At 40.1% G+C, this 144,179-nt stretch overlaps 2 protein-coding genes and 2 long non-coding RNA genes across 15 annotated transcripts in view; 2 read left to right on the top strand and 2 right to left on the bottom strand.

Moving 5' to 3' along the window:
• SH3D19 (SH3 domain containing 19) overlaps positions 1-20,806 on the bottom strand; it is a 79,885-nt gene extending 59,079 nt beyond the window's left edge. Inside the window, exons 1-2 of one of the 4 annotated variants that reach the window (XM_035323860.1) lie at positions 20,443-20,806; positions 2,011-2,050 (exon numbers count right to left, since the gene is read on the bottom strand). In XM_035323860.1, coding sequence (XP_035179751.1) covers positions 2,011-2,050; positions 20,443-20,533 — 131 coding nt within the window. In that variant the 5' untranslated portion in view covers positions 20,534-20,806. Of the gene's footprint in view, positions 1-2,010; positions 2,325-20,442 lie in introns of those variants that run through there. The other 3 variants (XM_035323861.1, XM_035323863.1, XM_035323862.1) reach the window with 3 other exon arrangements.
• A 7,556-nt stretch (positions 20,807-28,362) lies between these two features.
• On the bottom strand, positions 28,363-43,671 carry LOC118167057. The gene is made up of 4 exons (XR_004750908.1): positions 43,581-43,671; positions 43,322-43,446; positions 30,896-31,038; positions 28,363-28,587 (listed from the first exon to the last, which is right to left on the bottom strand). It is a non-coding gene; the product is annotated as an uncharacterized LOC118167057 (long non-coding RNA).
• Positions 43,672-48,962: 5,291 nt separating this feature from the next.
• FAM160A1 (family with sequence similarity 160 member A1) lies at positions 48,963-137,410 on the top strand. 9 transcript variants are annotated; one of them, XM_035324569.1, is made up of 14 exons: positions 48,963-48,997; positions 57,290-57,398; positions 66,927-67,022; positions 97,563-97,794; positions 99,158-99,784; positions 104,452-104,610; positions 106,734-106,820; positions 118,488-118,655; positions 122,483-122,562; positions 124,034-124,221; positions 124,686-125,723; positions 129,171-129,349; positions 129,625-129,763; positions 133,948-137,410. In XM_035324569.1, the coding sequence occupies exons 4-14, from the start codon at positions 97,693-97,695 to the stop codon at positions 134,190-134,192; spliced, it is 3,012 nt and encodes a 1,003-aa protein (XP_035180460.1). In that variant the 5' UTR covers positions 48,963-48,997; positions 57,290-57,398; positions 66,927-67,022; positions 97,563-97,692; the 3' UTR covers positions 134,193-137,410. The 9 variants fall into 9 exon arrangements, with proteins under 9 accessions (XP_035180460.1, XP_035180465.1, XP_035180467.1 ...); XM_035324574.1 differs by having other exon boundaries at positions 129,625-129,767; positions 133,952-137,410; XM_035324573.1 differs by lacking the exon at positions 48,963-48,997 and adding an exon at positions 49,124-49,193.
• A 3,072-nt stretch (positions 137,411-140,482) lies between these two features.
• Positions 140,483-142,666, top strand: LOC118166033. Its single transcript, XR_004750322.1, has 2 exons — positions 140,483-142,271; positions 142,310-142,666. It is a non-coding gene; the product is annotated as an uncharacterized LOC118166033 (long non-coding RNA).
• The last annotated feature ends 1,513 nt before the right edge of the window (positions 142,667-144,179 follow it).

Raw genomic sequence — 144,179 nt, 5'->3', positions numbered from 1 at the left:
CTATGTAGTTTTCCCTCAGTTTTCACAGCAAGGAATGCTGGTCTTCCTGTAGCTGCAGCTCTCCTCCCAAAGATGATACGGACAGACTAGGGATAAGAGGAATGTTACCCAGCAATTTGTCACCATAGGATTAGGCTTCCACGATAACATGAGATAAACCATGGAGTGCAGCAGTAGCAATTAGCAAAGTACGTCGTGTAACTAAGGTAGGCTCTGGTCACCTCTGGCCTAGAAAGAGCAGCGAGACATGCACAAAACCACGCTATCCTTTTAATGGTGATTTTGCTTCCATACAGCTCATCCTGGAAAGCAGAACTAACATGACACCAATGGCCAGTGAAATTGAGAAGGTGATTGAAGATACATAGATGTTTAACGGGTTAGAAACTAAGTGCACTACTGACAAGAATGAAATACTGGAAAGCTGCATTTTCTTCAACACGATCAGCAACTTGCATGAACCTGTTAATTTCTCTGTGTTTTCCATGGGAGAATTTGGAACCTGTAACCCAGACAATTTAGGGCAGTATTTTATTGTCAGGGTTGGTGCACGTTTGTAATTGCAATTCTTTGCAATTGTAATTGGCGTGTGGGGGGGAAGAAACTAAAAACCTTTTCTTTTTGTTACAAATTAGAACTTCTAAAATACACTGCAGAGCAAAATGGTACTGGTGGGGAGGACGAGCCAGATGAAGGGGGAACAGACTAAAACTGTTTCAACCTTATATTAAACATTTTGATAAAATTAGATTTCCTTTTGAAAATTATTTGGATACATTTGAATTTATTGTAATATAATCTAATCTAAGTTTAAGCATGTAGACAACTGCATCTTTTAAAGAAAAAATAAGCATTTTTAATTATAAAATACCAGTCTCTGTATTTCTTTTTAAGCAGATATGAGTAATCTAAGACAATGACAATAATTCCACTGCAATTGCAGAAGCACATAGCTGGAAACAGCTACAGTGCTGCTGTTGAGGATTTGGGAAGGAGGGGATAAGCACCCTCTCTTCCATTGCAACGCATGGTAGATACAGCACATCAGCTGTGCTTTATGTTCCTGCTTACAGTTCCCTCTGTTCTTCTAACTATAAAAACTATGCCAGTGTACTGTAAAAAAAAAAAATGTAGTAACAACAACAACAACAAAATTAGACTAAAATAAAATGAAAAGGTCACGTCATGTCAGAAGGCTGGGCACCAGGGGTGTCCTTTGGAAAGGCGTTTCACAAGGGTGAACCACTGCTAGCTAGTCTGCTCAATCACCGTACTTCATTAAAATCCCATTATCCACCAAGGGATATAGAAGAGATCTTATTCCTTGGAGGATAATTGATTGAAGAGTTTGGAAATAAGGCAAAAGGGAAAGAGATGGTTTGTTGTTGTTGTTTGTTTTGTTTTCCTCAAATGAGAGGACAACAAGGAGGAGAACTAGAGAATTTTCAGAACCTTAAGGGAAAATGTGCCCTACAGATCAATAGCTTTGGAAGTCTGTGGCAATTCCTGATGGAAATTCTGGATAAAAATAAAATGTGTGCACACACAAGTGTGTTTTGCTTAATACCTGTTTGTTTGTTTCGCCCAATTTTGAAACCTTAGGTATGATAGGATCAGAGTTAAGTGTTGCTATTCTTGAGCCAAGACTTATTTTTCCTGCTACGAAAGCAAATGCTCCAAAGAACACAGAAGCAAAAGTCGTAAATGCTTCTTGTCCTAAATCAGTTTCACAAAACAACCCTGTACATGATACATCAACAAGCCTTTTGGACTTTAAGCGCACAGCGTTACAGTGTAGTGAATCCTGTTAAATACTTGAAAAATTAAGGAATATTAAACAATTACCTTTATCAAAATTATTTGGGTATTTTCTTACTGTTACCAAAACAGAGAGGTTGAAGAAAGGCATTTTTATTTTTTGGCTAATTTCCTAATTGATCCCATAAAAGGAAAGAAAGTAAAGAAAAAAAAGAAAAGAGGGAAGAATAAACACAGGAATATGGTTCTTACCCTGAAGAGCGGCAGTCTGGCTTATTTCTTTCAGAGCGATCTGTGAGAAAGGAGGCATAGTATCAGCACAAAACTTGGATGTTCTTTAGCAACACTAGCACAAAAGTCTTAAAAGAACTTTCACACCATATGACTAGCAAAAACAACAGCTGATTCTGTCATAAAACTGTTTTTCTACACTGCACTATTCTGCCTGAGAAAAAGTAAAATCACTGCAAGCTTAATATTTAAGATTCCTCTATTCCAAACAGTGTGTATTTCATGTTTTGTTTTAATGCTTTAGAAGCTTCTCCTCCCTTTAGCTAAAATGAATAAGACTTTAATTTAGGGTAAAAATAAGAGGGAGGGAAGAGGAAAAAAGCAAAACCACAGATTACTCAGCGCAAAAAAATCATTCCATGAATCACGGCTGGCAGAGTTCCCTGACAGGATGGGAGAAAAATCAGCAGTTGGTTGCAGCAACATCTGCAAATACACTGAATCCAGTGCAGCCCCGTCATTAACTCTTTGACTTCGGGGTGTTCTAGATACAGAATCTTTCTGTGCTTTCAGAAAGGGTTTTATTTATTCAATGACTATTCCAAGCAGCTTATCTGCACTAATGACATTGACCAGCAACAAACATCTACACAGTACAATCACATGAACTCAAATAAACTGCTCTTGCTGACCAATTTATTAGTTCCTAGAACCATCTCCGGATACATTTCTACATTTTGATTCATTTCTGAAAGCTCTGATATAAAAAGAAAGTAGAAAACACGTCTAAGAGCAAGATTCATCAAACAAGCATCGTAAAATAGTTAGTGTTATTAGTATTCACACACTCAGTTATGTTGTAAGCCCAGAATATCCCTTAACGCAAGATTTTTGAACCAATAGAAAAAGTGCGACTTGTGTCCTCCTAAAATACATACTTTCTAAACTTAGAGGTGTTTTTATTAATTTATAAGAAAACGATCTACTATGCAATTAGAAGGGTGTTCTTACACCTATATATAAACAACTCTGACCATGGTGATTTTGCTTGATTCCATCTGTGTCTAGTCAAAAGAAAGCTGTTTTCCCCTTTAGTAACAGTTTACTGAAAAGCTTCCCTACCCAGACAAGTAAGAGTCTTAAAAAATAAAAAAAATCATACTTACAGACTGTATTTTGAACCCTAAGCTCCGCATTTGAGCTAAAATTTCTTCTTTTATTAGCAGGTTTGTTCATATAGTTTTATCTCATGTACAGAAGAAATACCTCCTCTCCCAAGTTTTACATGCTCATTTGATTACGCTTTGATAAAGTCCTAAAAAAGATCATGTCAACAGTGCCCAAAGGAATACTAATGCTTTTTCCATCCACAGGTGCTCCTATTGAGCTGTCACAGCCACAGAGCATATAATTTATTGTGTTTCTGACTCACAGCAATCTCCATTTCATCACACCACATGCAACTGTTAGCTAGAAACAGCACGAGATATCTCAAGCCAGAGCTACAGCAGCAGTTGTTCAAAGACACACAGCAAAGCTCCTTCCATCTTCATTACTTGTTCACATAACCCCCTTACCTATAAGTATGCAAAAAAAAACAACCAACCAACCAACCAACAAACAACGAAGCAGGCAGTGCCTCCTACTGAAATCTGCTTGCCATCTGTTGCTTGCTGCCAGTATCCCTGGTTATTTACACAGCCACCATCTAACAGCAATCAGATAAAACCTTCCCACCCACAGTACGATAGTGTGGACGTACCAGTGAGAAGGAAGAAAAGAGTCACAGAAGATGTAAACTGAGTTTATGCGGGGACTCCTCTCAGCCCACATCCAACTGGCAGATCCACCACAGCCTGTACATGGCACTGAAACCTGCTTGCTCAGGAAATCAGGGCATTTCCTTCTCGCCTTCATTTTATTGAAAAAGCCAAAACATTAGTGTTGTTTTTACACATTTTATTTACTGCTAAATATAGAGAAAGAACATCATCCACATATTCTCTGGTCTTACCAAAAAGAACAATGGGAAACATAATCCTACAAGCACGCAGTTAGGTTTTTTAGAGTAGAAAACAACACCTGTACATGCTTATGGCTATTATGAATTCAATATTCTAAATTTGTTTACTATCAAGTATAAGAGACTCAGAGTTGACTCTTTCTATTTAGCACCTTAATTTTATGATTCTGGATGCTGTTTTAACATTATGTACAAGCACCAATTCAACTAATGTCACACACCTCTAGAACATGAGCACACGGAACGAACAGGCAAGTCTTACTGTATATTGCACATGACATGCACATGCATACAGGAATATAGTAAATATAAATGTATATACAAATCCCAGCTGAATGTCCACAGCTGGCTCTTTTACTCTGCATGTTACTTCAACAACTGAGATCTTTTTGCAATCTTTTCTAACAAAAAAAAGCAAGAAGACAGCAGTGAGGCAAAGATCTGAAAATCAAATCTTGCATTACAGATTTTCCTTCACATCAAAGAAATAAATTCCCAGAAAACACTATGGGACGTGATGTGTTCCCAGTATGATACCATATGTCCTTCAATTCTCAACTCTGGAAGGCAAAACAGCACGTCAGATTACAGCAAGCACTGGGTGCACACTGGACTAGCATGCACGATGAGGAAGGCAGTCCACACAGACACAGAAAATTTGCAGGCAAGAATTATGCTTCCACTGACAGATTCTACCTTCAAGAAACAAGCTTTCACAGATGATTTCACAGATGAGATACTTGGACTATTTTCACCATCTCTGAGCTACTCGAGCAACACCATTTCTTACTGCGTGTGCAGTTACCGTCGAATAGGGTATGAATCCCTAAACCTTTGCTGCCCTTAAACAAATACAGCCTGCGTGGACGAGCAGATTATCCTTGTTCAGCAGCAGGATACAGCGCAAGAAGTCAAGGAGCTGGCAGGTGGAGCAGATGAGGCGGAATAAGTCAGAGACTTCTGGATGAGGTTGGGAAGACTGCTGCCAAGTTTTAAACACTGCAGAAGAATCAAGGAAAACACCAGGACACAAAGGTCTGCTATTCATACCACAACTGTTTGGCAAATCTGGTGTTTATTTAGAAAATCATACTGTGTGTATTTCATCAGTAGCATGGACATATTACACCTTTTTTCAGCGTTCAAAACTGAGCAGCAGACATATATGTCATATTCCAGTTGCTTTTAGAAAGGGTCAGGTTTCTTTAACTGGCAACTTCAAGCCTTCAAGCACGGAAAATTATCTTGTTTGTTTGCTTTTATTTTGACAGAACAGTTTTTCTTCTCGAGGAAAATATAAACATAACCATCAGGAGAAAAATAAAGGATGCAACTTTATTTCAGTCATTCCACAAACCCAGAATAGCTTAAGATTTTGTGAAAAAGACCACCAAAGCAGAAAACAATAGCTTTTAAGTCATTCCCTCTTGTCTTTGGAAGACAAGCAAAGGAAAGGGGAAAAGGCAACTCGCACCAGAGAGAGACATTGTTTTTCTCTGTTTATTTTGCAATATTCTCCAAAGCATCTTGTTGCTAAGAGTGACTTCTACTGAAAAGCGTGCTCTCACTAGAAAAAAATGTAAGTGTAAACACAAAACGCTGTTGAAAAAGGAGCGGAAAGTTAACAGACATTCTGCTGCTTTCAACCTGCAAAGTGAGCGGGGAGCTTCCAACGCAGTTACCTCTGGACACACAGATCCAACTTCCTACCCTTAATCCCTCAGCTCAAACTCTATTAAAAGCTGAATTGCCCGAAGAGGACAAAGGGAGGCACACTGTATGTCCACTTCGGGGAAATACTGTCATTTCATCCTAACTATTGCTCTTGAATGGAGCAGCCGCCAGAGGGGGCAGGACATCCCGATGCTCTCCAGGTCACTTCCATTACAGCAAACCTGTCTCTGTCTCGATTGTTTTTAGCCCACCATGGCACTGCCGCGGTTTCATAATGAAAAGTAGTTGGAGATGCTTGTAACAATAGTTCTGCAGCAATGGCAAGCCTCTGGAGAAAAAAAAAAAAAAAAAAAAAAAAAAAAGCAGGCAATAGAAACAGTGGGCTTTTAAGCAGTACTGTTGCCAGTGGTGCTGGCAACACCAAAATACAAAAAACACAGGGAAGTCATATTCTCAGCATATGCAATTGTTGAAAGTGACTAAACAAACTGCTCCAGCCCACATGCCCTGATCCTCAAGGAGCTGTAAGCTTCTAGGCCTTAGTGATGGTAGGCACTAAAACTGATGCAGCAACCTTAAGACGACATCATGCAGAAATACAATGGCTACTACCATTACATCAGCAGCTTCATTTCTGTAATCTTGACCAGCTGACCCTGCTGATCATATTGCAACAGTTCCCGTTAGCCAACTGCACCAGATCAAACAGCCCCAAATTTCCACTTCACATTGTCAGTGTACATAAGACCCAACCTCAAACAAAACTGCATGTTCCCTGGGCAAAAGATCTGCAGCTGTGCAGGATTTTCAGTGCTAGTTTTATTTGCACTGAGATAAGCTATAGTGGCCTCTGGTATTGCCGTATTTCTGCCTTTCATTTCGTTAAGGCGGGATGCGGCTCTCCGAGACTCCTGCTTCTTTATAGCACTCCTCTTGGGTAAGGAGTCGTAACAATGCAAATCAGTTCCAGGGTACGGAATCTACTATAAATTTCATTCAGTTTGATTAGAAACTGCTATACAATAAAAACTGTAAGACTGAACATTTATCTATATATTGCAGTATTGTAGCAGCAGAGTCCCTTATCAGTTGTTTAAAAGGCAGAAAGCATGAGGAGAGATTAATGAGAGGCTTTGAAGAAGTTTTTCTCATTTAGTTTAACGGATAGCTTTCCCTGCCCTCCAAAAGGCCACAAAACCAGGACACACACCAAGTTTACAACCGTAAGGGCAGACGGTTTTTATACCTTCTTTAAATTCTACAGAATGCTGCTAAATTCCAGAGCAGTAAATTGGGGAAAAGAATGGATTACACACCCTGCTGCCCCCCAAATGAAATGTCACTGGCCTGTCCATTTCAATACCGAATGGTAACTTGAGTCTTGTAGGCAGGCACACAGCATTCTTGCAGTGTTTTAGTCTTGGAAGTAATGCTTTCTTCACTCCTAAGCATGACTGATACATGGCCAAGGGAAAACCAAAAAAAGAACAAACGTAAATATGTACAGAAGAATTCATTGAACCTCTGGGTGAGTATTTAACCTTGAGACCTACTGACCACCATACAGCTTCTAATTATCCAAAGGCCATATTTTTCAATTGCTAAAGAGATTAACAGCAAACTATAGTTACCTTTAAAGCCTTCTGTGTACTTGTGTGATAATATAAATGCAAAAAGAATTTACTGGGCATCAGGGGCCACATCTAACAGTGCTACGTTTGCTGCCAATTTGTTTTTGTGGCTGTGAATTTCTAGCCTCTCATTCTTGCTCCTGTGTTACTCCTGCAACGCAACAGCAAAATTGTGTGGGCATCAGTGTAACCATACATAGCAGCCATAAGAGAGGGGCTGATGCAGAAAAATGAGAGAAAGGAAGGACTGTGTAAGTTCTCTGCTTCTCAAAATGGCCCATGTTGTAACAACTTAGACCAAGTTCAACACTGGTTCCTTGTTCTGAGGCTGTGAACAATAAACAAAGTATGTGAGCAATCAAATATATGTAGCATATCCATATGTTAAAACACTTGTACCTTCTAAAATTTAAGCAGGAAATTCAACATACATTTGTTTCTAAAGCTGTTTTTTTCAGGAAATGAGCACCTTCTGAAGGTACAGCTCAGCACATCTTTAGACAAAGACACTGCAGCTGGTCAGTGCAATGTCATTCTTAGAAGATGTACTTCATGCTCATGGGACTAAAGCAGGCAGAGCTCCCAGAATCACAGTGGGAACTAAAAGGAATCTTACTACTTAACTTTCTTGATAATTTCATAGAGTGAAGTACCAATTGACTTGAGTCATCTTTTTGATAGACTAAAGATATATAAAACTAAAGATATATAACCACAAAATACCTCCCTCTCCAGGTATTTCAGAAATGTTAAAATTTACATTTCTGAAAAGCATTTCAATGATGTTGCCAGCATTACCAATAAAAGGAAATTATCCTTCAAGAGCATGGTACTGCCACTTCCTTCCCAGAAATGTAGCTTGCCTGTATAGGCTCTGTTTATTCCTCAGTAACACAACAGAGCTCAGTCTGACACTAGGTCTGTTTGCCCCAGAGTGCTGATACACAACAATAAATAACATAAAAAGTAATATAATGAGAATCATTTTAAGTTTTCTATCAGGTGTCTGGCTTGCTTTTTGTTTTGTTTTGTTTTCCTGTTGAACAACAGTTTCCTAAAACTTGTGCATTCCTGGCCACAGGCAGGGATAATTTCAGGCTGAGTGCAGGGGATATCACTTCCACCATTTAAGCAATTTCCTTTGACCTACACGGTACAAACCAATGTGTTGTACAAACAGCCTTTGTTACATGCATTTCAGATAATCATGCACAATTTTTGTGAATGCACAACCTATTTTATAACTTGCAAAAGATGTAATTTCTATTTGTGAAGCACTGATATTATATAGTAAGAAGATCATTTTTGGACACCAAACATTGTGCAGATTTCACCATTCCTTTCCGTTCAACAATCCTCTACCAATCCCACCCTGATCCAGGGGCAATTAAAAGTTTTTGGAAATTGCTTACCCAAAACAGCACCCTTCCATTTTCAAGATGGCAAACCTCAACAACAGTCTCCAGGGCAATCTTACACATTATACGCTTGGAAGTCAAGTCTCATGTAATGCGTGTGAGACATGAATTCACAATAAAGTGCTGAATGGGAGTATCAGCTACAGATATTCCCACTTCCGTATCGCAGGAAATTAACTCAGCTTTAAAATAAACTAACAAGAAAAAAAAACTTTCTTAATTACTTCATCCTGTGAACCCACTGACAGCAATGCTGACAGCACAGCTTCTAAACCTCCACATATTAATCTGGAATTTAGGTATTGTTGTTAGTGCAAGCAAATGCATAGGTCTGTATTTTGGGGGGAATTTGGAGAATAGGGGGATGAAGAGATACAGAAAGAAAGAAAAATGCTTATTACAACAACTGATTGAAATACACTCAATCATAAAACAACCTCTATAAAAAGAGAAGAAATGTACCAGGCAAATAACAGTATTTATTTCTCTTCAGATACCACTGAAATCGTCAATAGATTGTTAATGGAATATTTTTTGGTCCCATGTCAGCATTCATGCCGAATTTATACTCCAAATTATCCCCAATTATCCCCAAATTGTTTACCCAGTCCAAATAAAGAGAGCTAACAAGAGAACATTCTTAAACCTCAATTGTTCTGTAGCAAGTACTGATTTTCTATAAAAGTGCATTTGAAATTAGCCTATTAACAAAACATTTTCCTCCAGTGACATTGATAATTCGGCCCAACAGCCACACAAAAATAAAAAATTCTAGGAAAGCAAATAGAACAACTGCTTCTCACATACATTGGACTTTTTGTAAAATGGGTTATTCTCCAAAAGGTCTCTAGCTCTTGACTGTAAAATAAAGATTACAAGATTCAGAAGCATCATTATAGGGACTTGTCTGAAGATTTAAAAAGTGGAATTGTTTAATATCGTTGGCATATACCAATACATTTTTGGAACCTGAGATAACCCTGACCCATGGGCATTGAATACATGTTTAAAAGTTGTGCATATTATATGATTCTGTAGAGATCAGCACACAAAAGTCATTTTTTAAGACACGAGTCATCTGGCATTTTGAAAGCATTTTACTGAGGTGTGAGATGAGTTCATCCACATCCCATCCCAAGGCAAACGTTAAACATCTACCAAATCCTCTTCGAGGTACCTTTGTTATGGCGTAACACATACATGCAAACATGCACATTTGTGTCCTTTGGTCCTTGAGAACCATCCTGACCAGAAGTCAGGATACACAACGTTTTATAAAGAGGAAAAATAGGAGGGAATGAAAGAGGGCGACAACAAGGAAATAGCACGTCACAAAATACAAACAGCATCCACTGGGAGCACAGTGGCAGACAGCCCTTCGGGAGCACAGGATTTTACACCACTTCGTAAGAACCTCAAGCATGCTCAACAGAAAAGAGCATGGTTTGCAATGCACAGGTTGGTGTGTTATTGTTTATTTAAAACTTGAAAGCTATGGATGAATTCAACACAGCTTACACAACATAAACATATACAAATCGTAATAAAAATACCAGGTCTCTTTGTGAACAAAATGAAAGCTCTCACAACTCTAATAAATGCTTTAAAATGACCATTTATATTACAAACATACACCTTTCATTCTTCACATCTGCCCCCCCCTGTTTTAGGCAAGAGCTGACTGTGCCTGTCTCTGGGCTCCTAATTACAGTATTTCTCAAAATCCTCTCATCTGTTTTTCTGAACACTCCGCAATTGTACTTCCTCCTCCCTTCAGGATCTCAGAAAACACACACTCGAGAGCAGCTATTATAAAAGTAATTTTTAGCAGCTTCTAGCCTTGACATCAGGTTAGCGCATCCCGTCCTCTGTCTTATAAACACAAACGTGGCACTCATTCAGTTGCTCCTCAAGGAAGCAGTTCCTCTCTACTGTCCAAGGAAAGGCTTCAAATGCCAGCAGCTTTAAACAAATGGCAAGAAGATGGCAAAACCATAAGCATCCTGAAAACTGAAACCAGGGATCCCCTGGTTACCACAGAAAAACCATAGGTTCTTGGGCATGCTGGTAATGCTGCCAGAGACCATTCCAATTCCTCAGCACCTTGGAGAAACAGCTCTCCTCCCATGTACACCCAGACCCCTCCTTTTCCCAACCCCACTCCTGTGCATACACCAAAGAGGCGCCAGAAGACCCATCACAGGCATCCAACTTCTGTAAACACATTAATAAGTACCTCTGCTTTGCTAGGGTGCCAGGAGCATAATGACACCCCTCAATTAAATAGTTCTTGGTGATGGATCCACCAACCCCAAATCAGTGGAGAGGAGCTGGAGAAATGAAGTCTGCCTAGAGTCACAGTAGCAGATACCATGCATTTCCCAGAGCAGATGCTGGTGCTCTACAGAAAGTTATGCCTGTTACTGCTGGATACATGAGGTGTGCAGCATTCTCCCATCTCGTCATTCACTGATACCTGTCCCACTCTGGTAGTGACACTCTTCCAAGCACTGTCTAGACCTGCTTAAACAGAGGAGGTGGTGGACAACAGCAGGCACCCCACTCTCAGGTACCCCATTTTCAGTTGAGCTTCGTCATTCCAGTTTGGTGATCACTGTGTATTTTTACAGGTGTGCTCAGAATCACCTAGACCCTCCATAAAGACCTAGAAAGGTTTCCAAAAAAATCTTTCAGACCACCAAGTCCAACCATCAACGTGAAAGGCTGACAGCCTTACGGCCAGTGACAAAGCTTGCAGTATTTGCCATTAGCTCAACTGTGGCATCTGACAAGGGCATTTTCAAAGCCCTAGGTAAAAGGGAAGATTTTTCCAAAGCTCTAACTTTGATCCCAAGTTCCACATTTCTATTAGTTTCTGCACCGTAAATTTACAGTGCAGACAATCATAAAATGAACACTGAGGGAACAATTTATGATGTGAAAGTTATCAAAATGCTGAGCTTGTTTCCAGGTATTTATGTCCCATCAGTCTAACAGGATGAGCAAACAGTATTTTAATAATAAATAACATCACAGCACTCTGTTCACTCAAAAATTCCTGTAAATGATTTAACACAGATGTGCACAACCTGAATCAATTTTCACGTGTAGATCTGCGATATTGACTGCTTGGGTTTTAATGCAAGACAGACTGCATGATGAATATAAATTTATCACCTTAAGAAAACAATTTGCATTAAATTTAGCTTGCCTCATGTAAATAGAAACAAAATGTTATAGCTGAAGAAAATAATCAACTTATTTTATGCATACAACATCCTGTCTAGAAGGAGAATGCATCAAAACCACCTTTGTAAGAAACACAGTGCTTGACATTTACCTACAGCTTTTAGAATGGGATTCACCATGTTCAAAGCCACACTAAAAAAGCAAAATATTTATTGGAAAATCACCATCATAATTCAAGAATTAGTGAATATCCAGTAAAAATATCAACCAGCATATAACAGGTAGTAATTGATGACGTTCAGTGAAGAAGTAAATTGCATTCCTTGCTGTAACGTTTGAAGATCAAAAGTATAAGTGGTGTCAAAAAGAAACCGAAGCCATGAAAGGTAAAGCACTGGGTAACTATTTAACAGAAACTTTCGTATCAGTCTCCATTAAGTTTCTCAGGTGTTGGCTGCAGAGGATAAGCAATCCTTTTTAGAATTAGAAATTAAAACTTAGTAGAGGTTTCTTGCAAACTTCATTGAAGACACTTGCGGGCAATTGTAAGAACTAGGTTACTGAACAAGATGATCCTTTTGTCTGATCCAGCATAACTTTCCTATGGGCATGAAAATTACAAAATTCCTGTTTTTTCAGTTTTTCAATGGGGCACAGATAAGCCAGTATCGTGGCTCTGAAAGTCTGAGGTAGTACACCCTTTTAGTTACAGGAGAGAGTGTACCACCCATTCAAGATATTCTGCATGTTCTGATCCAATCACATTTTCTACAAAAACCTCAACAAGCTGACTGAGGTGGTGATTCATGTACAAAATAAATGCAACACCCCCTTAAAAGTAAATAAATAATAAGCAGTAGGAAAAAAATAGCAGTAAGATTTGTTGCATTCAGCTTCTAACATTCCAGTGTGAAATTTTCAGCTTGACTTCTGTTGAGCCCTTCAGGTTGGCTTCAAATGCAGCTACTTATAGCTGTGTTCCTCTGGTATCAATATGGTAGGTATAGATTTGTTGTGTCATATTTGCAAAAATTCACAGACCAGTTAAGTTCATCTTCAAAGCATCTTATTTGGAATTCCATTAAGTCTTGTTAAAAGATCCTTAATTTTCGAGTCAGAATGTCAAATTGATGTTTTTAGAATAACACGTCCAGTCCATACAGAAGTGCTGATTTACAACACCTGAAGCAGTTAGCGTAACACAGCACTACATCAGACGATCAACTTAATACTGAAATCCATAAAAGTCCATGTCTTTCAAAATTCATAAAGCACCGGAGGAAAAAGAAAAAGAAGTTTTTCTGCTCTGTGTCATCATCTACTAAATGTAGGCTTCCCTCCCAAAACTTAAGTTTGTCTTTCACTGAGGGGAAGGATGGTTGCCAAGCATAAAGCACGGATCAACAGGTGATATATTGTCTTCTGAAGTCTGCAGTTTGAATGCTTCAGTAACATTGTGCACGCTATTTTTCAAGTGAAGAGTAAAAATCTTGGCTAGCAATTCAGCTGATGCTTCTACTCCATTTCTGTACAGTTTGAAAAACTGAGTATGTGAGGCAAAACTGCCCAATGGTAAGGTTGAAGGGTCCAAGCTTTTTTAGATGAGCAAAGAGGAGGCAAATGAGCTATGTAAAACGAGCTATCTACACAGCTGTCTGAAGGGGAGTAACAAAGATCATAAATGCAAACTCTTCCTGCTATTAGCAGACAATATAACAAGGGGCAATGGTCACAACTCTGGCATGGGAGGTTCAGGCTTAAAGTGAGGAAAAATTCCTTCACTAGGAGGTAATGCAGGGCTGGAACAGGTTGCATGCAGAGGCTGTAAATCCTTCTCTTTTGGGAGACTATTCATGACGCGCTAGAGGAAGCCTTGGTGGATGGATCTAGTCTTGGTAAGAGTCCTGCTTCAAGTCAGAGGCTGGACTAGGTGAGCCCTAGAGCTTACTTCCAGCCAAGGCTGCCACACTTCTGAGCCACAAAATCATCAGAGCAAGGACATTATACAATGCCCTGTGTAAAGCACTGCATTTAACTAGAGATAAGCATCAACGGAAGATATTTATGTCAAATGGCTTTAAGCACTATCAAAAATTCATGCTGCACATATCGTATGAAATACTTACTGAAACTGCATGCCCAGAACTACATTAACTTTTCTCAGAGAGGGGGGTTAATACCACCAACTTTATTTACAAATACTAAACTTGTTTCATCTGAAAACAGCCACTGTGGTAAAAACTTCTTTGAATCACAGAATGTTTTTTGTTGGAAGGGACCTTAAAGGTCTCAAGTTCCAACCCCCTGCCACGGGCAGAGCCCAGGTTGCTTGCTCAAGGTTCTTGCAACGATGTTCTGACTCACTCTGCCCTTTGCTGTCCATCCCTTCATTAATGCAACAACCCTGATTTATTACTTGTTACCTTGACAGGAAGCGATTGATTGCAACACCCAGTTAACAGCATGGTTTTGGACAATCATCACTCAATGGGTTATTCTCTTTGGCTATAACCTCACCACTCCTTATGCTGTGATTCATTTTTGAGCCTTGCTTTGGCTATAACCTAAGTGAAGAAGATCTATTTCATCACATAAGTCTTTTATTACTATTAGTCCTTCTACAGGCTCCTTGGCTAGGAAAAGACTACTCCCTGTTGGCTATCACAAATTATTCAGTTATTTTCCTTAGAGCAGCTTTTATTTTTAGAAGGCTTGTTTCTTCAGAAGACACAACATTCTTTGTGGTGCAGTCTATGCTCTTTCCCAAGTAACTGCAACAAGTTTTTTTCTTGCCACTGACAGCACACTTAATTTCAAGAAAGGATGATGAATTTCCACATACAGGCTACATTATTATATTCAACAAAAATTTTAGTTAGCTTCTTATATTTACCTCAAGCAAGCTAGAATTCAAAGACTATGAAATTTAGTGGAAATGTACAATAACTTCAGAGGGTTATGGAAAAGGCCTAACCAGATATTTTTTTTAATACCTACATGATACAATATATTAACACTACTTTGAGATTATTACATAAGAATTGCATTATTTGTACTCTTTAAAATTTAAGTGTTTTACTGTGGTGGGGCCTCAAATAATTATTAAGTCTGTAGCCCTTGAGCCTGCACTGAGGCTGCAAAAACATGAGACCAAATCCCAAGAGAAACAGGTAAGGGATGTCCAGCCAGCAATTAACCCTACCACACCTGAACTTGTGCTCTGACTGATTAAATAAATAACCAACACCCCCAAACTCTCTTCCTCAAGCTTTTTGTGAGTGCTTCTTGTTTGCGCACAGACAGCCTGGCAGATCATAGCTATACTTTACGCATTTATTCAAGACAAGTGATCTGTTTGGTCATGTTTGTCTTTCTTCCTAACAGACAAATGATGGTTAACATATACCATTATAAATAACAGATGATAAATGATTACTTTGCTACAGATGAGCAGAACAATTTCTGGATCAGAGCTGAAGGACACAGACGTGCAGATGATGAAGTTTCCAGTTGAACAATGCTGACTTCTGTTCCTTAAGAAGAGCTTTCCGCTTCTTAAATATAAGGTTAAGATTAGAGGAACACAGCACCTAACTCTCTGAGCCACCTTTTTCCTCATCACATTTTATCTCTGCCCAGGGTCACAGGCACCCCCTGGGAGTTCCTATGGTCAAGCTGTTTATGTCATGATCCAGTGACCCCTAAAGGAGGTCATCACTTAATCAGTCTCTAATGCTGAATTTCACGAAGAATCTCACATCACCTTATTCTTTTCTTCTCAAGACCGAACACATATTTTGCATTAACTTGGGAACAATTACAGAGCATTCTTGTATCAATTTCTTATCTGAAAAAAGTCCGCGATGCCTGCAAATTACCGTTCACTGTATTTCATCAGACACACTACACAAACGTACTCCAGTAATTTCCCAGCATGTTGAGCAGGGAAATATTTAACCTTAATTTGTTAGATTGGATACGGCTCATTGTTCTCAGCTTCCAAAACACGTCAGCACCAGTTTGATGTGGGAGTGTGAAGTTATTGATCCAACTGTGAACTAGATCTTGTTTTGGCTAAAAACCAAAGCATTCAGTCAATCAACCAACCAGAAATAGATAATACCACCCGTAATCTAAAATTGCCCACTAGAGCTGAAAAAAAGTTCCAGAAAACACTTGATATACTGTAGAGAAGCAGAAACAAAAAACAACCAGAGATGTCTCAGTCAGCATAGCAAAAGTTCTGTGCAAACTTTATAGCCACTACGCAGGAACAAGCCACAGATAAGCATTTATGATAAAGACAAGCAATATTAAATTAAATCAAAGTCTTTCCTTGTATTAATGACCATCTATACTTTTAAATACACACAGTATAAATCACAATAGCTCTTCATTATGAACTCAAACTTTGTTACTGACTTCTTTTTTGGCTTGTTTTTTCTAATTTAAAGTAAGGAAACATCTGCTACATCCGTAACAGACTGCTTTTTCTCTAGGAACGCTGACCAGAATTCAAAGTGAAATAACATAGATACTAAACACATTTAAAATTGTGTGTGCACTTTAGATAACACCAGAATACTGAGATTCTCTCTCACTCCTAATGCGGCAAGCCTTTTGTGCTCAGACACACAATTAACCAATGCATTTCACAACTAACATTTACTATACTCACTCACGATAAAGTTTCCTTATTTGAGTCTGCACTCATAAAAGAAAAGCTCAACGAAACAGGAAAGTACACCAGATTAAGGTCCAAAGTTAGACTGGATAGAGCATGCAAGTCTATGGGAAAGACGATCCTAGGTTGTTTGTTTTGTTTTCTTTTTCATTATTCCCTTCATTAAAAACAAGCTAAACAAAAAGATTATAATCGTAAATTTAAATATATATATATCCAGTAAAAATCACGTGTTCTCTATTTGACTTCCCTGAGTAACAAACTATATGGCAGGCATATGCAACATGAGGGTAAAATCTATCACGTTATTTTAAGATGAAATCTATCATGTAATTTTACTTACTTATATAAAAGATTTCCTGCAAGACTTGCTTCCTTTCCCACAGCATGTGGCTAGGAGATTGAGTTTAATGAACCTATGTAGCTATTTTTATTCTTCCCATTTTTTAAAGAATATATCCTACTCCTCCTTCCTACCACTTAAAGAAATTATATAATAAAATAAAATTAAAAAAAAAATAATAATAATCAAACAATCATCATTTTCTCAAAGGGAAAAACATTGCATTAGGAGATTCTCAAATTGCTCTACCTGTTACCTTCTCCCAGTTTTCCAGAACGAGCTAATCAAAAAGCTTTCTTGAATTCAGAGAAAACTCATCCCAAAATGAGAATGACTCATTGGCATGGCATACGGTGGGGTAAACAGGTAGTCAAACAAAATAGTTAAGCTATCTAAGATGTCTGCCATGGACAAGGATAGTTCTGTTTCCACCTCATCTGGTCATATCTCCAGGTTGCCATTCCCTGCTTTTAACGTCGGTTCTGGCATTTTCCTACTGCTCCAGCAGGCCTCTCCAGCTCATTGAACGAGACAAAAAAGAAACACCCAAATCTAGACACACACGAAGAAAAAAAAAAAAAGAAAAAAAAAAAGAAAAACACACCAAAACAAGAGGCAAGTAGATCTGTTAACAGCTCAGCCTACGGTTTCACAGCAACCTAAACCAAACTAACTCCTGGCTGGCACAGTGCCTTACCTCCCTCCGGCTGCATGTTCCCACTCTCTTTTTTATGCCAGCTTTAACACCATCAGAACCTGTAGAAAACTATGCCAGCAAGCTGAATCAGCAGAATTGCATCCACCAAACAGAACAAGAAAAATAGCTTCCTGCTGGGCCAGTGCACCAGAACAGGTTGGTGCAGGTCCTAGTAAGCACAAGAGCTCCAAGAGAGGCCCCAGCAGCCACCAGGGAGATCAGCCCAGGCTGCCACACAGCAGCAGCTTCAGTGACTTTGCTCACCAGCAGGTCAGACGAGCCTCACAGCTGACACATGGGAAGAGCAGAAGCACAGATCCAAGGAAGGGATCACCCCTTTAGCAGCAACAAGCTGTTAGATGAGTTTAGCCTGCTTCATCCTCTTGTATCTGTGGTAGCACAACCGGGACTAGCTCCCAGGAAAAATACTACTTCTTCGTTCAATGACGTCCTGTGTTCTCGTTCCTCAATAAAACAGTGCTAATTATACCTCTGAGTGTTTATTAAGTCAGAAGCATTTCTGAACTTTCACCCTTCAACTACCTCTCGCTTTGCAAACTCTTGTACTTGCGGTACAAAGGTGAGCAACTGCCCTTACTTCCACATATAAGCTGAACAGACCAGAAACTTAATGTGCTCATATTTGCAACTAGCTTAACAAACTGAAATGCTTAAATTGGCAGCCAGCTAAGACACTTTTTTAAAACTCTAAAATAGACCCAGTAAGTTATTTAACATTTATGTATGTTACCATTTTGTCATTGTAACTGCACATTACACACAAAAATGCACTTATTTTCAACAGGCTTGTATATAAATGCATAAGGGAATTATCAAGTAAGGGAAGGGCAGCAAACTCATCCGCTTGACATGATATGCTTCATGGATGCCTTGAAAAACACTCTGGGAGTGTTTGTGCCCTGCTTTCCACTGTGCAGTCTTTCAAACAGATGGTAGGAAGGAAAGACAGCCAAAGCAGAATGCTAGTCATACACACCTACTTTCCACTACTAAGGTAAACAGTGCCAGGACCATTTTGGAGGGGGATTGACAGGACACAATAACAAAAGTTTTATAAAAGGAAGAGAAGGGCCCTGTATTACCGATTAGTAGCATTTTAACCAAGATAAACTCTAGGAGCAGAGTTTGTTTCCAGAGTTTATAAAACATTTTGTTTCATAATAAGAAAGCAATAATTATATATGTACATACATAAACTGTAGAACCAAATAGATATTCTCCACCAATAAATATATCCAGAAGAAACAGCTTTAAAAAACAGATACCAGAACTATCAGCTCACATGTTTGGCTACGGAGGAAATGGGAACCAACGCTGGTTTTGCCTCCTGCCCTCGACGAGGCGAAATCCTGCACACGTGCCAAGCCACGCTGGCTCCTGCTAATCCTGCACCTGCCCAGGAATGTGCTGGCATAACCAGGGTTGTGGCAAGCCACAGGGCCTGTGTGTTGCAAGCTCTGCTCTGCAGTGGGAGCCCTCAAATTGCTGTTTTTCTCATCTGTGAGAGAATACTCCTGTTGCTCAAATGGATACAAACCCACATGAATTGTAAAAGTTATTAGAGCATTATGGTTTTATCATAATTAGTAATTGCCAGAATATTTGGAATTAAACTTTAAATATGCACTGTAGCCGATATTTTCCCTGGAAACAGACTTGAAGAAAACAGTTCATTCTGGAAGGAATTTCACATTGAGAGAAGAGGAAAATGCTGCATTTACCAACTTTGTGAAGACAGAAAAAGCGATATAAGCATTGCTTGTCAATTAACAACAACATTCAAATTAAATAAACTATTTCACCTGCTGCCAAGATCCACTGGATGTCATTGTATCAAACAAAAGCTTACTGCAACCTCCAAGTCTATCTATAAAGCCATATCAACCTGTTTACTCCCAAGCTCTTGTCTCCATGCCTTCCTGTACACAATAGCTCTCACCTCCTGTTTGGCAAGGCCTGCAGTCCTTACCCGCACGGAAACAATTATATGCAATTTTATATATAACTTTTATACCTAGATGTTCCATCCACCTTGACAGTTATAAGAAAAAACAGTCACATATTTTGTTTCCTGCTAAGGTATCTCCAACATCTGGACGCGTCTCTGGTGGACGATGCGTGTCTACCTCCACGTTAGCTTGGAGGAGCAGGCTTTCAGAGCAGACTTCCTGATCACCCTCCAGGAGCACGCTTTCAGCTCACGCTGGGCAGCTGTACAGAGATGCACCTGCCCTGAATTAATTCCAATGAAACTGACTGGGATGACATGCTGCAGCAGTGCTGCCGATGTGATCCAGCCCCCCAGGGAAATCCAGTCCCACCGACCAGGCTAGTCCCAAGTCAAGGTGCACTATGGGGTCACCGGGTCCTTGGTGCCAGCTGCTCCACCCCACATACAAGTGGGGTCAGGCGTCAGGATGGGCTCCATGATGACCACAGGGGCCACCATGACATGATCCCTGGTCCTGTGGCCTCTCAGGCCAGCAGAGCCTCCTGCAGCAGGATCTGCTCCACAATGGCGCGTGCCACCAGGGCTCCGGCAGCGAGGAGCCAAGCGCTTTGGTGGCTTGGCCCCACCATGCAGGTTACCGTGACTGGAAGCGCTGAAACCCTCTCTGTCGCCTCCGGGGAGGCTCCAGGGATGGCACCGGGCCTCCTCACGTTGCCCTTCGCCCTCCCTCGCCCTCCTGTCCGGAGCCGACGCCAACGCGGGCACCTGCAGCCTCACCACCTGCAGCCTCGCCGCCCCGCGCCCCCGGCCCCGGTCCCTCACCTGCCGCCGAGCCCAGGGCACCCCTGCGGTGCCTCCTGCCCAGCTCCCGCAGCTCCTCCTCGTCCTCCTCCAGCCTCCAGGCTTCGGCCATCGGCGAGGGGCCCGCGGGCGGCGGCGCTCAGCAAGCGGGGGCTGCCATGGCCAGGGGCGGCGGGTGAGGCCGGCGCCTTCCCCTCAGCGCCGCCCCGGCCCCGGCCGGGCCTGCCCCGCGCTGCTGGGGGGAGCCAGCGGCCGAGGAGGAGGAGGAGGAGGAAAAGGAGGAGGAAGAAGAGGAGGAGGGCAGCGGAGGCGCCGGCTGCCCTTCCTGCCCATCCGCGGCTCGCCGCCGTCAGCAGGAAGCCCCGCGGCCGCCTGGCACCGCCGCCAAAGGGGGCGGAGGAGGCGGCGGGGGGAGGTACCTGGCGGCCGCCGCCGGGGGCACCGCCACCTCGCCCTCCCCTTGAAAAGAGAAAAGTTTAACAGGGCGAAAGGCCGCTGACTGCGGCGGAGGTGGCCAGCTGGGGGCCCGGGGGCGGCTCGCTGAGGGCAGGCTTCATGGCGGCAGGGCCAGGGGCTGCCCGGCTGTCCTGGCGAGAAGGGCGAGGAAACGCGGGGGTGCAGAAATGCAGCCCGCCCGCAGCCTGGGGGGCTTCCTGGGCGAGGGAGGGCCTTCAGGTGATGGTCAGCCTTAACTCGAGACCTGCAGGGTGTAGGTTGTGGCTTGGCGTTCAAACTACTCGCGGATAAGTGATCTTATGGATGCACTTGCAACCAGTAGGTACACACTTCCACCACAGAAGTGATATGCAGAATCTGGCTGTGCTTCAAGTTGGACACTTTAAGCTCAAGCTGTAGTCTACGTTTTTTGCCCTTTTTTTTTTTTTCTATTTCTTTTCTTTCCTGAACTTCACTTGCCCATAACTAGAACTGAAAAAACCTTGTTTCTTTGTGTAATACTATTGTAAAACCAAGTCATAAATGTTTTTACAGGTGACTCCACACTGGGCATCACTAAAAGAAAGCTTATGAGGAAGTAAAATTCAGCTTCAAAGCAGGTGAAAAGTGGGCGCTAAATAAAGCATGTGACCACAAATTAGGGCAGGAAGATACAACAAAGCACTGAGTAATCCTAATGTTGAGCAATATCTGTGTTGACTCACTAAGCACCATCTACTCTGCTGAAAAAAGTACCACACAGGAAGAAAAAAATGTATCACAGTACATAAATACAAATGAACGGCTATGTGTTTCTCTGTGTTTCAGTATCTGACTTTACAATCATTGCTCCTCAGCACTTTATTTTATTTTTTCTCCTTGAGTGCTTAGTGTTTGAGGGGTATAATAGTTATACGTTAGGTGGACATAAGGCTTTGTGCTATAAAGGCACATAAAGCCAGGCATAAAACTGAATGTACAGTAGGACTATATTACAAACAAGTTAAACCTGCCACTACAGGTATGTGTTCTCAAAAGCCTCATGCTTCAGATGACTTCTGCATGGGTGGATTGCATGTTACCCAAAGGATCTCACCTCACAAATTCCAGCGCCAGATCAACACCGTGTACTTGATGTAAACTGGATATGTATTTCCTCAATGGGGTGCTTCTGCTACAAATACTCTATAGGGGTGTGCCACACAGCCTCACCTGCAACAACAACAAAATACACACACACACACAAAAAAAAAGAAGTTCAAACACAAAAAGTATGAGGAACAACACCAGAGGAGAGTACAGTTAATGGTATGTGCGTACATGACAAAAAATCTCTCACATAAAACAAATGGGATGTATTGTTTGTATTCTATTTCTTCGCAATGGAGCCCAAATGCAGCACCTGTATTCAGCTCCTAAACACCACTAACCACAACATGATAAGAACCATCAATTTTCTGCTTCCTGAATATTTATTTTTAATACTGTGTGGTTTATTGCTGGGGTGAGAGGAGGGAGAATGAAGGGAAGCTTACTATCATGAAAATTACCAAGGAAGGAAAAAAATCAGAAATATATGATAGAACATTATACAAATTTGAAGAATCTGGAAAATTTGATTAAACTTCCAAGCATATAAAACTGAAAAATACATTTGGAGAGATCTTAGGTCTAAGAGAAATATGCTGAACAGAGTCATCCCACTTATGACTAAGGAACCATTTCCCAAAATATCAAAAAACAGAATATGAAAGGATCCTGGGTATTTAATGTTGAAAATCATAAGAGTTTATTAGAGTTCACAGAGTTAACTTAGTTCACTGAGACTGTATGGAAAGTTTTGCCAGCTCCACATCATGCAGCCAAAGTAAGGTTTCTGGAGGTGAAGCTCCAGACAGAAACGTGGCAACAGTTGGGGCCCTAAAATTATAAAGTAGGTAATTATGGACACCATGGAAAAAATGATAACAAATGTAATAAAAACAATCCTCCGCATTTTTAATATGGCTGAGGTGCACTTAAAAGAGCCCAGCGAAAGCCCTCTGTACAAAGGAAAGTGCAATAGCTAGGTTATACAATGTGATGAAGTCTCCGAAGAGCCAGCGTGGCCATATACCAGGCTCTGCCAGCAGGAAATGCAGCTGGGACAGGGACCGAGTTTCAGAACTAAAAGAGGTGTTCAAGAAGTGCCTTGAACTGACCGAGGACAGATTTCACCAGAAAAGAAGAGGTCAAACTGATACAATTCTGAGGTAGATACAAGATTCAGGTAGCAATAATCAGCATACTACTGGAAACTACTGGAAACAGTTTCCAAGCAGTACTACTGGAAACAAATCAAAATTGCCACTGTTTAAACAAAATTAAAATGCAAAGCAACATTGCGTGAAATACTTGAATCAGATTTCTGAACCTTTCCTTGCAAAAGCCACACAATAACACCTCCAGCTGGAGGCTGCTTACCAAGAGGTAGAGCTCTTCAGGATATGTTGTCCTCAGGTACACTGCTGTGTGCAAATGCCACAAGCAATCAAGCTTTAGAGGTTTTTTGTTTGTTTGTTTGTTTTTTTTTTTTTTTTTTTTTTCCTGAGTGCTGTGGGCTTTAAATGCCTGTAGAACTAGTGCAGGTAAGGCAATATACAGGAACGTGCAGGATAGTATATTCTCATCCTCTTCATTTCTCTCAACAGCAAAATCTGCTAGTATGCAAGAACTCTAAGGGCACAGAGACAGAGGGTGGATGGCTAGATCTCGATTTCTTACAAGTAATTATTACAAGCTTTAACGAGGCTGCAGGAGTTACATGGTGCTGACGTAGTGCTCCTGAGCACCAGTGGCAGCTGCAGCTTAGCAGGCCCATTGACACATCCTGACACAGCCCCATACCTGGTTAAGCAGTTTCTAGGTGGAGAGAACTGTGCTTTTGGGGTTTTAGAGAAGCAGCAAAGCCAGTTGTTGAAATAATCAAAACAACCAGAGTTGCTGGCCGATCTCAAAATAGCCTAGGCCAGACAGAGCAATTTGTGATAATTTGACTCAGATTGGAGCACAAAAAGAGACTTCTGCTGGGTTGCCGCACCCAGGGGAAGAAGGAAAAAAAGGTGGTGGAGGGTGTGTGCATGTGTGACTGGACCTAATATTGTCAAGCATAGCAAAAATGAAAGCCATGCAGGAAATTATCTCCAGAAATTTAAAGAGAAAAGCTCCTCTTTTATTCCTCAGCAAACAGAAGATACCAAAAAGGAAGAAAAAGTAAATAAAGTTCCAAAACTTAAAGAAAAAAAAAAAAAAAAAAAAAAAAAAAAAAAAAAAAGGAAGAGCCCTTGCTCTAGTCTCACATAGTTGAGAAAAACACATCAGCATGTGGCATATGCTGCTCTGAAGCCCTGTGTGAAATACAATATACTTGTGTCTTACAAGCAGGATGAAAGAAAAAAATTGCATTCTTGTACTTCAGTGAGAATCTCTGCTGTGTACATGTGCGTAGGAATAAAAAGACCTTTGTATATTTTCATAGCTATACTTCTCCAAGAAAACAAATCTTATTGTCTCAGAAAGTCTGTAATGTAGCTGTTAGAATCTGGAAATTTCTCACCGAGATTCTGCCTCGCCACATGCATCTTTGCTGTAATGTACATACTTGGAATTTCACAACGGTAGAGCAGACGAAGGAAGTAAATGGGTAAATGGGTCTTTGTATTCTCTGCTGAGCCCTCACAATTAGTTGGCTTGGCAGTTATTATTTTTTAAGTATTTTGTTCTGATTTGCATCCCTGGAATTGCTGCTTTGTTTGGCCCTGCAAAGACACTGTTTTTCAACAAAAAATATCAGCTCTATAGAACTGCTTAATTGAAGTCGCCCATGTAGCCTCAATGTCTATTCAGGTTCTGCAACACAGCTGAAGCCTGCGATGAATGTATCAGTGTTTGGCAGAGATACAGGAGCCTCAGACCACAAAAGAATGCAGACAAAAGATTTTCAAAAAATGCAAGGGATGAAAAAGAGTGTTTGCAAAAGGGAAAATGTAGCCTTTGGACATGACAACATTATTTTTGTTCTGCATAAAAATAACAAGGATCTCGTTCAATTGACGAATGACATTGGCAATATAGCCAGTATAGGAAACAGACATTGTGGAGGGCCAAGATCTGATAATTCGATCTCCATTTGTTTTCAGCTGGTCCAATGGGTTTACGTGTAGCTGGAGAATGACATATCAGGAGCCTGCAGGCTTCCTGAAATGTCTCCAGCTAAGAGTGGGTTCCCTCGCACTGTTACGGCTGCTTGTGGTTCCCATCATATCAGCAGGATGACAGAGTAAAGGTAGATGGTTTTGTGATGAATGAAGATGATAAAAATAGAAGATTATTGATTTCCTTGAATAAAGACCTTTCTGACTGAAACACTGGGAAATTACCTTCACGTGAAACTAGGGATTTGAGATTGCTCTCAAAAAATGACAAGGATCTCTGCATGAAAGGATCAAATCCAATAATTTCAAAAGACCCGAGACTATGGTGACATTTGCCAAAAGACTGGCAGTAAAGAGGGTAAAATGTTTTCAGAGGGAGATTTTTACAGTTGTCAGGTTTTAAATTAGTTTTACTAATAATTTTGATTACTTTTGCTCTTTTCCGAACTTATTGGACTAAAAGCACCCATTCCTCTCCTACCTTGTTACTTAGCAAACACCTCCAAACAGTATTTTTTCTCTTTTATTACTAATTATGACTCATGGGGTAATAGATCTATTTCTACAGCCTCCGCGATTAAAGGGAATGACAAGAAGAAGTAGAAAATTGTGAGGAAATACAGAAGGGAAAAGAACTGCTACAGAGGTGAATGTTCTTAGCAAGAGAGGCTGTCAAGGCCAAATTGATTTGTAGTTTGTGCCCTGAAGTATTAATGTTTACTCTACAACCACAGACTTATCAGCAGACAGTGCTGATGTTATGCTAAGTGGGCTAGCAACAGCGTGATGTAAGATGTATTATCACATTGGACACACCTGAGTCTAATACCTAAGAATATACAAAACGAGCCCCAGGATGCGAGTCCAGCTTTTCTGCTGCAGTTTGCATTTCAGTGCAAAGAGCTGACAAGGAAAAAACTCTGGGAAAATAGCAGAGAGTCTAAAGAATTTGCAAAAAGTGAAACGAGTCATAAATTTGTCCATTGCAGTAAATCTAGAAGTTTCCCAGAGTACTGAAATTGGTTACAGATAGGAGGAACTCTGATTTTGTTTTCTTCTGTTCTGCTGCCACGAAATGCAGGCAAACTGCCTCCCACAGGATACCAATATGACCTAGTAAGTGGGTAATCTTCACGGTTCAATACAGGATTTGCAGTCTCCTGTTTTGTTTTGTTTCATTTTGTTTTTCACAGTACCACCGTGATCAGCCAGGCATGCTATCATGTTTTGCTTGTGCTGAACACTGACACAGTTCACTCTTAGCAGAAGTGTTTGTGAAGGCACATTAATATTCAGCAACAGGATAATTTTGCAATTAAATAATTGTATGATAATTACTAATTTGTGAGTGCAGTGCCAAGAAGTTTAATATTAATGAGGTTGTAACAGTCTAGTTACCTTAATGGGTGTTTACTAATGGGAAAACATTTTTCTAATGTGGAAGTTTTGCAGAAATTCAAAACAGTCTATTCCAAATGGAACGCTGCAGGTTTCCAACTTACACAAAATTATTTTGATCTGTTACAGTCATCTTTCAGTCGTACATTCAACAACACGCAGCTTCTTAAAACAATTTGTTTTTAATAAGAGATGAAGAATGGAAAAAACAGTTTGATAGCTTTGATTGAGTACTTGGCTAGGCCCCTTGACAGAATATTGGATGACACCTGCTCATTTTAAGCCAGCCAGCCAAATGTGGTGCAAGATGCAGCCGTGTTTTTCTCAAACACTTATTTTCCAATTAATCTGATAGGGAAGGACTTGCAAACCTCAGTAGCAATTAAGAAAAAGTAAAAACACTCCTACTTGATGGTATCAGTCCTGTCTTTTTCAATTTTATTTTATTTTTTTACCCCCGCCACTACTCTAAACACTAAATGCCAATAGAAGAACAGATGATGACAAGCATCTCCATCACCAGAGCCTCCATACTGGCTTTATTGAGGTTTACAGTACGGAGTTTATGTATTTCACATTCGTGCTTGCAAAAATCTATTTTGCCAGGCTTTCAGGGGTACTGCACTTCAGTTATATGTACTTATTTAAATGACTGTAGTTTCTGAACTGATAACTGCTGAGTAGTCAAGGAGATACCCATACTTTTTAGATGGTTGGATGAGAAAATGAGTTGTGGAACTATGCTTTCTTCTGACTACCAGAAACAGTTTTATGTTATTCATACATTGCAACTATAAAGCAATCTGTTGTTTTCAGTGTCAATGACAGGCCTCTTGCTAAATCCTTTGATGCTGAGGTTTGTTAGCAGTATAGGCCACCAACAGAGGTCTTATCCTAATTTTTCACTTCCTTGTTCCTTTACATATACATATGCACATTCACAGGGTTCAGGAGTTTTTTCCCATACTCACCAAGTATAATCATAGGATTGCATTATTCACTAGGAAAAGATTCATGTGATGAAAAAAAACAACCTCACAAGGTTAAAGTTTGCAATGTGAAGGCACAACAGTAATCAAATTTCCTTTGTTCTAGTTACATAAGTGAAAACCAAATGTCTGCCAAATGTCTGGCATTCCCAATGAGGTCTGGACTGATGAAGGTTAGCAGCATTTTTGCAAGCTACTGTTGGCAAAATCTGGAGTTTCACGGACAGTTTCTCAGAGAAAACTCACATCTTGCATTAGAGCTTTTCTCTAGCCAATTGCTGAGGAAGATCTGTAGACAACAGATCTGTTGTTCTCAGCTGCAAACTGAATCAACTTGTGTATTCCCTAAAGAGTAATTTTCCATTATTTTTTTTAGACTTCCATCACATCTTCTTTTCTCCAACATTTTACATCACCATAGTCTCTCCTACTCTTCCACAATGCCTATATACCACAACTCCTAGCATTAGGCTCTAGCCTGCCCCAAATCTCGCCTTCCTCAGGCTGTAGCTACTCGTACTGTTCATTCTTCATAATGTTTGTTTGACCCAGAAAAAAGCTGCACTCTTTCCCCTAAGACATACAGCCCATCCAGTCCCTATCTTGCAGGTGTTTTTGCAACTCAAAGAAAATTTTGCAACTCAAAAAAAAAATCAAAAAAAAAAAAAAAAAGCTCAAAGTAAATGTCATATTTGTCAAGGGCCGGCTGAAGCAAAAGGCTGTAGGAGTGTGGAAAACACAAAAGGTGATATAAGCCTACGTAAAATTTCCTGGGGGTTTTACACCTTGAGAGGAGGTATGGGCTACTCCTCTGCTCTTTGTAAAGGGCCTCACTCCAATTTACATGGATTTCTGTTGTTTCCAAGGATATGAAGCAGCATTCAGGGATTAGCAAGGTAAAAAGGACTTGAGACACGCTTACCTGTTCTTTCCACACTTTTTCTTCTTGTTCCCATTGGCTGACTAAGTTGCCTTCACGGTCAAAATCTCCTAAATGCTCATCTCAAAGTAACTTTATCAGTACAGGATCTGTTTTATGGAAATCTTTTATATCTACTGTGAACTTCTTTCTTTTGATGCTGTTTAAATGCCTGAAGCTTTTTGAGGGAGCTCTATAGCATTCAATTCCACATCAGTAAAAGTTTGATGGTCTGGAAAATAAGGAAGAGAGTGTCGGAATCAGTTTCTGGGATGCCTTCGCAAAACTCATGTGTTCAGCAGTGTGCTGAAGCCAGGCTATCAGTCCTAAAACAGCTTTCGCAGAGAAAACTTTTTTCCACTTAATTGCCTAGGGCCTGGAGTACTCAAGTGGCTTCAAATATAGTATCTTCTCCCTTTAGATGTTACTACAACTTTGGGTAGCCAACTGTTCTGGTTCTTTCTCAGAAACATTGCCAACATCTGTCTGTCCATAAGAGAAATGGAGGGGTTGCTCTGGAAGAAGCCAGTGGTCTGCAGCAATAATCAAAGTGAAGGTGATTAGGTAAACAGCTATCATCATAGCAAAAGCTTCTCTTATGCCTTTGCCTAAAGCTTTTTGTCCAAGCCAGATAGTCTGTGTTACATACACTGTGAAACTCGAGGCAGAGATTCTTATCTGTGGGTGACTTAGGGACAACTTCATAGTGAAAGTTTGATGTTCCTCTACAGCAAAACATGCCTTTGCAGGTGCAACACAGCCCTTATATTCTGAAAATGTACAGATGTGGTCATGCCCAAAATTCATATCTAGACATCGAATTCAGACTCTTTTGGAAATTGGGAGAAAATGAGTGAGACGTTCTGATTTAACTGAAAACATAATTCAAACAGGTTTTGATCTAGACTTCAGCAATGAAATCAACAGTGCAACCCCTTTTGCTCTGACCGGAAGGGTGCATATAAAGGAGGAGGGTTTGAACTACTCTCTTCTTTTCGTTCCATCTGTGCAGCAACGTCTGGAATTTTCTACTGTTGATAGCTCTGGCATACACAATTATTATTGTCAAAGCAATGATTTAAGAGTGAGAAAGGAATGCAAAAATTTGCAAAGGGGGAATGTAAAATATACAGATAAAACCTTCATCCCATCTCACATGATTATACAAAATACAGCTTTCCAAGGGGATTAATATGGTTTTATCATCCAGTCCCAGGGTAAGACATTTGAAAAGTTTATAGCAAAAGAAAAAAAAAATATTGAGAAGTTCTGGAGTAAACTGTCTCTCATTTCACCCTGATGCTTACAATTGCTGAACGTTGATATACTGCTGCAGCACCAGGGCTGATCCTTCTTTGGATGAGCAATAAAGAAAATGCATTAGTTTGACAGTTGTAGTAAATGAGCCTTGAGCTTTTTCTTTTTTTTATTCGTGGCCGGTTAGGTGTGCAGGTCACGTTCCAGCCTCATTAGTGAATAGTGGCAACTTAAGTCTAGTTATTAATTCTCTGGCTTGCAAGTTGTTAACAGATGAAGCCCAACAGTATTGATATAATGTTGGCTGAACCAGAGATTTCTGAGTGTAGCAGGACTTTTGTTTCCTGATGAAAAATGTCTTGTTGAAGAAAAAGTAACTGCTTCCAGCTAGACAGGTTCACATGGGCTAACATTACATCTGGTGTGTTAGCAAGTGGAAAAGTTACATGCTTGAATGTTCCCTTTTGGATTATTTTTTTTTTTTGGTAATTATTCAAGACTTCTGGAGATCCACAGGCTATTTTTTTTTCTCCTCTGGAGTTTAAGAACAGATTTAATGACCTAAACACACTTCTCATTCTCCCCAGGAAGTGCATTTTTGCCTGAGTATAATGGTCCTTGATAACTTAAAATACCAATATCTCTTATTTGCAAGATGGAGTCTTCATCTAATTTACTCTTAAATGCTTCAACAGTCTCAATTTTAAAAGCATACATATTGTATTCATTCTGCATCATTACCAGGTCAAAACTTTCAGAGGACAACTATAGATGTTCACGATTTACTAATGTATGACAGAAGTTGTATTAAAAGGGAGCATGGGAAACAGAAAATTATCACAGTTATTTCTTATGTACCCATATCACAGTACCCCAGCATGCTACTGAATTAACTGAGGTCTACTTAAATTCAGACACCTTTTTCTTCCTTCTAATTACAATAGCATAACTTCTACTTGTGTCACACATTTGCATGTGTGTTTGTGTATACATGATAATTCTGGTTTCTGTCAGTAATGAAAACACAACTCATAGCAATAAGCTAAGACTGACTTCTAGCCCTTGTAATCTAATTAAAGTCCAGCACTAGATAAAGTAAAACATTATGTTGCCTGACAGGACTGCATCCGTTGCCTCCTGCAATTACTAAAAACATATAAAGAGAATTTATGCCATTTTCCAGTCCCTTTATTATCTTCTGAATGCCATTCATACATCTTTTATTTTCCTAAAATGTGACCTCCCCTTTTCAAAACTCCTGTAAAATTAACACTGTGGCTTACCTTTCAATTTAAAATTAAATTCTTGGGAAATCCAGTGAAATGAATCTCAGGCTATTCATGGTTACACAAGTTGCTTTTCTTGCTGTGACTGTAGCCTGAACTGGTGAGCTGAAGGAATATTGAAATGTCAGCATACTGCTTGCCTATAAATAAAGAACAGGCATGTAGAGTGAGTGGTGTCAAGAGGGGAATGACGAATCATGTGCACATATAACCCTACATTTCTTGTGTATATCCCCCTTACAGCTCTATCGAATATTGACATGTAATTTCTGCAGTGTAATCCAAATCACGTTCAAAGGACGGACAATTTTTATTACCATCCATCCTTGTCAGGATCACTTGAACAGCATGTGTAACTGAACTCTCCAAGAGACAATCTTTTTCTGTGAGAAATGCTATCAGAATACAGTGAGCCAGGAAGAAATAGGAAAATCAGAAGTTGGTAGCACTCCTGAGAAAGAAAACTGAACAGATTCTACTGGACCAAGTAAAAATGTTTAAAAAGGGTGTCCATTTGAGTTGGGTTTTGATTTGTCTAATGTCTAATGTTTCCAGAGTCCTGTTATGTGGGTCTTTTATATTGAAAGTATTCATTAAGAGGCCTTACAGTTCTCATAATACCTTTGTCTTTAGTCAGCCTGGCTAATACACACATGCTACCTGAAAGCGTATTTCAAGCAGTCTACCAGAAGTATTATTATTAAGGGCTAATGAAGAATCCATGTAGAAATGGTAGAATCAGAAACCATCTAGATGGACTACCTCATAAGACTTTTCATTGGTGAAGGACGGAGACATGACCACTAATAAGGATGAGCAATTTTAAAGAACAGAAACAAGGTGGTAGAAGCAAGAGAGCAAAATTGCTCTACACATTCTAGTTTATTACTGGCTTCTAAACAACCCAAACACCCCCCAGTCTTTAAAAACTTAATCAAGGAAATAAAAAGAATAAAAGGAGATGCTGAGATGTTTGTTATTCACAGAAATTCTGGACTTATATTTGATATCACAGTTTGTATGTTTGTGATGTCAACTGCACATTTGATGGATTCCTCATTTTCATCTCAGTTACATTAATCATTTGTTAGCTGCAATAAAAAGTTGTGTTTCTGTGCTTATTATCTGTATAATTTTAGCTCATTTATGATGAACTTATATAGTCCACTTTGATCTAAACTGATCACGAGGAAGTTTTGCATAGGTTTTGACACAGCCTCAGGAGTTATGTCTTCTGCATTTGTCCAGTATTTCTGGGGGAGCCAGTTCAGTGGTGAACTGGATCGGTGGCAAGAGAGACGTATCAGCACACTGCTTCCTGGTAAGTGAGCCTCATAAAAATTATTTGGGGGTTCTCAATAAGAGTGAAGTAGCTCTTGTGCACTGTAAATTTCATCACATGTGCTCTATCCACTTTATGTCCCTTAAGAAAGCTGGCGTGTTCTGCAGTTGGTGGAGCCCTTGCAGCCGGTGGTGTAAAAAAGAACATAAAGGATGTTTATTCAAGGGCCTCTTGCAAAATGTGGCACATGGAAGCTGTCAGAGCCAGAACTTAAGCACCAGGCTAGTAGAGACTCCCTAGGCTTGTGGCCAGTTGTGAAGACACCCAGCATCAGAGGATTACAAGGATGGCTTAAAGTCTTGCCGATCCTCCCTTAAGGCTATGAATTAATTCATCCTGCTTCTAGACACACAGTGTAAAAATTCTCTTGCAGTCTTTCAGCTGATGCATCATTTACTTAATTTGGCAGTCTCCCACTTACATCAAAACTGGGTTTCCCCATCTGAAAAACAGCAAAACCATGAGTGCTTTCCCTGAGTTGTAATCTGGCAGTGAGAATGGAACAGAAACTTGGCACAGGTATTTCCATATACCTATTTTAATCCGTGTCAGTAGATAAGGACATATATTCCAAAGAATTATCGTCAAAACAATTGAGTCTTTCTGCCAACTTCAGCTGGTTTTGGACCAGGCATGCAAGTCCTCGCATTATCCACAGAACACATCCAGTGTTGAAGCAATCCAAAGGGAGAACTATGAATTTTCCAGGCTTGCAGGCTCATTTGATGAAATCACATTTATGGGGCAATAATGCCATTCCATTTCTGTCCTTTGCCTCTTCTCACAAACAACAAAGCTGCCAATTTCTGCCAATTGTGAGAAATTCTGAGATGCGAATGTTTATCCATTAGGATGTGCACAGAAAATACTGAAGAGTGAAGTTTCAAAAGGCAGTGTTTTGAAGACAAAGAAAGGAACACCCACATAATTTCACGGCAATTTGTTAAATATCAAGCCAAAGGGAAATCAAGCCAGCTTTGTGGAGCTGGCACTGTGAAAGTGGCTAGTTTTCAAGCCTTACATTTAATATACTGCTCACAGAATTTATCACATCCAATTCTTTTATGACAGACAGTATAACTTGATGTTTGTCTGTGATGGAGAGCTACACCAAACTGTGTTCCTGAAGCACTGCATTGTACTGAGCAGTTTTTTTCTCTTTACACTTCAATAAATTTACTACTACTGTGTGTGTAGTGTCCACAAAATATCTATTATAAAATAACAGTATTGGAGATTCACCAGTGCCTGAAGGTTGTAGTAGATTCCATGCATATTCATTACAAGACTTTTGCAGTTAAGCCAACAGGGAAAGAAATAGCTTAATAAATGTAACAAAAAAAGAAATAGAGCAAACAATACAGATAATTAAACAAAGCAGGAAAATCAAGGCAGGAGATTATTTTAATGCAAAACTTGATCTGAGGTGAGAGAGGACAGAGCGCTGGTAGCTGACGGGGATACTAACTACAGTATCTCTTGAGTTCTTGTTCTTAATTGGATCTGACCGTGACCTCCATCATTTTGCAAGTGTTGTAGCGGGTGCCCTGCTCCTTCTCATCTTTTCCTCCCCACTAAACCAGAATATTACTGAGAAAGAAGTGCTGTGAGGAAGCACGTCTGGTAAAATCTGATCAAATGAGCTACAGTACCCAGGCTAAAGAACTTATTAGTGTGATTATAATGACACAAAGAGCTTCCAACTCAGATTGGTCCCTTTTGTGTTGGGTGCCATATAGATGCACCGCTCCCGCAGGGAATTGCTTACCGACAAAACAGATAGGAAAAAAAATCACAAAACAAAAGCAACACATGCGAAAACCACCACCAAAACCACCACCAGCAATAAACCAACAACCAGACAAGAGGAAGGAAGCACACTGCATATGGAAACTGTCAGGCAAGTGAAATGGCATTTGATCGCAGACTGTAGAAGCACGTAAATAACTCTGCCTCTCCAGGGCTCCAGCCTTGTTAGTTCAGTAACGCTGCTCACTCCAGGTCTTTAATGGCAAGGGAGAAACACCAGGAAAATGACATTTATATCACCTGGACTCTATGACAAAATAAATACACAGAATCTGTTTGCCTGACTAATTTCTAGTAAGCAGAACAAGAGGAAAGAAAGATAAGGTAAAAGCTGTTATTTATATTTCCACGTCTAGTCACTAAGGTTGATTTGGTTTAATGGGCCTTTTCCCCTTGTGAACAATTCAGATGCACAAGGGAAAAAAGGTCCCTTTCTTGGGATTAGGATCACTCAGCAGTATTAAGAAATGCTTTTCCATTTCTAAAATGTTCTATTGAGGGCATGTTATTTTGTTTTAAATACACGTATCAATGTCAGACACCTACTGTCTTGGAAGCAGAGACAGACCTACAGGTGAAAAGTTTTCAGCTAAATATAGGCCTGTAACACAATGCCATTATAAAAACAAATGGACAGTGACATTTTGAGAATAGCTATGTTTGGAATTCAGCAGCATAAAGTACAGTCCTGTTGCAGCCCTACTGGAATACAGTGCACTGGGATTCCCAACCCTGCAGGAAGAATGTAGGAAAAAATTATAAAGTGCAACTAAGTTATGCAAAAATTTCCAGGAAAAATGATACAACATACTGTACAAGAAGGGCATTTTTAATATCTCCAGGAGAAGGAAATCATTCGGTTTATTACAGCAGCTCAAAAACTGTGTTGGCTGTTACAGGATCTGATCTGATTTGCAGTTCGATTCACCATCTTCAACCATGAGCTGAACTAATTCTTGGAAACTGCAGCTAACCTAGCTTTTGTTATCTCTGTGCCTCTGCATACATGCTTTGCTTGTGCATCTACCTGCCACAGTGCTATCCAACAGAAATTATGTTGGTATTATTTCACTTTCTACTGCTCCAAGTCTCCCACTTTAGCCTTGCTGGCAGACGGTGCTTCAGCTGTATGTGTTCAGTGCCAAAGACTGCTGCACTGCAGCACTACCTGGGTTTGTACACACAGCACCGGTCGGTACTCGAGGGACCCTGGTGCTTCTGCTATCGCAAATAAGCAGCAGAGAAGGTTCCTGCGCTGCCTGCATCACACCTCAGGCAGCCTCACTTTCTTTTGTATTCCAGTCTCTAGCTATTTGCGCAGCATCCCTGTTCTTTAAAAATAATTTTCTTGTATTTCAATATTGGCACTTGCAACTTCAGTGTATGGTTTTAAGCCACACCTCTTATCTTGCCCTCGTTTGCATGACTGCTGCAGAAATACTTGGGAAAATGATTTTTTTTTTTTTTTAATTTATTTTCTTCCGTTTTGGTCTGGTTTCCATACCCAAGCTGTTTCTCATCCAGCTTCTTTTTGAGCTCCTGCTTTACATTGTTTTATGATCTCCCTTTCTTTCTCAACCTCCTGCTCCTAATAATTTTTACTTGTAATATTCCAAAATGGGGACATATAACCAGGGCCTTCAGAGCTTCCTAATATACATCACAGTTTGGCTTATTAGGGCATAGGACTGTTACCTTTTTGGCAGCACTCATTAGCACTTTTAACAGTGGGTTCTGTTTAGAAATCAAAGGTGCCTTAGGGTTGAACATCCTGGGGAACATTAGTCTAAGATGTTTTGTTCCTTGTAACAATGTTAATCTACATTAACACAAAATATTAAAATGTCATAGAGATTTTCTGGAACAATGTTACTAACATGGCCAAAGGTCAGCACTTTTTTTAGCTTAAATCAATGATGACTATATGATGGATTTTTATATTAGTAAGAGCAAGCTGTTTAATTTTTAACAGTCTTCTATCCCCTCTGCCCTCCAGCACACCCAGGAGTGGATACAGGAGAATATTCAAAGCAAAATACATATGAAATATTTTTAGCTTGCTTTCAAGCTGCTGGGCTACTGTGGCCAATAAAACCTCTTTCTTCTCTCCTGAATGAGTTTCCTTTGTTCTGGACTTTTAGTTTTTCAGAATATTTTCAAATGGTAGGTATTGTTTATGGAGAAAACAATATAATTTTGAAGCCCTTACAATATGTTATGTAGAAACAGATAGTCACTGACTTGAGATGCACTAGAAACTTTATTCTTTAGAAGTTAATGTCTATAAGAAATTAGATCTCCATCAGCCTTGGAGTTTTCCTCATAGGTTTTGTGTATTAAGAGCAAAGGAAGGAATGTATTTTGTGCTTCTTATCCCACTTTCTCAACAGAAACATGAAAAGTTGCCCAAGGATGAAGAATACTATAAAAAACGGCAGTGCCATTCCTAGCATCTTCAATGTGAGTTTTGGCTGTGATAGGTCTTTACGTTTTAGAACTTGAGCAAAAGTGTGAATGGGCAAAGGTGTAGCTCTCCCACTGTACTCCAGAAGGCACATCTGCCAACTTTCAAATCTCTCAGTTTTCAGAAGCAGCTGTCAAAACAGCGACTTATATAATAACTTATTAGGCAGAGCATTTTAACCTTGTGAAAGTGAAAAAAAATCTTAATAAAAGTTCTGATAGAAACTTTTTGCCTCTTTAACCCATTTTAAACCACTGTGTATGGTTACTTATTGGGCTCTATGTTTGAAACACACTTCGCTTCACTTCCATGACTTAATTGCTGCACAGATTCAAAACCATTAAAACTTCACTCTTATAAAGGACACCAGATATGTTTCTGTTGAAGCATCTACTTGATTTCCTAGGGAAGGTATTTTGAAATCCAATTTTAAATAGCATTGATTTAGGGTATCCTACTACTAACAGCCGGAGGAAGCAGCACGGTGATAAATTACATGTTAGGATACTAGAGTATGCACAGTATTAATGATCAAAAGGATAGTCTGTAATATACTTAAGCTATGAGGTTGGTTGGTGCCTATGGGTAAAATGGTAGTCTTTTAGTTTATCCTCTGTAAGGTAATAATACTCTCCCTGGAGCAAAGCAAGAAATGAAACCCTGATTATCTATCACACACACAAAAACTCCTGCAGTACAGTTTGCTTCAGTGGAACTACAGCTGTAGTTCATGCATACGGCCATGGTGCGGCAGCCTAGTAACAAAAAAAAAAAAAAAAAAAAAAAAAAAAAAAAGGTTGTACTTGATGTTCCAAGAGGTGGGTATTTCCTAATGGCTTGAACTTTGCAACAGGGATTCCAAACACCAGAGAGAAAAATGAATGAGGCATGACTGTTCCCTGCAGGAAAAAAAAAAAAAAAAAAAAAAAAAAAAAAAAAAAAAACACAAAACTGGCCTTGATAAAAGCTGAATAGTGTGGGGAGGGAGAGCAGAGAGTCTGAAAATTAGATGGCAAAGGGGGTCAGATTACGTGCCCACATAAGCAAAACTGATCAAAGAGCAAGAAACGAAGGCATGAGTTATGTCTTAAAAATCAGATGCTTTTTCTTCCCTTTGATAAAGGCAGTTAGTAATTCCATGGTCTATGGAAGCTAGTGGATTTTATTAATACAAACTGATTTTCAGTCAAGGGGTATCACAGACTTTTCATTGATAAAAATACAGCTCAAAAGCCTCTGAATATTCAACCAGTACAGTAAATCTAAAATGTCACAGAACATTGTCTGTTTTGTTGTTCGCCACAGAGGCTTATGTGTGAAATGAGAACAATTAGGACACTCTGTTTTAAACTTTAATTTTATGTGGAATTAAGTAGGTTTAGCAGTTCCAAGCACACTTGAAACAGTACGTATAGTAAAACTCAGGCTGAAGTTCCTTTGCATTTATGTAAATGAAAATTGGGATTAATTCCATTAAAGCTGACGAAGTTCTACAAGCATAAAATCAGTATGAAAAAAGCATTAGCCACAGCAACTTTTTAAGAGGTTATTTCCCATGCTACTAAATTATATAGCTCATTGTGCTTAAAAAAATATAATTATTTGTTATGAACCATATAAAGTTACACTTCAAATAGCTGCAATTACCAGTTTAGTTATTACAAAATAAATATCTTCATGCTGCAATTCCTTATTTCTGTATCTGTGATATCCACATATTGCTAATTTTTTTTGCAGACCAGAAGTAATACAAAATTAGGAAAAGTGGAGAGAGGAATGCCAACCAATTAGTAATCCAGTATAGGCTGCATTATACTCTCATGAGTAACTGTCACTGCAGCAAGCCTGAAAATTTTATATCAGAATAAGGTACAGTTTTAAAACTGAAAAGCACCCTCCCACAAAGTTGAAGATGCCTTTGCTGGCATATTCATGTTCCTTCCGATTACTACATATCCCCCTTTTCCACATACATACCCATCTGACTTACTTGGCTGCCATTCAATTCTTAAAGCAGAGAGAACTGGTAAATCTAACTCTTCCCAGAGCTCCAACAATTACTCTAAGTAGACCATATTCCGCTCCTTTCTCTTCTGCACCTGCTGCTTACATTTAATTGATGTTTTCGAAGGATGAAAAAGAAAGTGGGAACCTCCAACCTCCTCCACTTCCTTCTAGATATCAAAACAAACTCAACATGTTCTTTCCTTCAGCGTCTATCTCACTACCACTTAGCCTGTTGATGCTTTCATCTTTCTAATTTTAAAAGAGCTGGAAGTCAAGTCCTCACAAACGCTCACACAGATGGGTCTGTCCAGCTCAATGTCCTGTCTTCTGTAATAGCTAATGATATACACTTACGGGAAGAAGATGAAAACCAGGTAATTAACGGTTCAGAAACCTTCTGAGGCAGAGGTAGTACCAGGAGTACTTTTAAAAATATAAATTATAATAATGGGACTTGTACTCCTTTTTTTTACTCTCTTCTGAACCCATTTTATCTGTTGACTTAGAAGCACTGTGTTGCAACAACTGGCAAACTAGCAAGACATGCTGACACCTCTTTCTAGGCTTTATCCGCTACCGCTCACACTACCACCACCTCCCACTTGCTCCCAGCTTTAAACCTGCAATCAGATCACTTTATTGACTGCCCTCTAGTGCATGTGTTATGGGAATAACAATGCCACAGCCTCTTATTGATTAAAATTAAGGAAATAAGCATTATGTTCCCTGACAGCTGCCTCTCCTAGGAAGCCAGACATTGCACCTGGCCATATAGTTGAGCCCAGGACGTTGTGATCAATGGTATAAAATCCAGCTAGTAGTCAGTTACTGCAGTGCCTTCAGGCTGTGGCCTGTACTGTCCAACACCTTTAATAAAGGCCTGGATGATGGGATGGGTTGCGCACACAGCAAGTTTAGGAATGATACCAAACTCGGGGCACAGCTGATATGCTGCTAATTCAGAAGGGCCACTGCACCCAGGGTAAATGAGCTGCTGGGAACCTCATCAAGATTAACAAGGGCAAAGTCCCGTGTCAGGTGTGGAACAACCTCATAAAACACTGCCGGCTGGAAGCCGACTAGGTTGAAAGCAGCTCTGTGTTTGACAACAAGCTGAATGTGACTCAGCAGTATGCCCCTGTCTTATTTCAAAGGTGCCCAGTAGCAGGGCAAGAGGCTCAGGTTAGAACAAAAAAATCCCACTAGCTATCAGGAAAAACCGTTACTGTGAGGGCAGTCAAACAATGGAACAAGGGCCCAGAAAAGCTGTGAGATCTCCATCCTTGGAGATAAGATACCCAAAGGCTGCCTGGACAAGGCCCTGAGCAACTGGATTTATTTGGTCCTGCTCTCAGCAGGGATGTGGCCTAGGTGGCCTCCAGAGATCCCTTCCCACCTAACAGATTCTGTGTTTCCATGGCTGCTATGGTCAGACCCAAATCGGTGTCTGTACAACAACTGTAAGAAGGTGGGGAATGAGTAACCTTCCCAGAGGTGAGCAATTTCTGTCAAAAGAAGCCTTCTTCTGAGTTTCAGGCTCCATCTAAGAACAGATTAACTACCGTAAACCCCTAAGTGCTCAGGACTCTGTACAGAAATAGTTTCACAGAAACCTGATCTTGCCAAGTGAAACAGCCATGCAACACACAGCTACAGCACTTCAGCAGCACAACAATCTTCTGAAGTCTATAAACTTTTTATTTTTAAACCTTCCAATGTAATATTTTTAATTAGCCTGTATTTCTGCCTATGGTTGCAACCCTGGTCAGCCACTTCTGTTTGAGTTTCTGGATTTCAGTAAGGGAGTGAAGCATTATGGCTCATGCTGCCATTTTTCTCCACTACATTCCCAGACAATTTTGATGGCATTGGCAAGTTACATGTGTCTGGCTGATTAAGAATTTATGTTACACTTAAAAAAACAAACAAACTGTAACAGAGCGTTTGTTAAATTAATAGATAGGAATACCTATTTTTATGATTTTCTCCCAGGTTTGTTTATGGAGAGATACATGGAGTTTAAATCCAGAGGCATTATTAGATCACCTAGTTTTACTGCCTGTGTATCACAGCTATCCAGTACATTCATTGCTTAGTTTATCAAAACAAAACAGGGGGGTGCCTTGACTACAGCACGTAAGGTCATACGTGTATTGTCTAGTCCCCCCCACAAATATGCACACAGAGGATTATGTGTATACTCATACACATGCACACATGCATTCATACTGTTCCTAAAGAAGAGAGAGAGGAAGGTAACCTGGAGCCAAGACTAATTTACTAAAAGAAAAAACAACAGGCTTTGCTTCTCAGCTACATCAGATGCAGACTGACACCATATGAGCTCTTTAAATATAATACTCATGAATAACACAGAGTAGATGCTGGAGGACTTCTGAGTTTAATACTAGGTAATGTCATCATTTGGCAGGTGAGATATTTCCCACAGGTTGCATGAGTCAATGTATTTATTCCTAGCGAGTCCACTAATCTCTGCTTTGGAAAGCAGAACTTCTCTACTAGAGCTTCTCCTTCCATCTGATGCAGATAACTCCAGCAATAAGCCCCCAGTGACTGGAACAGATGTTGCTGTTTATTTAATTTATTTATTTTACTAACGCACAGCTGCTGGGGCCAACAAATGAAAAACACTGAATTCCATCAGGATTATCATTTCCAGTGGCTACATGCTAAGACAGACTCCCCCAAAATGATTATTCTTTAAACAAAGGTGTCAAGCTTAAACTTGAACATGTAATGTGTTTTGATAAAGAATCTCAAGACAATAGTATCTGACAGCTTACATTCTGTAAATATACAAGTTCTTGGGTGTGCAAATGGTAACTGATTCTCAGAGACGAGTATGTACAGTGCATGTTGTACAGTTAGGCCATATTTCTGAAATTGTAAGAGTCCAAGTTCAAAATGAGCAACACAGCACTATACAATCCAACCTAGGATTATTGGGATACTCACTGTGCATTGTTTTCTTTTGCTTTGTATAGATTGCAATTATATGCAAGTTTCCTTTAATGCAAGCAAAATATAGCAGAATTTCATTTTTAGGAGAGAAGCCTAAGGAAAAAAGAGGAAAAGAAAAGCAATTCAATAAAAATACCCTAAAAAAGGCTGCTGAAAGGCAAATTCCCTTGAATTAGAATTCAGACTATTTCAGGTTCTCTATTTTGCCTTCATCAAGACAGAAATAGCCAGATTTCCAACAGCAGTGGCACTGTCTAGCTTCCAGATGCTAGAATGAAATTTGTAACTGAGTTACAGGTTCTACACAGAGTGCACGAGGAGAGCTAAGCCCTTTAAAAAGACCATCCAAATAGCCTGCCACTGAGCAGGGAGCTCTGTCTGGAAGACAAAGACAATGCATAAGAGTACAACTGCAGACCTGCCCTTTCTGGAGATTCAGTGTATGAATTTGAGAATAGAAAATGGAGATTTTCATTTAGTTAGCACCCAGAGTCTAGAAACTGCTTTTAGTAAGAAGCAAAGAGACTTTTCTCTCAGCAGAAAGGCATCTGTAGAGGAGCTGCTCTTGGCGCTAGAAATAGAACACTAAGAGACCATTTGCCTACAAAATAAAAGAGTAAAGTTTAGTTTTTCCTCATCCCAAGAAATTCAAACTGGCATTTCCTTCTTTGCTTCAGTATTTCTTACCCAGCAATTCATACAAAGTGGGAGTCTTTTGAAGCAGGGGTATGCTGCAAAGTGCACCAGGCTGGGAAGAGCAAGCAAGCGGAACACGGTTATGCCACCTGGCAGCTACAAACTCAGCTCTCAAAGGGAGAGAAGGAGGCTTGGGGCCTGGTCTTTGATCCCAACACTGTTTATGCATTTCATCCAATGACTTTTAAATGTGAAGGGTTATGAGAAGTTCTCACCTGCAAGATTTCTCTCTCTCTCCTTTTTATTTTTTTAAAATCCCCATAGAATTTTGTTTTAAACAATTTAGGCACCTACTAATGGTGATCCTTGACCCTACTTCTCCAAATGGCCATTGGCCATCAATTCAGCAAATTGCTCTGGTTTTCAGTAAAACTTCCTATTGAATACCCTGCAGAACAGGGAGGGACCTTAAAAATATGAAGCTTTATGACTGTGAAATTGCTGGAAATCATACTGTAGGTTCTTGTCTTGACTATTCGCAGTCTCTTTCTGTGAGTCTCTAACTGCCCTGAAAGTTTCTAGTAATTAACCTTGCACAAAGATAGGTGTCTAGCTTTTCCTTGCACTATTTATTTGGCATAAATAAAATTGCTATTGGTAAAAATGAGAAAAAAAAAAAAAACGTTAAAAAAATATATACCAATAAAAACTTCTCTCAGTTTACTTTATACTTATGAGCTAGCTATAAACTCTGAAGAGGAGGTAAGCTACAATATAAAATATTAAAAAAACTCAGTTTCCAGGAAAATAAATAAATCCGTACATCATGTGCAAGAAACACAAAGCAAAGTTTTCCTCCTTTGCAAGTATCATTTCTCTCTCTTATTTTTTTTTTTGTAGAAAGTAGTGCCTACTGACTTCACAAACTATCTGACAATGGTAAAGAACCACTTTATTCCAGACCTAAGGAAGGAACAAAAAAGCTCATGCAGAGGAACAAAACACTACTAGGAATGACTCCCCGATTCACTACAGATTTTTTGTCTAGCAGCTGAATGCCTCATCTCCTGTCTAGTACTGATTCATTCATAGAGGAAATCAGTATTCATACACTCACATAAAAATGATACCTAATAATATTTCATTGTATTTTAAGTGGTGTAAGAGAGACGTGCAGACTTACAAGATCTTTTGTTGCCTGTTTTCTTTGCATCTTCAGGCATGCAGATGGACAGAAGTACTATTCAGAGACCAGCAGCACACGCAGTATGACAAATTCTTTCTTTACCTTGCATTGGCATCAATTTCCTGCAGGTGCAAAGTCATGTTAGTTCAGGAAAAAAAAAAAATCTAGAATGTCCAACTTCACTTCTGGCAAATAGGCTTAATGCAACACAGACCACAGGATTTTCCTGTATCGCAGGTAACCTATTTCCCATTACCAGTAGCTCAGCTATTAGTCTCCCAAAGAAGGTGGCCTGTCAAGAGGACAAAACGGAAGGTTTTATGAAAGCAAACAGAATGTAACTTTGCAATGGCAAAGTAGTAGTGAAAACCCAGGGGGGAACTTTATCAAAACAGGGAGAATACTGTGCAGGTATCAAGAGTGACTCTTTCTCTAAGGAATTGACATAGATCACGTTGTAATTAGCTGAGATTAGGCCTTTTATCTGAGTTTAATGGTGCTATTCAGGTCTACTGAAATATTCCCTACTGATCAACTGTCAACACTTTTTATTATTATTATTATTCTGACATAATTAAATGATTAAATTGACTTTCTAGGGGGCAGGGACAGAACACCAGGATGTTTTTGCACTATTGGCTATGATGTGACATATGGGCAGGTTACAAGTTATGGAAGAGTAGCTTTGGCACTGTTTGCTTAAATATCGTGTTAGCTATAATCACAATCTGTTTAAATAGAAAAGTAGAGTAATGCTGATAACCTAATTTTTATTAAGAAATGTGTTATATAGTTCTTGGTCGAAGCTCCCAGTGGACCTTGGAGTATAATTTGTGATTAGAAAAGCAGGACTAAGCCTCTAAAGGAGCCTACCGCTGCTCTTCCTCCAGGGACATATTTTTGTTAAATATCCTTCAGCTGTATTCTTAAGGTAAGCAATTTGCTAGGGGACAAACAAAAATCTTTGATGGCAGGGATGGTTTAGTAAATCCAGAAGTAATCTATAAGAGCCTGAAGAATTTTCTGTCCTGAAACTACCCTGAACTGGTAACAACAGCCTATAGAGTTAGTTTTGTTTGTTTGTATGTTTCTGTGGGAAGGGAGACTTTATTTTAAAAAAGATATCATTTGTCCTCCTCCTTCCTACGTACGCAGCTTGAAGGATTTACAGCACAAGTCCAGGACTCAGCTCTGTGTTTTCAAAGCATAAAGAGAAAAACAGAGTTTCTGAATAAGGCAAAGGCAAGTTCTCATATAATGCTGAGGATATTGTAGCATGTGCTTTAGACCCATACTCTCAAACAAAAAAAAAAAAAGGAAAACAACACAAAGAGGTTTTTGGAACCATACTTTCAGTTTCACAAATTCCTTACACTAATTTATGTAATCCCAACTCATTCCTGCACTCACACTGCTTCCTCTCTTCTGCCAGGGTGAGGATTTATATGGTGGCAGGTGAACCCGATCAGAGACCTGATCCATGTTAAAACTAGCCATAGAAAAAAGAGGGTTAATTTTAATCTGGATCAGGGAACCGATCTCATTTATTAAACAGCTGCATAAATTTTTTGTGCTGGGATGTTTAGGGGGAGACAAAATGGGTGAAGAAAGGCAAGATTACTCCTTTTGATAGCGGTGCTGACCTGTGCCATTTTATAGCATATGAGAAATTACAGGCTATAAGTGGACTGACTTTTGGAGCACAATGAATTAACTTATTCTAAAAATTAGTGTCAGGCCCTTACAATGTATCATAGATAACCAAATCTGGTTTTAAAAAAGGAAAAATAATTTTGTTAAAGAAATAGTGAATTTATTTTAATTTGTCTCATAAAATGCTAATTTATAGTTGTCAAAGGTGAGTTTTTTTTAACTAAATGCAGGTATAAAACTTCTTTAACAAACTTTCTTTTATTTTAAAAAGTCCTCTTGGAATGAGTAAATCAAAAAATACCAATGAGATTAGTTTATGAGATCTTCTAAGTTGTTTCTGTTCATCAAAGGACAGATATTTCAGGATGTACTGTATCTTCTTAGCAGACATAAATTTTTATTTCTTTTTATTTAGGTTTCTTGTGTTCATCAGCTGCAAACACATTGCTTAAGTATTGAAAGGTAACATTAATTTCCAATCTACATGGATATTTTTATTATTACCAGTCTAGCAAAGTATCTGGATTCTATTCACGTAAGTAAAACATTTATCTTTCATATAGTAATGATTTTAGAATGGCATTACACTGTAAGTTGTGTGCTGAAGCAAAATCTCTGCAAAACTATCACAGAAAAAGCTTGGGGACATCTCTGAACATTAAGGGATAAACATGGTTTATATCTTTCAGATGAAGTATGATTTAGGTAGAAGTAACCAATGATTTTTCATAAGCATTTAAAATAGTGTTTTTCTTTCTTTCTATGAAGGTTTTAAGGTATGTACTGAGAAAGATCTTAAAGAACCTTCCTTAAGATTTAAAGCAGAACTTCTTTTTGTTTCTTATTGCTCACAGAAGGTGTGGAAGAAAGGCTGTGATATGGCATTTTACATGACTTGGAACACATGCCCATATTTCTCTCTGTTCCTGAACAGATCATTTTTATTCTCTAATACATTTACTGGAAAACAGAACTCTTACTAAGAAGCAAATGTAGCATAGGCTTCTTTTACTGAGGTTATATCTACATCATATCAAAGAAAACCTGCATCTTAATGAAACTATTCCTATCTCATGGATTCTCCACTGGTAGCACACCTGAAACTTGGAGTGTATAGTCAAATTCTTTGCACAAAGCACACTTAAAGACATGTAACATGAAAAAAAAAAAATGGTAAAGAAACTTACAGTAAGAGAGCTCTTCTAAAAGGTGTCTGTTTTACATTTGTCAATCTACTTTGTCAATTTTATTTGCAAAATGAAAACTGTCCCTGGGTCACAGAAAGGAGAAACTTCATGGAATTTCTTTAGAAAGCCTGATCTTTCCATGGAGTAAAACTGGTGACCAGAAGTATAACCACGCATGTTATTATATTCTCTAACTATTATAAATACAAATATAGCTGTAATTATTGCTTAAACTTTATTACAGACACTGCACACTTCTCCTGATGACACAACATTCAAGACAGATATATGCTGTTTGCTAGGAACTTGCATTACCTTTACTTCTTGCAGCTATCCTGTCCGTCAATTATTATGCCTCTTACTGTTTTATCTTGGTGAAGTATTTCTTAGAAGCTAAGAATGCCTTCAGAACAAAAAGGGCCAGTAGGAGGATTAGCAGGAGTTTGTGATAAGCCATCTTTACATTTCCATCTCTTCCATCTAACTGTGTGATAGAACAGCCTATCTAATGATTAAGAGATAAGAATATAAAGGGACAGCTATCTTGGCTTCCACCTAACTACTACATGAAAAATAATTATGGAGTGTTTTTGAAATGCTTACAGCAGCAATAGAAAGAAATGAAATGGATTTTATCAGCATCTGTAACAGATCCTGTTGCAGAGGCTTACTCCTTAATGATCTACTTACGATGAAGGCATCTGTGCGCTGGCTGGCAACTCCCACGCTGCTGAGACCGAACAATTTAAACAGAAGTATCCTCTCAATTTCTGCTAGAGTTCTCTAGACACTTTTACCAAATTCCCAAGATGGCTTCTGCGCTGCTGTCGTAGGCAGATGCTGAATGCCACCTACCAATCCAAGCACTATGGCAGCACACAGAAGCTGTTTCTTGATCAAACGGTAAGAAATACTGCATCGAATGTAGAAATACCTGTCTCCAACAGAGAAATGAACAGCCAGAGATTTGGGCAACATTCACTCTGGATTCAGACTATGAGAAGGAGGATATTTTGGTACCTCTGCTGAGCATTTCTACCATAGCATTTACATTTAAAGAATACTGTTGAACTAACAATTCATGCTGCAGTTCTGAAAATAATAAACAGCAGGAGAAGAGCGAAGAACTGTAATCTCTGGAATGGCTGCTTCCCCCACCCCTCACTCCAAAAGCTTGGATTTAGTTTCAACATGTCAAGGTGTTTTAATTCTTCTAGTTATTCTAAGTGGAGGAACCTGACTCAAGTTAGTTTAATTTCTGACTGGATTTTTGGATGACAGCTTTGTTCTGGGTTAGGAAATCTTAACTCTATCATACCTAGGTGTGAGTTAGTTTGTGAGGACCTAGGTAGTTAGCAACCTCAGTAAATTATTCTTTAATTACATAGCACATTTGGAGAGAACACTTCCCAAGCTCACAGAGAATACCATTACACTTGGTAAATTATATTATATCTTTATGTAAATGAGCCATTACTCTAATAGGCCAATGTCTTTTCCTATTTGGAGTCATTAGCAAAATCACAATCAGTAGCCTGACAGTCTAATTAATTTATTTGAAGCCTTAAAAAAAAAAAAAAAAAAAAAAAAAAAAAGGAAGACACAGCAAACCATGCTTAACTATTCACCAACAGCAGTCTACCACAGTTAAAGGATAGAGAAATATAAGCTATAGCTAACATCATTGGAAAATTACCTTTAATTTCTATTTAATTTTTAAGTGTCCTGGGCTAGATTTAACAAGGCTGCTGGTATTTCTGGTTTGCTGGTGTTCCTTGTAGGAGAAGTCAATGGCATGAAGCTGGGCATCTTCTCTGAGCTGGGAGTCAGCCTCTTCTCACAGATAACAAGTGACAGGTCTAGAGGGAATGGCCTCAAGTTGTGTGTGGGGGGTTTAGGTTAGAAATGAGGAGACATTTCTTCTCAGAAAGAGCAGTCAGGCATTGGTATGAGTTGCCCAGGGAGGTGGCGTAGTCATTGTCCCTGGGGGTGTTTAAGAAAAGGCTGGATGTGGTGCTTAGGGACATGGTTTAGTGGGTGACATCGGTGGTAGGGGGATGGTTGAACCAGATGGTATCGGAGGGCTTTTTCAGCTTTAATGATTCTGTGATTCAGTTCCCCCTACAGCCCCACGCGGGGGAAGAGGCCCTGCAGGCCTGCGGTGACTCACCGAGGAGAGCGGCCTTGGAAGGCTGCTGCAGGGAGAAACGCACCCCGAGGAGCAGCAGCACTTCTGCAAAGACAGGTAGTCGTGTGCTGCAGCACCAGCTGAAGAAAAAGAATCATAAAAAAAAAAAAAGGTGTGTGTATAACAGTGCCATCTAGTGACGCACATAACCGGGGCCACCTTCCCTCCAGGGGCCCAGCAGTCGTTTATAGAGCCCCAGACTCATGTGCCACGCGTTATTATTATCGTTTTACTGCCGTCCCGAGGCTGAAGAACCCTTCCCCAGTACCCAGAGCCGACCTCCGGGCTGCCTCGGGACGCCTTCCCCCGGGAGGAGGCAGGAGGGGGCGGCCGGCAGGGGGCAGCGCGGCCGGGCCTGGCCGAGCCGGGCAGGTGGCGGCTCCTCCCCGCCGCTCTGACTCAGCGGCCCGGCCCCGCTCCCTCGAACCGGGCGGCCGCTGCCAAGCCGGGGCCGCCTGTCTTGCCCGCCGCTGCAGCCGCCCCGCCGCGGGGCGAGATGGCCGCCCTGAGGGCACGCAGCCTGCGGGGCGCTCGCTGAGGGATCCCTCCTTCCCTCCGGCGGCGTTAGCGCCGGCCACAACCGCTTTACCTGGAGGACCCCCCCGGGAAACTTTCCGCCGTGGCGAGGGGGACCCGCCGCGCCAGGTAGGGGCTGAGGGGGCGCTTGGGGGTGAGTTGTGGGGGCAGCTGCTGCCCGCCTCCTGGCCGCGCAGGGCAGTAATGTAGGTCACGGGAAATAAGGCCGGCCTAATCCCCCTGATCTGTTTTGGTGGAGGCTGCAAAGCGACCTGGCTGCAAAGTTTCCTGACAGAAAGCCGGCCGGGACGGGGCGAGCAGCGAGGTGAGAGCGTGGGGAGGGCTCCGGGCTGCCCGGGGAGACTTTTTCCTCAGAGGTGTGACACCGGCGTGTTTTTCACTTGGTTTGTTTTCTTTGTGACCCTATCCATGGGTTCCCGGTTTGGATTCAAACTTCTGTCATCGCTCCGGTAATACTGACCTTTTTTTTTCCTCAGGAAATTCCTTGCGTCACTTATGAACTTATGAAGGCTCTTCTGGTGTTTTCCTGGGGCGCCAAAGCAAAGCGGAGGTCTGAGTTTGTCTTGAAGTGACTGCCTCCTTCCTTCAAGGCAGCGAGGAGCTGTTAGCAGCACCCTGTGAGCGTGCACTGCTACCTGAGCGTGTCAATAGGAACCTGACGTGGTTCCCAGGGGCTCTGTGGGGACAGGACGCAGGTAGATGGAGGCGCAGGTAGAGGTGTGGTGTCTGCTAGGGGATTGTGAGTGGGACCGACCTATGCTGCTACGGCTTTGCCAGATCAGGATGTATGATTTCTTAAAACTGAGAAATGCTGAGGCAGGCTTAGTGGTATTTGGAGGTAATATTTTGCTAGGATTTCCTCCTTCTCCTGCCCAGGGCCTGTGATTGGTCTTCTGATTAGCATTAATACATCCCTGACACAGATAAGAAGACAAATACCTCCAAATGAGTGTTATTTTCATACATTGTCATACTTTTTCAGTTTAAATTGAAAAATTCTTCAGAATCTGCCACTGCATTCTCTGTCCAGATGTTTTCTGATGATCAATGTGGAACTCTGATGGTGCCCCAGATTCTGCAGGGGCATTTTTCATCCATATAACAGGGCTTTCACCCCTTCTTGGATCCCTAAGAAGGATTTGGGGCCTTATTTCCTTGGCAGTGAAGCATGACGTTTTTATCTTGTTTCATTTTCAGATTGAAGAGGGAGTGGTAAAAAACTCCCTGTTCAAAGAGGTCTCTCACATCAGCGTGGTAACAGTGTTAAGTCACGCAGTTCACACCAATGCTTTTGGCCTGTGCTGTTTTTGTATCATAATTTCTAGAAGCAAATCTTTTAGAATTAAGGGCAATTGGAAGGGGACAGAACACCTGAAGGAGTCAAGTCAGATTTGGATCTTCGTTATTTGTGCCACCTTACTTCAGCTGGGCTGTGTATAAGGAGTCCACCTGCTCTGAAACTAATCTAGGAATTAGGACCTGATGCTGTGATTTGTCTTCCTTGCTGGCTGCACGTTAATAAATGTGGAAGGTCAAAGGAGGAAGAAAAGACAGAAAACTTTATAATCTGCTTTGTAAAATATAAATAGTTGCAAAGGGCAAGACTGTACTGGTGATATATTGATGTGAGTGTGGCAGTTGCAGTCGTGAAGCTGTTGAACACCCAGATGCTTTTTTCTGTGATTCATCTCAATCAAGACAAATGTTTTCAATTGACTTCTGCAAACAGCTATTTTAATCTATGTGTTGAACCATGAAGACTGACAATATGTACTTTGAAAAATAAGCAAATTGTATTAAAATGATGACAGCTGAGTTGCCAAAGCCTATAAAAGAAACATAAATCCATTTACTTTTTTTTTTTTTTTTTTTTTTAGACTTTACAGTCTAAGCAATATGGTGGTGTGATGGTAAAAAATGGGTTATGCTCTGTGAAGGGTGATTTTTTGATTTATTTATTTATTTATTTTTTCTTCCCTAGCTGGAGTATGGAACTTCATATAATCCAAAACTTAGAGAAACAAAATTGGAGAAACTGCTGCTGGCATGATTTTATTCAGTCATGATATGAGACTGAGTTTTAGAAGTCTGTCTATGCATTTTCTTTTTAAAAGATTATACTCATGCAGTGAACCCTGCTAAGTTTAAGTCTTCAGACTTACAGACTCACTATCATCTGAATCACCAGTTTCTCTGTTAAACTCTTCATTAAGGGTTATCAAGATTACTTTGATGTACATCAAGTTTTAAGGCTGCTTTTTTAAAGAATTTATTTCCAGGCTGCTGTTCCGCCCTTGCATATCTTTATTTATTAGTGTACAAATGGTACTTTTTGATGTTTGCAGAATGTTTCATTGCAAGGGCTTTTCAAATTTTAATGAGGTTTATGGAAATCCAGTATAGTTCTTAATGTTTGAGTTGTGTACTTAAGTCTTTGAAAATGCAGGTCTATATGTCTTGATCTTACTGTGACTTGTAGTTTTTCTCAAACATTTGAGAGAGATGCGCTCTGCTCTCCTTGTGCTTTACAACATGTCTAGAGCAGTTGACATGTTTGTGTTCGCTGTGTGTCCCTGAGAATAGGGCTTTTCAGACCACATGTCCCACTCAGCCTTTTTATAATAGTTTTAAAAGTATATTTTGGTTTACAGACACTTAAACTCCAAGACATGCTCGTTTTTTTTTTTCAGCCACAAGTATTCTTCCTATTTAAACATGCTGACATGGCATTGTTTGCTTAGTTGTGATGTCTTCTCAGCCTAACCAGATAGTCATTTAGTGTAAGACTGTCTGACCTACCACCCAGAAAACAAATGTATTTTGTACGCTTATTTAGCACCCTGGAAAGAGGGCTTCCAGGAAGATACAGCAAAGCACTGCTTTTGTGTCTTGCAGTCTGCTACGTGTAGCTCCTCTGATACAAGGTTTATTTCAGGTGGTGGTGTCACTCGATGGTTGATTCCTATGCTTATGTTATAGATGCATTTTTAATGCTCTGATAGCGTGGACATGAGAGAGGCTGCAAAGGTCTGCTCTGGTGAAAAGCAGGGGCAATAATGACCTGGAAATCCTGAATTTTTGTCCTTTTCGCAGTACAGCATAGTGGCAAAATAAAGGCTTGTAGGTGGCTACTGATACTTTGTCAGAATTCTACTTTCAAAAACTCATGCAAATATCCTCCAGTACTTTATCCTGATTGGATTCATCCATTTGAAAGTTAGAGGTAGGACTTCAGTCTGTCTTGTAGAGCAGGTCAGCTAGACTTGGATCAGGTCTGAACACTGACTAGGCTAAGCTGAAAGAATGGATTTGAATGCACTTTAAAATACATACTGCAATAAACGGCACTGTACATTACACAGGAGTAATTATTCCATACATCAATATATTTTTGTGGTGTTGACTGGCATTTGGAGGTGCTGCAGTGGTAATAAAGCATTCCTAGCTCAAGTTAGCGTTATCAGGACTAAGGAGCTTTCGGGAACATGTATTGCCTTACTGTTTTATGGCATTGATTGTAAGACTTATGATTATATGTAGTTATCTTCTGGTAAAGGAGTCATATTGGTGGTGTGATAAGAGTACTTTCCCCTTTAAATCATGTGGCCAAAAATGCTTGTCAAAGGTTGATACTGAAGGACGCATCCAGGTGAGGCAATTCAGTATGGAATGAAAACAAACCAGGTAAGGTAAGACCTTCTAACGGTGGTTGAGGCTCAAGACACCTGAAGGTTTCATCTGTAAAAGTGCTACTTTTGGTGTCTAGTGGGATTAGCTTTAATTGGCAGAGAAAAGTTTGGAAATGTGACACAAATACAGCTGTCTGCGTGCAGGAGGCCTGAAACCACAGTTCTATATGTACCAAGTAACACTGTTTTTTTTCCTCCGGAATAAACTGTCACCTGAAAGGAGGGATGAGAGTTAGTCTGCGTGAGGTGTACTTAGGTCTTTGATTTGCTTTGTTCTATCTCCGAACTAAAGGCACCGTGTTTTCCTGGCAGTTGCAATATTTGTCCTGGAATTTGTTCTGCTTCGTACTGTGGTGGCTCCCCATGGGTGTGCAGGGATGTTATTGAGAAATCAATGACTTCTAAAAAGAAAAAAACATTCAAGTGTGAAGTAATACTGAATTGCCCAAGTGTAGTGTGACAGTTGATTCTGGTCTAATCATGATTAGCATTATAGAGAACATGCTATCTGCTTCTGTAGGGAAATAGATAGCTAAGTAGTGCTAAAAATGCAAGGTAAAGGTAAACTGTTATGTATTTTTTTTGTTTTTTGCCATGTACTGGCAGAAGGATAGTCAAATGTCATCGTCGTCCCTTGTACCTCTACTCAAGTCTCCAAACAGCATGACAGACATTATTTTATTGATTTAAACAGTTGCATGCCTCAGTACAACTTGTTTGGTTTGAAAACAAACAAACAAACAGTGTGATAATAAAAACGTGCTAGGATCTTTGCGTAAGTAACTTGCTGAGAGACACTTGTGCCCTTTCTCCTCCTAAGTCTTGTTCATTTTGAACAATTTGCTTGTGTTGTTTATCAGTGGAGGGTAGGATTTATTTCTGTGAAACTGTTTTATATAAGTAGCTCTAATGTAGTCATTGTTCTAGTAATATTTTAATTTGCCTGGGGAACTGATAAAGTGATGCCAGCAAGAAAGCTCCCAGCTAGAAGGATTTCCTGATGTACATAAAAAAAAACAAAACACTGACACAACAAACAAACAAAACCCCTTTAAGCTATTTAAAAGACCTATATGCCAGTAAAGTTTTGAACTTTAAATTAAATTTAACTGTGGGCTGTCTACTTTGCTGATGGTTGGAGAGCTGACCTGCTGAAGAACCGATCCCACTTGAACTCATAAAATCTTGAGTAAAAGCTCACATACCCTGGCGCAGGAGAGAAAGTATATGGTGAGGATATTGTATTTTTGAGTTACTTACATCAACAGCTATTATTAATTTACTTATAGTAACTAAACCTTTTTTTTTCCGATGTTTGTTTTTGACGCACAGGACAGAGCAACAGATGAAAAATTGTCATTGTGTAGCCAGGTCCAAAAAAGTAGCGTGGATTTTAATTAAATTGCATTAACTCATCTTGATGTGGCATGTTCTTACCCTATTGCAGCACATGTAGAGGCAGAGATAACTTGGCTTGCTACTTCACTGCTGTACTGTTATTGATTATACCAAGAGTAGTGTTTCTGTAAGCATATATTTTGAAAGTATTTGGGAAGAAGCGAGTCTGAATATGGAGGTGCTGCTTTTATAATCACACGTGCTTATCTTGTTCCACTGGACCAATCCACTGTACATAGCTGCACTGTTTCCTCCTTGGAGTTTTGTGACACTTAGACACTGCCTCTGCCATAAACATGTTTTAGTATGGTGCCATAAATTCAGAATGTATTCCCATAAGAAAACCTATGGAGGACAAGCTTATGTCCCCTTATGAGGAACTCCTTAATTAATACTCCCAAGCATGGAGAGATGTGGATGCATTTCAGAGACAAGGACTCTGTTCCCTTCTGCATGCGACCTGGAATTACTCTGTTCTCTCCCATACGTGCCTGAGTGAGGTACAGCTATGACCGGTGCAAAGCAGCCAAGTAATTTTCTGTGAACCATTACTGCCTTCAAAAAAAGGGTGTGTTGCTCCTTGTTTGGCTCCTACGTTGTTATTTAACCCACCCAAATGCCCTTGGGATGCCTGTGGCATGGTCTGGGAGAAGCAGTCATACTGGGACTTGATTGAAATGTGAAGGTAGTGGTGGTGGGTTCAGGTAATCCGTTATTTTGAGGGGATCTTTTTTTTTTTTTTTTTTAAATTAGCTAGTCATTTTGCCATGCAGTTCATAGTCAGCTATCACATTTGGAATTGCTAGGTGTAAGTGGGTAATTTCCTTTCTGGATTCCTGACTTGCATGGAGATTAATTATGCTTGCCTGCTTGGACTGGTTTCAGGTAAACAATTGGAAAGTTCTTTATCAGCTCCTTGAAACATTTTGATACGGCGAGCAGCACATAAAGTGGAAATACTATGTTTTCTTAAAAGGAGGAAAAAAAAGCAAAACAAACAATTTCCCCTCTGTTCTTAATGCTTTGGTCCCAGCAGTGTGAACAGCATTGGAAGACGTTAGTGTGAACCGGCTGCCAGATACCACAGAAGTTTTATGGATGTCAGTGGTTACATCTGCCTTCAGCAGTATTTTGCTGGCATGATTCTTACAGTGGTGATCTTTGCCAGCAACAACCCAGTGCTCAGGGGTTCCCGACTTGCTAGTGCCGATACAGCAGAACACACAGGAGTATTGAGGAGGTTTTGCAGAATTCGTTAGGCTGGATCGAGCTGGGTTAGTCTCACTTTGATGCTGGTGGAGTCCTTGGACTTAGAAAACTTCTTTCTAGTCGTAAGAACTTTTATTGAGAAATATTTATTTAAAAATTCAAAGCAAAACGACTAAGGCATTTGGCAAATGCTGCCTTTATGATGCGTTCTATTTGCAAGTTATGTCTTATGTCAGTGGTATTGTTTTCAGCAACCCGTTAATAAAACGGGTTAATCAGAAGAGTTAAGTGATATCCACCACCCAATATTGAGGACATAAGGGCAAAGGTGAAGGCTCTGGTGATAATGCTCTTCACTAGATCAACTGCTGTAGCTGAGGGAGTAGGCAAAGTTGTAGGCACCCAGACCTGGTTTCTGCTGACATTCAAGGCAGCTCAGTTAAAATGCCTGAATTATTTGACCTTTGGTGTATATAGAAGTTATCTGAATGCTTTACCAGGCATTAATGTTTCTTTTAGTCTTTGCCTATAAGGAAGAAAATGGTTAGCGGAATTTGTGGCTTGTATTTGCATGAACATTTCCCATTAGCCCTCAGTGAAATTCAACAGCATTTGAATTACTTCATGTGCAGATACATTTTAAAAAGTTAAATGAATTAAAGATGAATGAAATGTTATCTGATTCCTCCTCTTGACAATTTTAAACCCTAAAATGATAGCAGTCTCTCGCATTTCATGGATGTTGTATTAGTTTAGGAAGTGCTAAGCTATGCATAGCTTAACTCCAGTACTTGCTGTACGTTCTTATCATTACCGTAGCAGGTGCATGTGCAGCGATTCAATAGGTGGAAAGTTACTGATTGATTTTGAAGCAGCAGCAAGTGTGGGGAATAACGTTTTGTTGTATTGGCAGGGAGGCCTATTCCTTTACTAAAGGTGATATTTGCACCGATTTTTGGCAAATATTTCAAGTCACAACAGTTGGAGGTTTAAAGGAGGCATCAACCCAGCAGCAGCATTTCAGGAGCATGCAGCATCGGGTGCGGTGACAAAAGGCTGTGACAGAAGATAATGTGATCCAAGCGGTTATCGTACCAAAGTACTTTGAAATATTCTGAGATAAAAATACTATTTATTCAACAACAGGAGTATTGCAGTCTGTGGCATCAGGGAGTTGAAAGAAACAGTTGCAGGCAGAATAAGCCTTTCTGTTAAATAAACCAAGGGATTTTTAGAAAGGCAGATTTCTGTCGTCTGGGGTCAACATGAATCTTACCCGCTCTGTGTGTTAAGAGCAATAGAAGATGACAAAGGAGAGAGAGATTGTTCCTTTGGGAAATTATGTTAATGCAGAAATAGAAACTGTTCCTCCACAGGGGAAACCAAAAAGCAGTGAGAGGCTGGTTTGGCTCCCAGTAAGCTCTTCAACGTCAAACACAGCAAGGAGGGTAAGGAGTCCTCGTAGTTGGAGTAGTTGGGTTACTACAGGCAAGTATAGAGTTAGAGCACAAGCACGTGATCCTAAAATGCAACTCTTAGACTGGCAAAGATCAACAAGAAGTTGTTAGAGAAATATAATGGTAGTGAAAAGAAAGACAAGGAAGGTTGTCAGATCATACAAAGCAGGCTGAGGTGTTTTTTCACCTCATCCTTTTGTAAGAGAGCCTGGGACTAAGAGGCCTATGTAACCCATGTTCAAGGTGAGTGCTAAAACCCTGAGCTGGCATGGGGAGGGGACAGCTTAAAGAGCACTGAGATAAGTTTAAGTTTGAAGTGTTAAAAAAGAACATTATTGAAAGGGTAAGAGCTGGCTGATGTAATCCTTGAGTTGCTGCAGTTCTTAACTCATGGAGGATGTGTGTAATACTGGGGAACTGACGAGAGCAACTGATGAGCCTCTGTTTTTAGAAGGAAGGATAGAAATGAATAAAGTTGTAGACCCAGTTGTTTAACTTGGATTGTTTATTCCAGTATTTTTCCTGGGATTTATATTCTTCTCAAGCACTAGAAGATGACAAAGAAATGCGTAGTAGCCCAAATTATTTTATTTTTAAGATTAAACTTTGTTAGGCTAATGCAATTTCTCTCTCCAAAATGCTAACAGGCCCTGCAGACAGAGAAGGAGCAGTTGATCTCTGGTATCTTGAGTCCTTGTGGGAGAAAATGACAAAATTTCACCCTTGTTAAAGAACGTCGGGAGGAACTCACTGTGGGTAAGTGCTGAACTACTTGAAAAACAGTTTTCTCTGGCAGTGGACTCAAAAGGCAGTGTTCTGTTTTGTGTGTTTGTTTTATATAAAGGACTTAAAGATTATAGTGGATGAGAAGAATGAGTCAACATGGTTATGGAATTGGAAAATTAGAGAATATCATACCAAGCTATTGTCAGAGAATGGTTTAATTCTGCCCTCAGTAAAGGGTTTTTTAACAGGGCTGGTTCTTGGGTTGAGGTTTGCATAGCAAAAGTATGAGCCGCACCGCTCAGTTCCTTACTTCAAACGCAGTGAGGCCGTTTTAAAGTAATTACTGCCACCTGGTTGTTTCAGGCCGGTCAGTGGGAGTGAGCAGAGAAGGCCAGAGGGCCAAATGCATCCTTGCTTTCCCCTGAGGTTTGCTTCAGTAACCCTTCAGGACCTGTCTGGTTCTTACTGGGGGGTCCTGTATCTATGTCAGCTAGGTGAGAATAGAGGTATATTTTGCAAGTTAAGTGATGTAATCTTTCTCACTAGTGGAGGTAAGGTCTGAGTTGAGGTAGCTCCAAGTTTTGAAAATGGAATTCATTAAAAAAATAATAATAAAAGTACAAACCCATTGGAGGCAGTCTGGAGAGGAGCAATAAGAATGCCTGGGTATCTGGAGGAATGATTGAATGAGCTTAGAGAGGTTATTTCAGCTTCCAAGAGGAGAGAGAGGTAGTGGGGAAATGAGAGCTAGTGAGGGTCAGTCTAGGTATGTGATAAACACGTTTTTGTTTTTCTCCATGATCTGTTTTGTTTCCTCGGTTGGTCAGATGCTTGCATTGACATGTGTTCTCAGGAAAAGTCATGAATAGTTTTAAGAACAGCTGATGTGAGCATTTGTGAGTTGTGATGGAGACAGGGTGGGTATTGTCATGGCAAAAGGCATCTAAGTGCCTAAGTGACTTCACATGGTTTTTGATTCTTTGGTAAGTAAGAGATGGTTACAGTGGTGCAGTGCTATCTGCAAAATGCAGGGAGACTGCAGTACTGGGGATCCCTTTTCTTCCTGTCTCTGCTTTCCTGTCTTACTGGATAGGGAGGATCCAGAGGATACTAAAGCATTGTGCCTCTTTTTAATGTATTTTTTATATCTGTCTGCATCAAATGTATGGGTGAGACTTTTAGAACTTCACCTCATTGTAGCAGTTGAAAAGAAGCTAGAACTCCTTGTTGTAAGACAGCAATGTGAAAAAAGGACTGTGGGCATGCATACACCCACACTGGCTCTGCAGGAGCAAATCCTAGAACAGGGAGTGCTAGGAAATGTGGCATGAAGACGCTTAGATTAGCTTTGGAAGCAGTTTAGTCATGTTTGTGTGGCCCTGCATCCAAGCCACTGTGGTTTTACTGCTTCCCGACCTATGCTAATATCTGCTCTCTGCTGTGCAGACTTAATCAGCTTGTGTTAGTGACAACTTGGCAAACCCTGTCCTTTAATCCACTCTGTGTTGTAAACAGCCATCTATTGTGCTTCCCCTGTGGCCTATGTTTATTTGGGTGCACTAACTCTTTTCCTTTAATTAATTGTCCACTCACAGTGCAAAACAGGGACAGTCCTTGACTGTGTGAAAGTTCTAGTCTGAGTGCTAGGAATAATGACAGTGAGATGAAACAAAGGTTTTAATTTCATTTGGAAGATATTGGGCAAATTTCTGAATAGCAGAAGCAAAGCACGGAACTGAGGCAGTCTGGCTATGTCAACTGATCTCTAAATCAAAAGTGAGTATGCAGGATTTTATTGAAAGTTAACAGTTTAAGATTTTTTTGTTTTATTCACAGAGGTAAGTTTATCAGGATGTATTGCTTCTGTGAAATGTACTTTCTCTTAATTACCATTGTGTATGTATGAAACAGAGCTATTTTTTAACAAACTTGCCTTTTAATATTTTAAAGTCCATCTGCTGTTTTTGTGAGACTTTGAATGGCACATACTGCTACTGGGAGTGTTTGTGTTGTTTCATAGATCTGTGGACTGTGGTTTCTGGGGTTATTTTCTTGGCTTTCACATGAAGGGGAAAGATAAGGAAAGCAATTTAAATTTCCCAAACCACAAGGCTATGCATCTTTCATAAAATCTAGCCTGGGTAGCAGTGTAGGTTATGATACATGGGATGCAATACAGTCTCCAAGGAAAACTTCCATCTCAAATGAAATGCATTGTAATCCTATGATTATACTCAGCTCAAAATTAATTGTGAAAGGGGATGGCTAGTTCTTGGCTACTCACTTCAAAAATCCTTGAAAAGGTTTTTGCCATTCTGAGGATGTCCTGAATCCTTCCTATTAAAAGGAAGTTTGATGGACTCTGCTGTGGCTTGAAGGAGCACTGAAAACTGTCTTCTGTCACAATGATGCTGATGTTCTCAAGATACAGAATCGAGCATCTTAATTCATGAAGGTTACTACTAGGAATTAACTATTTTTGTGTTCTAAAATTTTTAGATCCGTTTCCACTGATTTCAGTGAGGATAGAGTTTCAGGCTAACCAAACAGCTGATTATGTATATGTGTGTTTTTAACTTTTTTTTTGTTTCTTTTTTTTTTTTTTTTTAGCATTTCTTCCACCATTTCATATCTTCCTCATTTTTCCCAGTTTTCAGAAAGGAGAAGGTGGAAACTTGCATGTTCTCTTCCCTACCAATTTATGATAGAGAATGCAGATGTGTATTATTTCTTTCTTGGTGTGTGGTTTTATTTGCTTGCTTTTACAAAGCTGTGTATTTGGTGCAAAAGCAAAATCCTTATTCTTCCAAAAATGTTACACAAGGCAAGACTGTACTTGGCAGGAATGGTTTATCAGTGCCTAAAATGAGATCCAAGTATCAGTGCTCTCTGGAGATAAGGATATATTATTTTCTACCTGCTAGTACTGAATTTTGTCTGGAGGTGAATAAGAGGTGGTGACAAGTACACTCTGGCAATATTGAGTGATTAATATGACTCTTCTGAGCTATGAGTACAGGAAGCTCTCTGTTTAATTGTAACTGTGCTTTTAAAATTTAATTACGGCTTTTTTATGGAAAGAAAAAAAAAGCTGTTTGGGAATTAGAATTTGTTGAAGTAATACAGATTCTTCTGATTTCATATGCTACACTGAGTCTCCTGTTGCCCTCTATGTCTAAGGTATGTATTTGTGTGTTTTGGCTGGTTTTAAATTAATTGTAAAACTAGAGGCACTTAGGTTGTGGAAAGTTACTGTAGCTCAATGTTAAGTTTTCAGATGTAGATTTCTTACATATTTGTGTTCAGAGAATTTTTGTGTTCTTAATGTCTTCTCTTTAATGCCTGCACACTGACTGTATATCACAGAGAAATCAAGCTTTTGTAGACTACAAAAGAGCAGACCTTTGCATCTTGCTTTACTGCCTCAGTAGAGGAAAAAAAGATTTATTGAGTCAGTCCTGCAGTACTTTGAAGCTGAAACATTGAATATGTTAGGATAATATGGCACCACTCTTAAATATGTCTAATACGGTACTAAGCACAAAGTTGAAAACATGCACTAGCCAGCTCAGAAACGTGATTATTCCTCATATGACCATGCTCTTCATTGACTATGTTTACAGTCCCCTGTACCAATTTGCAATTTCAAGCTTGTGATTCTAGATGAAGAATGTCTTTGAAAACAAACCTCCCCAAACCAAACCATCAACAACAAAGAACTGCCAAAAACATTCACAACCAACAACATTAGATCGTAATAGTTTCCAGAGTAAAGTGGTTCCATGTTGGTATTAGGTATATATTTTCCTTCCTTTTATTTTGGAGCCACAGGCCAGATTAGGATTGCATTAAGGGCTCTGGCAGGGAGGGTTTTGAAGATGATCTGGAGGGTAGACAGATTTACCGTGATACCATCTTGCTAGAGAAAATGGGCTAGTTTTGATAGATAGTTTTTGGGCTTTGTTTTAATGAAGGGGAAGAAGATTATAAAATACTGTTACTATATTTATAGTTGCCTCTGCATAAACCTGGTATGATCTGCACTAAAATTCTGGAGCATAAAACAATAAGGGATCTGTTGGGTTTTCTAGTCTAGTCTGTACTGAAATCATGTTTTTATTTCTGCTCTATAAACTGATGGTGTCTTCTCATTAGCTCTTAAATATTGGAGTGGTTTTGTTCATGCTACTCTGATGAGAGAGCTGTTTCAGAATGTTTTTAGAAACTGCGGGTCTACTTCCATTGCAGCCAGTTTGAACTATGAGTTTTTGTCCAAAAATTGTACTTATGCAAAATAATTTTTTCCTCCCATGATGTATACCTTTTTAACTTCTGCATGATTCCTTAAAACAGCATGCTGAAAGCTGTTCCACAATTCTTGCTCCTTGCTTATAAGAGGGAAAAACTGACAGCCTCCCTGTTTGGAATTAATTTTTGTTGTCTGGAGGATTTTCTGCCAGACAGGTTAGCAGGATGTCTGTAAAATCCATTTTGAATGCTAAGCACTATATAAATGAATAGACACCCTTTTCATACTTGCTTCTTCTTGTATGTGTGCGGCCTTGTTAGATGTCAAATATGAATTTAATATAAATGACTCTAGTGTTAACAGAAATGTGTGGATTTCTCCTTCTCCTTTGTGTGCACCTAGCTTGTTTAACAAGATGTTGTTATGATGCATTTCCTGTCTGAAAAATTGAGTTTTGTGATCAGCTTTTTGGCAGCATGGCCAGCTTTAGCATTCAGTGTCACACCAATTCTTTCTGATTTTGCATTTCATGGGTGCAGTGTGTGGCTGTGAAATGACCTTGACTGGTCTACTGTGGTTGTGTATTTATTTATCTCTTTCTCCATGGTTAGTTTTTAGCCAGAATGGTTCCTTAATTGCGCCAGACAGGCTCAGTGTATGGCACACAAGGGGTTTTGAAGAGTAGTGGGGATGGGTGGGTGGCAGCAAGCAAGGGAAATGTGGATTGCTTTCACAGTGCAGCGAGCACATAACTGATGATGGTTTCAGTGCTTTCAAGGATTTCTCACCGAGGTGATGGTGGAAAAGCCTGAAACCACTGGACTTGTCTGTGTGGACTGTCTCATGCTGCAGAACACAGTTCATTGCTACTGCTTCTCTTGTATCTGACCTGAGGGAATATCATCAGAAAGCTTGTTCTCAAAGATATTTTTTGGCCCTCTCAGTTGTTACGCTGCCAGATTTTATTCCATTGTTGGGCAGTTAGTTTGTATTAATAGAGAAGGATAACTTTCACTTTACTAATTTATTCCCCTTTCGTTGTCTATAGTCTATAGAAAGCAGAATGCAACTGAAGGAACGTTAAATCCAGCTTGTCTGCCAACCAGAACAGCTACCAAAGCAAGACGTTCTTTGCTTTAGACACATTAATTGCAGGTGAAGTGTATGTGTTTAATAAGTAATGTGTAATAGAAGTCTGTCTGCTGAAGTATGAGGTCTCAGTTTGGAATACTGGCTGTCAGGATAGGTTTTTGCTCTATGGACACAACTCCTCTGAAAAGTGGGCTTGAGACTTCAATTTTATTTACAATGCCAGGTGGAGGCCCCAGTAGCACCGAGCTGCATTTAGGTAATGTGAGTTCTGGAGCATCCTGTCCATGTGCACCTAATCATTTCTCTTCTTGTTCACACCTATACAGTATCCTCTGTAGGGTGACACTTGCATGATATTCCTGTGGCAACCACAGTAATTGCTAACATGTGAAATCAATATATGGCAATTATCAAACGCACTTCAGCTGTTTCTCAGTGCCCTGCAGACTTCTGGAGAGCAATACTTTGTGACCTACATAGTGTTTATGTAGGTCATAGACTACCAGTGGCACACTGATGAGAACACACAAGACTATATACCAGGATTTTCTCGAGTTGGAATGATTCTCTTTTTTTCTTTTCAGAGTATCTCCTTGTTATTTGGGCTATGGGATATAAAATAGTTGAAAGGCCTCTCATGAGAAGAATGTGTGCTATTTTTTTCTCTCTAACAGGTACACTGTAGGATACCCAAAGAGTTGAAGGGGGAAAGACTTGTCATCTCCATCTCTACTTAAAAAAATGAGCACACAAACTTTAGAAATCCTCTTAATATGAAAACAGAATAAGGGGCAGGGACTACTAGACTTTGGTTCGTCATCATGCTGTCTTACTGTACCTTACTGTGCAGTGAAACTAGTCAACTGACAGATGAAAATTCAGATAAATCTCTCCCCGACCTGATCTGCAAGTACGAGTCTCATTTGGTTCTTGCTGCAATATTGTACGTGTGCCTTTTTTACGAGATGAGCTGCTTTACGAGGTGGAAAGGGCTGGATATGTGAGTTGCCTCCCCAAGTGGAACTTCTCAGTCTGCAAAAAGAGCTGATCAAAGAGCATAGACAGGGGTGTGGTCTGTGTAGCTTGAACGTTTCAGAGAAGAGTTGGCACCATTTGGGGGAGGAGATGTGGATGTTAATTGCAAGATTGACATAAGGAACTTGTGTGGATATGAGAAGTGAATTTAGATGGAAGGAGCGAGCCCAATGTGTGGGAGGTAAATGAGATTGGGATTAGTACAGACAAGCTTGACATTCGTCAGTATGTTCGGTTTCCAGATCTGTGTTAGTCATACTAGGTAGTCCATTCATGCCATTGAAATATTGTCATAAAGGAGAACTAATGTGAAATGATATTTTAAAATGATCACTAGTTCCTGCTTTTTATATCCTTCGTTTTTCTTTGAAACTGATTAGAAAGGATAGGAACAGCTGGTAGATAATGTAAACTCTTGTGTCCTGTTTGTTCTTTGTAAAACTCCTAACACTTGCTTTATGAAAAATGAACATCATCTTTCATCACTTTTTGATGTAGCATGTGTTTGGTCTTGTCCTTCCCTGTAATACAGCATAGTCAGTCATTCTTGCACCTCGTGCTTGATGCAGTTTGTGCGCACCTGTGAATGGGAGATTTCTGCTTTGTCAAACTGGAAAGGAAAGATTCTTTTTATACTAACCTGTGCTGCCCTGTAATGGGTAGGGAAATAGCTGGTTTCTCTGCAATATATTGTAGGAGTTCCCAAAGTATCATATGAAAGTATCTTTAAGAAACTGGGAGCTGTAGAAACAATGATGCTTGACAAGTTGAGCATTTAATCTGTTCTGGTTTTCATTGTCTGAAGGAATTAATTGGCAGCTCTGACAGGGCTGTAAACCTGTTTTTATTAAATGCAAATTATAAAAATGTATCTGAATGTCAAGCCTTTTCCAGAGGCTCAGCCACAGCAGGGTGTTTGTCCAGAAGAACTACATGTTCCCAGCACAGATGGCACTACCTCCAAAATTGAAAGTGTGTCAACTTTTACATGGACTGAGCTGCTGCAAATCTATGTCTCTGGCTGTATGGAAGCTCTTGATTTCCAAAGTGACTATTTCTCAATCAGTTGCTGTAGGTAAGAGTTGTTCTTCAGGTGGGTTGTCATTATTAGAATTGAGGCCAGTCAGTTTTCCTGATACAAAACAAAGGACCAGAACCTGTTCAGACGGTATTCCAATATCATTCTGTAAATTCATTTATAGCAGGTGTAGAGCTTTCAATGACTTGTTTCTTCCTTACCTGACTTAAAATGTAGTTATGTTTATGGACAGGCAACATGATCAGTAATGGTAGAGAGTGATTAGAACTAATACAAATTGTCTGTAGTTCCTACTGGGCTGGCTCCAGTGACCAGTTTTACTAGTATGTTTGAGTTCTTCTTGGTTTAGTTAACGATAGCAATAAATTGGAATCTTTTTTTCATTAACTTAAGAGCTTGAGTTTCTAGTTTAAGTTTATCCATGATAAAGGTTTTAGTATCAGCTGATAATCACAAAATATTAATGCATTTGAAATAAGTGAGTTTCCATGTATTTTTGTTTTCAGTTAAACTTCTTTAATGAAATCTTTCCTAAGTCCAGGTTGGAATTTCAGAATGGAAAAGACACAAAACACTTAAAACCCTTTAAAGTTACTTAGTTTGTATGCAGGATATTAGGATAAAGCTTCCTTTCAGCTAAATTCTTCCTGTCTTTTTTTTTTTCTTTTTCCTGGTGAAAGATTTGTAAGGCTTTGAGTTCTCATTAAAAAAAAAAAAAAAAAAATAGAAACATTATGAAGATTTAGCCTTTTGGGGAGGGAATATTTTCTTTCTTCCAGCAGTGAGTTGGATTGTAAGAGCAATCCAGTGAAAAATTTGGTTTTTATCAGTTATGTGAAATGAGTGTTACAGGTAAAGATTCTGTTCTACTGATGTAGGTAATTTTTAAACTGCCTTGAGCTTCACAAAATGTTAATAGAAAAAAGCTAATACATGACTTAGATTTTACACTTTCATAGGATTCCTATTTGCAGGCTACTTGGCATGGCCTTTTTTAGGAGCCAATGATGTGCTATAATGATTTAAATAGTTCTTATTTCTTATCTTCCATCACTATATCCCAGTGTATGAATTTGCTCTTACTGTGGTGCTGAGGGTTAGGTCCGTGAGAGATGCATTTGTCTGGAAGCTTGGAGAAGCACAAAGGTGTGTACATTACTTTAGGAATGCGTAAGATACACGCGCTTTCTCAGTTCAAGACAAACAAGGAAAAAAACTTGTGTGTGTATCACGTAATCAGGGCTATTCATTCCAGAGTTTCAGGGTGTGTCATAAAGAATGTTTTGTCCAACCATCTTGACTTATTTGACATTACTTGTTTCTCAAGTCTAATTAGTTAAATCTATTATTTTGTCCTGAAGAGTTTATGCATAGTGCAGTAAAGTTAACGGTGTGTAACAATAGGTAGGACAGGACACTGCCAAGACGAAATGGAAAAGTAAGACTAGTTTTCTGGTAGTAGTGACAGCTGTTTTTCTCAACTTTGATCACATTGAAATAGAAATAGTAAGTAGTTATCTTTCCATTATTTCCAGTATTAACTTAGTGGAAATTATGCTTGGTATTAAACCAAAGGAAATTGATGACCACTCTGGATTAAGGAGATTTGGTAAGTTCAAAGCAGCACAAAGGGAATTTGTGGTCATTTTGAGTAGTTGAGATCTGCGAAGTTCAGACCTAGAAATGAAGAGCTTTTAATGATATTCAGAAAAGTATGTCTGATTTTCATAATGCAAGTGAGAATTATAAACATAGTGATTTAGTAATTTTTTTTTTTTTGGAAGAAGAACAACCATTGTGATGACAGCTTTGGAAAACTACATGGAGAACTCATGCTATAACAAAAATGAAAAAAAGAAAAACTTAAAGATCAGATACTCAATTAAGAGGATGTTTTCCCGTTCATCATTGTTCTTGCTTACCCGTATTTTTTTTAAATAAAGAAAATTTTCAGGTAGAGCTGACTCCATTTTTCCAAATGTGGATTAATTATGTTGGTTTTAAGTATAGTTATTTCAAAATACAAATTTGGAATAAATCAAAGAGAGGATTAGATGTTGTTCATTTATAGGCCTGCAAGAACAGATTAAATTGGAAGGCTAAATGTAAACTTGTTGATTAGATTTTGGTTTTCTTCCTGAAGTCTGAGAATCTGAACAGGCTGAACAGAAAAACACCAGAGAAGCTTTTCTGGAGCTGTTGCCAGACAAACTTCTTGTTAATCAGGCAAGCAGTGGAGGTAATGCTGCTCAATGCATTTGTTCTGTACATACCACACCAGTGCAGGACCAGGGTGGGTTTTTGGGTTGGACTGTCCTTAAGCAGGAGGTGACGGGTTTATGGCACTGGAAAGAAGGGGCAGAGGTCTGGTGGAAGTTCTGCTGCACAAGCACAGAGCTGGATTTCCCAGGGCAGTGTCTCAGGAGTGCTGTTCTGAGGTGAAACCAGAGAGGGCATAGCGTTCGTGCAATTCAGCACGTTTTCCTGTTGGTCAGGTTTGGGTTCCACCTGCGTGTACTCATACCTGCAACTGAGCAGAGAGCTCAGCACCATCTGTACTGGCGGGGGTCACAGATCAGTTCAGCACAGTGGTATTTTCGGGTCACAGGTGCACGGGGGCAGTAGTGAATACTGCAAGCATATAGAAGTATCTGTAGCCATGTGCTTATTTGATCAAAAGCAATAATTCTCTTTATAAACAAATTTGACTAATTACTTTTAGAAATCACTTTTGGTATCTGCTGTAGCCTGTAACAATGAGTTCTATTGTTTGAGTCACAAATTAACACTGGTACTGGAACAGAGGCAGCAAATGGAGATACCCAGAGAGGGGATAATGCAGGATCCAAGTTGTAGACATCTGAATCACGTTTAATATACTCTTTTTATTTTTTTTAAAGGACTTTTCACCTCTGCTTTAGTGTACGCTTCAGGGCTGTGGATATACATTGTCATTTATGTCACTGGATTCTGGAGTAAGTTTTAAAACTCTGGTTTGCTAGAAATAGAATTGGCTAAATGAAAAATTAATGTCACCTGCTTAAAACATACTGTTGGGCTTTTGAAAGCAATATTTGTAGTCTTAATTTCATATTAAGTTGAAATGTAAAATTTACATCAAATATTGTTTTTATTGTAAGTCCCTTAGAACAAAGATTTGGACACTGTAAGTATAGCATTACTGAGAAGGAATTTTGGAGACTCTTTTTTCTACCACCCAGATTGGATTAGCATGGTTTGCTGGCAGTGCATGAGGTTCAAAGATGAAAAAAATATCAAATCAAATCAATTTGATTTCATTGGCACATGCGTGCGCAAGTTTACAAAATGCAGGCTAAGCAGAATACTTGTTTCATCCTACTTCTGTGGCTCTATTAACTAAAATGAACTGTGGCTTATCTTAACCAAGAGAAGATGGAAGTGATTAGATAAACATGATATATTCCTGTGGGGCGCCAGTTGCTAGAAGCAGCATGCAGTTTGCAAAATGATTTCTTGTAATATCCTTTTTATGTCCATTCAATCTGAAAGCTTGGTCTTCATTACCACTGAAGTGCAGCAGTGTATCTGACACAGAGGCTGCTTTGTTGTAGGCGATTTCCATATATTATGAAGGTGTGCAGCTGACTACTTCAGCCCCAGGTTCTGAAACTTTTAAACTGGTTTGCATGGAAGTGTTTTTTTTTTTTTTTTTTTTTTTTTTTCTGTGAAACATGGGGTTTTTGCCTCCCTTTGAACAGGAATGTTATATTGAAGAGGCAGGTAATCTTTTCGTTAATGGGGGAATAGTTGAATGCTGAATGAGGCATACTTAAAACGATTTTGGAACTTTGACCCACATCTGTATTCTCACAGGTAAAATTAGTGTAACTCATTGACTTGAGTGGTACTACTCTGGGATTTACTTTTCTGATTTGAATTTACATTCCTTGGAATGTATAAATGTTTTGTTTCAGTGCGAGACAGTTGATGTTTGTTAGTTTAATCACTGTATAATTAGAATTTGATTGCTTTCTGAAGTTCTTTGATCCTCCAGATATAAAAAGGGATACTGGAAAATAACTTGGTAATCACCAGTTAATATTGATTTTCTTCAGTAGTGTTTCTTTCACTTCACAGATGTTCTTCACACCTAGTGGCTACCCAGTTACACTGAGAAGACAGGTAACAATTAAAAATAATTTTAAATCTCAAAATGTTGATATTTAATAACTCCTAGTTTTGCTGGTTGTTTTCAAGTCCTTGTAACCTTTGTTTGAATTGAGTTTGTTCCCTCTGTGTGTTGAAATTAGATTGCTAATCTTTAAAATGTCGTAAATTCTCAAGTGGCCTATGCAAGATAAACTTTTTGTACACCAGCAATCTAGCAGCAGAGTACTGTTCTTGTAGGATGTGCTGGAGAGAAACATTCATTTTAGCCTCATGAACCAATTGTTTAGGTGTACCCTTGAGCAACCAGCTGCAACTAAGAAAATGAATCTTCTGAAGAGGCTGTGGTAATGTAGCTTTTCCTTGTGAATTTAGTAACCTGAAAATTTGTCTTACTGTACAATCTTTAAAGATTACAATTACTTGTCTCCTTATTTAAGCAAAACTCATAAAACTCTCTGACAGTTATCTGATTCTATGGGTAAGTAGGCAACGGTATGATACTAGAAAATCTGTGCAGACTAATATTTCACTGCTTTGAAGATGCCGTAGTATCATCAGTGAATGTAAGAGAATATTAAAAATCTGGAGCTTGATTAATTTATCAAGGGGACTATAAATTATAAATTGACTGGACTTGATAGCCAAGGCGATCTTTCAGTTCTAAGCGTTATGAAGGTCATGACATGGAAAAAACTTTCAAAAGCCAAAATAATTGAAATATCTACTCCTGTTCTGGGAAAAGCTTAGAAACTTCAGCATAACTTTCTGCTATCTGTGAATGGCAAGATTGAAACTTTATTTTGATGTGATGGGTAGGTGGTAATGATAGCTATCATCACAGGAGCAATTCAAAAATGCATTTTGCCTGAAAGGAGCAACTTACTTTTCTGCTTCTCCCCTTGTGGGAAGGCTGTAACCTTATCAGTCTGTTCTCCCTTTCAAGGGTGTGTCAGCTGAACAGAAAATAGCATTTTAAGGTGGGTACTGGAGTCTTTCTACTGGAGTCACGGTAGGTACTTTTGGAATCAGTTCCCTCCATACCAAGGATCTTTGACGATGAAATAGAATAGATGAGGAAGTTTCTGTAACCTCTCTTACACTTCTTTGTGACTGTGTGGGGAAATATATAGACCTATTGTTAATTTCTGGGTTGTGTGGGGCATGTTACAGGGTTTGCAGAAGAATCTGCTGGCCTCAAAGGGTGTTTTTAGCTTGGAATTGTCCAAGAGCAGAGCTGAAGGTTACAGGGGAGTAATCTCAGGGAAGTAAAACATGAAAGAGATAATTTGAAGAAACAGACTTCTTCCATTGCCAGAAGAGGAAAGAATGTCAAAAGTTTATTTTAAGAAAATAAGGAATTCTTACTATTTTATTAGGTATACTGAACGTGTTTGCTTCTCTAAACGTTCCTAGAAATGTATGTTGTGGCCAGTAAGTTCTTTTTGTGTCCAATTCTGCTAGTATTATGTTATATTTCCATAAGTGTCCTGTATCAGTTTGTGTCCCTTACCAGGGACACGGTGGCTACCAGGCCTGGGAATATTTCCTTTGCGTTTGGTCAGTTCTGAATGAAGTGTGAACAGGGATCTAGTGTCCCCTGGCATTTTGAACATGTTGAAATGTTTACTGCTGAGAAGTTTGAATTCTTGTAATGTTATTTCAGAAGGCTTAACCTGTGTTTAATGACTCAGTGAGAAATGGAAGGGTATGGAAGTGTAAATCCCCAGCATTCCACTCTGGAAGGGCTCTAAATATACAACTATGGTAATAAAAATTAGGGAATAGTCCCAGGAGCAGCTGAGCTGCCCTAGCTCTGTCAGAGGTGGGAGCTGCCCAGCCCCACTGATCAGGAAACTGTCCCTTTTTATTTTCTCCTGGGTTTGCTTCTGATAGTTTGGTAAAACAGAATCAGCTCGGGAGTGACCAAGTGCACTTCCATGCACAAAATAAATGTTCTAGGGATGTGGCACAAGGGGAAAGACCTTGCTCTCTTGGGAACCATGAGTTGCTTAACTGGCTCATCCTATCATTTGGAGATGTATTTTAGTGAAAATCCCCTCAGAAATTCTCTAAACTGTTTTGTCCTAGAAGGGTAGAACTGAGATTAAGACAAACTGTTAATCTTTGGACATTAAAATTCATAGCCTAGAAAGCTGTGGTGTCTCTTACATCTTAAGGCTGTGGAGCTGGATTCTACTTTGATTGGTTAATGTTGCTGCAAGTCAACATGGCATACAGAGGGGAAAAATAATCAGACTTTAATGAGGCACAGTTGAAGAAATCCAGTGAGACAAACTCAGCGGAATAAACGTGTAGGAAGCAGCTACAGTTGAAGAGCTAATATGCTGTGTCTTGAGAAATATAAACAAGTAGGAGGGTAGTAATAAGTGCTTGTGCAGGGTAAGCCAATTGCCTAGAGCTGAGTGCCCCACAGTACTTAATTGGGGAGATGAAGCTATTGTCCCACTGCGTTTGGAAAAGAAACAAGAAAAACTGGTCTGGTGCTTTTGAAAGGCAAGGCAGCAGCTCAAGCAGTATCATGAATGACCTTGTTCAGAATTTCTCACTTTTCCTGAAACTGGGGAGGAAAAAAAAAAAAAGGCAAACAAAAACCAACAGCAAGCCCTGAGCGGTTACTGGTGCTCTTTTATGAATGTATTGTTTTTCTTTTATAATGGAAATGTTTGGATTGTTTGCACAATCATCTTACAAGCAAATATTCTGGAAAATCTCCTGAAGTGATACATTGAAATTTATCTATTTCTGTCTTCTGAAATACAAACTGAGGAAGTCATGTAAATGCATCTGTTCTATATTTTCAAGCATTGTTTTATAATATCTAGATTAGCATGTTAATAATAAGAGAACTGAGTTTGTATGTTCTCTCGTAGCATGTTTAATTAACCATTTTACCATTAGCTTCCCAAATAAGTTCCTCAGTGTTCTGAAACAATGTGAGCTTTGTATCTGACCAAGGCATGTCTACATGTGATGCCTCTAGAGGTGCAGTCCAGGGTCAAGAGCTTTAGAAGCAGTTTTGCTTTTTCTTTCTCTCCAGTGTAAAACACCCCCTTCAGACTGGTTGCAGACGGGAACTGGAGGGGCCTGATCTCAAGGTGTTTGGTATCATTCTGCTGCTATTCTGACTGCTGAGAGGGCAGTCATAGTTGTACTGCCTTAGAGTACTGGAGGTGTGACGTGTGGAGCAGTGCTCTGCTGTTCTAAATAAAATAAGCCAAACTGCTGTGCAAGCACTATTAGATATATATTTTTTTTTAGTAGCTAGTAGTCTTATTAGCTTTTAATAAGAGCAACAGCAGTTTGCATTTGCAACTGGTGGAGTCAGAGATGAGCAAAATGTCTGGCATGAGGAGAGTCTCTCGCTTTTGGATTGAAGCTGAGCTTTGATGGTGCTGGCCTTTCCTCTTCCTTCTCCTGTCTCTTCTCAGAACAGCAGCACAGCTGAGGCTGGCAGACACCTTTGGAGGTCATCCTGTCCAGCTGCCCTGGACCTGCTGGAAATCCTACTCCTGCTGCAGGCCAAGAGGCATGCAGCGATGGCTGTGTGTCAGCCTTGCAGCAAGAACACGTAGCTGGTTTATGGTGTGCCTGTTGTCTGCCAGGTCCATGTGCCTTGTGCCAGGCTGCTTTCTAGCTGGTTAGTCCCCAGTGCGTGGTTGTGCCTGGAGCTATTCCTCCTCAGGTGCAGGGCTTTGCATATTGAACTTTGTGAGTGTCCTCTCTGTTCATCCCTTCTGCCTGCTGAGATCTCTGCTATCTAATCTATCAACTGCTCCTCTCATTTCTGTAATTTCCACAGACCAGCATGGGAGTGCACTCTGGAATGGCACTCATTAACGAAGATGTTGAACAGTATTGGCCTCTAGCTGGAAACTTGTTTAACTCATTAGATTAAAATTCAGTTCTGTCAATGGCTAATTTCCTAGTACCACTTGTGATTCCTCCACATCTTTCTAGTAGCTGTCGTCTTAAAGAGATTTTGAAACTGGGCAAGGCCAAGTTCATTGTAGGAAATGGCCAGAAAACAAACATGTCATCAGACCTTGTGTGGGGACTGCTGCTGAGTGCTGTGCAGCTTACTCCAAGGGTGCTTCATGAACAGTGGAAAGCAGGTATCAAACAACTCGCTCCAGAATAAGAGAGGTCTTCCACTATCTTCCGCTAAGCTGGAGTCAAACCAGCTGCAGAGCTGCTTCTAATTACTTATCCCATGGTTACAACTAGTAGGGAAGCCTTCCTATTAAATTAGAGTGTTTGTATGTTTTTTTTTCTCCATTTGTTACTTACTTTTTAAACTATAGTATGCCTTCTTTCTTGAATCTCATAGAATGCTGTAGTAGCATACAAAAGCATTATGCATTTCATAATATGGAATAATTGTCTTAAAATTATCTGTGGGGGAGCAGCTGGAATGGCTGATCCCTGTGAGTGGAATTCCCACTCACCTGAGTCAGGAGTAAGCTGATGCTACTGCCTGTCCTCCCTTACATGCTCACCCCCTGTGTGGAGGCAGCAGAGAAAAAGTCACCTGTGCAAGTGGCCAGGTGGTAACTTCAGTTCCTCCAAACTGCTGCCCAGGTGGGTGCTTATACAAAGAGTAGCCAAATTTCTCATCTTCCAGTTATCCCTTTTATACAGGAGGTTAGCATGCACATTTCCCATCTCCTAGACTGTGTAAGCAAGCATCAGCTACAGACCTAGATGTTAAGAAATTTGGGAAGACCTCTTTTGTGTGAGTCAGGAGAACAGTGGTTAGGTAAATGCACATCTGTTGTGGCTGAATTTTTGATTTACCTCAAGTCTGACTTGGCATCCTTTCCCAACCCTGATTCTTGTACATTTAATAGCAGGAGGGTCCACAGAAAATTAGTCTGTGCCTGGGGAATTTTGTTGTCTTATGGATAATTATTTTCTTGTTCCTACACGTACGTTTATATTTCAGGTACTCTTCAAAGCATCTTGTACTCCTGAATCTGTCATCATTTTTAATCTATCATCATTCTATTGCCATTCATCTATGTCCATCTGTCTCCATGATGCTTGTCACGGACACATGCTAAGAAGATTGAAAATATTTCTTGATTTATAGAAAGCTGGGATTTTGTTTCTAGTGTGATAAAAGTAACTTCTGACATACTATGTTTATACTAACGTTTCTATATGTCTCAATTATATATAGAAGGGGATTGCATGCTTCTTGTCTGAGCTCCCTGTGATGACTGGGGAGGGGGAAATATGTATCTGTTGTGGTAAGACAAATTCAGAAGGGATGTTCTGAACCTCAGATGCTCACAGCACGTCCCTTTTGTAATAGGGCTTCAAGGATTTGTCCACTTTACTTTTCATTAAACTGCATATACAAGTCTGACTTGTAGGTGATAGAAAATTAAAGGCGAAATGAAATGACTGGAGTTTTTAGAACGTATTTTCTGCTGAATAATTTCCCAAACAAGTTATGCAGTTACTTCAAGTGAAAAATTAACAAGCTACTGTGCTGTGCATTTTAATATTGCGTAGAAAGGTAAGCCAACGTCTGTTCTTTTCTCCTATTCTTTTTTTTCATGTTTTTACTCTTAAAAATAAGGGAATAAATGGCATAAGATTTATTTAGGATGTATGTTGTTGTTGAGCTTTTATTGCAGGGTGCCTACATCTGAAACTGTCACTTTTATGTGCAAGTTTCAGTTGCTTTATATATGGTACATGTAGGATTTGTCCATGAATTTAGAAAGACCTGTACAGTAAATCTGCCTCCATATGAAGTCATTTGTGCAGCAACTTGACTCCTAACAGCAAAACATATTGGCTTGTGTATGTATTGGTATGCTTGGTGGTGGGAGTAGGTTGTTTGGTTTTTTTAAACATTACTGTACAGTACAGAAGAGGCTGATTAGTGGTTTGTCAATACAAATCAGAGCAATCTAACTTCTCTTTTCGACTTATAGTTTTTCTTTATTTTTCCCATCCTTTTTTGTCTGAAAAAAACCACCAACACCTTCATTTTGTTTAATTCAGTTCTGCTACTTCCATCTCCTTCCCATTTATGTTTTTTCTGATAAATGAAATGCTGTTCTGCAGGAATGATGTTAAATGGAATTGGGTGGAAATAAAATGAAGTTATTTTTGCTTGGACTAGTCCTTTATGCACTTCTTTAATTTTACCCTTCCGTACTTCCCTATTTTCTTCTTAAAATTCACATAGTTCGTTCAGCGTTATGGCAGGTTGTCTGCAGGAAATGGGCCGACACCAAATGATTGAACAATTGAAAGCATTATTCTAGGTATACAGGAATTATTGCAAGAAAATTGGCCTGATCATTGTTTTAGGCATTGTGGAAAGAGCACGCAGATACACAGAAATCCTGACCTAAAAGAGAGGATCTGAGTTATGTGCGGCAGTGCTGTTCAGTGAGTCAGGACTGGAAGCTGCTGGCAGTCAGAGAACATGTCACAGATGCCTTTCCTCTGCGGAGGCAGGATGGGAGGGAAGGGGACATAGTTCATTGCCCTGGGGAATTGTGGCGGTACACAAAGTGAGAAGATGCTTGCTTCCTTTTAAAGATGTGGCCTTGGGCTGATACTGCTTAGCTTTGCTCTGCCTCTTCAGTCTCCCTGCTACATATAAAAGCAGCTGCCAGTGTGAGCTGGCTGATGGCTAAATGTGTTTTCCTGTACAAAAGGTTCTGTTCCCATCCTGGCTGAGGAGGACAGCAGAAGGAGTTTTTTTTGGTATTAAAAATAAAACAGCCCCTACGCCCCATTGTAATTGGAGATATTTGCAGTGGTTGTTTCCTGTGCACTTTGATCTGAACGCCTAGGATGTTCTTGCAAGTAAGATTTTGTTAGGTACCACAACACCTCAAAAACAAACACAGCCCTCTGTATCAGCTCTTACCTCTTTTGCCTGATGTGATCTGGTTCTTTGGCAAAGTGCTCTGCATAACTGCAGTTTTGGTGCTTTCATTAAAATCAAGCTCTGCAGCTCCCCATGTTCAAGGACCTATTTGAGCCCACTTTGGCTTGCCAATACATCAGTGAATAAAAGCAAACAAACTACATCACAATCAAATATAGGCCAACGCTGCATCAGTTCATGCTCTTTTATAGTGTATAGAAGGCCTGGGGTTGAGTCTTCTTTCTTCCCAGCTTCTTGTTCTTTTGGGGCTCTGTCCTGCAAAGTGTGGAGCTGGCTTTGGTCTAGCATGGCATTTAAACACATTCCCCTCTGTGAGCAGGGAGGCTCAACATCAGTTTGAAGACCATGTGGTCTCTCATTTTTTGGCTTTCCAGGTTGAAGGGCTTTGAAGCAGTTAGCATTTGAATGTGTTACTTTTTGTGCCTTGAAAAACTGGGTCTGCAGGGGAACCCTGGAAGGAAGGACAACAGTAACATAATTCTAAGTATGAACCTCTTATAGGTTTTCTATTCCGCTTTGAGAAAGGGGAATCAAGTTGGCATTAAAGTAAACAGGATGCATCACACTGGGTGAGACTAAGTCCCATGTCAGAATAATGTATGAGATAATAACATAATGCGCCACGGGATTCTTGAATATGCTAAAAGTAAAAACACTGATGTAAGATATTCTATTTGTACAGTCAATGTTAACAAAGCACCCTTGAGATAATAACTGTAGCACTGGAAATTAGATGTGCTGCTGCTGCCTTTAATGCCAATTATGTCCTTGTCAGCTATCCTACTTGCTGCTTGTTAACCTTAATGTGTGAAACTGCTGTAGAGCTGCCATTCAGTTCCTATACGTGCTTTAGTCCAACTTTTAAATTTAACTGAGCCAGAGAAATACTCTATTTTGACCTTTGTTCTTTTTATCAGGATACTTTCTGAACTGATGTGTTGCACTTAGCATATATACACACACACTTGCATATATAACTGTAGGAGAGGAGTACTCAGTAATGCACTGCAGCCCGAAATTTGCCTTGCTGAGACAGAACAGGTTTGGTCATTCAGAAATTAAAATTGGGTACCCATATGAATTTTTATCTGTTCAACTTAATTTACCCAGGGATGTGCATGGTATTTGCAACCTAGATGCAAAAACCATTGTAGGGGGTCAAATTTTCTTGTGTACACACAGTCACCAAAAGTAAGGTATCTATTTTGAGCCATCTATTATACAAGAAAAGCATTTTGTTCTAAGGTCTTCTTTTACAGACAAGTGATACTTTTAAGTGATACAAACTTTGCTGTTCTTCTGAACCTGGTATTCTGGGGCTACTCTGTGTACTGGCTTACTTGAATCTGATCACTGGGAAAGCCAAAAGGATATGTAGCCTATTGTGCAGTAGGCTTTATGTTTGGTTATAGAATTTCATGATTTGTACTGTGCAAAAGTTTTGTAGTTCATGTTGAACATAAACATGTAAAGTCAACTCACAAATATATGTGGCCATATTATCTGTATGGGGGGCTGTCCATGCTGTAGATCCAAAAATAGTCTAGGTACGTTAGAGCTGGCATGGTGTGGCTCAGCACTCCAGAAAATCTGGCTTAAATGTTTCCAACGTCAGTTAGTCCCTGGTAATGGTACAAGCAGTTTTGCAGGAAACAGAGCCAAAATTAATAAAGGGTTCCTGGGTCTGTGTGGAGCCACTGTGGACACGTGTTCCTGGAAGAGGAAGCTCGGGGAGGCTCGGTACTGAGGCAGCCATTCTGCCTGAAGTCAGCTCAGCTTCACCTGCGGTTGCTATTAGCCCTTGTTCTGCTGGCTCAGAGTTGATCTTTGTGTAAAGCTACTCTATCACACTTGCTGATGTTTGTTTCTGAGAAGACTTGTTAGAGCAGAATACAGTACCACGTCTGATTTGTAAAACCCTTCTGTTGGAGTCAAGTGGGTTTTGTTGCTGTTACTTGAATGTTTTTTCTGGAGGAGACAATTTGGATCCAGTGTCAGCAGTGCTGAGCCAAATCTAATAAAGTTAAGTCAGCATCCCTGTGGACTGCAGTTACTTTTTGGGTTTATCTACTCACTGTTGGCTTGAAAGTATAAGATGGTTTTTATGATTAGATTTGATTGTAGTTTATATAGCAGGACTTTGTTGTTTAGTGCTTTCAGGTGTAAACTGGAAAGACTGAAGTTGCAGGAGAAAATTCAGCCTCAGTGGGATTTGAGGTTAGTGTTAGGATACCTCTCCTAGGTGCTGAGTGTGTCTTATCTTGCAGTCAAAGACTTAACCACAGCCACTTTAGCTGGATGCTCAAGTTGCTTAGAAACATTCCTATGTTCCTATAGCAGATTCCAGTAGGAGAGTAGATCTTTAACAAGCAGAAGGAAACCTTATTTATTTTCATCTTCTGTCTGGCAAATAGGAAGTCTTAGAATTACTTTGGTGGGCGGATCTTTGACTATTTTATCTCAGAAATGAGATTCAGCTGGTAAATGGAAGGAAAGATTGAGGCTATGCAGATGGAACACTTAGGGAGGATTTCTTTCATGTGACAGTGACTTCATTGTTAGACTTGATCAGAAACAAGAATTTGTCACACTGCTTCACAGTATGGAATATATTCTGAGCCTCTGAAATACTTAGTAGGGAGAGGAGGGGAATCGGGATTTTATTAATAGATGCCATAAGGCCACTTTCTAAAACTGCTTTCCAACTGTGTTGCTGCTTTCCATGCTTTCCTCCAATTCTCCTGCAGAGGTTCAAGTCAGTTCTTGAATAATTCTTATTTTAAATAACTTAAGAAAGCTGAGACTTGTTATTTAAGCAGGCGTCTTGCTGGAGAGCAGCATGGCCCAAACACTGCAATATTTTGAAAAGCTGGTCTCTGAAGATCAAATTCTACCTGAGTCTCTGTTATGATAATCTATCGTCTTGAGGTTGGCTATGGTTATTGCTAGTACTATAAAAATGTCTTTAAGTAAGACTTAGTGGCACTTCCATGCAACTGAGTAATAATACAAGCATGAGGGTGGAGAAGGGTGTATGCCAGATTGTCTTTCCATAAGACAACAAGGAAAAAAATAGTAGAAGAAATTATTCAGAGCTTTCTCTTGCATTGAAATTCTATAAGTGGAGCCTGTGAAGAATTAAAAAGATCAGGAGAAAAGGAGTTGGTTAGAGCTGGGCTGGATTAGGTCTGTGCCTGGATCTTTCTATCATGAGGCTTCATTTTTTTTCTAGGTTATTTGGAGCTCAAAGAGAGACGAATGTGTGTTTTGTGCTCCACAAAAGAAAGGGCTACAGCTGCCGAAGCTCAGGATGAAATCCACCTGGTCACAAGAGCTGACCCGATCTGTCCCTCCCTTTTCCTGTCCTGTCACTGATTCTGCATTTGCATGTGATGAGGGGAAATGCCCAGAGTGCAGGAGGTGCTGGGGTTTTCCAAACTGCTTTAGCTTGGGTTGAGGATAGCCACAAAGCACTCTCATCCCAGCCATCATCTGCCTCTTGGGAGTACATGGCAGGCTGTCACCTGGAATACCGCACCTCTCTGCTGACTGTAGATGTGTTGACTATTGAAGAGCTACAGATTTCTGAGAGTGTGTCGTAGTTACTGCTGCTTCACGTGCACTGTTTCATGTGCACTGGCTTTCATAATTCCACAGCATAGAACACTATTTTAGGAATGGAAAATGCACCTTAATTTAATACAATGATTAACCTGAAAATGTAATGCAGAAAATAATTAATATTGTATTTTGTTATGGCCATTAGGTCTGATCAGCATTATGATCAGGACTTATGATCATAAGCGGGACTATGTTTTGCCCTGCTTTGCATGTGGGCATGCTTCTTAAATAAAACATTTTGGGGCATGTTGTTCTGCTACAGGCTGCAGTTGTATTCTTTGCTTCTGTTTTCTGCACTCATGCTGCTGTTTTCATGGCCACAAATCTAGCTGTCTAACGTTTAGTTTTTCAGCACCTACTCCACTCCTAATGAATGTGATCATTTACACAGTGTCACTGTAGTATTGGCATGCTAAATAATTTAGTGAGCTGTGGCAGGTAGATAGCTCGATGTTGTCTATGTTACTATGGCAATACATTTGCTTAATGTAAATATTATTCATTCTGACCATATGAATCTCAGGGCCTCTGACATTATTAGCTGTATTTGGAAGGTGGGAATCTGTGTATCTGGAAGAAAAGTTGTTCTGAAAATACTAATAGTTTAAAGATTACTTTCTTTTTTCATAATTCCTTCTGCTCTTTGACTGAGCTGCATAATCTATTGATTGTAAAAAACAGAGCAGAACATTTCTCCTGTTTCTTTATAATGAAGCTGTATTACAACCATGATAAAGAAATATATAACTGTATTCTGATCCTCTAAAAATTCAACTAACTGAAATAAATGGAAATAGGATCCTGAGGTTCATTAACTTTGCTCTCGGTCACAGAGTCTCGGCAATTCTAGAAGCACAAGAACTTAAAATCAGACCCGGAAGACAAATTTCCCTCAGGCATTGGATCTGGTTCTGTGGCTTGAAAGCACAGCTAAGCGTGAAGGGCTCTTCTGTCACCTTTATGGGTACCAACAGATAGCTACTCAAAATAAATTTAAAAAAATGCCTCTTTTGATAGAAAGTTGATGTAAGCAATATGTTAATAAAGTTTATATCTCTTATGTGGTTGATGGTTTTCTTGTCCATTTTGTGGACCATTTCCAGAGAAAAACAACTGCCTTCAACGAAGTTTTGTCCTGAAGGCCAGTTTGTTCCTGATTGTACAATAATGAGCTGCCAGCACTTTTGAGGCAGCAAAAAGGAGTAAAAGAGTTGTATCATTCTATTAATGTATTTTTTGGTTTATTTTTTCTAAGCGTGATATGGCATCGTGATTCATCAGTTGACAGTCCATAGAAAACTTGTCACTTCAAACCACAGGTGTTATCTAATATTGAATGTAAGCCTGTAATATTCATAGTATTTTATGTACTGTTTTTGCAGCTTTACTTGTAGAACTGCTAAACTTATGGCCAGTGTTGAAAGGAGGAGTTGGCAGCAATGCACTCACCCCTTTGTTTAGAATTGTCCCCAGCCGTCATGCCAAACATCTGTAAAGCAAGGGGGAAAAGGCACAGTAAACACTGAATCACACCTTTAATCATTCGTAGCTCTGCAAGAAAGGGTAGGTGATACCGGAGGGCTCTGTGTGCTGAAATCTGAAATCAGTGCTCAGCACCTGTCTTTGGCCCACTAATTGGAAGTAATAATAAAACAAACCTGCAGCAGTAGCTGAGCACAGACTTCTGAGTTGTTTTTATTTCACAGAAGAGCCTTTGCTGGACTTGCATAAGCGTCCTTTATTTTTCCCCTCTCCAAGATGGTGAAACTTTTGCTGTCAGTGCTTGTACATAAGGTAATTCTCCTGACTGGACAGGAATACAAACTAGAATTGGTAGTTGCCTTGCCATAGCATTGTTGCTCACAAATGCTAGTCTGGAATTCAAGTTAACCTAGGACAATTAATTATTTACCACTTATATCTCTTCCTGACAAGGCTGCCTGTGGGAATACTCCGCTGCTGACTGTCTCCCTTTTAAAAATACAATATGCTTTAGATACATCTGTTGTTTGTAGATGCAGGGAGACATTGAAGCATTTAGATTCAGAATACCTACCAAGTATTAGCATAGCTGAAAGAGTAATTGGAGCAGCTTCTCTGATTATTATTTTAGTAAACAATCCATACGCATAAACTAGCTTGGGAGAAGCTATGTCTTCTGTAACGTATTGAAGGAAAAAGACTACAGAGCCGTTTTCTCCCCTATGGGGGAAAAAAAAAATAGAGAGGGGAACTCCTGTGGGATCAGTCTGGCAGGATTTTCCCTTAGAGAAAGAGGCTTGAAGGCTCTGCACTTCCCAAGTCACAAATATCATGTTTAAGGCAGGTTGTCGGGAGGGATCCTCTGAGTGCCCAACCTTTACCAGCCTTTACCAATGCCTGGCTTCAGGACCTGGTGTGTGCAGTAAGAACCACGTGAGGGGCATGGGCTGCTCTGCTGACACAACTTGTGCTGCTGGTAGCTGGAAGAGTGGTGGAGCTCCTCTGGCCTGGCTATTCTGCAGCACTAGAGCTGTTCACATCTGTTGGAAGGAAATGTTCCTGCAGGTGGGGAAAGGAGCCTAGCTCTGAAGTGCCCCCTTCTCACTTTTAGTGCCTGGCAAGGTGTTGGGTACGTGCTGGTGTGTACCTGGGGATGCCTGTAGGTGCAGAGGAATGCTTTATGTCAAGCCCTGCGCCTAACCTTGTGTTTCTGAGCTCTCCTGCATTTCTTTGCATGTACTGCTGAAATACGGCATGCCTGTATTTTAAAGCCAGGCTGGAGGAAGTGGAATGGATTGTATTACAAGCTGGATGTTTAAAGCAGGTGATAAATTGAAAGGAACAAAAGCGTGTTCCGAAAAGCAGTTGCGTTTAATGCTTCACACATGATTTGCTCAGCTAGTTTCTTTTATTGTCACACTCTTAAGTGCCTTTTCGCTGTTCTCCACAGAAGAAAACATTCTGATAGCTCTGCAGTGCCTTTCATGAGCATAATGAATATTTGCTTTTGAATATTACCTTACAAATAAGAAGTGGAGTTGTTTCATCTGTAGTGTTCTTATTCTTTTGGCTGTCATTCCTTTTGTACATTTTGCTTTGAAAAGATAATGGTGGCTGCTGTGCCATCCCTTACCTTCCATGGCTCTCCTCGTGGTCCTGTTCTTGGGTTAGGATGGCGACTTCCCAGAGGAACTGTCTCTCTGAAACATCTCCTTTTGAACTGGCACAAGCTAGTCCTGACACTGATTACTGTTGATCCATAGATAGATGGCACTTAATTATCCCGTCTTGCCATCTTTCCGTTGCTGTCACAGGGCAGATAAGCTGTGGAGATTAAAATGGAAAGAATGCTATCGCCCTTGTGCTCTTGTGTTGTCCTTAAATATGATGGTTGCCCATTTAAGTGCTCAAGTTAGATAGATGTGGCATGAAAATATACAGGGTAGTGTAAGGCCTAAATTATACTTTCAGTATCCTTTTCAGTAAATGGTGGGTGTTTTACAGTACTGTGTGTACTTTTGACAGGATATGGTGAAAAAGGTGAGTAGAAGACAAATACAGTCTCCAAGCTTCTGTTGTTAATGTTGCCAGTACCTCAGTGCTTTGCTTTCAGTGTTAGGGATTACAGAGTATAAACCAAGTGTAACATAATACATTGTAGATACAAAATACTTGTTATTTAATCCTTACTGTTACTGCAGTAAAACGGGCAGACACCATTGAAATCACAGAAACAAGCAGTGTTTGTCGGCCTGTTGAGTTCTTAGACAGTGGCTTTGGGCTTTTGGAAGGGTCAGGAGAAAGGCCCAGAAGGCTGGTGCTTTCTCACAGCGTTAGCTCTACAGGTGTTCATTTCCAGATCCCAACACTTTACTTCACAGCTCCAGCAATACTAAGGGCTGCGATTCTAATATGCTGCTTGAGTGGTGTTAAACTGTAATAACCAGTATTATAATAAGCTTTACTAGATGTTATTCAAGTGGGCTTAGTATTCAAACCATGGTGTTGGAGATAAGTGTGCCAATGAACCTTATCAGTGGAGGAAAATGTAAATTTTAACTTGTTTATCTCATTAGTCCTTAATAGTGCTTTGCAAATTATGGCTGCATCATCTGATGATTATATTCTCTGATCTGCTAAGCAAAATAGCACTCTAATAATAGCCAAACACTGTATGAAATCCTCCAATTGGCATCCTGAGACACTTAATGCATTTTTTTCTTCATTGAGAGGGGCCTTGATTGTGACTTACCTTTTCTGTGCAATGCCGAAGTGAAGGTAACATGAGAATTCACAACTTGTAGACCCTGAGCTTAGAAACGTTTCCCCAAGTGGGGGTTTCTGATGGGACCACAAGTCTAAGCACGTTGTCTGTGTGTGGTGTGTAGGGACTTGCTTTCTGGGCAGCTAAAACAGCCAGGCTGTCAGTTGAATGATGGTAACTTGATGCATTACAAATAATCAGAGTTCTCCACAAGTCTGTTGCTCCCATCGTATGGGAGAGTGAAGAGAATTGGAGGAGAACTTGAGTCTCCTGGCTTGAAGGCAATTCCTTGTTGTGGCTTGTTTGGATGACTGTGTCTCCAGTACACTATTCAGAGCAATTAAGAAGGAATTTAATAGGTTTGGGGGAATTCTACTTTTTCCCACCCAACTGCTCATACAAATTTTGTCCAAGTCCAAAGAAGTTTGTTCAGTCCATCTAGAAACTTTCAACTTTTGAAGGTTTCTCAGTAAATGTAAAATCTGGTAATTGTGAACACTGTTGGTTCTGGTGTCTGATACAACCAAACTCAATCACTTCCACTTGTAAGTTGATTTGGTTCCCATTTACTTCCACGTAGTCTTTACTTTGAAAATGTTCTACTAATCTTCTCAGATTGATTTCTTAAATGATTGCACCTCTTTGCAATTGCAGAACAACATTAAAATAATACTTCAGATATTGCTGAAATGCTCGATCATGAGAGGATCCATTGTTTATACGATTGCTGGAGGTGCAAGATTTATCTCTTTTCTTACCATCCTGTTGTGAAATTGGTACTTAAAACCCTTTGCAGTACTCCGAGGGATGTGAGATGGGACAACTGTTAAAATACAGCACTACACCAGCAGTAGCTACAGCCCTCATGGGTCCACAGAGTCAATTTACTGCTTCTGGTGGTGGGTTTATTGTGCTGGTAGTCATACATTGCAGCGCTGTGTTTTATTTTTAACATTAATCTTACTGATGGTCGAGTTGGTAGATAGGTACACTGTCACAGGGAAAGCTCAGTTTTTCCCGTTAGAGACAACTGCGGCTCTTGGCTCCCGGTTCTACTGAGCTAGAGGATGTAGAAGTATTGGGGCAACCCCACCTGTACGAGTTGAGTCAAGCTGTATTGAATTTTCAAGTGTTGGCAACTTTGGGGACTGGTTCTTTCCACTTAACTTTTTTATTACGGCAGGTAGATGTGCTTTTGGTACCTGCACTTCTGAAGAGAAGTTTTCTGCCATACTTTGTTAATTTGTCATTAGTCATATGTGTTTGGTTTAGTGTTGTCTTACTAATAACACCATTTATTTTCTGTTACTTTTTCAGAGCAGACACTTGACTGTATGCAAATTCTCCCATAAAGTCAATGAAATGCCTCCTGAGACATCCAGTGACTGGAGGTTAATGTTGTTCAGAGGGCAAGAATGCTTGAGAGCAGCAGGGATAGCTGAATGCTGACTAGTGGAAAGACATAGTCAGAAACAGTTTTGAAGTGTGTCATTACTGGAGTGCCCATGGCATGAATTATGGTTCAAGTAAAATGGTGTCTGTGGGGAGAGATGGGCTTGGAGATAAAACAGGAAAAAGTGGAAAAACATAAGAAGGAGCACAGAGATGGCAACACGTGTTGAGACAGTAGAAATACTATAGGTTTAGTTTCAGCAGAGGGATAACTGGGAAATGTAATAGTTTTGCATATGGTACAGTACTTTTCATAACTGATATATCAATACAAAAAATGGATTGACATATGCTCTCTAGTTCTTATAACCTATTTCCTCTCTTAAATGAAAAAAAGTGTCAGTTTCAAGAGGCATGTGCTCAGGAATGAAATTGGAGTCCTACTTTCAAAGATGCTGTGGTTACAGCTGACAAATGCATGCAGACTGACGGTCACATGCCTCTTCAGGCTGTTGCTGCCTTCAGCTTGCACTTCTCCTTTGGAGCTCTGTGAGGATTGGTATGCCATATGTAACTTTGTCTCAGGCTCAGTTTGCAATTTTGGGTAGCATACGTAGTGCCAATTTTCAAGAAAATTGTCAAGATGAAAATTTGGGGTGAGGAGGAATGGGATAGGAAAGGCGCTGGATCTCAGGCATGGCAGATAAGTACACCCCAGCTACTTAAAAATAAAACCACAACAAAACAAACAGAAGTAGTAGTGTTGGCATATTGTATAACTTGTACAGCTCCACAAGCTCAGGAGGACAGATGAGAGCAGAGGTGAGAATCAGCAAGGTTCCCAAAGATGCACCCAGATGCTCCCTGGCTTTGGAGGTGTGCAGGAAGGAATAGGAATAGCCTGTCACTGGGTGGAACCTGGGCTTTCCCACGCCTGTAAATTTCTCCTTAGGTGCTACAAAATTAAATGGGAGACGTTGTGGTTTGACTTTCTGTTATCTGTACAGAGAAGTGTTCCTGCTAGAGCTGACATCCAGCTGTTGTATTTACTAGGCTGTCAATTTTGAGCATTCCAAGTGTGAGAACGTGTTCACCCCACCTTTTGGTAGATACTGTTCTACTGTAAAATTTGTGAGGTTCTTTGTTTATCAGAGCACTCCCTTTTTAAGATGTGTAGTCCTCATTTGCAATTCAGAAAGGGCTTTTATTTACCTTCTCTTGCCTTCTAGGGTGTGGAAGCTGCTAGTTTATCTTCACTCCTCACTGGACTAGAAAGACCCCACTAATTGTGTTCACCTTTTGCCAAAGGTTCAAAGGCAAAACTGAAAAAAAAATACACAGAATTGTCACAAAAGTGTTGGATTTCCTGTATCTTTTTGATTGTTCCTTTACTTGGTTATTTAGCTGTTGTTTTTTTCTTAAAGCTGACAACTTGTCGGAGGCAAGTGTCGTATAGACTACAAATAGATAGTTCTTCTTTGCCAGTGCATTCGTATGCCTTATTATCCAGACAGAGATGGTCACAAGAATGGAAGATGCTGTAATTGCATTTGGTTTCCAGTTGTGGAAGACAGGACAGTATAGGAGTATAACATATTCTCATAACAGAGTAAGCTTGTGTTATGAGATCAGAGATAAATTAATTTGTACTCTGCATAATGGACAGCTTGATGCTGTTTATGTTGACACAAATCATTTTATTCCTGGGAAAGCTGGTGAAACTTAGAAGGAGAAACACCTACCAGATGTATAAAATACAGTGAAACTGATTGGAAATGGAAATATAAATTCAATAACATGGTTATTTTTCTTTTGCTTTGGCTTTTTATGCACTGAAAATAATAAAAATGCCAACAATTCACTTTGGATTTTGCCGTTCACTAGCATGTATATTACAAGCAAAAAACTCAAAGTACATATAGAAAGACATAACCTGTCAAAGTCCATCCAACTTGCAAATCTGTGCTAAAATTTTTAAACATGGGCGTCACCGCAGGAGGAGAGGCAGGTTTTCCATGCAGCTGTACTCAGAGGTGGCTGAAATGTTACCTTATGGAAATTCCTGACTTTGCAGTAAGAATTAATATAAAATGAATCGTCAACTCCTGCTTGTCTGCTTTAAATTGGATTAAAAGGGGAGAGTTGAGAGCAGCGTTTCTGTGCATCTTCCAATGGGACCAAATACCTGGGGGTTTGTGCATTGTGGCAATGGAGAGCTGAAGGAATGGGTTAGGATTTTGTAAGGAGTGCTTATTTTGCCTTTTTTTTTTACTTTTCTTCCTGTTTCTCATCCCTATTCTTCAGTGAGCAGTGTGCTACAGTGATTTGTGGGCCTCATCTGAGGCAATAATGTTAATTCAATTGTTATCCCCAAATTTGGCAATTGATAGTCATAAAAAGGAAATGAAAAAGGATTTTGCAATTGCTTTTCTTTTCACCAAGTGTGGAACATAATTTAGGAGAAAGGCAGTTCACTATATTCTGGAGCTTTCTCTAAGCTAAATTGCAAATGCCTGATGCAAACAATGGTAGTTCACTCAGTGTTCTGTTTTTTTTTATTATTATTATTACTTTTCTAAAAGAGCAAAAAAAACCCACAAAATGAATTTACATGCATAAGTGTCAGTCCACTAGATTTAACATTCTATTTCAACCCTCTGCCTAATGTCAGGTGGTGCATAGTACACAGTGTGAGATATGAAAATGACCTTTCAGGTTTTAGTAGCTCATTAAGCGTAGTAGGTTTGCTAAGTAATTTGTGACAGACTTCTGCCATCCTACAATGTAATGAAACAGTTGTCCTGAAGCTGTGTAACAACATGCTTTTGGTCATTGCCTTCATTCGTTAATTCATCGCGCCACTAACAGGGTATCACTTCAGAGAGTAGGAAATAATCTTTACGTGGTGGATAAGTATCTTGGGGGGGTAATCCTCTCTAAAACGAGTTGTTTCAGGCAGCCATGTACAGAAAGATAAATGATGATTTTAAGTCATGCAGTCAACTATTATAGTCCAAGCACTATAATGAACATATTGAGGAATGTGGGAGTTTTTTATTGTGTAATAGATAGCTACCTAAATTTATATATACTTGTAAAATTATTTTTTTAAGGAAAAAAACAACTTGGTATTGCAAATGAATTCCTGAGAAGAGAAATAAATATGTTTCTAGAATAAGTAGTATGTTAACAACCATGCAATATTCATTGCATACCCAGCAGTTTTGATTTAATGGTATATTCTGTCCTATTCCTGGGCTTTTAATTTGAGAGAGGCGGGTAAAAGAGAAGTAACGTGCATGTGAATGAGAGAGAATTCCATTTGCAAAGTGGAAGTTCTTTTCTCAGTGAAAACTTGGCAACAAACCTCTGGGGAAGCCGGTTGGTTTATCGATCAAGTAATCAGGGTAATCTTTTAATGCTTTATTTTTATTTATTCTTGAGCCTGAACTGTATTTAGAATCTGCAGAATCATCTGAGAGTTTGGAAAGAAGAAATGTTTATGGCTTCTTTATTATGAAATATGTGGAAAGTTTAGAATATGTGGATCTGCACTGTATTGTGGGTTAGTGCTGAAAGTGTGCATGTCATCTTTACTGTCAGTTTGTAGAGTCAAGAGCATCAGTCTTGGATGACTTATGCTTATTATAATGAATAGTTTGACATGTTATACAAAGCACTTGAAAAACTGTTTACATATTGCTCGTGTAGCCATAAAATATATAACTAAATCTTGTTTTCTGTAATCTGCATATGGTGATTATGTGTATATTGATAACTTTTCTAGAGCATTGTTCTCTCAGGAAGATTGTATTTCCTATTCTGTATGTGAGTGTTCTGAAAAGAGTGTTAAATCTTCAGAGCATAGAGTCTTCCACTGCTGAGCTAGCCTCATTTATCTTCCTGTCAGGAAGTTTTTCCAGATATGCAACTTAATTATTTCCTATGAATTAATTTTGTACTTTCAGCTGCAGACACTTTCTTTTACCTTTCTTAAAAAGAAAAAAAAAAAAAAAAAAGAACAAAACCCAAAACTTTCAAAAGGTTCTGGTTTCTGTTCACTTCATCATCACAACTTCAAGAAGCTTGTGTTGTCCTGAATCATGAGTGAGTTGGGGTCAAGTTTGTATGACTTAATTCTGACATCTGTGTGACATGTCATCTTGGAAAGCACAATTGCTGTTACAGGTTGAGTTGGAACACTTTGATGTCTCTCTTCCACTAGCATAACCAGAACATAAAGTAGGTTTTGTTAGATGTCTGCTTTCTGATGTGCTGCTCCCTCCCACTCCTGGATGGTGATAAATCTTGGAATAAACCCCTACAAATTCCCAGTAGAGGTGGGGAGTTTGGCAACAACTGTTTTTCCCCAATAATTCACTTCAATTTTGATATTAAAAAAGAAAGACGTGGATGCAGCAGCTGATAAGCGTAGTTCCTATGAACCAAGGAATGCAAAGTAGCTCTCTTTCAGTGACATGTTTTTTTGCCCTTTGGGGTTGTTCTCTTTCCCTCTGAAATCGGGTAGGAAAGCATATTCGTTGTACACAGTTGTAGACTGAGTTTTGTTTTGCCTGCAATGCCTGTCTCGCACAGTGCAACAGCAAACACTTCAGTCTGTGGCCATCAGGCATGTTAATGCCTTGGTTCTCTCTGGAAACATGCTTTTCTTGGATCAGCAATTTTGGTGGTGATTTGGGAATGAACCAGTGGAGTTAAAGCCTTTGAATCAATTTCAGTGCCATCTACTTTCTTCAGTATATAGGTAGAAACAAACTTTTCTGAGATGCTGTTTTTTCTGTTTTAAATTCCGGTTCTAATGCCCCGTTTTTAGCTGTTGTCTGCAGGTAGCTGACAAGATAGCTCAGTCACGTGGTGACTGAGTGCTACTGTCAAAGGAAAGAATAGAGAGGGGTATTTTGGATGTTAAGAACCCCAGCTACCATTTTATTCTGACATTTTTAGCCAACATAATTTGTGTTTTTAACCACTAATTATAACTGAATTGTTGCCTTTCTGTAGTAAGCCAAATGTGGGGGAGATCAAACATACCAGAGAAACAGATTTATGTTCCTTATCGCTCTTTAAAAGAAGCAAATCATACCACTAGATTTGCAACCTTATTTCCTCACAACCCCAGCCCTTCTTTAGCTCCAGATTTTTTGACCTAGGGATATGAATGTATAGCTCATTCCTCCCGGGTCTTTGCAAGAGTAGCTTCAGTCATGCTGTGCTCTTAAGTTCCAGGAAAATTGCCTGTGTACAAATGAATGTGGTGGCTGAACGTGCCCCGTGGTGTATCTGGTAAATAGAGCCCTCCTCGAGGAGGTCAAGGTCTCTGACAGGTATTCTGCTTTGTTTAATTATGGTTCCCTTGAGCAATTGCTGCCATTTCTCTGGCTTTGGTAATATGCCCTTTGACGAATTGTCTTTGCTGGTTATTTGTGCACCTTCCTAGACCCACTGTATGTAATGTTAGCCTAAAGCATCAATGCATTTTGGACCATGCTCTCTAACTGGCCTCTCTGTTCTTTCATTTTGGCCAATCCCTGCAGCAGCAACTACTATAATCTCGGGATTTGGCAGAGCCCGTGCCCCAGTGCACAGGCTACCAGTGCGAGTCGATCCCGTTGCTTGCCCTTTACATGCACACTGTGCCACTGCAGCACGGCCGAGCTGGCGCCGTCACTGCTGCTGTGCTTACTCTGGGGAAATTGCTCATTCATGTGTCTGAAGAACCTTGTATTTATTTAAGGCCATAAACTGGATCCCCTAACAATTAACACACAGGACATGAAGAGGTTAGTGGGAGCCCAGCTAGTTATCTGCGCTGGTGTGAAACCCCAATAAGCATGTGAGTAGTGTACGTTGCCAGAGATTTCAGAAAAGATGAATTGCATTTTGAACTGCAGCGGGCTGACCGTAAATGTGACAGTAAGGTTTTCATCTCCTTATAAAACATATTGAGCGTAGTTTCTGTCATGAGATAGATCTTGTTATTGTGGTCTCGGTGGGCACAAGTCACGAGGCACACTTTCATGTTAGCGGGTTGGATTAAATTGTGCTTGATGAGAACAGATTGATACTTTGATTAACTGCATTGCTTTACAATTCGTGGTGACTTCTCTGCTGAGCTTTGATAAAGCTATCTGCTTAAGTGTAAAACATCTCCCACCCGCACACGGAAGGCAGTGTCTTTGCAGATACTGGGTAGCAAAGACAGTCAGAAAAAAGCTGACTAAACGTGAAATGTTTACTTGAGGTAGACAGAGGACGAGACAATTAGTGGGCTGCAGCATCAGAACATGGAAGAACAAATGAAGGAGAAGGCTAGGTGTTAATATAGTTTAATGCGTTAAAAAAGTGTTAAATTGTTAATGTAGTTTTCTTGCTAATAGAACTTTTGCGAGTAGTCCTTAAGCAAGGCCAGGACTCTCCGATGCAGTGGCTTTTAACCACTATTTTCCCAGTTACCCACTCTGGTTCCAGTTCTCCACTTACCACAAGCAGGATGAATCCTATAATGCAGCGACTGTTTTCCTCTGAAATAGTCTTGTTAGTAAAATTTACACCCTCTCTTGGATCATAGCCTCTAAAGAAAAGCTGACAAATTTATGCAGAAAGCCTTCTTTTTGATCAAAAATAAACAAACCTTGAACAAGGTCTCTTTTAAGCTGGAACTAAGTTGAGGCTTGCTAAAATTTGCCACTCATTTTTCGCCTGCTCTCCCTCATCCACTTATCAGAGACTGCAGAAAAGTGATTGTATAGCTATGCTTAAAACCATATAATTTCCCTCTGCTTCTTTGAAGTTGTCTAATTTCAAGCCCCTTTATGCCACACTGATCCATGAAAATGTTGTTGTATTTGCTGTTTCTTTCACTTCCATTAAGGCTTCTTATCCAGCTCTCTATTGTCTCTGGATTGACAGAGATGGGCAGCTTTGGCCAGCAGGACAAAAGCGTGCAGAATCCACTACCAGCAGTACAGTTGCACTCGAGAACTGTTGGAGAACACACCAGCTTAGAGATTCATCAGAAAACAACGTTAATGATTAAACAGGGGTGCCTAGCAGCATATTTTGAGTCTGTGTTGCCATGCTATATTAGGCTGTACATCTTCTGTCTGTATGGTGTGCATTGCCTGGTACACCCCGATCCTGCAAACTTCTGTGCTACTTTTTTAAATTCAAAAGTGAAACTTCTGAGGGGATGTTTCAGAGGGAGTGGGCTTGACAAGAGATGATTCTCAGCTGGGCTGTTCTTCCAGTGTACTTGGCAATAAAATAAGTACTTTTGATTGGGGAGTTCAGCCCTATAATCAGCTGTGGAAAAAGGGTTGATGATTTACAGGCTTCTGAAGGAAAACTGAAAGCAAGTATCCCCTGCAAGTCCAACAGCTAGGTCTCAAAATCATAGTTAATCTAAAGCTTCTCGGTGTAGTTATGACTGCTGCTTTTTTATTTTTTATTTTAAAAAAGGCAAATCAGTTAGCTTGTGCTAAAGATTTCTGCTCTCTTCCTTCCATCCTCATTTACTTACCAGAGAGTCCACAGAAGTGGTTACAGATCTAGGTTTGTGACTGTACAAGTTTCTCTGCTGCTGCTCAGGGAAAACATAGGTGCTTGTTAACATCCTGCTTGTATATGTAACAGTTAACCGTATTTGCAGAAAAAAAGAAAACCCAACAAACTAAATAAACCCCCATTGAAAGGTGTTTAATAGAAACCCAACAAAAGCTTTTGAAATGACGTAATTTTGTTCAATTACTCAAAAAATATAGGAAGATCTTAGGGGAATTTGACTTGTCTGTGTGAAAGTCAGTTCCTCATGTATGTGATGCGCTTCCCATTCCACATTGGGATTGTTACGTACATAAAACTTTGGCTGTAGGTGTGGGAACCTTGTGTAGGAGAATAAAGATTAGAGACAAAAGTCTTGTCAGTTTAGGCAATTACAATAGCTCTAGAAGGCATATGTAAGTGGACTTTGCCTTTTAATAATGATAAATGACTGTTTAGTAGGATGTGCTTGAATTATGGAAAGATTTACCTGCTAAGAAGGTTTTGATATTGTATAGCAGGCTGAAAATATTAAACTGAGCAATGGGTTTTGAAAGTTGAATTTTGGATGGACTGCAGGAGAGGTGTATTTCCACTTGTCAGGTCTGGTAATTGATGGAGTAATACCTGGAATTGGATTTAGTGGATAGGAAAGGCTAAATTATTGTAGTATTTCAACCCTGAAGTGATTAAAATAGACCATTATTTTTGTCTGTAGTGGTAACTGAGTTCATTTCTACCCTTTCCTCCGTGATTGGTGTTTATAAATTTTCATTTTCCCAAATTTGCACTCAATATAATCAGGTTATTTGTCATTTCGCCTTGCAAAATAATCATGAAAACTACCAATCCCGTGGAAAAACCTACTTGCCACAACTGTGGTGAACATATTCTTTGTAGTGCCACTGTAACTAGAGCAAACTAACTTTAGGTAGATATGTATCTTCAAAGATAACATATCTTCCAATTTAATTATTTTCCTTTTTCAAATTGTACACTGTTTTTAGGATCTGTTCTGTGACCACTTGTCAAAAGGCTGTATGTGCTTTTTGAAACAGTATTACCAACTCTGAATTCTTTGAAGCCTGAACAATCTATCAGTGTTTTGTCTTACTAAAGAAATCCTGATATCCCAAGACACTTTCCAGACTGGAAATATTTGCTTCCTTAAGAGAATTGATTTGATTTTAGAAATGTTACTGTACATTGCAGTCTTGCTTGCTGCTGTCTAGTTACTTTTAAATTAGAGATAATTAAAAGGCCATAGTATTTGCTGCTGTGAGGGGAAGGTCTGTATTCTCTCACCACTCTTAAATTTCGGATTCAATAGCTGAGCTGAATGCAAGCAAACTTAGCCATGGTCAAGTTAACATTTGCTGCAGACAAGCTGATTTGTTTTCAGCTAGTAATTTAAATTTGGTAGTTTTGCTCTTCATTCCGTGCTTCACACAATCTGTTTATAATGACTGTGCGGTAGGAGTGAGCATTCCAAATAAACTGGTTCTGATTGAATTTTAATGTCTGAGAGGTTACTATTCATCACCAAGGGATGAATGATCTTTTTCACAATTCTTTGTTATTAAAGATTTAAATGGCTTCAATCTCGTGACATATGTATGTGCAATCTACTGGTAAGTGCAGTTTTTTGTTAGAGTGCATAAATGTAGGAGGTGAATTTGCTGTTTTACGGTCTTTGTCACTTGTGTACTTCTAAAGATCTTCATCTAGCAATGGGGTAGCATTTGTGCAGGTAATAAAACACATCTCATAAATGGATTGGGCAAGCTGCATGCAATAGCAATTTGAGGGAACCTTCCTAAAATTTTCCCGTGGTTGGTAGTACAGGCGTTTCTAAATGCCCATACAAGCGCAGACAGTAGTGGGGATCTGCTTGGGCAGTGAGCTTTTAACAGAGGTGGGACTTCAGTGTTCAGGAGCACAGAGGTGGTTATAAATTCTTACATAAATGTTAGTCGTGAAGTAGGTCTTGTGTGGAAAGGGAATTTTCAGTCTGCACACACAAATGTAACTGGCTCTGTTGCTGGAGCTCTTGGTATGTTGCTGTGTTTTGAATGTGTGGTGAGAGATGTACCATCAAACAGCACCTCGCTGCTGGTGCGTGCTTGGATGTCCTTTTTTCTGTATGTCTGTGCTGAGCCACTCCTGCGCTTTAGGCCTTCTTATAGCTGCAGAGAAGTAGAGCAACGTTGCAGGAGTCTGTAATGATCAAAGTACGAGTATGGCACCTCTACCCTCCAAACCCATGTTTTGATAGCTACAAGATAGAAGTAGTAAAAGTGTCTTTCCCTCTTTTTTATAAGAGGGTCTGATGGGGAGGGAATGCATGCTGCTGGGAACTGGAGGAGTGGAGGGTGAGGCTGGTTAGGCATGATGCATGAGAAAGAAAAGCTGTGAAGGTTAGGGAGGACAGAGAATTAGAACAGGTTGGACAAGAAGAGAAGGTGAAAGGTTTTAGATTGCTTGTGTATGTTACATCCTAGAGCTTTGCATGTATCTCAAGTGTCTTACGTCACCAGCCTTTGATTTTTATTGGCAGACTTGAAGAAAGCCATGATCTCCCTTAAAGCTGTTTGCTAGATTAAATAGTAGAGGCTGACCTGAAGTTTCTGATTCTACTCTCAGAATCATAATGATGGTAATCTGTCATGTGATAGCGAGATGTGTAATAGCAGTTTCTTCTGTTTAAATTCTTCAACAAGTGCAAACTCTACGGAAACAACCTTCAAGCTGTAAAGTCAAACAACTCAAAACTAGTAAATTCCAGAAATGAACTTGCCTCTGGTTTGTTAATTAAGTTCTCTTGCTGCACCTTATGATACCATCTTTAATTACACAATCACATTAAGTTTTCCAAAGCTGCTTGCTTCATTTCATGGACAGGACAGATCTGCTTGGAGGGTGAATTGGGGTTGTGCAGTGAAGGGCAGTTCTGCCCAGAGGAGTCTGCTCAACTGCTACAGAAATGGGAAGGTTTGTGTTTGGAGGAGAGGGCTGGCGAAGGGGGAACTGGCATGAAGTGAACAGGTGGTTCAAAGAAGGTCACATAAATATTCCTTTGGATTGTTGGGTATGATGTTAGGAAAGCTACATGCAGCAGGCTTTTTGTAAGTGGTTTCTCAGCATGTTTGTGTTTTGTTCTGTAGATACGTTGAGCTGCAAGTAAAGGTCACCATGTTTGTGTGCAATGAACATACAGAAGGCAGTGGGGTGTCAGCATTGCTTAGGAAGCAGTGTTAAATGGATAAACTGTCCCGGGTTCATGCTGGCCTTTCCATGCAAGGCATGTTTTATCTGCAGAAGAGATAAATTAGCTCATGTTAATTGTGTTGTCCAACAGCGTTTTCGAAATGCATAATGCGTATTTAAAGTAGCATAAGAAGCAAGGGTTGGGGGTGGAAAGGAAGACCCTTATATACAATTGAATCTTGTTGAATCTCAAACATAGAGAATATACATGCATACATGGGGCAAGGGGGGTATTAAGACTGCATAATCAACTTCTGTTTGTTTTTTGTTTGTCTCAAAAATCTTAGTGGTGTAGCCTGGACTTCTTTTGGACATTCTGAATGCAGCAAAAATTTGCTGTTACTTTTTTGACTGTCAGTATGTTTTTTTCTGCTAACAATTTCAAGAATATAAGCAGAGCATACCTGCAGGGAGCAGAGATGTCCACTGTAGAGAAAGATTTTTATCTTTTAAGATACATGCAGAGAAATATCTACTGCACTAGCAACGAATTGCTTTATAGGCTGTGGCAGAAAAATCTCCTAATGTATTTGACTAAGCCAAAGAATATCCAGGACTCTTGGGATCCTAATGAAGACTGGAGAAAGAGAGCATTTAAAAATGCATAAAAGTCTTCCGTGTTGTACATGAGCTGTAGGAACCTGTAGTGCATTTGTTATCTTCCTTAACTGTGTTGGTTTTTTTTTTTGTTTGTTTGTTTTGCTGTGGCTCAAAATTAATAGCAGAGTGTGTTTGCAAAAGAAGAATAAAAAAATAAAGTTGATGGAGGGACAAAAAAAAAGGGGGGGGGGGGGGAACTGTGTAACTTAAATGTTGGTGCTTGAGGGAATAATATGTTCTCTTAAGCCTCCCAAATATCTGTAAGATATCTGTCTTTGTTTCGTTTTAGCTTTTTCCCTGCAGGTGTTCAACTACTTTGATACTCAGATATCTAGGATATTAAATAATGGATGAAAATAAAGTGCCAGTGTTTGGTCTTATAGTCATAGTCCTTTAATATGACATCTCAATTTATTTGACTTTGAATACATGAGAGTGGTTTGTTTTTATATTTTTTTATGTCCTTTGGTTTTGGTTATTGATTGTCCTTCGGTGTAGATACAAGTACATCTTCCTACCTGCGTGTGGTATACTACAGATATTTCCAGATATTTCCGACAGAAAAAATCGAAGTATTCACAATTGTATCTATTCATGGAAATACTGTTTTTAAAAATATAGAAAGAACCTGTACTTTTTTACTTGTACAGTCTATGCAACAGTTAGTAAGCTACCCTGAACAGAGATGCGATCAGAAGGCAAAAACAAAAAGAAAAAATAAAAATGTAATAAAATATGCATACAATGTTTACTGCACGAGCTTGTTGTATTTGAGTTGCACCTTAATTCAGCCACTGATTTCAAAAAAACTGTTTGAGGCTTAAAAACTCTTATCATGAGAAGTTTAGGATGGTCGTTACATATAACATGTTTTAAAAAAATCCATCCTCCAACTGAATCAAAATAAAATAAATGCTTTAGTGATATCTTTAAGTATGTTCTGTGTGTGTGTGTGTGTATAAATTGGTGTACAGATGTGTTTTGTGTTGTTTTTCCTTAAACAGAATTCTGTGGATACCGAAACTCCAAACAGGATATTGATCTCGTTGCGATGCTTGGACATCTTTTACTAAGTACAGGATTTTCAAAGGAAATCCAGCATGGCCTAGATGGTTGACCTTTGGAAAACTTATAATGTCCTCTGGAACCAGTATCAGAAAAAAACGGCAGGGTCTGAGCCTGCAAGGTGTTGACCCAGAAACATGCATGATAGTGTTTAGAACACACTGGGCACAGGTAATGCTGTTGAGTTGTATTGATTTGAAGTAGATTGCATTAATATGAATTTGCTTCAGTCTTGCTTTTGGGGGTAATCCTGAATTGCTGAGGAACAATTTGATCTACTATGTTTAAACATATTAAAACACAAAGGTAATTGATGTTTAAGGTATAGCTAGGCTTTACTAATCACACTTTGAACCCCAGACTTATATCTGAAAGAGAAGTAGTATGACATGGTAATACCTTATGGAAGGTCTAGATCTTCTATCTGGCTTTCCTAGTGATTCACTGGGACTTGTACCCTGTTACAAACTTCTGTGTTTCCTTTCCTTGTCCTAGGTAACACTTGCCTATCTTCTGTAAAGCATTAGATGTATGGGAGCCAAGCTCTATGCAGGGTTTTTTATTATGGACAGATAAAGATTATGCACTTATTCTAAAAATTGTTTGCTTGTTATCAGGATTTTTACTGTTTGTAGGCAAAGATGTTTTGCTCTGAACAACATAATAGAAGATCTTATTTGCTACAGTAATATGAATAACAGTTTATGTAAAAATGATTTATGTGCTTCTGCTTTTGCTGCTTCTGCTATCTTTAGAAGCAAGCCAAGAAATGGCAGTGTTGTTTCTGAGATATTTCCAGTGTTGGAAGAGCCATTTCTCAAGAGCCACCTTCTGTCGTTGAACTGCGATGATGCTGTTGTGTTAGGGGAGGACCAGCTGTATTTTTGGTTTTGCAACAGTTATCCTCCACAAAAGGAATAAATTATGGTGGTTGTTTCACAGACAACGATCTTCACTGACTGCATGCAGAACAGAATTTAATCCATGGGGTTTAAGTGCTGGGATGGCAGTTACTACTCAATCCTAAATCTACAAAGTACATGGACAATAAGTGGCCATTTGCATTTTATACAATGTGGCATGGAGAGATCAACTGTGTGGGCTTCTGCCTCTCTTACAACTGCAAGTCACCTCATGATATTGATGCTCCTGAGCACAGTTTCTCTGTGTGAAGAGCCAGCCCTTTGATTTCAGTCCTTTGTGACTAAGAAGCTTACTGCAAACATCATTGAAACTCAGTTTCCGAAAGCTGAAGGAACCTAGTTTAGGCATAGAGAGAACTTAAGTTTTCTTCAGTAAGACAGGTGGTAAATTTAGGTGCTTATAAAGCTGAACAAAAGAATTAACTTTTAGCCTTGTGCATGCAAGATGTGAGACTTTTGCACCTAGAGGATTCTTGACAGACAGATCTTAAAAGCATAAAAAGAGTTTGGGCTTCTTGTGTTACAAATTTTGATTTTTTTTTTTCCTTATAGGTAAGTGCATATTTTTCAACATACACTGAAATGATTTACCTGTCATTATTTCTTTTTAGGTTCTAAAAATCTTAGAGAAGCATGATCCCTTGAAGAATACTCAGGCAAAGTATGGGGCAATTTCACCTGATGAAGCCAGCACTGTTCAGAATTATGTGGAACACATGCTTTTCTTACTAATTGAGGAGCAAGCAAAGGATGCCTCAATGGGGCCTATTCTAGAGTTTGTGGTCTCAGAAAACATAATGGAGAAGCTTTTTCTTTGGAGCCTACGGCGAGAGTTCACTGATGAGACAAAAATTGAACAACTCAAAATGTATGAAATGCTAGTAACCCAGTCTCATCAGCCTTTGCTACATCACAAGCCCATCTTGAAGCCTTTGATGATGCTGCTGAGCTCCTGCTCAGGAACAGCCACTCCAACGGTGGAAACAGAATTGGTTGTCCTCCTGAACCAGCTCTGCTCTATAATAGCCAAAGATCCCTCCATTCTGGAACTCTTTTTCCACACCAGTGAGGACCAAGGAGCCGCCAATTTCCTCATATTTTCCCTTCTGATTCCCTTCATCCATCGAGAAGGAACGGTAGGCCAACAGGCTCGTGATGCGCTGCTCTTCATAATGTCCCTGTCTGCAGAAAACAATGTTGTTGCAAACCACATAGCAGAGAACACCTATTTTTGCCCAGTAAGTTGTTCCTCTTTTGCTTGGTCTTCAATGTTAAGCTAGGCATCTCCCTTGTGTTCTGCTCATCTTGTTCTGCCCTTTTTGGTAAAGATGTGTTTTAGCATACTTTTTTATTTCTGCCAACAGCTGTTTTACAAATTGTAATGCTATTCAAGCTGGCCCTACTCCCAAATGCAGTCTTGCTGCTTGTTCCTCTATTAGTGCCCTTCCCCTCCTTTGGGCCAGCAAAAGTGTCGTTTTTTTGTTTTTTTTTTTTTTCCCCTGCAGTTGGTGACTTGTTCTTTGTCAGAGATCTGCATATCTCGGTGGCCATCTCAGCCATAATGCCGTTGTGTTATGTTGCAATCTGTTACAGAACTTGGTAGCAATGTTGCGTTGTTAGATCTGACAAATCAGCTGTATTACATGAATGGAAAATCTTTGCTATTAAACAAGTAAATAAGCTAATTTAACAAACAGCATTGCACTATTGCACTTGCTTTTCATGCCTTATCACAAAAATTGATTTGAGATCTGCAACAGATTTAAAACCAAGTATCACTGTGGAGAGAAGATGCTCTTCTGTGCCAGTTTTTGGCCCAAATCTTTTATCTTCTGTGTGGCTTGCATTTTTAGTTTAATAAATGCCATAAAAAACGAAGTGGATGGGAACCTTACATAGCTACTAAAGCAGAGTGCTTTTCAGTGCTTTTACACTAGCATACCTTCAACCTAAACGTTTGCACATGACAGCTATTCCAGCCATAGGTGTCTGTTTCCCCTCAGACTGCTGTATCCTTTGACAGGTATAGCAGAGCCAGGTTTGTAGTCTGGAGAAAGCCTACAAGTTCCAAAGCAGAACTTGTAAATGGTATCCTTTGTCAGTTGTAAATGTTGCATCAAATGTCTTGTGCTGAGAGACTCCAGTTGACCTTATTTAATAGATGCTGCTAAAAAATATGAACTTGGTTCTTAAATTGTCCCTGAGACAGATGCCATTATTGGATCTATGCTATAACTTCCATAATTACATCTTCCAATTAATTAAAAAAAAATCCTTTTTACACTGAAGATAAAAGCCAGCTATATTAACCTTCGAACAGCAGGGAGCCGTGATTGACAATCATTCTAATTAGGATGGCCTCTTGTCAAATGTGCTAAAATCAGACTTTTCTGAACAGTAATGAGACTGGCCTAAGTTTATAATAAAATTTTAATGTAGTGCCATAGAATTAGCTCACTAGTACAAAGTCTTTTTTGAAATTGAGTGTGATGAGCTCAAGGACCGGATTTTGTTCTGGTGAAAGAAGATGCTCTGTAGGCATCAGTGGCATTGCTGTATATCACTAAAATCAGGGTCGCTGAGGCTACATCTGCACTGCAAAACAGGTGGCACAGTCCTTTGATGATACGAGTTACGTTTGAGTGGCAATGTGATGCTGCTGCCTCTGGTTATTGGCTGAATTCATTGATAGCACATAGGATGTTCTGTACCATGCCTTACTGAATAGCGTAGATGTGCTCTGGGCTGGGGCCTGACCATAAATCTCTTCTGCTTCATATGTCCAGATCAGTGCCAAAGTGTACCTGAAGGCTTTCTCCATATTATTTTTTGAGCTCACTTTGTTTAGCAGCTTTTTAAAACTAAGCTGTCCAGAGTACTCAAAGCTGTGGGTGAGTAACCTATAAAGAAGGAAGGGGACAGGCTGCAGTGAGAAGACCTCACTAACAAACGCTGTTGACACAGAATGTGCAGACAAGCTATTTAGGCAAAGCTTTATGATTTTTACAGAGGTTTTCCTGTATCTTTGGTGAAGTAATTTTTACGATGTTTTAACCTGCAGCTTCTGTAACTTTCTGATTTAAGGTATTGTCTGTTCACAACATAACAGGAAAACAACGTTTCTATGGAATTTTGAGCAGGATAGCATCTCAAAACTTCTCCATGAAACATTGTATTTGTAAATAACCCACAACTCAGGCAAGTAGGTATAAAAGCAGAAGGTATTATGACTTCAGTGCCCTTTAAAAGTTGACACTGCACAGAGATAGCACTATGGATGTGGGAAGAAAGAGAATTATTAAAGGGAAGTAACTTAAATGGGAAAATAAGATGGCCAGATAGCAATTGATTATATATTGACAACATATCATTTAACCAAATAATGTGTCTGGGATTACAAATCGCATAGTCAGTCAGTGTCTTCTCTGAGGCAAGACAAAGCACATCAGTCGAGGACATTGGTTTGCAGAGAGCCTCGTGACTCAGTGGTGAAAAAGAAAACGTTGGAGATGTAAGAGTAGGTAAGCATGAAGGGCTGCCATAACAATTGTTAGGAGAAATCTAAAAGGACACTGTTTAAGGTAAAACAATAAGAATGAAACCAATCCTTCTCTCCCACGATGTGAACTCATTCATTTCCTTCCTTCTAGGATATTTTTTTCACTGATGACTGTCATCTTGCTGATTAAAACTCCATAATGTAGACCGTGTGTGTGCATTATTTAATACGCTTGCTTATAGCATGTGAGGAGTTCTGTTAGTAATTTCAAATGGTAGTCCTATTTTTACTACATACTTCTATGAAAAAAATTTAAATATTTTTTATTTAAAACAGAGTAAATTTGCTTCTAATGGCTACTCTGTTTCTCAGTGCTTTAGAAACATGATTTCACATAGAGCTATTTGTGTTGTACTTCATAGAAAAAATAAGAGTTTTCTAAACATTTCACATTTTAAAAGCTACATCTGTCACTTGTTACTTCAGTAAGTTGGACAAGCTAAAGAATTCCCAATTTTAAGACATTGAATGATTGGCAGCTCTGTGCTCCTTGTAGTGGTGAACAGTGTGTTTTGCTTAAGGTCGTTTTCATGTGCTTCAGAACTAAACTTCCATATCAAGGAGAAATGTGGATAGTGCTCAGTTCTGAAAATCAAATTACTTTGCTTACTGAGAGGGTGTGTGCTTATAAATAGCAATTAAATTTTAAGCCGACAATGGAAAATCAAGCATGCATTAATTAGGAGATTGCCACACAAAAGAAACTTAAATTCTCTCTTCAGATTTTTTTTTCCTTTCTGCAATTTCTGAAGCCTGGGTTTGTGAGTACAAGTGTGGAGAAGATTACTGTAAATATTTTTAATTGGTCTAGTGAAATCTTCATAACTTCTTGCTTTGAGCTCTTCTACCAAGAGAAAGGAAAAAAGCTCCCTGTTTAAAATAATATGATTGTACAAATAAACCTTTGCTCAATGGTTTAGCTCCTTGGGTTTGTAATATTTCCTGCAGCTTTTTATTGTTGGATTTATGTATGTGTGTTTGTGTGTCTGTATATATGTATATTTATGTGTGAAAAAGTAGCTTAGCATGCCAAAGCAAAGTTTCCCACAGTGTTACTTTTTTCATGATAATTTCGCTTAGTTATATATATACCAGAATAAGCCCATCTTCAAAGTTTTGTGATTTTTAGAAATGGGAAGCATTCAGAAAGAGCCTTTGCCCAGGTTAACAATTGTAATTGGTTACACCTGCATGTAATCAACACCTCAGTTCCCTTCCATGAACCCTTGGGTTGTTGACCTGCACATTGTCAAGTGTTTGTTTTCTAATGGATAAAACAGTTGTGTTTCACCTGGGCTTTGGCTGTCTAGCCCTGTAGGTGCCAAGTATCCATTTCTGGACAGACGAATTCCTGTAAGAGTTCACTGAATGAAAACTAAAAAGGTTTCCATCAGGCTGAGTCTTAATGATCCCATTAAAATGAACATCATCTTAAAAAGTGCCCTGAAGTTGTAGAAAATCATGTCAGAAGGATGAGAATTGTAAAATAAAAAATTTCCGGCTTCAAATAATGTTAATAATTAAAAGTTTGGTCCTGAACTCCCAATGTTCTTGATATATTCAGTAACACTTTTTTTTTTTTTTTTTTGGGGGGGGGGGGCCGCCCAAATATGCTTTAAAAATTGTAACTAAAACTACATTTTGCTCTTCTGTGATAATATTCTACATATATCACCTGTAAACCTTAATATCACTGGAAACAATGTCTGTACAGTAAGTTATTTCCCTTGTCTTCCCTTCCAAGTAAATAAGAAGGAACAAAGAGAAATTATTAACAGTTAAAAATTTATTTTTGTGACTTGGATTCAACTGAATACCAATGTCTGTGAGTAGAAGTCAACACATATCTGTGGCCAGAGTGAGACTGAACTTCATTTTTGTTGACGGGGACACTTCCCCCTCCATTTCTATTTTTTTTTTTCTATTTCCTGGTGAAATAATTTTATATAGGCATATGTAAGTAGTAACATTCAAACCATCTGCATCTGACAGGCTATGGAGATATGACAATGATGGCTTCTTCTGGACGATAGATGAAGGAAAGTGTAAAATAATTTTACAAGCATTTAAAAAATAAAAGTTCTGATAAAGAATACAAGACAATCTGCTTTTTCACATCACCTTCTCATAAGTACCAGTTCTTGGAAGAAGGATAATATGTAGAAGGCTCTTGAAAATACTCATGTTTTTCTGCCACAGAACTCTTTCAAAGGAAACTGAATTAATCATAACAGCCTCTTGAGTTACTAAAACTAGCAAGATAAATGGTTTGTTGTGTGGCAATGCCATTCAAGCAGATGAACATTTAGAAACTTAACTTATTTCTCTTCTGTTTTTGAAATACAGGTGCTGGCAACAGGACTAAGTGGCCTCTATTCATCTTTGCCTACGAAGTTAGAAGAAAAAGGGGAAGAGTGGCACTGTCTACTGAAAGATGACTGGCTGTTGTCACCAGCCCTCGTGCAATTCATGAATTCTCTTGAATTTTGCAATGCTGTGATACAGGTAATGGAGCAGAGTTGTCCTCTTCTCTTGAAGCAGTGGTTTTATATACTCTGCAAAAGTTTTTGAATGATGGAGTTGAGTTTCCCATATTGATGGCATGGACTTGTACGTTACACTAAATAAGTTGCTTATGAAGTGAAGGCTTTGTGCTGATTGTCCCAGTTGTAAGGATGAATTAATGTTTTTGTTTTTCAGATGACAAATGTTTCTAATAAATTCAGCGTAATTGTGCTGCTTCTTGATATTTCATTACAAAATTAGGAGTATTTTCTTTATTTTTTTTTTTAAAGTTTATTGCATTTTAATGCTACTGTTGATATTAAAAGTAAATTGAATGCCTTTACATGGGGGGAAGAGTACTATTTATGTATTTGTGTTAAAAAGCATTCTGTCTTTGTCTAAGCACTTTTAACAGTGTACATAAGAAAACAGTCTGTTTAGTCTGTTTTGCCTTTCAGTGAGCGTTGCATTTCAATTATTAATTTTAGATCGGCCTGTTTAGAGTACATACTCTGTTCCTAATAAGTGTTTCTTGATTTTTTTTTTCTGGCTTTGATCCAGAAAAATCTATTTTGTATTGTTTTTAAGGACAGAGGACCCTATAGAGTGCTTGCCCAGTATTTTATTAACATAGGATATAAGTTCTACACGGGCTGTAGGTATGTGTTACTTCAAGAAATGTGCTGAATAGGATTGAAAATAACATTTACTGTTAAATAAAAAATAAGTTGTAGTGAGATGCATGCAAAATACAGTAAAGCGACTGATTGACTATTAAAGCATTGAAAGGGTGAAAATAACAGTAGCTGTCATTCTTTAAATGCAGTATAAAAGATTTTTTAACATGTGTCCAAGTGGTGTTTTTATGCAGGAGATCTACATTTGTAGGAGGTAATATTTAATACCTTTTTTAGAGTCCATGGAAAAGTTACCGCAGATGAATTAAAGAAGAATATATAATTTTAAAACTGCTTTTCAAATAAACTGAAAATGATCAAAGATCTTGACATGCACAAAAGAGCAGTTTCTGAGTGCTGCCTGATTGTGTCTTTATAGACTATCTTCAGCGATGTGCAGGAGAAAAGTCAGTTACTGCAGGAATTTTTGCTTAATGCATGGAATGGTTTTTATGCTGTGGCTTGTTCTGTGCTGACTGAAAAACTTTGGGCGGAGATTAATAAGGGATAGTGTAGCCAAGACCTCTTGCCATTTACTACTTTTTCCCTGGATCACAGCATGAAGAAGGGTAACCATTTTTCTTCCCCTTTTCAAAGTCAGGGTTATAAATTATAGGAATTCTGGGAAGAATTGCAAGTAGGAAAATGTATTTGTGGCTGCATGTAGGCTGTGACATTCAAGTTTAAATACAAACTTCAAACAGAATATATTAACCTGGAGTGCTTCTGAAGGGATATTTTTTTGCTCTTACTAAATTTCTTTTAAATGCATTAATTGATAATATACTTTATTTTGTGGAAGATAGTGAATGCATCATTATAAAAGTAGATTTTTGGCTTCCAATAGCAGTTTCTTTAAAAGCTATTTTTTTAAAGCTAATAACCTATTGAATAAATAATGTATGTTGTTTTTCTTCTATTTTTTTCTGTTTTTTTCTTCCCCGTTGGTTGGGGGAAGAGCATGTGAACTAAATGTTCTTATGCCATAGCCTAGAGAACGCTTTGGTTTACCTACTCTTAAAACACAGGAAAACAGTTGTTCTGCTTTTTCTTGTTGTAAGAGGACAATTTAATGATGGCAGGTCCACCTTCAAGTGACCCTGTGAAGGTTGCAGGAGCTAAATTTAGAATCTCAAGTCTTCCTTGATGCATGGGCATGCACGCTTTGCTGTCCATCCATTCATCTTTGTCAACACACGGGGAGATTGAAAAGCCCTGTTCTCCCACTGTTGGCAGGCTTACTGTAATTAAACACGGTTTGTGTTTGAGGAACACACAATCTTTAAGAATCTATATCATAGAAAATGCTAGTGAGAGGGACAAATTAACATGGCTTTTTAAATGTGAAACTATTTTGGTAGTGGGCAGTACTAGTATCTTCCTTGTTGTGTTTGAAATCTCACTGGAACTGTTCTGTCTGTCTTTCCTCACCTCCCTTCCCCTTAGGTCGCACATCCTTTGATACGTAACCAGCTTGTGAATTACATTTACAACGGATTTTTGGTGCCAGTAATGGCTCCTGCGCTCCATAAGGTCAGTGGTGAATGCAGGCTTGGCTTGAATGAGGCAAAGACGTTGCGGATGATCTCTGTGTGAAGATACGTAGTTAACAGTAGTGAGTTCTAGGCTGACTTCCCACCTTTTCCTTCCATAATTCCTATTTACTCTATGCAGATTGTTAAACAAGATGGGGATATTTATGAAGATGTTGAAAGTTTTGAAGTGAAATGGAGAGCCAAAAAAATTTTGTTGCATTAGGCTGACATACCATCAAAAAGCAGTGACCATTTAGAGAGCATTACATCATGACAGATGTTTCCATGAGGATTATTTTTCCAAATGAATATTTTTCCAAAAGGAAAATGCCCAAATTCCAAATGTCGAAAAGGAAAATGTTCTGTCAATAAATATTCCCCCAACTTTAGCTAAGTTGGTAGTGTTTCCTTATCACAGTTGGTAGAATTATTTTCATAAAGTGGAGAAGAAATGGAATTTTGTCAGTTTTCTAATGTGCTGGGGTGCAATTTATGTTACTTCAAAGAAAAAAAAATCTTTGAGTTTTAGTGATTATCCTTCGCAAAATATTTCACTGATGTTGGTGAATTACTGATTTTCTTATTTTTTTATTTTTGTTGGACTGCAGGAAACTACACGTCCTGCAGAATACATCAATTAACAGTCATGTTCCTAAAAAAGAGTATCTTGTGTGAGGAGAAAAAACAGGAATTGATGAGAAAAAAAAATAAGTTTTTTTTTGGATATCTACCAAAAATTGCCAGGAGAAGACTAATAAATAACTTTTTAAAGTTCTACTAATTTTTAATAAGCTTGCCAAGCACAAAGCTGTGCACCTGTTCCATTTCTGAGAGGCCAGTGAAACACCATCTCCTACTTCCTAGTGTAGGACTTGTCTTGGCAGTACACACAATTCCTTGTGGTAAGCAGTCACCAAGAAAGTAATAAGCAGTGTAGAATCTTCAGCGATTCAGCAGAACACAAACATTTGAGAATTTGGCAGGGGCTGAAATAAAATTTGGCTGCGATCCGGATTAAGTTTGTAATCTGTCATTCAGATAGTTCACCCCCTTACCTGACAGGATTTTTTTTTTTTCTATTTTATAGAAATTTCTTGACTTAATCCAGTAAAAACACTGGGAAGTACAATCAAAAGTGAAACGGTAGGTAGCTTTAGGTCAACGTTACAGATAACAAGTGAGATGTCAGAAGGTAGCCATGGCATTCTGGTTTTAGTAGGTACTGTTTTTAACCTCTGAAGTGCTCAAGACAAATTTTAGGGTTCTTGAATACTACCATGCAGCTGAATGCTATTTGTATTGGTCAATATAACTCCGAACCTCCTATTGGCTTGATTATTGCATTATAGATGCTGTTTAAATCCTTTAAAGCATGCTGTTCTGATTAGTTTCTTCATGTGACAGAAATCTTATTCAACCACATTTATATATTCTGAAATTGGGTGAAATCATACGTGTCTTGAAAATGGAGGTGTTGGCTGCTAACACACGTGAGCTTCGAGCCCAGGTCTTTCCTGAGCCCTTAAATTCTATTGCATCCTTTTTCTTCCATTAATAAACCTTACCTTGATTAGCATTAAGTTTGACTTCTCATTAAAAAATAAATATTTTATGTATTTAAACCCCAAACACACTTATCGGAGAAGATGTATTGCACCATCTAGTGGATTTGACACAAGGCTCTCACATAGATGAGACTGAAATCTATAGCAAAAGGAAATAAATAAAGAGAGGTACCTTTGACCTCTTCAGTCTCTGTGTTGTGCCACATTAATTTAACAGAAAATAAATATTTTAAATCTTTGCTTTTGGGATAGATGCCTCTGGGCTAAGTCAGATAATTATGCTATAACAGCTCTTTCATATGCTACAGTGATTTTTAGCGGTCATTCCAAAAGTTCAGGCTGTGTTGAGGAGTAAGCAAGTATCGTCCATTTGGGAACTTCAGTATTGTAATGGAACTTTTGGTTTTCTCTCCTTAATAACACAAAGGTGAAAATGAGAAGGGCCAAAATGAGAGAAAGGCCAGAGGCATCATGGTGGTTTTAAAACAGAAGTACTTTCATTACTTTAGTTGAATGATACTACATACGTCTTGATTTTTTTTTTCCTCAACTTGATAGAGTTGGTTTGGTATCATAGAGTCTACTTGTGGTTGAAGAGTTTAATTTTTATCCAGTTTTTTATCAGTTTGGGTTGCTTGGATTAATTCTGACATGAATACAGGAGCATGGTATAAAAACCTGATTTGAAAGACAGATCTGGGGAAGGTTAAAGAGGGGCTAGGAAGAGATGCTAATTATTAGTACGTGTTCTGTAAATCTCTGCTCATGGAAATCGTACTAGTAGAATTTAATTGGTATGGAACAGCTGCTTCTGATACCTGTTGGTGACAGACATGGAAGGAAGCGAGTCCAGACCTTGTATGGCATGCAAGCCCTAGCATCCCACATCCAGTCTGGTACCCATGGTTCTAGCTTAATGCAGAATTCAGAAGAGAGAGGAGCTTTTGGCTCTGTTGGCATACTGCTTCAGATCTGCTCTGTATGTATTCTATTCCAATTTTCCCTCAAGAAGTAGATGTTTTGAGTTCAAAATTGCTTTGCAGAGAGACACAGACTTGAATTTGTTGTTTTGAAAAGACAGCTCCAGTCGAGAATGCAGACATCTAGGAAAGAAATCTTCAGTCTTCTGTGTTCTCATTGTGATAGAATTTGATTTCTGTGTAAAACAACAACAGCCACATCAACAAATCACGTTATTATGACTTCCTGTATGATCACCAAATCTAATTTAGATTATTCAAGTATATAAAATAAAACAAGCCAAACAACTGTACAAGCAATATTCAATAAATTGTGTAGCTAATAACCTTATTATCTTGTAATCCCTCATGGAGCAACAGCAACATTAGTTTGCCTTAGCAACTGAGGTATTTGGATATGAACAAAATATCTGGTATGGGGAGGGTTGCTTGCTTTTGGATTGAAGCTGAGCCTTGATCATGCTGGCCAGTCTCTCCTTCTGTTTTTGTCCAGAGCTGCAACATAGCTGAGGCTGGCAGGCACCTGTGGATGTCATCCTGCCTAACGCTCTCACTCAAGCAGGATCAGCTAGAGCAAGTTGCTCAGAAAAGTGCGCTAGTTATTTCTTTGCCTTTTTTTTTTTTTTCCTGATGTCAATTTGCAATTTCCTGGATTTCATTTATTGGCCCATTGCTTCTTATTCTTTTACCAGGCACCATTGAGAAGAGTTCTGTTATCTTTGCTCCTTCCCAGCAGGTATTCGCACACATTGATGAGATCCTGCCGAGCCTTCTGTTCTTCAGGCGGAATAGTCCCAGCTCTCTCTGCCTCTCAGATGCTCTCACAGCATATTCATCTTTGTGGTCCTTTGCTGAACATGCTCCACCATGTCTGTGTACCTCTTGTCCTGGGTGGCCCAGCACATCTTAGCAGTGCTGAGTAAAGGGGAAGGATGCCCCCCACCAACCTGCTGGAAATGCAGCCCAGGGGTCGTCTTCGCTGCAAGAATGCACGGCTTGCATGTGGCCAGTTTTTGTCCCCAAGGACCAGTACGTCAAGGTCCCTCTGAATGGCAGCACAGCCAGTCTGTCAGCTACACGTCCCAGTATTTAATGTCTACAAGCTTGCATGAGGGTACACTTGATCGCATCGTCTAGGTCATTAATGATGATGTTAAACTGCCCTGACCTCAATGTAGCCCCCTCCTCACCGGCATTCAGCTGTACTGTGCGTTGCTGATCAGTCTTTTGAGCCCAGCAGTTCTACTGGTTTTCAGTCCACCTCACTTCATCATTTTGTCTGTGCAGATGTTGTGCAAAAGGCTGTGTCAAAAGCCGTGCAAGAGACAGTGTCAAAAACCGTGCAAGATAGACACCAACTGCTCTGCATTTATCTGTTGAGCTAGTCATCTTGTAGAAGACATGATTTCCCCTTCATAAATCCAGCCTGCTCCTAATCACCTTCTTGTCTTTAATGTGTTTGGAAATGGCCTTCTCTTCTCCCTGCTTAAAAAGGTGAACAATTAAACAATACACTTGGTGAAAGTATCACGGCTTTTCAGAATTTCTGTACGTGGCTCAAGGCTTTGAGATGTGTATATGCGTGATCTTGAACTGTCTCTAATGCTCATGGAATTACGTAGTAATGCCTTTTTTAAATTTTTGCAGGCTGTCCCCCGTGCATACTTACTATGTACATGATTCACCGTGTGAATGAAACACTACGAGAGTGTTGAGGATAGCAGTGCATTGCTATGAATAAGTTGGGATGGGGAGACCAACGTACTTGGCTTGGTGTCATTTGATGGTTTTATTCAGCTCAGGGAGTTGATATGTAGCTGAAAAAAGAATCAGCTAGTTCAGTTTTTTTCCAGTTAAGGAAGTTTCAAATTTATTGTGCAGGCTAGCTGGCTTGAAATAACCTGTTTTTCACTGTGAACTCTCTGAAGGTTATTTAGGGAGCAGATTAACTGTGCTGTGCTTTAAAAAACAACAAACATTGTTTAAGTTTATGACTCCCTAACTTCGTTTCTCAAAGATAAGTGTCCTAATTATAGCATGTTCCTGCAGCCGAATTTATACCTGGTCTGTACTTGTCTGTTGTCGCTTTGCGTGGGTTATCCCACCTACCCACGTAATGAGGAATTGACAAATATGTTCATATCCCAGAAGCTGAACATTGCCAAGTGGGTAGATAGAGCTCAGATTTGTATCGTGTAGCTGGGGATATGCATTACCTGGCTGCAGTGAATAGTCCTGTCTTGTCCTTTGGTTGGTTTTTATTGTACTTCTTACAAGAGTTACCTCCCTTGCTTCTGACATCTGAGTTTCTAGAGGAATGGAAACACATGATTCAGTGCTGTTCAGTGGGATTTGTCTGAGCATTTGTTATGCAAGGTCAAGAATTCCTTATTTCTGTACAGATTTAGTTAAAACCAGAAAGAATAAAATATCTTCTCCATAAAGATAGACAGAGAGGTTAGGAGAGGTTAGCTTGATAGTTTTCGTTTTGTAGTAACAGCCCACGATTTTTGCCCAAACCATCCTTCGTTTTTTTCTGGTGTAAATGTCTGGGATTTAAGACAAGACTATCTGACAAAATCTGCTCATAATTTAAGAGTGGCACTTTTTGATAGCATGCCAGTTACAACTTGAAATTATGCAAATCTTTATGTTCCCCCCTAGCTTTTGGTACTTTGGAAAAAATACTTGCGAGAAGGTGTACTTCTGCCCAGGAAGGGAGCCATGACATTGTGTTTCTGTGATATATCTCACTGGCTATTTTTCCCTTCATTTTCAAAGCTAACTGCTTGGAGCTCTGTCAAAAAATATAAGGTATTCAGGGGCCAAACTTCACAGTGGTCCAAGTAATAAAATCAGGCTAATTTCCTCGTCAGTTAAAGTCTAGTTGAAGTCCCACAGTGAATCAGAATAACGCCACTGAAGTTGAAAAAGTCTTACTGGTTGTGACAGGGGCCCTGTTGCCTTGTTTTAGTCTTTATGTATTTGGTATTAGAAAGTGCTTATATACCTTATTCTTTTCGATACTTGTCGTGCCATTGTATAAAGCTGACCAGAGTAAACCTTTTCAGGAGGTCTTTAATGGGTATAGATTTTTGCCATCAAAACGATGTGTTAGATAAGAAGGAGTCACACTGTGACTATATATGAGATATCACGTTACCTTTGATGCAAATAAGATTGTTTATATATACCTCTTTCCTGGAAGCTCATATGATTACTTTGGCATTCAGAGCACATGGGTTATGAAGATAGCTATCCTGATCATTTTGCATGTTTATGTAGCTTGTGTAATTTCAATTTATTGAAGATAGTGCTAAAAACTTGTCAAATTATATGATTAAAGCATTTTTTTCATTTCTTAGTATTTACTGCTACACTATATGCATTTAATTGCTAGGATATTATTTCTCTACTTGGAAAGCTAGTTTTAATCTGAAAAAAGGAAAATTGTACCAGCTTTTTAGTGAAAAACATTGCTGTTGGCCAAGCAAACAGAACGTGTTTCTGGGAGCACTGGCATGGTCCTGTCGAATCAGCTCTGTCAAGTGAACGTCAGTTACATTGCTCACTAATCCATCTAAATGAAAACCTCTGAAGTGGTATGCTACTGTGATAATTCAATAATACTTGCTCGATGATTACACTGCTCAGCTAGGGGGAAATGACCTGTGAATTATGCTGTACTGATTGGAAGTAGCATCTTTATAAATATCCTAAAAGAACGTCAGTTTCCAGTTAGAAATAATCCTATCTCTCACCTTATTGAGACAGCTGCTGTAAAAAGGTGTAAATACAGTGTTACTGGAAAAGTTTGAATAGTTCTATGCTTTGGAGAAGCCCATCAGTAGCTACAAAACTTAATTTTAGCTGCTACAAAGTGGACATATGTTAAAGGTGCCATTCACTTTTTACATCAGGCAATTGATTTGAACTGTAACGAGGTACAAACTGAACCTGTTTATTAATTGGAGCAGAAGGAAGTTGAAGCAGTTCTTGTTTTCTGGTTCCTCCCTAAGTGCAAACTTTCTCTGTCACTGATCCTACTTGTTCAGATGGGAAACTGATTGATTGAGGATAAAGCTTGCCTTTATTTCCGAGGTAGTTTTATCCTGAATCAATTCCCTGAGCCAATTCGCTGTGCAATGAAGTGAAGCATGAACACTTCTGCCAGTATAAGCAGGGGGCAAGAAGTTGAAAATGAATAGAAAGGAGAAGAGGGTGGGAATGGTTGAATTTTATTTTGTACTTTTTAATCAGGGAGGTGGATTTATTCAGGTTTAAACTGCTCATGGATCTAGAAGGTAAGTTCTAATGAGGACATTCATGGTCTCTTCCTAGGCAGTGTGAAATCCTTGTAGGAAGGAGAGGGGAAATCATGAAAGCCATACTCGTGTAAGAAGGCACAAAGCTGTAAATTAGAAAGTATATTGTGCAGATCCCAAGGGAGAATAGCCAGTAATAAAGAATCAGTGCAATTGGTCTAACACAGTCAGTGTAATATATTAAACGGAACTCGCAATGACAGTAATTTCTGGCTCTCTGCTATTACTTGGCACGGTGACTTGTAAAAGCTGGATCTCTTTACAGCGTTCTGCCTCACCATCTAATCAGTCATCAGAAGAGGCGAGAAAAGATTTACTAAAAATTATTACATAATAAGAGAAGGGTATTAAAATGCTAAAAGTAGCTTTCTGTTTTCGATAATCTCTGATCATATATCTATCTGGCTATGAAGGCTCCCTCTTGTAAAAATACCTGTATCTGTAATCTTCAAAAATATCTGTAACAACTGCCTGTTGTAAGGAAAAACATGTGGATGAGGCTTCCAAATGGCATCTTTTAGATGCATACTTTATATGTGTATTTTTCAAAATTCCAATAAGTTTTTGTCATTACAGCAATGGATAATGGAAATAGAAATGGCAGAATCCTTGTCTGAGTAATGTAATGGATACAAATTTTTCTCATTTTTCATTTTCAATCCTACAATTTTATCTCAAGAGCAGAGATATCCCCAGTCTTTACCATTCCTGAGCAATTTTAGTAGAAAGGATCTAATGCAAAGTATGCTGCTGGTAGGTTTTCTTTTTTTGCTATTGTAGTGGTGATGGATTTTAATACTGCTGAAATATCTTTATCAAAAACGTACCTCCAAATTCTTATTTAGCAACGGACTTCTTCTAGCAAACTACCACGTCGTCATTCATCTCCCTTTATTATGGTATTTTTCTTGATCCTCGAATTATCAGAGGTGAGGAATTTTCAGATTAAATGTCACACTTGTGGATATGTGAAAGTTTTGGCTCGTTTCTTATCATCCTTTCAAAGATGTTCACATAAATTCACTTTCAGGGCTAGCTAGGACAAATTATACTGAAATCAAATTTACAGTGAAATACAGTTTTTTGTAAGCTGCCTCAAGTTTTGATTGTAGTGGATGTTCTTGATGTGTGTAGTAATGTTTTGTTTTCTGGGAACATTCGTTCTTCTGTTGTTTACCTAAGTACTGATTTGGATTTATTTATTTTTTTAGAAAGGATTTTCCTACTTTACCCAAATCTGTCTCACGAGACATTAGTTTCAGGAAAAACAACAGCAGGTACTCTGAATGAAGCTTAATATCACGGTGTGGGTATCTTAGACAAGAGAGATCTTCAATAACAACTGCACAAATTGAACCAGCCTTTCTGTCAGCACTGAATATGTTATGTACAACATGGAACAGTTTTACCAGGTTAAAGGAGTCTTTGCCAAGGCTGATTTTTGCCTAGTGTGACTGGTTTCTCCAAAGTCCATCCTTAGTTAATTGCAAAAGAGAGTGAGTTCTCTGAAGGCTCATTCGGGACAGGTTAATGTATCCCAGTGAGGAAAATGAAAATAGCCTCGAGGAGCTAAAATTAGCCTTTTTGAATACTTCTCTTGCTGTCTCAAATCTTCAGAAATTACGCTTACTGAAGAGTAAAAACAAGAAGCACACCCAGAATGCAAGATGGGGAAAATATGAAATGACTGTAAAAGCACACATCTGCTTGCCAGGCTAATTGATCCTAAGCTTATACAAGGCTTTTGTTTCAAATGCCAAAGAGCAATATATTTTGATTTGCTTTTGTAAGGAAGCAGAAGGGCCATCTCTGTGCTGGTTTTACGGACAAGTTGTGCACAAGGGTATGCTGAGAGAAATCCCAGAACACAGTAGCAGTATTGTCGCTTGTGTACCCTTACCTTGCCTGCCTTGAGCATTTTATGATGGGTTGCAAAATAGACCCTAGCCTCGTTTATTGCACAAGTTTGAAGGAGTGTTGTGATGAAGGTGGTGCATTTTCACTGGAAAATGCAAAAAGATTCCTATGAATCCATTTTAAACCTTTACAAAGCATAGTCTCCTTCCCTCTTTCTCAGAAAATGGCTAAGCAGATTCAACAACATCCTTCCCAGGAAGAATTAAGAATTAAACATGATGTGGCACACTGCACGAAAAACCTCAATTCAAACAATTGAGATTTAACAAAGTAATAAGTAACTTTCTGTGACCTATTTGGGCTGCCTTAATCGCTATTTGGTGCTTCTAGCTCTGTTTAGTGGTGTCAATGAGGTGCTGGCTACAGTAAAGAGGATTTCTTTTTTGTTTAGTCCCCAAGCTGCAAGGAACGCTGAACATGCTCTCAGAATTGAACATTTCTTTCCTAAAGTAGTCTCTCGCTGGCTTTCTTCTGCCCTTTGTTTCATTCATGATGCACACTCTGAAAAGCTATTGCTTTCTCTTGCTGATACAAATGTAGCATGAGTTGCCCAAAGAGCATTGATTTCAGAAAAAGGTCACTGCCCTTGTGAATCTGCAGCCTTTGCTTGCTTTCATTTACAGTTTCAGTATTTTATATATCTACATAGGCCCATTCCTCTGCTGTCAGCGAACATCTGTGAAACCCGCAGGCCAAGAGCGTGCTTCATTTTCCTCATAAAGGATGAAGGAGTGACAGAGACATAACAATATATTACTTCTGTCTGGCCTTTTCTTGGCAGAGGTTTTAAACTCTTTGATGAACTGTATGCTATCATTATGATGTCACATGATGGATTTCTTGGGGTTTGCTTTTTACTGTTTGCTGCTGTAACACACAAAACAGAAAATGCCAGCTCTCAGGGCAACAGTCAACGGCTGTAATCAGAAAGCCTTTATTTATTTATTTATTATTTTTTTACCCCACAACTTCTCACACCTTTTGGCTGTTGCAAAAAAAAAAATAAAAATGAATCTCAGTTCCAACCAGAAACAGTTTCCTTTGTTGCACAACCCCTTGCTCATTTCCCTAGCAAGTTTTATGGTGGTGGGGGTGTGGCGGTATTGCTGTGGAAATGTGTGCCTACGTGTATATGCACGTAAAAAGGCATTTTATCATAATACTTACAGTAATGCAGAATTTGAACCAGAGCTGTAGCCACAGGGTTAATCCTGGTGATTTACAACTTCGGGGTGCTTGATCTCACAACTTTTTTTTTTTTTTTTTCACTTGACAGTTGTTTGAGAAGGAGGAGGAATGAATTCATAAACTGGATTCTGAGTTGGAGTGTATGTTAATAGATATTCTTTCAGGGAAGATCTGTTTTCTCATTTCTGGATTGGGCAACACTGAACATACAACTACAGACCTAGCAAACATGTCTGGCTGTTGTTTACTTAGCTTTACAAAGTTCACAGAGCCAGTGAAAGTGTGCCATGTTCCTTTCCTTTCGCTATTATGTTTTAGTGCTTGATTTTGACCAAAATAAACTGAGAAATGAACTCATTTCTGGTGAAAAATGTGACTATTGCAGCTTCCCTGGTGTTTTGTTTCTAATACCAAAATTATGTAGTTAGTCTGCTGCTTGATGTTAAGGGTGGTGGAGCAGAGTGTCAGAATAAAGCCTCAGAAAGAGAGGGAGTCAGTGACCTCAACTTCAGAGCTACTCTGCATTCTCCTCGTCGGTGCCCCCTCTCCATAAGGTCTGCAGGCTGTATACAGCATTCCTATGTTCTGTGTAACTGGCCAGAAGCAGCTTGTGATCTTAAATGCTTTAAAGGGAGCGTTTGCTGGATGACATTACTGTGCATGTAGCTAACGTGTGGCATGATGGAACAGGGATTTCAATATTTACGGCATGTTACGTAAGTGCTGCCCTTCTGAGGCACTTCTAAATCCTCTTAGTTCTTAAGTGACAGCTTTGATTCTTTTTTTTTATTTTTTTAATAAAATCAGTCTTTTCATTTATCCAGCTAAGTTTGGTAAACAAAAGATGTTTAATACTTCCTTTCATACAGAGAGATTTTTGTGTTTGAGGGTTTATCTTTGTACACTTAAGCTTATTAGGTTCCTGGGTAACTATTTTTAAAAAGCTGACTTTGCAGCAGCAGTGTGTGGTGCAGAGGTGGCCTTTGGAATTCGCTGTGCCTTGTCGGTGCCTAGTGTCAGTAGATAAGCTCCAAAAGGCTTGCATTAAGTGGAGTAGTATGGGCTATCCAAATGGTATGCAAGCATCGTGTGGATATGGGACAATTGTGTTTTGACATACAAATAGGCAATAGCAAACACTTTGGCCTTTGTTTTGCATGTGTATGGCTGTATACACATACCTTTTAAAAATTGAGTGAGATGGAAAATAGTGGCAAAATTGTGGATAGACATGTTTTGGTTTTTTAATTTATTTTTTAAAGCTCCGGACCTATGAGTTTGTACTGTGCTTTGATTCTGCTCTGTTGTCGTTTATTTTTACTAATGCGGTAGGTCCAGGTATTCACATCTGAGAATGCTTTTGAGGAATGGCCGAAGTGTGATTCAAAACCCCTGACACAGCAGAAATGTGGTGGGGAACTTCTAGCAGGATTCGGCTCGTAGTATTTCAGCATGTATGAGATCTGGGGTGTTGGCAGTTTTGGGAAGTTTTTACTTCTGGGGAAGCAAGACATAAGAAATGGGTTCAAAATGCTTATGAGTAAGTCAGAAGCACATTAATTTGCAGGTTTAGAAGCAAGGGTCTCAGTATTTTGGTGGCAGCATATGGAGAGCTTAGGGTGGGTTGCAGGGTAGGGGTGGATATTTTGTGTGCACATTATGTTTGCATTTACCTTTTATTTTCCTGTAGGTGACTGTGGAAGAAGTGATGGCTACCACTGCATACCTGGATCTCTTCTTGCGTAGTGTTTCAGAGCCAGCCCTCCTCAAGATTTTCCTCCGTTTTATTTTGCTGCATCGACATGAGAATGTGCACATCCTAGATACACTTACTAGCCGAATCAACACCCCATTCCGGGTAAGGCAAGCAGGAGGCAAAGTCAGGTGCTCAGCGTGGATGCGGGTTTACTAATTAAATGGGAGAGTCCGTGGTTGCAGTGAGTATTTGTCTAACTAGGAATTTTCTCCCCCACCCAAATGTGTACTTAAAAAATATATATATATATTTATGCTGGCACCTAGCTATGGTGGCACTGCTGCACTGAGAAGTTGATAAATGTGTGAGGTGGTCTGGCCCATACACAAAATGGGATAGAGGGAGATGAGGGCTTTTGGAAGTTTGAAGTTTGTTAGAACTCTAAAGGGAAATTTGGAAGTGTTTTCATTGTGGATATCGCTGAATTAGTGCTGCCATAGATAACTCATTCATAGGACTTAAAATCAAGGTGAGGTACATTTTTGATCTTTGGAGTTCTGCCTAGCAGCAAGTATTTGCAAATGATCTTTGTAGGAGACAGTGGGAGCCCTGTAAGGATGTCTCCAAATTGCTCAAGTTGTGATTGCAGTATTGCCAATGTATTTCTCAGGAACCAAGCGCGTATTGCCGTAGCATGTTTGCTTAACAGAGATATTGCCAGCTTTCTTGATTGATTAAAAAAAGGCACTTTCTTGCTCAAGTGATCAGATTGCCACTTCCTTTTCTTTCTTCACTCCTCCATGTAGTACGGTTTATCTCAAATTTGCAGTGAGCCCCTTTGCAGTATAGGCACAATGCTCCACAGTGACTGGAGAGCTAGCTTACAGAGACAGTCAAGTTACCTTTGCTAACAGTTTCATCTTCTGGCAGATAAAATGAATACTTGTTGCACTGGACCACCCTTCTGAGCCTTGCTTGGCTGGCAGCATTGGCTGAATCTTGTGTGGTGGGTGCCCAACTTCATGGATGAAATACAGTATAAAGTTTTAGGGCGAGAAGCCAGAACACCAGCACGTGCATTCAATCTGTGTATTAGGGACAGTATCTTTGTCTGGAATTTGTTTGGGAATGTGAGTGAACACAAATACAGATATATGCTGTTGTTACTGCATTTTTAAGATGGATTAACTCTGAGAACTGAAACAGCTTCTGTCGACAAAAATGCAAATACTGTTGTCTCTGCTAATCATTAATTACTGTTCCATAGGCGGACGAGATTGGAATTGTAAAGACTTCTCCAGCCCTGAGTAACTCAGGATCCCAGCCAGAATGGTTCTGTGATACTAAATGAGTTTTCTGCAGTATAGCTTGGCCAAGTACAAAAGCCAGAGCTGCAGCCTTCTGTATGGTTTCCATAGCACAAAAGCTGCATATGTTATTATCGCTGAAAATACTTATTAATAAATCACGGGATTAAACTTCTGTACAGACAGGTGGCCAAATACGCTTGTAAATACTATCCTCTTTATCTCCTGGTAGTACATTCAATCTTTTCTTTTTATGAAATGCAAAAATAGACTAGCTCTTCTTCTTCAGAAGATTCTTGATTTCTCACTTGTCCTTGCAACCATATTGCAAATGTTGCCCTATACACTGCAATTACATAAATACAGGAAAACGTAAGGAATTGGCAGGTTTTGCACTCTGAGTGTATGAAGAACAGTTAGGCTTGGCTCTCAGTCTCTCAGAGGAAATGAGAATTCCCATTTTACCCCCACAATCCCTCACTAAAACACTCCTTTCACGTCAGGATCTGACTTCTTCCACAAGCTTGTCTTGCAGCTCTTCGTCTCTGCCCCCACATTCCCATTAACAACTGCAGTTCTGGTTGTTTCTTCCTGTCTTGCCCTTTCACTTTTTCTATTTCTGTAGGCATGAGGTCTTGGACTAACAAGCACCCTCCTGTCAGCTCCTGATACAAGTGGTGGAAGGGCAACAAATTTGAGCTCTGCTTTGCCTCACAGCAGGCCAGCTCATGACTGTTCCTGGGTTATTTTCTCTCTGTGCCTGGCTAGCTGTCAGCCATGCTTTATTACCTTCATGCTTGTCCACATCCCAGCTTGTTTTTTGAATGCAGGGCTTACTCACTTTCTCTTGCTCTTCTGCGGGTGTTAGTTGAATGACCAAACTAGGGAAGGCAGTCAAAGAAACGTTTGCTTTTTAGAGGTTCATCAAGTGAGGTTCATTAAAGCTTTACTATTTAATAGTTCCACAGAGATAGCTACCAAGTAAGGGAAAATGTATATATGTGTATGGATATTTTACAAGAAATCTGTGCATTCCTCTGGTCTTTGTCACCATGGACTTCGGATCATTCTGTAGGGCTGCTGAGTTACTGGTCTGAAAAAGAGAAGGGAAATGGTGAAACAAAGAGTCTTTTAAGTTGATGTTCTCAAGAAAGCCTGGGCTGGAGAGATGAACATAGCAATGTGCTGGTGCAGAGCTAGCTCAGAGCATGTTATCAGTGGGAGTAGGGAGAGTGCAGAGAAGAGGAGGAAATTCCACAGTTGGGAAGAGAAGCCTTGCCCAGGAAGGATGCTGGATTTAATCCGGAATGAATTACAAAGGACATTCAGTGACTGAAAAGAGGCAGAAGATATCTATAGCTTTTTCTTTATTTTGTCCTAATTTGTTTCTGTTTTTTTTTTTTGGTTTTTTTTTTTGTTTGTTTTTTGTTTTTTTTTTTTTTAGCTATTGAGAAGTGAGATTTATTTCATGTATTAATTATGTGATTAATATAGTGAGAGGCAAGATTAAGACCAAACACTAGGAAGGAGTCAACTTATGCTAAATAATTCTCACAAGAGCCAACCTGGTCCTGGGATCTAAGCCAGCTGTGAGATGCTGTTTCCAAAAAAGAGAAGCACAGGAGCACATGCCCAAGGGAGTAGGTGTAAAGAGGCAGGGAAATGATGGTGCTGTTGTTCACAAAAAACAACGAAAGAAAAGAGCTCATGCTTCTACCATGTTGGACACATCTCTGTAGTCAAGCAAGCGCCTGTTAGGTAAAAATACACTGCATGATAGTTTTGAAAGTGGTATATGCCTTATTTAGACATTATTTGTGACCAAAAATGCTGTAGAAGTCTCAAGTTTCTAGTCTGTCCTAAAGCTAGTGTGAAAATAGGGTGCCAATCACAAAAAGGGTATGATTTTTGCCTCTGCTGCACGTGACTGCTGAAATACTTGATTATGGGTGTGCTTGATCAGACCTTTGCCAATAAGGCAAGCGCACAGCTCCAGTGAGGAGTCCTATTTTTCTTTTACTTATTCTCACAGAAAGGATCTTTGTGCCTTGCCATGGTTCCCAGCCATTCAAATGACCTGTAATGGCAGGACTGGGAGCAACTCATATGGAGTGGATTCCAGTAAGAAATGGCTTGTGTAGTCCTATGTCAGTAAGCTATATTTTTCAAGGCAGTAGGGTATAGAAGCCTGTAGTTTTGTAATGTGCAGAACGCTAATCGTTCCTAATATGTAAAACAACCAAAACTTGAGGTGGTTTATAGCTTTTTTCAGAAAAGACTTTTTGATGATTTAAGTTCTTTGTCAGAGGTAAACCCTAGCACTTCATCTTGCAAGTAACAGGATTCACTTTATGCTGAATTAAGCTAAGAAATTAGGAAAAAAAAATAGACTGGTAAATTGTTGCTTTGAGTTTCCATATAATTTAATGTTAATACCCTTTAAATAATATTTCTTTTTTTATAGCTTTTTTGAAGGAAAATTCTGGATCATATTTTGCCAAAATGTAACATGGTATGTGTATAGCTCTAGACAACTTAATAAAATCCCATAAGGGTGCTGACAAAATGAAATAGCATGCTAACAGTAACTTAAAGCATTATGTTCTGGCAGAGTCATTCTGTTATGCAGAATGGAAAGGTACAATTTCCAGATCAAAAACTGAAGCATTTATCATTTTCCAGCTCTGTGTGGTCTCCTTGGCACTGTTCAGAACGCTCATTGGCTTGCATTGTGAAGATGTGATGTTGCAGCTAGTTTTAAGGTAAAGCCCAGACTCTTCTTTCCACTTTTCATTCTAATCCTGGGACATGTAATCTCAGTCTATGGATGCAGACTTAGATGGGGGTTCTCCAAGACAGCTGAAATGCAAGCTACTACAGAGATAAGAATATTTACGGTTCTGACAAAAGTAGGCTAGACCTGAAGAAGCATGATTTATGTCCTGCGATCTTCAGGAACAAGAGATTTTTCATGTGATTTATTTCTATAAAAGTGAGAAGAGAAGCTAAGAATATATTTATCACCTTCAAACTGCTTATTCCCTGCTTTAAAATGTATAATTCTTCTCTTCTGCATGTTTTCTCTAGTGTATTATGTATACAGAGGACCTATATATTTGCTTGCAGCTTCCATCTCTGTTTTTTTTCAGCTCTGTCCCCAAGAATACTTCAGCTTCCTGAACTGTTGTACATAAATTGTTATGTAATGTGCTAGACACATTGATTATATATTACTCCTAACTGTTTGTTCTATGGGTTGCTTCAGAACACTACAATTATAATTGGGTATGTGTATTAGATTAGAGATGATTACTTATGTGGAAATCCTGGCGTAACTAAATCAGGCTTTCATTGTGGAAGGTGTGACTGGAAGGTGTGACTGTTTCAGGTACCCAACTGTCCCTCCACTGATAAGTATTAAGCTGAAATTCCCTGTAGCTCTCTGACTGTTGTGCCTGGGAATAGTGTTAGGAACTCTGTGAACTCAAGTTAGACTGGGACTCCCCTACTAACAGCAGTACAGTTGAGTGCTGTTATCTAATCTTTTTGTTTGTTTGTTTATTTAGGGAATCCTTTAAAATTTGTTTGCATTTTAAATGGCAAAACATCAGCCCAGTTAACACTAAGGGTCTTAATAAAGTTCTCTTAAAAAGTTAAAACATTCATTGCTCTAACGAAGTTAAACATGAGCGTGTTCTTCCTCTGTTCCTCGTTCTCCCCATAGCTTATTCCTTCATCTGCCTGAGAGCTCTTGATCTAGTGCTATAAACCACCTTGATGACCCTTCCCTCCTTTTTGCTGGCTGCTTGCCTGGCACATGTAAACCAGCTCTCTGTGGTTTTCCTAGAAAAACAAATAAATCAAGGCTTCTGAGACAGAACTCATTCATATTGGGAATAACCACACGGCTAGCCTTTGACTTCTGCCCATCCTACACTTCCCCCATCGCTTCTTACAGCAGGCTTGCTCTGACCTATGAAGGAGCGTTCATTTTCCCCATTCTGATGCAACTGATTTCCTATCTCTCTCTTCTTGACAGTTACTCATTGAACTGTAGCCTCACAATGTAAAGAGTCAGGGTTTCATGCTCTTGAGAGGTTTAGGATATGGATCACTGTCAAGATTATTGTTATTTCTTTTAATTTGTAGTGGGAAGGAAGGTGGAAAGGGAATTTTGTATGTGTTAGCTTTCTCTAACATGAAAGGATATAATGCTAGACACTGCTCTTTCAGGTATCTGATCCCATGCAACCACATGATGTTGAGCCAGCGGTGGGCAGTGAAAGAGAGAGACTGTTACTCTGTATCTGCCGCAAAACTGCTTGCCCTGACACCAGTCTGCTGCTCCACTGGGATCACCTTGACTCTAGAAAGCCAGGGAAAAGATTATATTCTCTGGACAAAAGCAGCACAAACTAAAGGTAATTGTTGCTTGGAGGATGACCAGATCATGAACTGAATTGAATTTGGCAGCAGCTCATGGGAGGAGGTGGAAGAAAAGTGGGGGTAACAATAAACTGAGCAATTAGGCTGCACTGGAAAGATTATTTAATCCCTTCCATGTGTCCAGGTCTACTGAAACCTTATTCAACTTGGGTAGCTGTTAAAATACGCATTTGTGAAAATAATGTACAGATACACGATGGCGATTCTTGAAGTTGCTTTGCAGATTGTATGTGGGCTGGTCTCTCAGAAATCCTGTTACAGTGCTGACTTGGTAGTAGGAACAAGTTGTGCATTTATGATCAATCTTAATTCTTTGATCTTCCTGCCTTATTGGGTGGTTGGGGCTAAAGACTCCACCTGCCACATCTTAGTGTCTGTCTTGCTAGAGAACTTTTGTGTTTTCTTATTGCATGTTATGAGTAATCTTCTTTGCTTTCAGATTCTGGTAGAGGCACTTGTGAATCCACCTGCATTGTGGAATGTGGAAGAACTGTGGATATCAGCTACCTGCAGTACCTGGGGGAAGCTCAGGAAGCCATCCTCCAGTGTCTGAAAGACTGTAAGGTTTGGTCTGCCTTATATGATGGAGTAAACCCTGATCCAGACACCTTTATCCAAACGCTTGCTGAGGAGAACGATGCAGATGTGGAACACCCCATGTTTCAGCTCCAGCAAAGGACACCCAGCATGTGTAGCTCCTCTCAAACAACTCCATTCAGTGAGAAGATGCAGTTGGAGCTAGAATGGGATGACAGCTATGACACAGGGATCTCTCCTGGTTCTGATGTGAGCTCGCCCCATCCGTATGATGACCTGGGGGGCGCAGAGATGCAGCCACCTATAGAGCCACCAAAACACATTCAGGAGATGAAAAAAAATGCTATCATGCTCATCAAAGGATCTTACATAGAAGAATCAGACTTTCAGGATGATGTTATGGTTTACAGATTATGTGCTCAGAAGGATACTCAAGATGATAACTCCAAGGAGAAAACTTTAAATGTAGCCAAAGAACATCAGGTCGAAAGCCAGACTGTTGTCAATGGGCCTCTTGAAAACAGCCAGCTGGAAATGGACTTGGATGAGCACAGTAAGAGAAATTCAAGCTTGACTCAAGGTATAATGAAAGAACATGTCAACCAGAAAATGGCTGAGACTGATCCACAGCCAGACTTGGAGTTGAAGCTTTCTCCTCAGGAGGCAGATCATAACTTAAGTGTAAGTCTGCTGAGCACAGATGGTGAGGATTTCATTGCACAGTATGACAAAATTATTAAGGAACTGGATCCAAATAATGCAAGCTCGAAGGAGGAAAATTTGGACACTCCTGACCCCGTGTCTCCTGCAGAAGAGGAGGAGGACTTTGAGAATTTCTCAGCAGACACTCCTTCTGCAGAGAGTGTCTCGTCTCCCTTTGGACCTAAGGAGGATGCCTCTCCCAAGCGTGCTACAAGGAGCCAGAGTGCTCCGTTCACAGGTGGAATGTCCTGTTAGTTACATACATGAGAAATGGGAGAAGAGGTGGCGATTAAAGGTGGCCAAACGAGATGGCACTGTGCAGTGCACAGCACAAGCACAGAGCAAGGAACAGCCTTGGCACTAAGGAGGGTATGCCCAAATAGCTGGGACTGGCCCAGGGAGAGTGAAAGAGATGCGACAAGGAAGCAGAGCAGAGCAGCGTAGTGACACAAACTTGTGGTTGCTCAGTTCTTTTGGGGCTTTTATTTTAAATTGTTTAAAACCTTGTGATTATGTTGCTTGTGTGTCAGAGCACCGTAGTTCTAGGGGAAACTAGGTGGTTGAAAGGGGACCGGAGTAACTGTGCTAATAGACAGAGCCCGGGTAAATGACACGTTTTTCTGATGCCTTTCATCTCTGACGCTGTCGATGCGGCATACCGCTATTTCCCCCCTCAGCTATTTCACAGTTTAGCACAAGGTGGCAGCACGGGTGCCACGGCTGCCCGTGCCTGTCAGCGTGCACTGCCCTGGCATCCCGCTTCTCAACGCCAGGGCAGCCCTCGCTGTTGGCACGCTGCGCAGTCATGTGCCAGACAACAATTTCAGCTTGTTCTCCAGAGACTGGCCAAAGCACTCCGGAATGACAGTGCTCCTGGAGGCTACTGTGTGCTTTTGATCTGTGCTTGTGCAGCTCCTTGCACTGCAGGCTCCTGATCTTTAATTAGGTCTCCTAGATACCACAGTAATGCAAACAATAAAAAAAATAGCAGTGCGTCTAGGTTTTTCTCATCCCAAATGAGACTTCTGTAATCCGACGTCTCGTTCATTTGGAAGGATGGGGGAAAACATTCATTTGTATCCATTGAAATGCAGCCCTTTCTGGTCAGCTGTGGCCAGCATGCCTGGCACTGTCTCTTAATTGAAAAACTCAGCTTGTTTATCCAGTCCATTTGCTATTTTCTCTGTGGTGGCAATTTCCTGTATTAGAAGCTAATCGCATTCAAACCTCTCCATTACCCATTATCTGCTGTCAAATGTAGCTCAAAAATGTTGTCCCTGTCTCACATTCTTCATCCAGTCCCTTCCTCCATTTCTTGCTGAAAAACAAAACCCAACCAACCAAACCAAAAAACCACGCTTTGCTCCCCATCCGTAACGTGTCTTACTCTTGGGCTGCTCGTCTTGCTTTAGCGAAGGTCTCGGTGATCCTTGGTAAGGATTTTCTCATAAAAATGGCTCAGAAATGTGGGGTTGCAGCTTCTTTCAAATATAATTATATTTAATGTGGAGTGCTACATTATGTATGTAGATGTGTAGGATAAAGATTTTCGGATGCTTTCAATTTTTGGGATGTTGTCATGGGATGGGGCTTCCCGCTGCAGAATCAGCTAACCAGACAGAGGTTCTCACACCCAGTAACTCTTAGCAGTACAAAGATGCTCTCTTCAGGCTCACAGATCTATGAAGAAAATGTCCCACTGATGTCTATATTCAATTTAAAAGTTGAAATTTCTTTCTTTTTTTTTTTTTTTTTTTTAAAAAAATCCAATTTAAGGTTAAAAACTTAAAAACCACAATCATCCCTGTTTGCCCTGGAGCAAGAAAGAATGTGATGTTCAGGAACAGGAACTTAGCGCATCACAGATTTGTTTGTTTGTTCTCCCCATAAATCAGTGCTTGACTTCATGGCCACGTGGAGATAAAGTCAGGAAAAGAATATATTTTTTTGTACTTTCATTGGTTTACTCCACTTCTTACCAGGCTTGCAAATTCTTAGTTCCTCTGATTTGTATTCTAATAATTTCTTGAAGATACGTCACTCTACCACTGAGAATTTTGTGTTGGTAACTGCTGTCAGAATGGCACCCAGCATTTGTTACAGATGTCTAACTTCAGCTTTACCTACTCAGACTTGAAGTTTGACCTACAGGAGAGGAACTGTGAGCTACCTCAGCTGCCTCCACTGCAACCCCTCCTGATAGAGGAGAGCTCCCGTTGCACTGTGGTCCTCAGGAGCTCTGTGAAAGTGTCTCCATGGACAGGAGAGCGGGAAGCAGTAGGTTATGTTGGGACAGGAGGAAACCATCTCAACAGAAGGGTTTTCAGTCTGCTCTGTTGTATCCCCAGGCCGGGGGGATTCCTGCAGGATGTGATACCAGCCTTCGCTCTGATGGTTGACATGGTGGTTAAAAGGTAGCAGCTACATAAATCTCACCTACGCTGGCCCTCCTACCTTCCCTCTTGTGTGCGGAGCTGTGCCGGCGTTAGCCATGAAGGATTGCTCTCCGGGGAGCGCTTGCTTTGTACTCGCAGTCACTATAAAACATAATAGACTGCAGCCTTTAGTGGGGCTCTTTTAGGAGAAGCGGCAGTGCAGGCACTTGTGATCTGATCCTTGCTGTTGCGCTGGCACCACAGTTGCAAGCTGAGGGAGCAGGAATGGGCTAGGATTATGCCCGCCTTCTTCGCCCCAAAAGTGCCGGTGGCGTGTGTCTTGTGCTGGGACCTAGGGTGGATACTGAGTGTTTGTCACGCTGTGACCCTGTCACCCAGGGGTTTCCCTGGTTTCCCTGAGGGGTTACGCACTCAGAATCGCTTGGTGGGGCTGGCTGTGGGATGAGGGCTGTTCCCAGCGCTTTACTTGTGATCAGGTCACCCCTCAAGCACCCCACCGGCAGTGCCATCCCGCAGTACGTATGATCTGGGGAAAGGCATGCTCACCTTTGGGCAGGTTTGTTAAGCTTGAGCGCTACAGGGTTTTGTACCCTGGTGGTAAATGCCTCTGTATTTCAGTGGTTATCCTCCAACGTGAATGCACAAGCTAAAGCTATTATTTATTGCTGACATTTATATGATAAAGACTACTTTTACAAATAATTTTGCTTATAAATCTATCTTAATATCTTCCCTGCTTTGTGTGACTGTTCGCAGTGCTGAAAATGCATTTTCTTGTGATGTGAGCTATTGCGGGTTTTGATGTTATGTTTAGAGTAGCATTTTTGGATTTTCTTTACAAGAGCACAGATTTTTGATAAGACTATCTGGCTATAATTTACTTTGCTGAGTCCTTCTGTGGAAATAAGGCACAATGCCAGTAAAAAGGACAGATTCTTCAGCGGTACCATTCTGATGAACTTCAAAAGGCATGGAATGACAGACCATAACACATGAGGCTAAATCCTTATTGGCATATGCAAAGTAGAATGGTTGTGTATGTTAAATATGCTGTAAGTGGCTAGCTGCTCAAACGCTCCTACTCATGAAAGCTTTTAACATCTCCCTTAACTCTATTGCGTCTGTTCAGTTATGCTTTTTTTTTCTCCTCGCTGGCTTTTATTAGCATGTAGGAGGTCTGATTTGGTTGGTTATAATGATCAAAGTTCCTTTTCCATGCTTATTTCCTGGATCTTAGGATTTTTCTTCTACGAAAACAAAGGCATTGATTCCTTCTCCTTTTCTTTCAGGACCGTTTATCAGCGTGGTGTTGTCAAAGCTGGAGAACATGCTGGAGAATTCCTTGCATGTAAATTTGCTGCTTATTGGGATTATTACCCAGCTGGCGAGTTATCCACAGCCTCTTCTTCGCTCCTTTCTGCTCAACACCAACATGGTGTTTCAGCCTAGCGTGCGGTCACTTTACCAGGTATTTGACCACAAGTCATGCCTATTGGAACAGTATTCTTGGTGTCTTGTTAAACTTCAGCTCTTTTCTGTTCCACCTGTTCTCCACCCACCTGAGAGCCTTGTGCCTCATTTCAGTGTTTGAATGATCTTTTGTGCACAGAACTGGAAATTCTGCATGGCCATAGCGTTCATTGCAACTCATCTTTAATGCATCTAGAGAAAGCCCGAGTATTCAAGCTGTGGTTGCACAGGGAGCAAGGGAGTAAAAAGTAATCGTTGCTCTTGTTTTGGCAGGTGCTGGCATCTGTGAAAAATAAAATTGAACATTTTGCTTCCATTGAAAAAGACTTCCCAGGTCTTCTCCTGGAGGCCCAGCAGTACTTGCTTTTTCGCGTGGACATGTCTGATGCAGCCGAGGAACTGCTAACCAAAGGTAAATGTTAACCGCACTCGGAGGAGTGCTGGGTGGAATGACTCACCAGTTACCTCTCCCATTTGCTGCAGCATGATTAAAAGTAGGTGTGGTGCATTATAAATGCCATTAGCCAGATGTACCGTTCTGACTGGAAACTGATGATCCTCAGTAGGCCACAGTGTATTTGGATATTCTTTGCTCTTTAGAAGCTTTTACTATGTCGTTGCTACAGAAAATGTCTGTTTAAAGGAGTAACAAAATCAGCTCTTGCTTGGCTTGCTGTCAGTTTGGCCGTAAACAAACTTGCTTTCAAGGCATGAGGTGAGGTGGCATATGTGCATGATTTCATTTTATTTTTAGCCTGACCTTCTGCTAGTCATTGTTGTTTTTTTTTTTTTTGATAAATGTAGGGAGGACAGAAATCCAGAATAAATTGGTTTTGGTAACAATTGAATAAGGCTTCATATCATAGCTTGGGCTTCAACTGAGCGAGATAGAGATGAGCCAGAAAACTTCAAATGTGCTTTCTGGAATGAAAACATAAAACATAAAAATAAATGGGGGGATATAAGTCAGGACACTTCAAGCGCAGCAGGGAGATAAGCAGGTATTACCCCAGCTTTCCAGGGGACTTTGCAACATCTGCTGCTTGTCAAGGACAGCGTGTGCTACACCTGTCTTAACAGTTAACAGTACTTACACTGCAGTGAGGGAAGCTAATAAAAATGAACAAAATGAAGAATCTTACATTCTAATTAAGAAATTTCCAGAAGTGGCTGGGTGACTGGTAGAGTCAGGGGCCCTGCCCTGGTAGTATGTGGGTTCTCAGCTTGTTGCTGAGCAGGCAAGGTTGGGGTGCAGGTTTTCGTTAAAACAAATCAACAAAGAAACCTACCACCACCACCAAAACAAGTAATTCCCATGTGATGAGAATGCATAGAATGTAGTGAGAGCTGTGACCAGAGGTGCACCAGGGTGCAAGAGGCTGCGTTTACAGTTGTTCTTATGCATCATTTGGAATCAGTAATGCTCGTCCTGCCTTGCCTAGACCTCTGTAAAGATGTTGATGTTTTCCTTGGATTTCCAGAGGTGTGCAAGGCAGGACTTACGTGCCTTCTTAATTGTGTTTTCATTTTTCAAGGCTCTGAACAATAATTTACCTAGTTGCTAGTCAGCACAGTGTGTGTTTGTGTGGCTTGCAGCACATCTATTTTGCAAAATTACGATCTCGCCCAGGCTGCCTCTCGAAGAATTAGCCTGTAGAAGGTGCGTGCTGTAAATGAGCTGGGTGTTGCAAGTATCGGTAGGGGCTTAGGCTCTACATTCTGGTACCACAGATTAGAAAGCCGTACAATTAGGTGACGATGTAGCTGGCACGTGGGAGACAAGATTAGGAGGCAACATTAAATGTCCTTTTTTTCAGGTGCTGGAAGTAGGAATTTTTATGTAATGTGTTCCCAACAGAAATTCATCTGTCTGAGAAAACTCGCAAGCTTTGCACTTAAGAGTTTTCAGTGCTGGTTAGTCGTATCTCAGTTAAATAACAGAGTAATTTGGGGCATTTATTTGTACTTCCTATTTTACGTCAGTTTTCTTCTGTGGGCTTCAGAATATGCCAGGCTGACTCATGCGGGTCATTGTTTAAGATCTCAAAACAAGGCTGCTTAGTCACTCTGTTGGTACATTTTCTTCTGTCTTGTGGCAACCCCTGTAAGGAAGGTACCTCTTGACAAATAGATGGAGAGTAAATAAATGTCTGGGTAACTGCAGATTTGGTTCCCAACAAGGCTGGTGATGCACGCAATCAAACTGTAATTCCTGGGGCAAGTTGGCTCACTGGTCCTTCGACACACAGCAGGTCATTGTGTTGATTAAATGTGCAAGGGCAAGGCAGGAACTGCTATGCTAACGGTAAATGAAAAAGAATGAGGAACTCATATAGGATTCTTGTGTGGTGCTCACAGGTGACATTCAAGCTAATAAAGCATTAGCTGTTCTCTGGGGGGTTTCTTCCCCAAACAGAAGCGATGAATAAACCCCCAAGTTTTCTCTAAAGGCCTGAGCGTAACAGGCCACCTACAGAATTTGCATCTGAAAAACACAAGCCAGATTTAATGGGGAAAGAAAATGTAAACATGAAACATTCCAAAGCCTTTTCCTTCTTTTGAGAGTGACAGCCTCTAAAAGCATTTGAGCAGGAAAGGCTGATTTGTTATTTTCTGCTTGCAGTACTATATGGCTGGCTTACACAGTAGTTGGGGTTAGGGTTAGATATGTAGAGTTTCATGATGTAGGTCCCATATGAAATGCTGCCCTTTTTTCAGTGCATTAGTAACGCTATCGCCAGAGTGCTCATTTTCTCAATTTCATGATTCAGTTTGCATTCTGACGGCAGGAAGAAGTGGACAATCTTGGTTGAAGAAAAAAGTCAAATCTCTGATCCCTTGACCAGCTTCCTCTGCTTTCCTTTTTTTAATATAAGTATATAAAAAGTTTAAATCAAGATGTTTTTTGTTGAACTGTGTCAATTTTGATGCTTTATGAAGGGAAGAGTTTAAGAAAAAAAAAGCTTTCAAAGCACAGTAATGTTCTGGTCATATTGGCTAAACTATTTAAAATACTTGATATTAATTATGAAACGTTTTGAGATTGTAAGAGAATCTAAAAGAAAATCTTCAAGGGAAGCTCAAAACTTCATCTTTTGATTGTAATTCATAATTTAAGTTGTTTTTCCTCCCACAGTCAGAATTTTCCACAGAACTGAAATTCCTGTACTGTGTCTCTAGTAGACAGAAATTTGTAGAATAACAGTATGAATGATTGATAAGTCTGCAGTTGGAAAGGTTTTTTGAAACTCAAGAAAAGTATAACTCTGTTAGATGATTAAGATTAAAATTTATTTTGAGTAGTTGAAAGCATACAGTGATGCCACAATGCCGGAGGAGAGCTACAGGAAAGAAACCCAAGCGCAGAGCTGTTGAACAGAGGAATTGCTCTGCCACATCGAGGGAGGCATTCACGTGGGGTACCCCCGTTAGCTGCTTGCAGATGTTTCAGAAAAAGGTTCACGTAACGTGGGACGGAATTGTTTTAGTATAAACTGCCTGTGCTTCAAGGGAAACCTCTCCTTAATGCAGTCTTGTCGTGTTGGGCTTATCCGCAGTACGTGAGTTAATATGACAGGGTGGGGTTTTGTTTGTTTCGTTGGTTGGTTCTAGGTCTTGTGTGTGTGTTTAATGATTTGCGTATACAACTAATGAGAACATCCACTTGTAAGTTAGACAGGATGCTATCTGGCTGAGATCCTGGCCTCAGTGACATCTCGTGGCAGGGAGTTGTGCAAGTTAATTTTTCTTTGTAAGGTATTTATTTCCATCAGTGTTAAATTTTGTCACCTTTTTAGTTTTTACTGAATAGCATTTAATTAAAGTGCAGCTCTGCTTCAGGATGAAACAAGGAGCACTTGACTGAACTTTAAGTGCTGCTGTCTCTGTAATTCCATGCGTCCTGATGTTTGAGCCCCGATCCCCTGAACTCTGCCATCAGAGATCATATAGCTCTCTGTGCTGTGCAGATCACATGGTGGTTTTTACTTGTTCTTTTTTCTTCCTTTTTTTTTTTTTAATATTTTGCTGCTTTACAAGGAGTATAAGTAAGTTGGCAGGAGCTACAGCTGTAGGAAAATCAAAATTTCATTTTTTTTTTTCCCTTAGTCTCCAGCTTGCTTCAGACTCCCGTGGCAATTTTGATAACTTGGCTTCAAGCCCGCTTAGACAGTGATTCATGGGGGGAGGAGAGAGCAAAGTGGAGCCGAGTGGTATTTTGATCTGGGGGAGGGCCAGAGAATAGTATTTTAAACTGAGGAAACCATGCTGGGTCTAATGGTAGATATTATCTATTTCATAAAGTAAATCCATATTACTCTTTCCCTTGATGACTCTTCTGCCCACATATTTCTCTCATCAGAGCTGCAGCTGAATAATATATAACCTGGGGAAAGATGGCTAATAAAAAATGCAATAGAATCAGGCCGTGTAGAACTTAAAAACTTCGGATTAGTGGAGTATCTGCCTGTGCAGTCCGGGTGCTGTAAACTACAGCTCTGAACACAATCCTTGCAAACTGCGTTTGGTTGCTGTACAAATACTGTGTGCTTAACATACTGGTTTTTTTATTCCTCCCCACCCTCTTCCTGGCTTTAGGTAACGTCCAGCACGGCACAGGGAAAGGAAGGAACCTCTCCGAAGCTTCCCCAGCTGTACTCCAGCCTTTCCTGGGACATAAAGGAAAAAGGGGCCTGGCTCATCCCAGCCTTCCTGCGCACGTGAGGAATGCTGTCCTGGCAGCTGCCCTTTTCCCGGAGTTCCTGAAGGAGCTGGCAGCTCTTGCGCAGGAACACTCCGTTTTATGTTACAAAATACTGGGGGATTTTGAGGATTATTATTAGGAGGGTTTTTAAACATGGTTTTAAAATGCTTTTGGAGTTTAAACAGATTTTTTTTAAATGCAAAGCTGCTTACAAAAGAAGGTTGTACTTCAATATTTCCTGATAATACTTGATTTGGAGGGGGGAGAGAGAGGCAAAATGTCATTCCACATTACCTTATATTGGGTCTCATAATTTCCCTCTGTGCTACGTAACTTATTTTAGAGATCCCTGATACTGCTCTTACTGCAGCTTCCTAGTTCCTCTTCTCTTTATACAGCTGCACTTCTTCAATGTCACTGATTCCTGATGAATTTCTGCAATAGGCACTTGTAGGTTACTTGTTGGCTAGGAGAGGCAAATGTTTTAGCTTTTTCTGCTCCAGAAATTCTCTTCTCGAAAGGTTGTTAGACAGTGGTTTGTCTGGAAAAACATAGCTCCATGGACAAAGTTTGGGGTAAAATCTGCACAAAATCCCTTTCTGTGAGGAGCTGTGCTTCTCCATGTCTCTGCCCTCCTCCCCCCTTTCTCTCCTTTTCCATGAGATGGGGTTCTTACCTCCGAAAAGCCCTCTTTAACTGGTGGCTCAGGTTTGTGAATTCAAGCGATCTGTGTGTTAAACCCATGACTAGTCGAAAGCAGGTGCCGGACCCTACACATGCCGTGTTGCCTTATGTTGCAGACAGATCTGCAGCTATCAGCTGTTGGTCTTTGAAGTCAAATGAACTGTGTAAGTGGATGTGGATTGCAGACTGCCTGGAATTTTCCTTGCAGTTCCTCAGCATTCTTTGATAACTACTGCATTGCTACCTAAACTCTCAAGCATGCCTTATTTAGTAAGATTTGCACAAAGTACAAAACAAAACGTGTCTATGCAAGCGGTAATTAATTTGTAGTTTGTTTTTATGCTTATTTTAATAAGCTAAGGAAAGGTATTCAATATCTTTCAGTAGTATTAAAAGGACAGCAGGCTGGTTTTGTCTTTTTTTTTTTTTTTTTAATGAAAAAGGTTGGCTTGCTCCTGAAAGCTGTTCTGTTTTATTGTTCATTTTTTCGGTTAAGGGAAAGTTGAATACTGTTTGTTTACTTTTAATTTAGGTGTTGACTTTTCCTAATATTGCACTTTCGGGATAGTGAGGGGAGGACCAGACTATTCACCAGCTGCAGGAAAGGAAGCAGTAACAGGGAAAGCTGTCTGCTGGTGACTAACTGCTCGAGAAAATTCTCTTCTGTGAGTAATGGGCTTCATTAGAAGAACCCAAGCATGATGAATTGGTGCATCACCACTGCATTCCATCTTATCTCAGTAGCATAATTGTGCTTCCACTCTGCTGTAGCTGGCTACATAAAGGGGTGTTTAGTTCAAGAAAGCCTTAAACCCCCTTTTTCCAGGAAAGAAACTTAACAGCCTCTCCAGAAAACCTGAAGAACCAGAAATCAGAAATAACACTCGTGCGTGTTAGTTTTGCTTACTGTAATTCTATAACACTGGGATACTTCAGTTAATCGCATCCCAATTTCCAAACACACCTCAGAGATTGCTTGGGGAAAGCTTATGATAGTAAAGAACACTTGGTTAAAAACAAAACAACAAAACCACCCCAGAAGAGTCTAATTAATTACAGGTCAATTCTTGTGGACCTTGCTGTGCAATTTAAGCTCCTAAATCCTTTAGATGCTTCTGAAAAAAAAAAATGTACCTTTCATCTACAACTGTGAGAAGCATTCATTGTCAGACTGCTGTAGGCAATTCTAACGAAAAAAATCCCAAAGTGTACCTCTAACAAAATCACCTCAAGAATTTCTCTGGGTCTGTCTTTGCTTGTTTGCTGTACAGTCTTCACTTCGACCATGGCTGGGGGCCATGTTGCTTCCTGGCTGATTCTCTGGTTTGCTTTCACTTCTAACTTGTCTATTTTTTTTAAGCACCATTGCATTGCCATCCTGTAAATCACCTTCTGACCTCCACGTGGTCCTGTTTCACTTCACAAGCTTCTGTGGAAGCTGAAGCCAAAGCTTTATTTTTTTTTTTCCTTTATATATATTTTTTTCTCCTTAAGTCTCAGTTATCCAGGCTTGGGAGAGCTCTTCCCTTTTCTTTTTTCCCCTGCATTGCTGTTGTGAATGAGAGATGAGCTAATTAAGATATTTTATGTCATCCTGGGGAATGATGGGCTCTTCCTCCACTCCTGCTATTACCCGAAGTGCTGTCTTTCACGCTGTACTCATGCTGTCTTTCATGCAGGCCTGGCCTGAAGGAGTTTGGTGGCATTATGTGTGGAGAGTGTTTCAGCATTGTGGGTGTAGGGCAGGGTGTGCTGTGCTCCTCGCCTCTTCTGGTAGGAACTTTGTGAGCAAGAGAAGAAGTACTGAATAAATGTGATCAGCTCACTTCTAGTGGTTCAGAATCATGTACTAAATTGCAAAAGTAATCCCTTTGTTTTTTAAAGGAGGATTCCTTTAAAAAAAAAGAAAAGGAAAATCAATTCTGCAGACCGGCGCTCAAGGCAGTGAGGTTACTGTGTGAACACTCCCTTCCCTTGTTGTTATTCTGAAACAACAATCTTTGTTGGCTGGGTAGGAGTGATTTCTTTTGAGATTGTTAATTTTAACTGGTGTTTTCAACAAATGTGCAAAGTCATGGCACTGTTAATCTCAGCAGGGCTATTAAGCTACATGGGGATTTTAAAATTTGGACTGCTCAAAAAAGCACCTGTAAATTTGAGAGAGGGGAGGGTTTTCCCTCCTGGAAGAGGATAAAGGCAGGTGCAGGAGAATAATGACAGCCTTTGGAGTGATGTAGAGGACTTCTTGCTGAAAGGTCACAACTGTCTGTACACAGTGTCCCCTTGTAAGAGGGAAACCTATCTGTCAGCTCCCCAAAAGGAAGAGGGGGATGAGTGCAGTGACCCTGGCTCAGGACCATAAAAATGACCATTGTATGTGAAACGTTGTATTTCTTGGTTCCTGAGCTGAGTGGGGCTTACAGCTATGACTCAGCTGTGACAGAAGCATAATGTCAGCACCCAGTGAAAAAATATTGGCAGGAATTACATCTTCCTGTCTTCAAAATGCAGAACCTGTGATTTATCTTGAAAATGTTGATCCTTAGAGATGAATCACCTTTTTGTGCGCAAGTTCTTCAGCTAAATGCTTGTTTAATAAGCTCCTTCCCTCCAGTTAGCTAATGTATTATCCCGTCTCTCACCAACGAGACATCTTTTTTTTCAAAGCAACAAAAAATATATATTAATAAATTATGCCTCTGGTCTATGCAGTCCGGCCGGTACACCGCTGGAGGACACAGTGTTATGTTGCTCTTTCCAGGAGTGAGGTGTTCCACGATCCGGATCTCCCCACGTTCACGTGTGTGTCGCTGGAGTAGTCCCCTTCTGCAAGTTGTCTCAGCATCGGTCACGAATGAAGTGCCCTGGGGTTGGCAGATCTATTCCAAAACCTGCAGGTGGTGGCTCAGTGATACCAAAGCTCATTTCCAGTCTCCTGTTATACATTTCAAACTGTGAGTGCCACATTTTCAATGATGCAGCCTTTCAGTGTGGTTTTAAGCTGTTCTGCTCTAGCAAGGAATCTTTCCTGCTCTTTCAACCTGCTATTTTCTTGCAACCTACCTGTAAGGTGAACGCTTTGTGTCTTAGAACAGTTGCCGTCATTCTCTTTTACCTTTCACCCATTGTGGATGCCCTGTAGTTTAGGCTCAGCACACACAGACGTGTTTCCTATTAATTGGGCTGATGTACTCAGCAGCTTTCATTCAAAGCAGCGTCACCCTTTGCATGTGCTGATCTCTGAATATACACGTCAGTTGCAATTCGTGCGCTGTGTTGTTGGCCCTGCTTAAATTTGGCCTTTCCCCTATGTGCCATAAAGGAAAATCGGGGATTTTAAAGGAGACCAAGGTGTTGATTGGCATCGCAGTTCCAGACGTGAAAGATGCACTCCCTTGTTTGTGCGGGTAATGTCTGGACTTCATGCACTTCCCTTTCAGACTCGATCTGATGTTTTTAACAAGGCTGGTAAATTTCCTGGAATGGAAGAAAACCCCAGTGACTGGGGTGGGCTAGAGACATGGGCAGGAGCCTCGCTTTTGAATGGGAACAGAACTGGCAGACAGTAAGGCTGAGCGGTGTTTCTGCCATCAGCACAACTCTAATTGCTCTTTGGCCCAGGCGCGATGCCTGAGTGGTCTGCACACTCCTTCTGAGAAAAACATTTGCAAACAAACTTACAGCATCCTGCCGAGTCCAAGGATTTAGGTTCAAGAGGTTAAGTCCTATTTACCAAGAGAAGCGGACCATCTAGCACAGCGCACAAGCGTTCGCTCCCCTTTTGTGTGCTGCGTTTATGCCTCGCAGAAGGTTTCGTGCTTCAGGAAGGTTTTTCAGCTCCTCTAGGAAGCTCTAAAATCTCAGGGTTGAGAGGAAAAGGATGGGAGCTGTGTGATTTGGTGCGGTGAAATTATGTCATTGTATCATTTAAATTTGTAGCCACAGCTCCTGTTTGAGGGCAGCTTGATTTAATAAGCAATTTACTGTGCTGTATTTACTGAAATTGCTATGTCATGCCTGCAGTTTTTATGACAGCTCCTATTAAGTTTGTAACATTTAAACTGCACCTGCAGTTACGAGAGAATACTGGCGTTTTCTTCTTTCTTTTCTTTTGACTCCGATGCCTCTGGCACAGTACAGTAACGTTGCTGCTGTGTCCAGATCTGATTTAGCTAATTACAGTATGTTCTTCCTTGCACGTTTTGAACATTTCCAGCAGAATTAGGGTACCTGACACCCAGGCTGCGCAGGCTAATGAGAAAACCAGAGGTAAAACACCGCAGAGTAGCAGGGGGCACTTGCATCTGTGTGAAACGCAGCAAAAATTTACATTTGCGTTGTCCTCACTTAACAGGGACCAGAAAGAAAAAGCTTGTGGCAAACCTGAAGAAATGGATCTGACAGTATCCTATGGTAACTGTCCAGTTGGGTAGCGCTGCCCAGTCATGTTTTGGACCAGAACTGTGTGAAGGAGGGTAAAAATTGCTCCTTGTTAGTGTGGTGTCAGACTTGCATAAATAGGTATGCAGATAATAGGACAGCAGTGCCAGCTGTCAGACCGAAGGCAGCCACAGAATGCAGTGCTACTTCGGTGACTTTGTTAGCTGTGAAAACCCGACTCTGAGTAAATGTACTTAATTTTCCAGGGGCCCCCAGCTTTTCTGAACACGTTGTGGCCCTGCATCAACGTACTTCATTTGTTACATGCTCAGTTGGAAGCCTCTTATTTATGAATAGGAGCATTACTTGTATTCTTAAACGTGTAGGTACTTAGAGTGGCGTTTTGTTGCTGACTGTGCAAATCTTCTTTTTGTTCATTGATTATAATGGTTCTTGTGTGGCAGCTGGATTAAATTAAGACTGAAGTCTCTGGGCTTAAAGCCCTGACGGAACTTTTGTGCAAAGGCTGCAGTTCTCAACCAAATAACTTTCTCTGGTGCTTCGGCAGAGTGCCTGCATACAATTAGGTATTGTGGACTGAATACCTGCAAACTTCCAGTTCCGATGAAGCCAATTCCACAGCAGCTGTATTTTATTGCGGTCTGCTTCTAAAATAACTAGCTTGGATTGAGACCAAAAAAATAACGAGTTAAATCCAGGACAGCTAAACTGTGTTTGGCTGAGCGCTGCTGCGGCAGCTTGGCCGGGGCTTGGACAAAATGCCCTCCTGTCCATCCTCCGAGGGCAGGGAGGTGCTGGATCTTGGCACTCCTTGCTGCACCTTGAGCCGAGGCCTTGTGCCGCTACTGGTGCTTCCCGGTGTCCAGGCGCCGCTTAGCGTCTGTCTTAAAACTCCAGTGTGGCAACAGCAGCGTCTGAGCGCCTCTAAGACCAGTCTGAAAATACAAGCTTTAGGAATGAGGAGGCAAAATGTAACTTGCTGGTGGTTACGCCAGCTTTGTGGGTGTAGCTGCTTATGGTAATTCAAACTGTGGTTGAGGTAGCAGCATGTCAGGAGAGATCTCACTCTGGGTAACGCATAATGGCTGTGAGTGGAGGGAGCGCTCCCCAGGGTGAAACTGTTGGCCCTCGAGTGCACTCACTAGGATGGGCTTGTGGCAGCCCCAGCTCTGCAGCCCCAGCCCCAGGCTGTCCTCCAAAGGCTGCGGTGATGAGGCGGTGGATGTGGCCCGGGGCACCGGGCTGCCTGTGTCGGGCACTCTTCTGGGGGAGCAGACATCACGGGAGATGGAGTCACTTGGCGGCTGTAGGTTGGTGCTCAGACACATGTGGAGAAAGGGAAGGACAGGAGGGTGAGGGCCCCTCTCCACCTGTACATACAAACAACTGTGTAATGCCTGAAGGCCCCACAGGAGGTCTGGGGGCTGGGACTAAGTGCCTGTGAAGGCTGGCTCAGCGCTCAGTAGGACCACACACAGCTGCGTTGCCCCCTGAACTGAACTCGCATCCCTCTTGTCTCATGGCAGCAGCCGGGCACTCCTGCTCCCCACTGAAGCTCTGCTGTAGTGCAGTTAAATTCAGGCTGTAAGGCCAGACGTGGGCCGTGTGTTGGAGCACAGTCAGAAAAGGAGGAGCATTGCTGGCGGCTCTGTGTTCCTGCTGCAGTGACCCCTAATTACTGGTCTGGCTTGGTCCAGAGACTCTTCTAGTTGGAGTTTAAATTTGCCATCACGATGGGCAGAAAAATGCACAGCAAATCACAGGCCTTGACAACTTAGGATTTGGGATTTTATTGCCTTCCTCACACTGTGTAGCAATACAATTCTCTCTTTCTCCGTGTTTTATGTGAAAGTTTGCCACATCTTGCTGGGGGCAGGGACGAGACTTGCACCAAACAGCCAGCCCAGTGCAGGCAGGCTCCTGAGCATTCGGAGGGATAAATCTTGACCTCCTGTCTGCAGCAGCTTTGTTTTATGTGCCTGTTATGTGAAGTGTAATATAACAAACTTTGTGGTATTTGTAAACAGCATTGCAAGGAAGATGCAGGCGATGAGGGCAAAAAGACCAGCACACTGTTCTGCCTTCTACCTTGAACAGTTTGAGAAGAGAGAGTTGAGGGGAAAACCTAACTTGCTTAAGAGAATAAAAGCCACTCTACATGTCAAGTATACACACAGGGCCATAAATTACTGAGAAGGTGCTGCTGAGGTCAGTGATTGTGAGGGTGTGTAGGTAGAGGGGTGCTCAGAACAGAAAAGAGAACATTGCAGCACGGTGACGCCATGCCACAGAGTGGAGAGGGGCTGCAGTGAAATTGCAGTGTGAATACTCTAGCTGTAAATTTTTAGTTAAGGCTCCTATCATATGCTTCTATTTTTAACACAGTTAAAATTAAACTCTGCAGCCAAGGCTGAGCGCTAGAAATTCTTTCTTCGCTACTTCAGCTTTGCCAGCATCTTTTTTGTCAACTTTCTTCTCCTCTTCCACAGCCCCGGGTATGGGATACCTCAGCTATAGGGGATGGTAAGTATCATCTCTCTGCCTCAGGGGTGACCTCCTACAGGACTTTCAACGGTTAGATGAGCTTGTCATGACAGTGTCTGGTGTCAGCTTTTAATTTGCAAGTATTTTCCTCGTCCCTCTATTCATGGACGGCTACTGCTGAAAATCTGCACGAAGCTGTCCTTAACTCACCCTGCCTGGTGCTGCTGCACAGATGGCACCTGCACTCAGTAGCTCAGGGAGCCCGGCTGTGGCTAAGGAAGGCTTACCAGTTAGGGGCAAAGCCTCCACCTTAATTCTCGAGTTCCTAGCCTTGATACAGCTGTGTTTAGAACAGCCTCCTGGTCTGTAGCACATGCTGACACTAAGCACTTCATCGCCAGGTTCTGCATTTTATCTTGCTGGACCTAGCTGTCCTCTGGTTTTGGGGGGTGGTTGCTTTTTAATTATTATTTATTTAGTCTTTGCAATAGCAAATACTGAATTCCTTGAGGCTACTTCTGTCTTTTAATATGCTTTGCAGACTATTGCTATACAAAGCTAAGCCAAAGCTGCTCTTGTGCTCAGTATAAAGTTTACTTCTGGGATATTTAGAATTTGCCTTTAGCTCCATTTAGGACACAGTGAGGTGGTGGTGGTATTTAGGCTGATGTATCAGGCCCTTGGCAGGCATGAATTTTGGTTGTATGGGTTTGATCAAGATGGTGCTGCATGACTGATGAGCCCTTTACCGCAGGCTGCCGTAGTCAGAACCATGTGAGCTGGCCACACTGAGCTTTCCTACCTCTAGGTCCTGCTGCCAGCTCAGACTGCTTCGAAGCTGATAGCTGGTATCTCCACAAATGTTAAAAAGATCCATCATCTGGAACTCCTCTGACTCAAAAACACTTCTCTTCCTATCATAAAGAAATTTACATTTTGTGTGTGTCTGCAGAAGACTTGTTTAAAAATTCAACAAGTGACTGGTTCTTAATATAGTTCAAAATTTATAGGCTGTGGCTGATCTTTGCCTTCCCTCAAAGAGAAGGAATATCAAAATTATCCCTTTCTATCTTACTAGTTATTCATTGTGTCTGGCAGGTGGAGTTGAAAAATAGGTTGAGATTTAGAGTAAATCCAATTCAAGATCTAATGCTGTACTCATATAGAACTTGGCTCATGATTTTCAACAGATTTTGTGCTGTATTAGCAAAGTCTAATTATTTAGGAAAAGAGTGGCTACGAAGTTATAACCATTGAAAAGAAAGACATTTACCAGCAATAGCCATGCTACAGTAGCGGAGAGCCTTCCCTCTCTTAAATACAGCTTAATTATTACTGTCCCAAACAGTGTTGTGCTTTTCAACTCTTTATTTATTTTTCAAGAGGCACCCACTGCTATAGAGGATAAACTCAGCACAACAGCATCGCTGTGCAACAAAAAGCATTAACCTTGGAGGACAACCTTTTGGAAACAGTTGTGTTTTTTACACCCAGGAGTACCTTTAAATTAGGATTTGAGATTTCACACAGAAGCCCTTGTGCCTTCTGGTTTCTTCCTACTGTGGCAGGAGTTGAACAGACCTCCAGTTCTAAAATGTAAAGTTTGCTGTAGTCTAAACCTTGTATTAAGTGAAAGCTTACCTGAAAACTTACACTACTCTGTAAGAGAAAATGGTACTTCTTGCTCATGCTATGAAAACTGATAGTAAAAGCCTTTGTGTGACTGTCAGGCTACAAGGAAATCCTGGTTTCGTGTTTTTGTAAGGGTCACGATTTTTGATCGCGACCATGTTACTGCTTTTTGTCAGCTGTATGACTTTTTAACTGTAATGTTATTTTTATGTGAATTCTGGGTATACATTTTATTCATTAAATGTATTTGAAAGCCATGGTTTTTGTCTGTCTTCTAATTCAGCATTCAAAGGTGAACCGTGAGCCAATTTGTACAGAAACTTTCTCCTTGAGACAAACGTTAGCACTGATGCTCATGAGAATTAACTGCCATCAACCTAGCTTGAAGTAGTGTTGCAAACATCACCTTTGCAAAAGGTGACTAAAATCCTGGAATATACCTTCTGCATGTCTTCTGTGGCAAGGTGTGTCCTGTGGGCACTGCTTCAAGAACAATTCTGAAGGAGCATCTCTGGAGTTGGAGGTAAATGTGGTCTTTAAAACATAGCATTGAGCAGCCTCCAAAAGGGATTTAAGAACTCCAAAGAGACCCCTGGTGCTAAATGGGATTTCTTGCCCTCCTAGATGTAAATTTGAATGGCTGCCCCTACTTGGGCCTCTTGTTAATGGCTTGATCAGCTGCAGGACTTAAACATGTCAAAGAGTTGGGAAGAGGAACTTAACTCTAGGGCCCTGGACTTCAGTGGATACGGGATGCTAGGGGCTGCAAAATGGAAGGTATAAAAAGCAAACAAACCCAAACCAGCATAAAACACTCTTTAGGATTAATGAGTGGAGCAGACCCTGGAACCCAGCTGAATCCTGCTCATTTTTGGTAAGCTAACAATGTTCAGTTTCCTCTACCACATGGCTGGAGTGCCAAATG

Source organism: Oxyura jamaicensis, chromosome 4 (genome assembly GCF_011077185.1).
Source record: "Oxyura jamaicensis isolate SHBP4307 breed ruddy duck chromosome 4, BPBGC_Ojam_1.0, whole genome shotgun sequence".
NCBI classification, from domain to species: domain Eukaryota; kingdom Metazoa; phylum Chordata; class Aves; order Anseriformes; family Anatidae; genus Oxyura; species Oxyura jamaicensis.
This window is presented reverse-complemented; position numbering and strand designations above follow the sequence as displayed.

What these genes read in the sequence shown, in the direction of transcription:
- FAM160A1 (XM_035324576.1), top strand. Translation starts at nt 97,693, where the DNA reads ATGTCCTCTGGAACCAGTATCAGAAAAAAACGGCAGGGTCTGAGCCTG. An exon ending in AGAACACCTATTTTTGCCCA is followed by an intron (nt 99,785 to 104,451) that starts GTAAGTTGTTCC and finishes TTTGAAATACAG; the next exon opens with GTGCTGGCAACAGGACTAAG. An exon ending in TGGCTCCTGCGCTCCATAAG is followed by an intron (nt 106,821 to 118,487) that starts GTCAGTGGTGAA and finishes ATTTTCCTGTAG; the next exon opens with GTGACTGTGGAAGAAGTGAT.